The following is a 144,179-nucleotide window of genomic DNA, read 5'->3' as shown; positions in this document are numbered from 1 at the left end:
CCCTCGGGTAATTCTCTAGAAAAGTTCAGGGCTGCGGTGCGTGTATGAAAACGGCTTATGAGGTCATGAGGTGATTTACAAGGAAGGGGGGGAAAGGAGGAACTAAAGGAGAGAGGATACATCAACTCTTGTGAGCTCCTAGCTCCCAGGCAGAGATCAAAGACTGAAAGTTAAACCTGCACACTCAGAACTCAGCACTCCTGCTTTCAACATCTGAAAGCTGATGCTTCTGCAAGAACTTTCCTGTCACTGTGTAGACAAACAACTGCATCAGATTTGTGAGCGTGAGATTTCCCACTTTTAAATTTAATAGGGAAAAACATGTTTCCAGTGGATGGAAGTCTTTTTCACTAATCCCTGCTTCTTTACTAGAGAATTACAGGCAGCATTTCACCCATTCAATCCTCTGAAAGTCATTCAAATAAAATGAAGGATCACTTTCTATTGAAACTATTTGGAAACCAACACAAGATGATTGCTGTAATTTTATTTTTTATCAAGTGGCAGTTTGAGGATAAAAAATGAAGCCACCACTGTCAGGGTCCTGGGACTGGGCGACCCAGGATCCCTGAGCAGTCATGTATTATATTATTATTATTATTATTATTATTGCTGTGTATTTTGGTGTTGCTCCCCCTTCCCTGTGCTTGTGTGTGTGTGTGGGTGGCTGAGCACTTGTTTATAGGCGGCGTCAGGCCTGGAGGGTGTGGCCCTGCAAGGGGACTGGCCACACCCGAAGCCACACACCTGCTGCTGATCAGGCCTCGTCGGGGGAGCTACTTAAGAGAGTCTTGGAGCTCCCACCGAGGCGGGATCATTCCTTGAGACTCCACGTTAGTCGTCCCATTGAATTGAGTTAATGTGTGTAAGTGTATGCCCGCGGTTATTCGTGTCCTGACGGCTGCGTCTATTGTTTCCCGCAGGAGGAGCGTGGAAGGCACGAAGAGCAGCGAGCACCGGGGGGTGCTGACACGGGAGCGGAGAGCACAGAGACACGAACTATTCACGCAGAGACACGACACGGGAGTCTGGGAGAACACGGGGATTTATTGTTGTTTTTGTTCCACTCTGTAAATAAACGCACTGCTTGAACTTTGAGCTCCGCGCCTGGGTCCTCCTTCCCCACATCCCCACGGTCTGCCATGCCGCACCGTGACAACCACAGTAGTACCAAAAATTCTTCTGTCCATTATCTTAAACTTATCCAAACTAAGTAGGATTTTCCAGATGTCCTTCTCCCCGGCTCAATGTGACCTTTCCAAACAGTTGGCATTAATGGAAAACCTCCAAATGGGGGCACCCAGAAAACCAGATGCCTGAACCGTCTCAGCAAACTACTTTTAACACAAGGGAGCAATGGCTCTGCTCTGAGCTCCCTTTGGATGTCTGAGCCCTCGATCCTTTCTCTACCGAAACTGAACTTGGCCGCAACCTTTTTCTGACTCTTTCAATCAGTATCCTGACCCCACGTCCTACGCTGCAACGTAGTCGGACCGTTAAATTAAAAAGTTTGCCTTTTGACTCAGCTCTCTCTTAACCACAGCAGTCCATTATAACACCTGCATTTCTGCTGACGCCACAGCAATAGCCCGGTCCAAACCCAACCCAGAGGGACTCTTAGATCCACCATACTCACCATGGCCTCAGACTTGGAAGCGCTGACTCTTATCCCAGCATTTCACACTCTGCTGCAAGAAACACTCCAATGGGTGCTCAAGGTCATGTTCTGGCACATTCCAGTTCCTTAAATGGCTCCATAAACTCCTTTTATAAAATGGTGAGCTTTTAACATATTGACAGCCTGGTACAGAAACTGATGTGGTTTCTGTAGCTAATTTCCCCTTTTTGAATTGTATTAAAACTTAAAGTTATGCAATATTAGACACTGGACTGCTTTGAGTGACATTTAGGTGCAGACTAGACTTTAGTTACCGCCGCTAATCTGAGTTAGCGACAGTAACGCAAAGACTGTTTGCTGTGTTGGTGCCTGTTTTAATTGATTCATCTACCAAATAAAATGGCTTGCTGTCGTGTTAATTGTGCTAACAACTTATCCAAGCAGTCATTTCAGGTAATTATCAGGTATCTGCTAATGCTATGTATACATCTTGCTAGCTAATGTTAGCTAAAAGCTGAGCACTGTGATCTGTTCAATATAGTCCTTTCCCACCAACACCAAACATCCAAAAATGCCTTCAAAACATTAGGTGTTGTCACAGTAACGATATTTGTCTCACATATTTCTAACATATCGTCATGTACACATTGAGGTTTTGGTTGCTAGGGAAACATATGTACTCCCAGACTAGTTGGCAGTGGTTGCTGGAGGTTGCTGCCTCTCACCAGGTGAAAGCAGTTGAAAATAAGCTGCTACACTAAAAACCTCCCAGTGATTGATTTAGTTAGTAGCAGGTTCCCATGGTTGCCTGTAGTTTTTCATGTTTGTTTGCAGATTAGAGCTACAACCATCATGTTTCATAAGGCAAATGGTCGCTGTTTCTGGTTTATATTTCACTTTTCAGTTTCTCCAGAGCTCAGCGAGTAGCACACAGTGTTTGTGGACAAGTCCATCACATGTAAACTACAGGTGACTGCAGCAACGTGCTAGTGACCAAAGCAATCACAAGGAGGTTTTTTTTGTCAGTCCGTTGGGGAATCCACATTTTAAAATACACAAGGGTCGCTGACCTGTGTAGGCTTGTGTGACTGGGGCTTTCCCATTCGTCTGTCACAGCGAATTTGGCATTATACAGAGAAGCAGTCGTTAAACTGCACGCTGTCCAGCACAACACAGCAATGCATTGCCATCACAGCCTATATGTGCTGAGTGGGTGGTGGTAACCCCTATGTTGCAGAGACCTGTTTGCTCATTGGGAAGTAAACATTAATGTTAAATGTAAATGTCAAGAAGTCAGCACAACCTCAACACAGCCTCTGATCTTTAATGTCTCAACAAACACCAAAAAATGACCAAAATAAGGGATACAGAGTCTGTAGAAACTCTCAAACATAAGCCCCATATAAAGCTGACTGAAGAGGATTTATTTGTAATTTTTCAAGGGTTAATAAAGCAGCAAACTGCCGACTGGAAACAAAGGTTGGCCAAATGGCCTGCAGCTCTCTGCTGCCGTCAGTGTCAAAGACAATGAGGATCTCTGTATTAAGCTGCGCTGGCTCACCTTGGCTTGTAAGCAGTCTCTCATCCAGCTCAGTCCTATAAAGCGCAGATGGCCCTCAAAAATGACATCTGCCAGGTGACTGAGGCCCCATGTTTGCAATCTCAGCATTTTGATTGAGGTTAAGTGAAGGCTGTTCATTGTGCTTTGGGCCCCAGTGTGTGACTCTTACCTGGGATTATATCCCTCCATTAGTTAATCACCCACGCGCTAAACCTCCTAAACCCAGCGCTCGAACAATAGAACACATCTCACACAATCAATCAGCTTTTTACGGCAGCGCTCGGAGAGATTCTTTGCCGGGCCACATATTATTCATATTGGCCATAAATTGGTCGTTTCTGGTGTCACATCTGCTGAGCTTTATCTCTTAAAGGGAAGTCTGGCATCCACGTGTAGGCATTTTAAGTAAATTACTAAACGCATTCCCCCTTTACCGGCATGATCACTTTATTGTCATTAAAGAGGTTTTACTGCTTTGATGTGTGAGGCTGTAACTCTCAGTGGGTGGCAAACGTCCAGACGCGGTGGGAACATGATTGCGTAGTTCTGGATGAAAGTTCTTAGATAACAGCCCTGTTTCATCCATTGCATAATTTACCCAGAACCCAAAGCACCGGGTCACTCTGACCACATCTGGTGGACACCCACATTACAGGAAGGGTAAATGAATTCCTAAAAAAAATGAAAAAGAAAAACACATAAACAGCATGAGCTCATTGATTTGCCAATGATTAAGCAAGGTTCCCCTGATATTATGACATAGTCACCATGCACGTCTCTTTCATCATTTGCTCACTTTTGTCACATTCAGTGCATCTGCAATAAATGGTAAAGATAGTAATTTCAGAAGAATTTAATTTTTTCAGGAGTAAAGAAAAAAACAAAAAACAGAAGCTGACAGTGAGCTGCAAAGTTTAGTAACCTGTGAGCTTTGCTTTACCCTGCTTCCCAAATGAGGCAGTGCATGGGAGAGTGTTAAATGTCTTCAGTAGAGCCATTCATAGTCTCTCTACCGCTGGAAACGCTGGCGAGGAATTCAGGGAATGCAACTTCTCGGCAGAGATCAAAAGGGTTGAACATTAACTGCTCTGAACTCTTCAGCCCTCCAGTGCTGCTCCCAGGGACTGCTCCTCAAGTTCAAGGGTCCCGCAGGAGCCCTGTTGAATGCTCAGTGTCAATAACAAGTACATCACATGGAGCGATTACACGTGAAGCCGCGGGTCATCCCTTTTTTCTGGCCCCAGTGCCCTGCCAAGTGCCTCCAGCATCACACACACACACACACACACACACACACACACACACACACACACACACACACACACACTGGGAAACCTTCTGATGATTAGGTCCACTTACACCTGGAGCAGGAAGGAGGTGATAAACAGATATGGGTCATTCTTACTATTCGGTGCCATTTGAGTCCTAGTGACATAATATGGTATATTTAGTGTAAAACTTGTCTAATGCTTATTTCTAAACCATTTTCTTGTATGTTTAACCCCCCTCTACCATAGAACACATTGATATATACACAGGATAAATACATTAAAAGTAAATTACTTTTATTTTAGCACAAGTCACTAAAGTACTATGTCCCCAGTCATGCTTGCTCGACTTCAGTTACAAATATAACTTAAAAATAAATAAATAAATCTAGATTTTTCATAATTTCTGGATTGGCTTATTTCTAATGTTCCTCATCAAATGTTCTTTTTTATTATTAATGCATGTTTAATACTTAAAATCTTTAAAAAATGTTGTGTCCCTGAATCAACTGTCACCCCTGTTACTCTGATAAGAATTCCATAGAACACATCACCTGATTATTCTTTTAGTCACATGACACTCCCAGATGTAACATATTTTGGAGGGAAAACTTTCAAGAAGAAGACGAGTAAGTACCACTCTTTAATCAACCCTTTTTTCAATGTTTTAGCAAGATTTTGTAATGTGGCAAAGCATAACACGTCCAACCTGTTACGCTTATTAATAGTGGAAACAAATTTTTTTTTGTAATTTTTATAATATGGCTAATAAACATGTTAAAAATGGTTCTTAGTGGTCACCATGTACTAGCTTGTTGTTCATCATACTAGTAGTAATGGCTAAGTTTAGCATAAAATCTCCCCCCTGTTACCGTCACCCCTGTTATTGCTATGCACTGTAACAGGTCTCTTTGGTCTCTTTGGTTATTGGGAGGGAATGAATCAGCAAAATTAAGTTACTTAAAAATGGAGCCAATTTTTTTTATATTCCCTTTGAATCTAAAAACAATCTTTTGAAATTACACTGTGTCTTAAAACTGAACCTGTCTTCTTTCAATATAATGCTTGTTTAAAATACTTCCTTAAAATTTCCTTGCAGATTTTAAAAAGGGACATTGTAGCTTTTAGAAAATGTAAATATTACTATAACTGTGTATTCAAAACAGTTATTAATAGAAAATTGAATGTCCTGTAACAGGGTGGACATTTGGCACGTCATGGGTAAAGACTTTGATTTTAAAAAATATTATAATATAATATCCTTAGCTGGACCAATACATTTTTCTTATAGGTTGAAAATCCCTCTTTTAGATGAAATGTTAAAATAATTCAAAATTTTGTATTTTTTGATGAAGAGTGATCACACTGAAATGGCACCGAATAGTAGGAATGACTCATATATAGAAATATGTTCAAGAATAATCAGCCGCAGATATATTTTGCAAGAGTAGACGGCTACTCTCCAGGTGATATTTCAACACCTGCCTGCAGAGGTTTGTCTTCATCAGTCACGGTAAATAACCCCAAATGGGTGCCTCACATATCTAGGAACTGTGTCAGCAGCCTGCAAATGAGTGTGCCCAAAGATAAATGAACCAGATTAGCGACCATAAATACGTGATCTTTGCACTGAGATGCCTCTGGTCCCTGCAGTGCACCATCTCTGCTGATCTCACTTGGATCCACAACACAAAAGCCCTGAGAAAGAATAACCTGGACCAGAAGCTGCTGCTGGCCTACTGCTCCTCAGTGGAGAGGGTGCTCTCCTACAGCCTGGGTGTTTGCGCAGAGTGTAACTAACACTGTCCAAAAAAACCATTGGCTGCCCTCTGCCACCCCTGGAGGCCATCCCCAGATCCTCCTGTCTCCAAAACACCAGGACCATCACAGATGACCCCTTGCACCCACCCCACCGCCTGTTTGACGCCTCAGGTCAGTTAGGTCCCACAACAGCTTCTTCCCCTGGGTCATTCAGACTGTTAAAAAACACTGCCCACCCCACACCCCACCCCTGCCCACTCACTGCATCAATCTGAGCCATGGTCTGAGTAAACCCTCACCACTCAGGCCACTCACTCCATACTCAAACCAAGTCCTGCACGCTCCTTCCAACCACTTTGTTCTCCATTGTGTGCCTTCCTCTTTCCTAGCAGTCTTTCAGGCCTTTTTACTTTATGAGCCAATTGGAAATCTAATTCAGGCCTGTTAAATTCACGTTTTATTTCAAGCCACATAAGTAGGAAAAGCCACACACACTTACAGTACGCACACACTCATAATACAGCTGAGAAGGGATTAGTGTCATATGCTACAACTGTCATACATAGAGTATCTTTTTGCGGATCCTTGGCAGTCCTCCCGAGTAGTAAGCAGCTACTACTGAACAGGACTTTGGGTGGGTGCCATGTTTTGACAGTGAAGGATTGCAACGTTCGTGCAACAGCTGTGGGTCTCTGTCACAGGGCAGGAATCAGAGGTAACAGAGTTCATTGGGTGATGCTCCGGTGTAGCAGCCTTCTCATGGAAGCAGCTCAACCAGCTCCCCTCTGGGCGCCTGGACAGATTTATGACCCAGCAAATGAACCTTAAAGCAGGATGCTCCGGGGAGCCGGAAGCTTGGGTGTGGACGAATCTCAATGTCAGCTATGGTTGAACTTATTAAAACTGTTGGCCTAAAAATACTCTGCTTTAAAGATCTGCGTACATGTGATTTAAATGTTATAAACTTTATTTTCCAGCATGTTTGCCTTTGGTAGGGCAAAGATGATTGGTGAATATATGCATGCATGTCTAATGAGTTTCTTTACAAGTCTTGTGGTTCTTGGAGTATTTAAAAGTAGAATGGGAGGAAGAGCCTTCAGCTTTCAGGCCCCTCTTCAGTGGAACCAGCTCCCAGTTTGGATTCAGGAGACAGACACCCTCTTTACTTTTAAGATTAGCCTTTAAACTTTCCTCTTTGATAAAGAATATATTTATTTCTGGATCAGGTGACCCAGAATTCTCCCTTTGTTACGCTGCAATAGATCAAGGCTGCTGGGGACTTCCCATGATGCACTGAGTGTTTCTTCTTCACTCATCTTTTTCCCCCCACGCAACATGTATTTATTCACCACTCTGCATTTAATCATTACTTATTATTAATCTCTGACTCTCTTCTGCAGCGTATCTTTTGTCATATTTCCCTCCCCTACCTGAGCCTGGTTCTTCCTGTTAAAAGGGAGTTTTTCTTTCCCACTGTCACCAAGTGCTTGCTCATATGGGCTTGTCTGATTGTTGTGGTTTCTATTATTGTAGGGTTTTTACACTATAAAGCACCTTGAGGTGACTGCTGTTGCAATTTGGTGCTATATAGATAGAACTGAATTAGAATTAGAACTGAAGATTGTGTTTCTATCGTCATTTTCCACAAATGCACTGAAGGCCTTTCTCTTCAAGACATTACCAGAAAAACATCTGATGCAAATGACTAGCTAAGGCAAGATAAATGATCTTTAACCGCTTAGGTCTGTGTGATGCTGAATTCAGCAATGTGTGAAAAGAGCTCACTAATACACCATATTGAGGGGGCGTCCATAGCAGTGCTCCTTCCTGCACGCTCTAAATCACGGGGAGTGTTTCCAGTGGTCTGAACCTCTGTGGACTGCTGTGAGGTACATGTGAGAAAGGATAACTGTAAAAAAAATCGAACATCCGATTTTCCCCCAAATACCATGGGACATCAAAGGCCTGGCAATTTTCTGGACTCATGTTAATTAAGTTTTGATTCCTCTTGATGATACCAGAATTATCATCATCATTATCACGACTGTCTGTCTATGTGCATGTTTTGTTTTTATAGCCATTCCATGTAGTTAATACTTCCTCTAAATTTCAGACACAGCTAACTGGGCACAGCCAACATCTTTTGCCATTTTTTTCCTGAATGAGCTGCATACCCACTTCTGCTGTTATTACAACAAGAGCTGGATTTCCCTTTTTCTCAGTTTTTATTTGTATTTCATTTTGACTTTTTATTTCAGTTTAGTTTCAGTTAATTTCCAGAGCGGTTTTATTGTTTCAGTTTAGTTTTTTTTATTAGTTTCAGTGTCAGTTTTGGTCTTTTTACTTATTATTGAATGGACGGCATGTGCAAGAGGGAGGATTTGGGAAAATCATTTAATGACTACTAAATCACTGTGATTTTTCAGCTTTTCGTGTATTTTGAAACTGGGTTTGTTGGAGATCTGTCTTGAAAGCACTTTGAATCATTTTTTCATTTCTCAAAAAAAAGTTCAGTGGGCTAGATCGTGAGTGGACAGAAACCCTGTGGAGCTAGTATCGATCTGACACCAATATCAGCGTTGGTATCGATACTATCGATATTTGGATCTGCCCACCTCTAAATTTATTTCATTTACCAAGTTCATAAAATTGTTTCATTTAGTTGATATTTTTTCTAAAAGTCTCATTTTTAATTTAGTTAGCTAAAGTGCTTTTAGCTAGTTTTAGTTAACTATAATAACCTTACTTTCAACGGACTCTTGTTGAGGCTTCCTTTCGATCAGCCAGGTACAAGAGTTTGTAAAGGTCTGCAAACACCCGCTTGTAACTGCCGACTGTGTATTTACAACACAGTCATGTGCAACTGCTTTCAGTTCTAAGGATTTATTTATGGGGACATTATAAAATATTATCTTGCCCTTGCATGCTAAAAGTATCCAAACACAACCGCAGAAGAACAACAAAACGTAACATATGTGTTGTTTATTTATTAAGAAAAAAAGCAAAAGCCAAAATGCAGAAGTAGGGTGAGAAAAAAAAGATTTCATATCTTGAAGAACTACATTTAGCAGTAATAACTTGAAGCGATTGTTTTTTGTGAGACTTTTATCTACATTTGTTTAATGATGCACGATTCTGCCACAGCATTTCAGTGGGGTTGAGGTCTGGACCTTGACAGCACCATTGCAGCACCTTGAGACGTTTCTTATTCAGCTGTTCTGTTGTAGCTTTGCTGTTGTGCTTCAGATAATTGTCCGATTGCATGACCCAGTTTCAGCCAAGCTTCAGCTATCAGATAGGTGCCTCACATTTGACTCTCGAGTACTTTTATATACAGAGGAGCTCGTGGTCGGCTCTCCGACTGCAAGGTGGCCAGGTCCTGTGGCTGCAAAACAAGATCATATCATCGCCCCTCCACCACTGTGCTTAACATTTGGTATGAGTGTTTTGTGCTGATATGCTGTTTTCTCCAAAGGTGCTGCAGTGCATTATGGCAAAACATTTCCACTTTGGTTTCGTTTATTATCAGTGTTCCAGAAGTCCTGTAGTTTGTTCAGATGCAAACATAAGCGATGCTGCCAGATTCTTCTGCAAACCCTTCCACGCAAACCATACTTGTTCAGTCGTTTTCTAGTTGTACTGTCATGAACTTTAACATGCTGAGACCTGTAGAGTCTGAGATGTGGCTTGTGGGGTTTCTTTTTCAGTTTCTCTGAGCATCTTTCTTTCAGCATTTGCGCTTGGGACGAATTTGAAGTCCGCACATGGGAAGATCATGTTAACACTCTCCTGAACCTTCCAGACCAGCAAACTCCCAAAAACGTCTGCTTTTATAGAGGTGCTCATGCTTGCTGACGATCAGTTAATCAGGTGCATTTGATTAGAAGCACCTGGCTGCTACTTACCCTCTTAACTCATATAGAAGTAGTAAGTTTTTCACAAGACTGAGGCTACGTCCACACGTACCCGGGTATTTTTGAAAACGCAGATTTTTCTATGCGTTTGCACCTTTCGTCAACACGTAAACGGCGTTTTCGGTCACTGAAAACAGAGATTTTTAAAAACTCCGGCCAGGGTGGATATTTTTGAAAACTCAGTTTTTGCATTTACGTGTGGACGAGAAAAACGCAGCGTCAAAGGTGTGCGCCTTTTTTGACGTCACACTGTGCGCCACGTTATTGTTTCGGTGAAATGAATTTCTACAATACTGTTACTGTTAATTGTACTCTGTGCAGTGTTTAAATGCTTACATATACACACAGTTACTGTCCGTCCACACATACGACTCGGTTCTGCTTCTATGCCCCATCCTTGTTTACTATTTCCCACCGAGGCTTCTAGACTTCTGATTGGCCAACATTTCTACACGGTTAGGAATATATCGCCACCTGTTGCTTTGGCATGTTCATAGCAGCGTTTTCCTTCATTTTTGCGTTTACGTGTGGACGGGATTATTTTTTAAAACGAAAACGGAAAATCTCCATTTTCAAAAATACCCGTGTACGTGTGGACATACCCTGATTCTGCATTTTGTCTTAATTGTTGTTAAATAAATAAAGACACAGTGTAAAAAAGTGTAAAAAATCACATTGTGCTGTTTACCTGAGGTTGTATTTCACTACAGTTTTTTATGTCCTCATATGTAAAACCTTAGAAGTCAGGGTGACTCTGTGATCTATGGTTTATTTGCTACAAAGTGAATAAAAGAAAAAAACTGAATGAACAAACTCAAAGTGTGGTGATCCACTTTTTTTTAATCAATGAATATATTTTTTGTCAGGTGTTGTTGCAGCTTTCGGAGTATCCAGAAATTTAGAGCTTATACTTGTTGACTTTACACACACAGACACAATATTAACAATCTATTGTTACATAATCTAGCTTTATTGGTAAAATTGCTATTTTCTTTAGAATTTTGTGTGAATGTTGTGCAATATGTAAGCATATGTCGCCACACGTGGCGGTTTGATGTCTCTGTCGTAGTTTTGCAACTTATTGCACTTGTTTTCTTTATGTCTGTGTACTTATTTCTCTTTATTTTGTATATTTCTTTAATAGCTGTGCATCTTTTGGTAGATATTTGTGAAGTTCTTTTCTCTCTTTTGTTTGTCCATCTCATACTGCAGATCATTTTGGGTCTCCAGTCACTTAACAAATATTTACGGTCACTTCATAAAAGGCTCTAGAGGAGAGGCTTGTACTCACTGGAAAAGCTCCACGAATGACGTGGTGGGTCACGTTTGTTGCGAGCACGGGTCAGGGCTCAGCTGAGGTGGCCTTAAGCCCAAAACCCTGCACGATGGAGCTATTTCGGTCGAAAGTTAGTAATGACATGCATACTTGTGTGCACGGCAGAGATACAGAGGGCCCTTCATGTACACACCATCCACGAGTCTCCTCCTCCGTGAGCTAACACAGCAACCCATTCACTGTCCGTCACACTGCAGCACATGATCCTCACGCCCATGGCCGTCCTAATCAGACCATTTATGAACGTGGTGGCGTATAAAAGGGACATTTCGTCTTGCGGCCGTGACTGCGCACAAAGACGATAATTGATTTATTCAGTTTCAATAATAAAAGCTTCTTCATGAGGTCAATGGCGTTATTCCCCCAGAGTCATCACTGTCTGTTGAATCATCAAATGTTCTCCCTCGGTGACCTTTTCTTTTTCCCTTTGCGTCTGATCACTTGATAGTAAACAGAGAAACGGTGGATTAATTTCAGCCGCCGTGGAGATGCACTCAGTGATCTCAGCTTTTTCTGGAGCTGGACTGTCATTTGTGGACACACATGATTCTATGCTGCCTCTCCAGAGCTATACTCACGCACAAAAACAGCAGGCGCTATATTAGAAGGGAGATGTCGAAAATTACAAGCTTTGATCCACTTGTGGTTTCTGCATGTGTCAGAGAGAGCAGGAACTGTTTTCTCGCTCTAACATCACAAGGTCTCAAAGGCTCTTCAGATCTCTGTGCGGAGATATCTGCTGCTATCTCTTTGTCTCCATGAGTCAAGTGAACGTGCCCAATTTAATGAAAGTGCACGGGTTGGTGTGGGTGCGCATGTTATTGAATCAGGAAGCCCTGTGATGTCATTGTCGAATATGCTAAAATCGGCGAATCTCTCGTTTCTTATCAGCGGCATCTGTCAATACAACTTCCTGTCTGATTTAAAGCACTCTGCTCTGACAAGAAGCGAACTGCAGACAATTTGCATGCGTGACCTGAAGTACTCACATGATCTCATGCCCCTGACATTTCTTTTCCACTCTAGGTCTCTCTAATGCAACTTTCAAATTGTGACACCAAGATGTCACTTTAAGAACTTTAAAATAGAGGTTTGAAAAAATAAAAAGCTGTTAAAGTGAAATAAACCTTTAATTAGATTTAATGTGCTGCTGATAAACGCTCCATAGGGCATTGGTGACACAAATAAAAAGCCCATTAGAGTAGTAACTCTAGCACGTGCTGTTTATAGTACTACACTGACTCACCTGTCCAGTAGCTGTTTGCACTTATACCTTGTTCATACTTCCCATGGTTGCCCTCACAAAAAGAGGGGAGTACAAAAAGTGCAAACATGCACCACGCTTTGCTGCTTCTCGACCTCCCAATTTTTGTAACTCTGCACAAGAGGTGTAGCAAGGCTGAAGCAAAAAGTGTACAATCGATGCCAGGTAAGCGTAGGAGCTCAGATATCCCCAGGTCATACAGACAGGAAGACGCTGTCACGGCCTGAAAAGTTACACTTTGGAAGGAATTTGGAAAAATCTGCTACGCTGCTTCTTGTCTCGACAGTAATGAGGCTGTGGTTATGTCACAACTGATGCGTGCAACATCCAATGAGATGGATCCATCAGCGGGTACATTCAAAGAGAAGAAAGAGGCAACAATATATTGTTGTATGTGTCATTAATAGCAGTATACTGGGGTTTAAAGTGGGCCGGAATAATCTGGAACAGTGTTTTTGGTGCAGATGTTCCGGTCACGGTACTTCAGTATCTAGCTAGCGCTACAGAAGAGGAGTGAGTGGAAAAAGAGTAACAATTTTGAGTGTCAGGTAATTTCAAGTGCAATGTTTCTATCAGCTCAACAACTATCAGCAAACATGTAAACCTTTCGGTTGCAGTTTGCTGCACAGTGTGTTGCTAGCTAAAGGTACAGCTCCTGGATTTCCCAGGAAGAGAAAAGATGTAAGAAAGACAGGACAGGAGATGATGAAGAAGAGAGGTTATATTTAAAGGTAAGGACTGCTGATGGGCATTTAATGAACTAGAAAATTAAAGCTCACATCTTATATTTGGACAAGATATCGAATATGTAATATATAGTATGATATTAAGTTTTATGTTTTTTTCATATTCTGAAACATCCTGCAAGACAAACTGAGATTTACTAAGTTTGTCTTATTAAAAGGTTCTATGAAAGTACTTAAGGGTTTAGTGCGACACAAAGCTGATCACACTGTAGTGAATTTACAGTCAATAACTGTGTTACACTGGTGCAGAGCAGCACGGTCAGAGTTTGGTTATATCAACTGTAGCAGAGATCAGTTTGAACAAAGTTAATGATAAATTTATTCATTGAATTCCACATTTATACTAACTTTATACTGACTGGTAGAAAGACGGTAAAAGAAAAAAGTATACTGTCAGTTTAGGGTGATGGAAATCAGCCAGTATAACTCATGAAATGTTGCGTAACATCTTGTTGAATTTTGTTGCGTAACTCCGCAAAGAGCAGTAAACCTCAGAGCAGCAGCAGCAGTCTCACAGGTCAGCTGATTACAGATGATTCTTTTCCCCCTGCTGGGCGACTAAAACCGATCTTAGGGTTCCTCCTCCTGCCAATTCCACTTTAATGCCTGAGATTTCATTTTTCTGTTTAGGTGTGGAGGCAGTGTTTAAAAGAAAAAAATTGTATTCTCATGTTATACTAACATAGCACAAAAATTGCTGGTACAAATATCCTCCAAAGACCAAGTATGTGTACTTTAAACACATCTGGCTATTTCATTAGCATGATGAGAAATACTGCTAACAGCTGCTATGTTGCTGCGGAGCCTGACTCCATCTGTTCCACAGAGATCAAACACAGAGCCATGCTAGCCAGAACCAGCCCGCTGGAGGATCTAATCCATTCGAAATCAATAGTTTTGCAAAGAAGTCAAAATTGCAGTGAACGTGGGTGTCGTTTTTCTTCCCACTGTATTTTGCACCAATAGATCACATCATGAGAGCAATTTGAGCCAGACATCTGAATCGCTGTCACTTTTACAGCCTTGTTACTGACTAAGGTTATAACTGTAACACTGAACTGTGACAGTGAAACCTGCCTACACATTTCTTTAATTTACGATGGTAGAGTTTCTTTTTAATGAGAAAGACTGAATCTGGAAAAACTGAGACATATTGTTTAAATGGCACTTAGCTTTTTTAAGACACGTCAAGTTGATCAGCAACTGTTTTTCTTTCAAGATTTCAGCACCAACTCTATGCTAAAAGGATGAGAAACCTCTGAATCATGCTTTGGTTTAGCTGGAGAGACTGAAATCCATGTGACAGATCCCTAAACATATATTTACCAACGGAAACAAGAAGGGATTTCTGAAAATACTACCTAGAATAAATTGCATAGGCAAAAGTAAGACGTATAAAGTCATAGTCATGTTTTACTGAAAGTCACACATAAGTATAGGGAGGCCATACTTATGGGGAATGCTGTTTGTGAGTCACTGCTTATTAGAGCAATATCATCAGCGAACGGAAGTAATTGCAGTCGGCAAGCAGTGACATAATGGATGGAATCGCAACAGGTATGATGATTTATGCTTTTCTATTTTTTAATTTTATGCATTTATTTATTAGATTAAAAAGATTGAGGTAGGCAGAATATTTGGGTGTCAGCATCACTTCCAAAAGTAACTGTATTTTAGGGCCTTAAAGTGGACGTCAGATGAAAGCGAGGTTAGAAAAACTACATCTGAGAGCTTTCATCGGCAGACTGACTACAAGGTATATGAATATAAAACTTATATATATATACATATTTATATAATGAATTATGAACAAAACAACATAAGCAAACACTTGTGAAGCAACTTAAAAATGTTGCTTGGTTTGTGCATGCGTGCAGACACAAACGCACTCAAGGTATATTACTAATAAAGACTGAGCCAATAACAGCAACAAAGAAGAAGTTTCAGCACTTAACCATATTTAATCTGACTCGCAAATGGGAAATGTTCATCTTAGATTATCAGTAACTTTAGGGCGCAGTCACTGCCCCCCTTATCGGTGACATAAAACGCAAAAGATTAAATCTGCTATAAAGAAAGGTAGTGAATGAATGAATGACTCTAGTTATCACACTGAATACACATACATTACTCATGTATTTACACTCTCGATGTTCATGCAATTACAGATGTGGATGGCGCATAACTGGCTGCGACTCCTCAGTGTTTTATTGGTGCATAATTTGCTTTTAAATTACAGTTGTACCAAGTCAGAAACATGCGGCCTTAACCTGCCCACAGAGCTAAATACTGTGGTGCTCGTCTGTGAAGTGAAGCCTCCCTGGGTAAACTTCAAACAGCTTGGTCATTAATAATTCTGATTAAGGATGTAGTCTGCCCAATATTTGCAATTCTGATAACTGATACTTGGCGAAGACGGGAGATGGGCGCATTAAGGCGGCCTGGGGGAATTTAACTTGGAAAGGTGAGTGGTGTCTAGTACTGCAAGCTTTCCTCAATTATACCTCAGAAAAAGCTGACAATACCCACAGAGCGCTTTGGTCTTGAGGGAGCTTAAAAAAATATCTCCACAACTGCCTCTTAAATTATTCTTGTCCAAATTAGTCTGTGTGTTTTGCTGATGAATATTTCATGCACCTTTTTTCCATTTATTACGGTTAATACTGTATGTTAACTTCTTACCCCGTCATATCAAGGCTGGACCAAAGTATGCTGATTTAAATGCACAAAGGGGAAACTGCAGTTTTATTTTAGGTCCGCGCTACGAAGAATATGGTCTGCATTCTGTGAACGCGCGACACCATCATTCCTAGAAGTGTCAGAGCTGATGAATGTGCGAGGGCTTCATTCAAGTTGTGATATTTAAAGCGACAAGTTTTTTTTTTTTTTTTAAAAAGACACGCTGACTTCCGTCTGAAAATGCAGTGATGCAATTTCCTTGTAGTCTTGTGCAATTTAAATGTTAAACCTCAAGCCTTTAAGATTAACAGCAGTTTGTCTGCTAAATGCGTCCCCCTCCCGAAACAAGGCTTAAAGTGAAAGGGGGGTGTTTGTTTTTATTCTGCTTTCACATTCTGTCAGCTGTAAAGCAGTTCTGAGAAAGCAGCTCTGGCTTATGTTAGTTTGCCTAACCAGTGTTCACACACCCGTGCCAACTGACCCTTTCTCAGGAGGGTGGGCGAAGAGCGGCAGGGAAACCCACTAACGTAAACCCAGCAGGTAAACACACGCGTGAGAAGTCCCGTCCTCACCTGAGCCGACAAACCAGCCCTCAACAACACGCTCGGCTCCCTTGGATTTCACAGTGATTGCTCGCTGCCTGCAACCTGATCGCCGCTTTTCTCCTTTCTCGTGCCCTGTCTAAATGTCAGCATCTGTGTAAACGCTAAGGTAATTCGCATGTGGCCTCCCTGCTGCGAGCGTGGAAAGAGCAGAGGATGATTTAAAGAGGATGAGTCAGTGCGCACATCCTCTTAAAGATCAGCTGCCTCTGTGTTAATTATTATTACCAGATAATAGGGCTTCTCATAGTTGTCGTTTTTAAGGAGAGACCAGGTGATATATGAATGTACATTACTGGTATGCGTAATTCAAAAGAAGAGTCTTGAGTCAGGTGTGATTGGGTGGAACACATAATGTGTTTCAGGTTAGGGGTACAAAATATTCAGTGGATGCTTGAAAAATTGAAAGCTTACCAGGGGAAGCCCCAGGCAAACACCAATGTAATTTACAAATCATTTAGAGTGAGAGCAGCACTAGTTTTCATAGCCGGTACATATGCATAAAGAGAGCAGCAACTTCCCCTAACCATGACTCAGAGTGAAGATGCTGAACAAAACAGATTAAGCTAAGTTGAATTTTCAATACCTATATGGCTGTGCACTTTCCACAGCCATCAACGGCATCTTTCTGAGGAATAAAAAAAAAAACCTTGTCGTGTTTTATTGTGTGACAATGTTTGAGGTTTTTTTCTTTTAAGCTGAGGTGTGAGATGAGTGTAATGCAGACAGTTGTAGACTTGTCAAAAGTCTGCGTGACAGTTTCATTAGCCCGTTCGAGACAGAAAAAAAAAAAAGCACAAATGCAAATGTGTGTCAAGAGTCACTGCAAGTGTTTGTCATCATAAACTGTTTTCGCGCATGAACTCCAGACGATGTCGAATCAGGTCAGGGCATCATCTGAAGCTGTCGTGTCGTGCACAGATTCTCCTGAGCAGGAGGCAGGTTCACTGCGAGAAACACTGATTGGTTCGGGCGAGGGCGCTTCCTGGATTGAGAGACATGTGACGTCCACTCGTTCCGCCGGGAGTTCTGTTACTTGTGCTTTTCTCATACGGATGCAATCAGACCGCACACAGACTGTTTAATTTTTGTGATCCCAAATGCACCGCCGTCAGGTCATCTCTAAAATATTTTAAATTAAAACAGAACTCAGGGCAGAAGAAAGGTGCCTTTGAATGCCTGTTTGTTGGTACCAGATAAGCCGGTCTGAGCATTTCAGAAATTGCTGAAATACTTGGATGATCAGAAAAAGAGAAAATATCCAGTGAGCAATGTCTAGTTGATGTCAGAGGATAATGGTTAGACTGCTTTGAGCAGATGGGAAGTCAACAGTTACTCAAATAACCACTCATTACCACTAAAGTATGCAGAAGAGCATCTCTGAATGCACAATGCTTCACACCCAAAAGCAGATAGTCTACAACTACAGAAAACCACACTGGATGTCATAACTGTCAGTGAAAAACAGGAAATTGAGGCTGCAGTTCACAAGGGGTCACCAAAATTGGGTGATTGGAACTTTTCCTGGTCTGATGACTCTCAGTTTTTGTTCTGACATTCAGATGCTAGGGTCAGAATTTAGCGCAAAAAACATGAACAAGGTGTAACGGTGTGGGGGATATTTTGTGGACAAACTTTGGGCACCTCAGTACAAACTGAGCATCATTTAAACGCCACAGCCTACCTGAGTGTTGTTGCTGACCATGTCCATCCCTTTACGACCACAGTGTACTGCTTTCAACTGTTAGACAAATCAGACTGTTCACTGTAGTCAAATGGCCTTCAGAGTCTCAGGATCTCAGTCCAATAGAGCTTCTTTGAGTTGTGGTTGAATAGTAGATGTGCAGCCGACAAATCTGCAGCAAATGTGTGATGCTGTCATGTCAACATGGACCAAAATCTCAGAGGAATGTTTCCAGCACCTTTTTGAATCTGAACCACAAAGAATTAAAGGAGCTCTGCAGGAAAAAACAGATCCCAAGGTTTACCTAATGATGCCAAAAAACGTAATTAGTAACATATCTAACGTATTGCTTCCCGTACGCTGTGTCTGCTCTGAGCTTTACATACACTGGTACATCTTTGTAGTCGGGGTAGAGTCGCTCTGACTGTTTCCTTCTGTTTTCAGTGTTTATGCTAGCTAAGCGAATTACTTCTTGGATCCAACTCCATACTTTGCATACACAGTACACACTAAGTCAGACTGATCTTATCACCTTACTCTGGCAAGAAATCAAACTGTGTTTCCCAAAGTCAGCTGTTTACCTTTAACCCACTTACAGTGTTATGTGAAGCTAGCAATAAGGCTACCTATCAGTGTTTACATATATGATTGCTCCCAATGCTTTCCACCCTGGAAGAAGTAAATCAGAAGAAAAGATAAAAACGACTGAAAAAGCACTAACCTTAACTTTCATAAACATTATTACACTCTTTATTTGAACTCTTTTTGAGTGTACTTTTTTAACTTAAAGGTCAGGAAATTCCTGATGGAGTACAATGTTTTTCATAAAAGCTAGACAGTATGACTTTCAGCTTGGTTCCATTGTTACCAAGCTGCTAGATCCCACAAAATGGACAGAAAAGTCCAGGCGACCTGTCCGGGGTGTGCCCCACTTCACCCCTAATGACAGCTCAGATAATCCCCAACCCTGCTGTGACCCAGACTTTAATAAGTTGTTGAGAAAATAAATTCAATCACACAGGCCTAGATCTGATCTGTGACCTCCTCTGGTTGTTTGTGAATATGTGTATTTTTCTACACAACGTTGCTGGCTCTTGCTGGGTGAAATCAAGCACAAAGATGGTACTTGAAATCAGAATTACTGATTAACCCTATCCAAGTGCAAGTGATCGGACCGTGGGAGGAAGCTGGAGTACCTGGAGAGAACCCACGCAGAGAACATGCAAACTCCACACATACAGGCCCCGAGCTGGATTCTGTTACTCTCTTCATATCTGGTGACTTCTTCAATGAGCATGACGCAAGCTTAAGATTGGATTTTCAAGTAACCCCAGAGCTCATAAAGCACATCAATCGCATAATTTCATTCTCTAGAGAACCTTGGTCTGTTTCTCTGCTGCTTAAATGATGAAAGAACACAGAGGCCTGCATTACCTATGATGTATCGCTTTTGGGGATAAATTTCCATCACTACTCTAAACTTCCACATTGGAATACAAACCTAAGTGAAAGGCCCGGCAGTCATGGCAGTGACAGAATCTATATTTCAATTCGCAGGACTGAGCGGTGCTCACTAACTGGGTCGTTTGATATCTCATTCTTTAAGTCTATACAAAAAGACAGCTCTGTATACTGTGACTTGTTCAGCAGTGTAAGTATGCGCTCCCAGCATTACAACCACTTTCAGTTGTATCATCATTATTTGTGACTCTGAGCCAGACCTTTGATTAAAGGCCGCTGTTTAAATTGAAGTTGGAATTTTTTAGCCTTTTACTGCGCCTTACGGGGCGCAGTGTTATTTTAAGAAATCTTTTTAACCCAAACAAAGTGATGGCTTTAAATGAAATAAAAGTGCCTGACTGGGCATGGAGACCGATGGAGCGTGATTCCTGGATAGTGCTTTCCCATGTGTGGGCGGGCAGATCAGTTGGACAGGAGCAAGTATCAGCCTGTGCTGGTGTTTGACTCTTGAGTGGGCAGACTTTTTTTAAACACTCCTGCCAAGTTGCAGACCTCCCACAGCTGCCTTACTATATTTTATTTACACCCAGCCTGGGAACGCAGGGTTAACCACTCACCTGCAGAAAGTCTGGACACTTCTTAATCTACAGATTCGCAACTTTGGGGCTTTGCAGGAAGTATCGCACCTCTATGACCTGTGCAAACCGAGGGGGGAAAAATAGACGATATAATCTGTACTGTAGTGGCTGTATAATATTACTTGATGATGGGGAGATACCCGATGCAGTCACATACAAACGTAAAGGCTCACATGGACATGTGCACACACACACACACACATGCACAGGTGTAGAGGACCAGATCCTATAGATAAAGGGATTAAATGACTGCCAGTCTGCGCAGTTACTTTAATTGAAGATTTGCTGATGAGGGCATACTAATGCTTAAATGGCCTCTCTATTTTTATCTTTCCACACCCTGGCTGACCTTTAGTAGTAAAAATACAGAGCAGTAAAGTCACAGTATGCTATGTTACTGATATTAAAACCATTAAGTAAGTCTTTCTATCCTCTGAAATCTGATCCACAGAACAAGATGAAACAGAACATAGTGGTGCATGCTGGTTTATTACACTATATGCAACTAACAGACTGCACTGGAGCAGCTTTTTATGCATGAAACTTGTTTAAAAAAATGTTTTAAGTCTAAAAAAAAAAAAATTTGTTAATGCAATAGCCATATTTGCACTTTTTGCAACAATTCTGCAAAGAGAAGGGTATATTGCATGTAGCCTTTTTTGTTTTTTTGCTGTCTCGGTGTCACAAATGCCACTGGGTGCTGCCTCGGGTTCATTGACTGCAAATCTGTGAATGAAACTCCTTCCATTTTTAATGGTGGTGGAGCTGTTGGTGCTAGATAGTTTCCGCTTTAGTTTCAGCCACTGTTTTCTTGTCAATGAACTGTAAAGCTGCTGAGTTCCCTAAAGCCTGCTGCTGTTGCTCATATTCAGTAAATACTGAACTGTAATAAGCAGTGCACTGTAGGCCCTTCCGTTAAGTTGCTGCCCTGCAGTCTGAAAGGCATATTGATGAGTAACCAAACTGTTACATGTAAGCTGGCCATATCATTTCTGTCTCTGATGAGTCAAAAGATTTTAAAAGCACCTCTGGAAAGTTACTGTTAACAACAACATACTTTTACTTTTAGTTCAACAAATACTGGGAAGATGGTGGTAAAAATAAGCCACCATCAGAACTGTGGTCACGACCGTTTGTCAGCCATTTCCTGAGCAATTTGAAAACTGGTAGGATGTGAGTGAATCATGGTTTCTGTTAGTTACTGCTTCCCTTACAGTTGCAGTTTCACAAAGTACCGGTCCTCCTTACTTCTAACCAAACTTATTTGATTTGATCTTTGGAGAAATTTCCAGATCTTCCAAAACGTGTCGGTTAAAAAGTGCCTGCTCACTGCAGCAAAATAGATTTTCACCCACTTCTCCAGCTCATTTAACCGTACCATACAAAAACTGGCAGGGATGCAGCTGTCTTATCTTGTCTTTTATTACTTGGAGTTAAATGTACTGCAAGTGTAATGCACTGCTCAGCAGCTTTTGACAAATTGTGCAGTCATATGCAGGAAAACTCTGCAGTCCCGTGAAAAAATAAGTATCCCGTGATTTTATCGTTATAGAATCACATTTAACAGTAATAACATGAAGCAATCATTTTCTATATACACTGTGGAGAACTTTTGCCCACTCCTTTGTGCAGCGTTGCCTCAGTTCATTGAATTTGCAGGCATTTGTTCATGCACAGCTCTCTTAAGGCCCCACCATAGCATTTCAGTTGAGTTGAGGTTTGCAACACCTTGATTCAAATTCAAATTTCAAATTCAAATTTCAAATTTCCATCCATCCATCCATCTTCATCCGCTTTATCCGGGGCCGGGTCGCGGGGACAGCAGCCTAAGCAAAGAGGCCCAGACCTCCCTCTCCCCAGCCACCTCCTCCAGCTTGTCCGGGGGAATACCAAGGCGTTCCCAGGCCAGCCGAGAGATATAATCTCTCCAGCGTGTCCTGGGTCTGCCCCAGGGCCTCCTCCCGGTGGGACATGCCTGGAACACCTCACCCAGGAGGCGCCCAGGGGGCATCCTTGTCAGATGCCCGAACCACCTCAGCTGGCTCCTTTCGATGTGGAGCAGCAGCTGCTCTACTCTGAGCCCCTCCCGGATGGCCGAACTTCTCACCCTATCTCTAAGGGAGAGGCCAGCCACCCTTCGGAGGAAGCTCATTTCTGCCGCTTGTATCCGCGATCTCGTTCTTTCGGTCACTACCCACAGCTCGTGGCCATAGGTGAGGGTAGGGACGTAGATCGACCGGTAAATTGAGAGCTTCGCTTTTGCACTCAGCTCCCTCTTCACCACGACGGACCGGTGCAGCGTCCGCATTACTGCAGCTGCAGCCCCAATCCGTCTGTCGATCTCCGGCTCCCTTCTCCCATCACTCGCGAACAAGACCCCGAGATACTTGAACTCCTCCACTTGGGGCAGGAACTCATCCCCGACCCGGAGTGGGCACTCCACCCTTTTCCGGCTGAGAACCATGGCCTCAGATTTGGAGGTGCTGATCCTCATTCCCGCTGCTTCACACTCGGCTGCGAACCGTTCCAGTGCGAGCTGGAGGCCCTCACCCGTGAAATTTCAAATTTCAATTTCAAATTTTATTTGTCACGTACACAGTCATACACAGTACGATATGCAGTGAAATGCTTAGACAACTGCTCGTGACCTAAAGAAAAAAAGAAAAGGCTATGAATAAGATAGGAAATAAATATGAAAATTAAAAAGGGTAAATTTAACTAGGAAGGAATAAAATAAAATATAAAAATTAAAGTTAAAAATGAAATAACTGTACAACACAAATTAGACTGAAGGGTACATTTAACTGGGAAAGAATAAGATAAAATATATAAATTAAAGTTGAAAATAAAATAACTGTACAACAAAATACACAATACACAGTATAGAAATATATAAGAATGTATGAAGAAATATAAATATTATATACACAATAACAGCAGCTGTACAAGTATTAACTGGAAATGAAGAATATAATGACCAGTGTTGTGCAATCCACATTATTTAGTGTCTTGTGCAGTGCAAATATGCTTAAAGTGATTCTTTTCTTTTTGAGCCATTCTGTTGTAGATTTGCTGCTGTGCTCATGATCAGTCAGACAGATTGCTTTAAATTTGATTCTAGAATACTCCGGTATGCATACAAGTCCACCACCGTGCTTGAAAGCTGGACGAAAAAATTTGTGCTGATATGCTGTGGTTAGTTTTCTCCAAACATGGCACTGTGGATCGTGGCGAAACATCTCCACTTGGATTTTTTTGCAGTTTGTCTGCACGCTCTAACCTCAGGTGAGGGTGAATACTGAATACTCCAGACCAGCAAACTGCCATGTCTACAGAGATGCTCACACTTTCTGATAACCAGTAAGTCATTATCAGCACCTGGCAGCTACTTATCCTGTTAATTCCAATGGAAGCAGTAAAAGTGCACTTAGTTTTACACATGGATGGATGAACTCCTCTTTTTCACATGACTGTGTATAGTTTGAATGTTTAAATCCACGAGGTTCAAATGTTATAAACCATTAAATTATTTTTTTGGTCACAGTGCTCGTTTCTTAACTTTTATGATGTCAAGTGGACTGACTTTATGGCAGCTTAGCTTCGCATGGTTATGATGACCTTTTGGGGAAAACCCTATTATAATGACATTACTATTACCAGAATGGGCAAGCTGGTCATCACATCAACTAAAGGTCAAAGTAAAACTTGCAAGTGCAACTTTTCTTTTTTTTTTTGACATGCTGTATACGTGTATAGCGGTCACACACTTAGCATCGTTTTAATAGTTTGACTAAATATAGTTTCAAACTAAACATTTGATGAGTATTAAAATATGACAACATGCCACAGAGGGACTCCTGGCAAGAAGATGAGCCTGGCAGATGACCCAGTCGATCATGACAATGAATGGATTTCCTTCAGGATTAATAGAGTTTTATTAAATGAAAATGAAATCAAAATATAAACAGGAGACCTTTCTTTTGCTGTAACTTGTTCTGATCAGACACTTTAACCGTTACTTAAAATGTACTTGTGAAATCAGATAAAACACCCAGGGCACCAGTGCTTTTTTCTGTTAAATACATCGCAGACATTGAAATCACGGAGATATGCCATGGTACTGGTGGTCAGGTACGCACTAACCTCATCCGGCTCACAATCTGTCACACCTCACAGGTTAGTGCACATGAAAAACCGCACACTTTGGCTGTAGACCAACTTGGTGATCAGTGTGTTTAAGTTTGATTAAAGTCTGACCGACGCTTCAGGAGGAGGAGTGATTCTCACCGTGGCATAACCTTGTCGGTCCTTCAGGTGGATGAGCTAAAAATCGTGCTGCACAAAAGATTTCGTCTTTCAGAGGTGACACTTGAAAAAGGTCTAAAACTGATTTGTTTGTAGTTTTAAACTGAGCTTTAATGTGTTTTTCAGCCTTAAATTTCTAATGTACATATCAGTATTTATGAACTTATGATGGCTTAAAAATGCAAATTCACCCCACCCCTGTGGACTTCCCTGTAAGTCAAACAATTTTCATATGAAGGTAAATAAAGTATCAGCTGATTGTCAGAGGATCAAGTTGGAGCACCTCGTTGTTTGGATAAAATTTAGAAGAATAGATGAAAAAATGCCATAATCGCTCTCGCTGTTTATTAATGCTGGCCAGATTTTCTCAACACACTTGAATAAAAAGCTCAAGCTTTCAGGTTTTAGCTCCCAGTAGCATTAATGACAAACCTGCCACTTTCTTCAAAGTATGTGTTGAACTTGTGAGAAGTCACACAGCGGTGCTGCTGATCGCGCTGCAGCTGGTGACTGCAGCTCACGAGGTGTGAATGAGACGCAGCTCCTGGTGTGGAACTGAAACAATGGCCACTGCCCGGTCAGAGTGAGGGAATTAGCAGGAGGCAGTTTGCTGAATGGGAGAGAGCAGACTGCTGGCGCTGGTGAACAAACAGAGCAGCCACATCAAAAGACGCAGGGCGTGAACATACAGATAAGGTCAGACTGCCAGATATTTCCTGACCTGAAACACTCTGGATGTGGAGAATAAGGAAACTTGTTATCATGTAGGATAACATTTGTGCAGATTTAAACAAAAATATCTCTGAGAAGATAAGAAGGTCCTGATAAAGACAAAGGTGATTCTGTGTCTTTCATTCATTCACTGGTTTGCTTGTTCTAGATCTAAAGCAGTGGTTAATGTGTGGTTCCTGATGGGTTACAGCAGGGCTGCCCAATCCCGGTCCTCGAGAGCTACTATCCTGCAGCTTTTAGATGCATCCCTACTCCAACACAGCTGAATCAAATGGTTTGATTACCTCTTCAGCATGCCATCATGTTTGGCAAAGGCCTGATAACAAGCCATTCATTTGATTCGGGTGTGTGGGAACAAGGATGCATCTAAAAGCTGCAGGATGGTAGCTCTCGAGGACCGGGATTGGGCACCCCTGGGTTACAGCATGAAAGTGAGTGGCTGCAAGATGTTAACTGGGAATACTTGGGAATTCACTCTATTTTATAATCAATTTTAAATAAATGTAATTTCCTCAAGACTCTCAAAAATGTTCAGTTCAAAGAAGGAAAACGTTTTTGTAGACATATTCGTCCTTTAGCCAAGAGCCACAAGCACTATCTTTAGAGCCCTTGAAAAATGGAAAGAATGCATGCTTTTGTTGAAGGTATAGAAAGCAAGAAGTCATTGATTTAACTATGTACGTCTCTTTTCTGTATGATTTAAGTCATGCCTTGGGAAGGTTTTAGGGAAGAAAAATCATGGATTTACAAAGATTTTGTGTTGTATGAAGTAGAGATGGCACGATACCACTTTTTTTTATGTCCGATACCGATATGAATCCGATATAGTGTGTTTTTTAATCAATAAAAATCTTTTTTTACATATCTTGCTGCTTTTTGTATAAGTTCATGCTCAAGTTACAAAAAAAACCCCAAACACTAAAGCTATTCTGTTATACCTGTATGCAAAAAATATACTACACCCAAAATATTTCATAGTTCAGCAACACTGATCAATCTAATGAACTTAAACCTACTCCATCCTCCCTATTCTGGTATTTTAAAGGGTAAGCAACCTAACTAATAGGGCTCTAAAACTCCCAGCAAAAATAATAATAATAATAGGGAACCACCCCCCACCTCATGATGCTTAATCGACATAATCAACTTTAATTTGATGCAGTGTGGGGAAAAATGCACAGAACTCATTTATTTTTCAAGAATAATTAAATAGATTCAGCATCTTTCTTCAAAAGTAGTATAGCTTACTAGGGTATATATTAGACTTAATAGTTACTATATACAGTAATTGACTTCTATTCATTTTACATCAGATTAAAACTTTGGGTGTAAGATTCAGATAATTATTTACTAAAAGCTAGACATTTTAAATGAGAATAAGAAAGAAAAGTATGTCTTTGTGCCCCCTTTTCCCTGTTCATGCCCTATCGGCCCCCCTGGCTAAACTTTGCTAGATCCGCCCCTGCACAGTTACCAGCCGTCAGCTAGTAGAAAAAGATCCTCAGTAGAAAGTAATATTAAATAAATTCTAACAACAGATTTTCAAGCTTAAACGTGCTGCTGTTATTCAGCCGCTGTTTTCCTCTTTCTGGTGCAAAGTGGGAGATAAACAAACAAGAGAGACGGACTCGCGACAGAAAAGCCGATCAGCTGATCATTGATCAGTTTCATGATTGAAGTAGCAGCAGGAGAGGGAGGGGGAGAGAAGAGGCAGTCGCTCCATATATTGGTTGTTAAGCTTAACGCGGGAATGCTTTACAAACATTCAGAGATGGACTTACACACGTGCTTTACTTCTCTCGGGATAACTTTGTCGGAGATGAAATGCGGGGTTGGTAGCGAGGCTACAAATGCTCAACCAGACCACTGACAGGTCTCTCACGCCACAGCCGCTCTATCGCGTGACACATACTGCTCCGACGTGCTACGGTTATGAGGCGAGTTACGGCGTGTCGCAAGTTTTGTGAGGTGCTTTTTTGATATTTAACGGATCGATTACATTTTTTATTTCTCTCCGATATCTGATCCAGTAATTTAGGTCAGTATCGGACCAATACCGATACGTAATATCGGATCGGTCCATCTCTAGTATGAAGGTATCGTCTTGTCTGTTCGGTGATAAAATGGACAAATTCCTGAAAGCTTAATTGTGGTTGAATGAACTGCCAACAGGCTAAAGAACAAGGACTGGGGTTTTTATAAGGTTTTAAAAAAGAGGAAACTTGCAGTGTATTGTCAGAGAGCAGAAAAGCTGCGAGGTCCAGATACTCAGAATGAAAAATACTTACCGTAATTGTCGGGCTATAAGCCGCTACTTTTTGCACAAGCTTTGAACCCTGCGGCTTTTAGTCAGGTGCGGCTTTTCTATGGATTTTCCATGATTTTTGTCATATCGTAAGACGATTTGTTTTGTGTGTTCCGCTGTTGTACGGCACTACGTTGCCTGGCGGAAGGATCGGGGTTCAAGAGTGGTATGTTAGTCACATGTCCGTCCGCCAGGCAACGTAGTGCCGTACGAAGTAGCGCGAAAAACAAACTTCAAAGTAGCGCTACCGTTCAGCGGGAGGCGTGGATGATGAGCGGTGATAAACTTGCGAAAAGCAAGTTATGCTCAACTCCACCGGTGGATTCTGACAGCGTGGAAAAGTGTGAAAGCATCCACGATCACCAACGGATTTTGAAGGGCTGGACTGCTGCATGATGGAGAGGAGGACACCGCCACGGCCCTTCTGAGGGTGTTCGACTCTGACACTGACAACGAGGATTTGTTTGGTTTTGAAAGTGACAACGAAGGAGAGAAGCGGAGAGTGGATGACGAAGCCATCCTGAGCCTGTTTGTATCCGACACTGGAGGAGAGGACTTTGGTGGTTTTAGTGCGCAGGAAGAAGAGAAAGATGGTGAATGACTGACTTTTCTTCTTGTTAAAGCCGTGTCACTGCACCTGAGCCTAAAAGGTAGGCCGAATCTATTTTTCTGGTGTGCTGTAGGCTACTGTTATGTACTACATGTGCAAATATGTACCCATAACTTGTTTTTCAAAATATTAATAAAAGTGATGTCTCCAAACAGCCATCTCTTTCCTGACAATTCCCTTTGTGCATATTCTCTTACATATGATAAGTCAACATTGAAACACCTGTGGCTTTTAGTCAGGTGCGGCTAATGTATGTACAAAACAGGATTTTCCCCTGATTTTAGCTTGTGCGGCTAATATTCAGGTGCGCTTTGTAGTCCGGGAAATACGGTAAATAGCAAAGATCAAAGATAATGGTGCACACCAGCTGATTTCTTAGGCAAACCTGTTCAACCGCTTGTTAAGACGAATATATAATCAACCAATCACACTGCACCAACTCAGTGCATTTAGGCGTGTGGACATGTTCAAGACAGCCTGCTGAAGTTCAAACTGAGCATCAGAGTGGAGAAGAGAATTGATTTTACCAACTTTGATCGCAACATGGTTGTTCGTGACAGACGTGCTGGTCTGAGTATTTCAGAAACTGCTGATCTGCTGGGATTTTCCCATACAACCATCTCTAGATTAATTCAAAAAACCACATGCAGACGAGCTACAACAGTAGGAGACAACACCTCCTGTCAGCTATGAACAAGATACTGAGGCAACACTTAAAACAAGCTCACCGAAACTGGACAACAGAAGACTGATAAACGTTGTCTGGTTTGATGACTCTTGATTTCTGTCTGGCTGCTGGTTTAATGCTGTAGGGGATATTAGTGTGCATCACTCTATCACAAAAGGAGGATAACGCACTATGTGACAAAACTCAAATAATCTAAAAATGGATGCCTGAGCATGACAGTGAGGTTTGCTTTACTCAAATGACCTCCACAGTCACCAGATCTCAGTCCAATAGAGCACCGTTGAGATGTGGTGGAACAGGAGAGAGTTCATCCCAAATAAAGTGTCCAGCAAGTGTACAAAGGAGTTTTTACACAGGATGCTGGGATCGCTGTGGGAGTTGAGAAAAGTGGGCACACAGGATTTGTTTTCTGTACCTTCATCATTACCTCAAGAACTGTAATAAGTCTGATGAGCTACTCGTAGGTTACTTATAACAAATCTGAGATGATTACACATGTTGCTGACCTTTAGTGTTCAAACACACGCCTTACATATATACTTACACAGAAACGTGTTTCCAAGAAACAGCTTTGCTCCACCCGTCTCAATATATACTCATGTTGAATAAATCATTCAGTTCAGGCGTGTGATGTTGACTTTTCTCTCATTTTGCCACCCGTCTCTACAGGGTGTCTGTTCCTACTGGCTGCCGGGTGGCAAGACTTTCTCCAAGAAGGACTTTTGGTTTTAAAGAGACACGTTAAAACATGTAGATGAGCTTTTAGAGGGAACGGTAGGGCTGTCGCATTATGTCCAACTATTCACATTTCTATGAGACCGTCGTTCTGTCCTTTACTTCACCTTGCTCCCTTATTGCGACCTAGTTAAAAAATAATAATCACATGTTAAGCAGGTTTCCATTAAAGTTTAGTGGACTGTAAAACAAGTGCATAAAATGCCACTGCAGCTACTACCCATCATTTAGATTTCATATTAAATGATCCCGAATACTTCACATCACACCATAACCATTTTTAAGCAATCATTATTAGACAACCTGTACTCACAAATTTATTTTAGATACTTTTTCAGTTAGAAAAAATGTTTATTTTAAAATTTAAGGGATAAATTTCACTATTTAATGATTAAATCAATCAGTATAGATCTCCACACTGAAGATGAATAACGGGCAGTAAACATGCTGACAAATGACACGGTGAGGTTACACGGTGATGGGAAACTCAGTCATCCTTTACCAGTCTGGGAGTGAGTGTGCCCACTTTTCTTTGTTTGGTGGTTGCTGGGTGGGCATCCCCTGTTCATTCATTACCTGAAGGCCTGCAGCAATTCTGCGTGGGATGTGAAGCGCAACAACAGCGCATTCCTATACTCAGAAACAGGGAGTGGGAGTTGACAGAGGTTTATTTCAATGAACTTTGAGTTTGTTTAACCTCCTCGCTTTTCTTCTAGATCCAACACCTTGACAAGAAGAAAAAGAAAAATCAGACAACTTGACCCAGCACAGTTTATGGCGGCAATCGCGCATAACAGTCGACTTAGAACGACCAAAGCTGCTTCGGAGCGGTTCAAGTGAAAGCTGAAGTAGGGAGGTCTTCATGCAAAACAGGGGTTCGGTTACAAGATAAAAGTAAAAAGTGATGGTGACAGAAGGATATACAGTCTACTGAGCATGACTCATTACTCATTACTTAGCTGACCACATCCAAAGATTTCTGAAGGGCAGAGAGAAGAGAAAAGGATGTTTTGCTAAGATGATCTGAGCCTGACGTACCTGCTCTCCAGTCAAACCTGGAGAAGGAACTGGAAGTGCTGGCCATTCAAACGAACGTGGCACTTCACCTCCAGCTGTGCGGTTTAAAGGAATAGCTCAACACATACCGGAAATAAAAGCCAGTGTGTGCTTTGATTCTGACGGTAAAATGAGGAGATCAAAGCCAGCGCTCAAGTCTGTACAGTAATTGTGACGCGACAGCCATTAAACTGTTAGCTTAGCTTAGCTTAGCGTTAAGAACAAAAGCAAAAGGAAAGTAGTGGTAATCATTTCCTTTTCAAAATGAAAGGTTTAAATAAACATAACACATGGTGATTCATTTTATGTTAAGCTTCAGTTGTTCAGTTTGTTATGAACTACTAAAAGGGGAATTCCCCCTCGGTTTTTCCCATTTTAATCCTACTAAAAGATTTCTTTTTGTTTTTTGGGGAGGAAGTTCCTTTATTCAAGTGAGTTAATATACTACAGACATTGTAATGTGCTAATTTTGGGCAATAAATATAAAACTGTGCAACAGTCTGAATCCTTTATTTTGTAAAATATTTTTACTCCAAGGATTTAAATTACAAAAAAGTACTCTTTCTTAAGGTCTTTTAAAGGTTTTTGTTTTTTGTTTTTTTTTTAACATTTGCTGCCTTTTCACCCATTTTCAGTCCAGTCCTTGTACCTGACCATTTTCAGAGGAATGCTTTTTTTGTTGTTGTGAAGCCACTTATATCTGACCTATGACTAGGGTTGCCAACCGTCCCTTAAAAAACGGAATCGTCCCGTATTTAGAAACAAAAGTACACGTCCCGTATTAAGCTAATAAGGGACGCACTTTGTCCCGTAATACAGTGAGAATCAAAAGTAGTCTATAACTTTTAATGGAATTAACACTTTGTTTGAAAACATAATTCCCAGTCCCTCTCCTGCTTTGTGACCAATGAGCTGACAGCACACTTATGACAATTCGAGTATGACAAGTCAGATTACCACTCATCTCATTGGTTGAGGAAAGGTCGCTTACGGAGAAAATACCGGAAGACAACCGATGACCACAACAACAAGCATGGCCAACAGGGGAACAAACGCCGACACTGCGGTGCAAGTCTCGGACGGCACACTGTGCGTCCATAAAATGAAGGTTATAACAGAAAATCTGTCGCTCGCTCTCTCTGTCTTTCACTCACACAGACACACCACCACATCAACTTTGCTAAATTGCTAATGAAAAACACTGATCAGGCAGCTGTGATTGAGCAGCGATGTAGATCCAACTATTTTCACGGTTGTTGTGGTCGTGATAATTTTGTGATGCCACATGGAAAAGGCTCGGATGAGCTTTCCAAAGTTCTACAAGTTGTGCCTCCATCGCTTGTGTCCAGATCACACGCTGCACAGCTGTGCTGCAACGTCTTTTTCACTGACGTTTACGTGTTTGCGCGTGAGCAGCTGCGGTGACACCCTCACGAGCGATTGATGATCGGGAGCTGGTCGTGAGGTGTTAATCGCTTCTCGTTACCCCACGTATACTACACGACGCACGATGAAGGCCAAAATCGGGCTGATCACCAAGTCGGTCGCACGACTCAAAAATCGTCTCAAAATGGGCCAAAAAATCGCACAGTGTGAGCCCAGCATTAGAGCAGCAATGTTTGTTCGCTCAGAGAAAGAAAAAAAAAAGGCTGCAAAAGTACAGGGAGGAATGGGAAAAGGAAAACACCTGGCTGGAAAAGTGCACTATAAAGCGCACTGCACTGTGTGCTGGCGCACCTTTTCCATAGGCATGCTTCTATTGGTGGGCACATGAAGAACATGAGGGGCGTGAAAGCTCGGGGAACCCTTTACCAATTTTTTGTCCGCCAGGCCATGGCAGAAGCAGATATGGTATGTAAACACTGGTTTGTTTTTTTTAAACCCTCTGGTTAAGGTTAATATGGGCATGTGCAGTGAATATCAGGGCTATGTGGCCAGAAGTGTGATAATATAATTTATTTTGTGTAATAAACAACTGCAAGGATAGATGATTACAACAAATAGATCACTAATACATAAAAGTAATACATAGATGAATAATGATGATGAGTTAAGATGCGTAATCATGGGAACAAGCGGGTTTACAAACAGGAGCAGCTGATTAGCTTTAGAAAAGCTGAAATAATACCTCAACTGAAGCCAACTGTACTAAATGCACTAAATGTGCACTGTTACAAGAATATTTTTCGTTCTATTGCTTTCTATTAATTTATATAATTTTAAGTTAAGTAGGACAGAGTTCTTTTAAAGAAAGATTTACTTATATTCTCAAAAGTTAAGCATGACAGGCTTCTGTTTAAGAAGGAGACCTGTTTTACTGTGTTAATGTTGTCATTGTGAGCTAAAAATAAATGGCTAAATGATCATTTGTTTCCCATATGGTCATATCACAAAGAATATGCATCTGCTTAAATCAAGTTCAAGTCAAATGGTTAAAAAATAATTTCACACACAAAAAAAGAGCTACCACACTGGGAAGGGTGAAGACAACTGGGTTGCCCGGCCCTGGCCACGAGGTGTCCCTTATTTATTTTTCAGGGAGTTGGCAACCCTACCTATGACTCATTGAAGCATTAAAAAGCCATAAAACTCAAGTAATGAATCATTGTTCTTTCTGTGCATAACTTAGCAAAGAGACAGTTTTTTTCCCCTATCTTTAGGAACTTTGTTACTAGCCGCCTGTCAGAAAACACACTGCTTCTTTACTTGAATCTAATACCAAACAAATAGCAGTTTGACAAACATAAAATAGTATTTTTGACAAACACGGTAATTCCTAAAGAGATAGCAGAAAATGGGCCATGTTGCTTAGTCTGTCCTTAAAGTTGAGGAAACTAGACAAGTGGAGAACAAAGGAATAGGTAGCACAACTAAAAAACATATCTACAGCAGATTAACAGCATGTGAAAGTCTTATCCTTAAGAAACAGAAAAAAATCCAGCAAAAACCTGAGAGATGCATCTGGCCCTTCATTTGATCCATCACGGGGAGAACATGCAAACTCTGCACAGAAAGATCCCCACCTGATGGTGGGATTGAACTCAGGACCTTCTTGCTGTGAGGCTAACCACCATGCCACTGTACTGATCCATCTACTGTTTGCTAAAAACTCATCATAAATGGTCTCAGTGGTAGGGTGGCTGTCAGGATGCCATTCCTAAGGGTAAGAAATGTGGGAGAAGACTGAGGTATGCCAAATTCTAACAGGTCTTACTGAGTAACTAACTCCAATCTGAAAATGTATCTATCTGTAAAGCATGGTGGAGGGGAAGTCATGGTTTGGGGCTGTGGTGTTGGAGATCTCGTAATCGATTGGCTTATGAACACAGAAGCATATCATCAGATTTTGATCCACCATTTCACCATCCACCACCAGTTGGCAGTGGTTTCACTGTTCAGCATGACAGTGATCCCAAACACACTGGCAGTTACAAGCATAAAACACACACAGGAGCTCTATCAATCATCTGGGCCTCCCCAGATCCCAGACCTCAACATTACTGAAGCAATGTGGGATCGACTTGAGAACAAAAGGCAGAAAAATCCAAAGAAGAGCTTTGAATGTCCTTCAAGAATGAGAACAGGCTGTGCTGAAGAATAAAGGTGAAAAAACAATGTGCATGTTTGCACGTTTCAATAAGCTGCTGTACCAATTTGTCATTTTCCTAGTAGCATATTTTAAAGATTGAGGTATCTCGAGACTTTTGCACAGTACAGGACTCTTTTCTTACCAACGTCTAGGTGCTTCCCATTCAGATGTTTAAAGTCTGTCCTACTTCTCTTAAGCATGTTATTGATGACAGTAATTTTCTCTTGTTTTTTTTTTTGTAGCGTTCAAAATGATTGTCTTGTAGCGTAAGACAATCACACAGACTGAAAACACATTTAGCCAGATAATTATCGCTCCACTTAAGAGGCTGAAACTGAAAGTGAGAGTGGTTGTAATGTTTAATAATCACTTGCAGCATGAAATCTAAACATGGCTTCGACAATTGGTGCTCGGTAAACTCTATGTTCTTTAAACTGGAAAAAAATGTTCAAATAGACTTTGAGTCACAGTTTTACCATCGCTATCAAACTGGTTTAAAAGAAACCTTCAGAATTTCATAAATGTGGTGTCGTGTGGATTCAAGAGGCAAAGCTATCATGGATCATCTGTGGTGTACTGAGTCAGACACATTCTTTGCTGCTACTCTGTAAGCACAGACCAAGCATGTAGCTTGCAAAATATTTTTTTAAAAAGGAAAAGAAATAGGCATTTGTATGGTACAGTGGCAACAATCTGCAACATTTATCGCGTTTTCCTGAAGCACTGTTCATGCTTCGTACTTTTAATAGGAATGACCACCCCTGACTTAAAAGCAGCCATAGAGGAGAAGCAGCACCATTTGGTGTCATTTTTGGGGTTTACTCCATCAGAGATGATGAGCATTTGCTCTTTTTATACTATACTACTATCAGGAGATGTGTTATCTATTAGGTGCCAAGTCTTTAACACAGGAACTGTTTCTGGCCAGGTCCGTGTGTATCGTTTAGGATTTTGTAGTAAGTGCTGTCACAGTGCCCGGTGTCCATTGTGTGTAAATGACCCTCATGGTGAAGTTCAGAGAGTTCATGTACAGATTAAGTACTTTCACTCTCTGCAGCTGTAAACAGAGGGCAGTGATGCAGAACACCCAGGACGGGCATCAATGTAATGAGCGCACTCAACTCGCTTTTATGGACTCTGCCTTCATAAACGCTGAGAAATGTATTCAGACAAAGTGTGCAGCTTTTTCCTACCATTCAACAGTGTGAAGTGCCAGAAAACACTTGGAAAACACACATTTGTGATTTTAGAAATGATTGCATGGTAGATTCCTTTTCACCTCAGAATGGTTGGATTTCATTAAGAGTTCAAAACAAATCCACTATGCATTAAGACTAAAAAGAACCTGTAGAGCTGTGAGTCTTCTCTCTTTCGTTTTTCAAAAGCAGGAAACTCTCACACCCCATTCAATTCAACTTTTTATTAAAGACATTCTTTTAACAAATATCAATCAGTATTTTTATGCAGTGCTTGATGCAGAAAACGGCTCTTCTGACTGCACATTCCTCACACATCAGGTGACGACTCAAACATCCATGTGACCCCCTTGTTAGGGTGACTAAAAGACCCCTCAATATGTGCTTCGAATTGATCAGCACTGTCCCTTTAAGCAGGCCAGCATGACAGTTGTAAAACTAGGTACTTCCCAGCCACAATGTAGAGCACTACAGGGGCCCAGTCAGGGTGTATCCGTGTCCTCTCAAACAAAAAAAAAGAAAAAAAAAGGGGGAAGTAGATACTACTGAAAACCTTGCAGTATGTTGTGTGTGTTTGCTCCAGTAAGATGCTGTGAAACTGAATCCAGCACGGTCTGCTTCCACCTTTGCATCCTTCCTAGTCAGATCATGTGTCGGTGCAGAAGCTGCAGAAAGATCTGGCCGGCATGGGGGGTCTGCAACACCACCATCACAGCAGCAGCAGAAGCCTGCAAAACACAGGGCAGACAGGAGCGAGTCAGAGTCCCGATGTGACTGTTTGTGGACAAACCTTAGTTTCATAATGCAAGTTATCAAAAAAAAACTTTCAACTCTGTAAATGAGCTGTCCTTTCATTATGACTCGGGAGTCAGTGCTAAATTTGCTGTGAAATTCAGATGAGAGCGGGGAAAGTTTAACACTCACACATTTACCCAAAGCTCAGTTTATCTATCAAACAGTACACAAGATTAAGATCGAAGCTTTAAGGTTTCCAGTTAGCACAAGTAAATGATCTAAATAAAGTTAAGCTCTACTCTTCTTTTTGGGAACTATTAAAGCTGCATTGAGCTCAAAGGTGGAGTCACAAAACTGCCAGAATTTGAAAATAAATAGCCTCCTTTTGCAGGTGTCACCTCTTTGTTTTGAGCGGGTTCTTCACACAGGTTAAAAATACATCAGTTCTGACTTCTGGTGAACCCAAATCACCCTGATATGCTTCCTGCAATTAACCTGTCGCACCGCCACATCTTACATTTTATGTCCACAGTGCCCCCTCATGAGTTTGACCCTCCAAAGCCTGGATCTAGCTCATTACACTGTAATGCATTACATACAGGATTGCAGTGTGCTGACAGATTGCTGATGTTTCTGTCCAGACGAGCCAAAACCCACATTAATCAAATCGTACCTGCAATAAAAATGCATAGAAGCAAGTAAGCAGAGATAATCGGCCAATCAAATGACTCAATTATGTCAGCTGACATCAATTAAACAGCGCCAAACTTGAGTTTAGCTTCAATCCCAGACATAAGGAAGTTTCAGTGGCTGAATGTAATCAGTTGTTGTTAAATCTAGGCCCTTTAAAATTAAAAACAAGTTAAAAGTAATATAGATCTATGACATGCAGGACTTGGGTCTCTAGCGTGACCTGCTACACCACCGTGGATATGAATCAGTACAGACGAGAGATAAAAACTAATTTGTGTTCAAGGACATGCAAATAGGGTGGGAAATTCACGTCTTGACACTCAAATCAGTAGATCAGAGGCTGTGACTACTTCACAAACTACCTTGAGACTGTGTTGAAATGATTGTATAATGCTCTTGAATCATAATTTAACCAATACACTGAGATCTGCTTTTTATTGGCCGGTTATTATGAACATCAAGCTCAAACTAATCCAGTCTAAACAATTTCAAGCCCCTAAACACAGCATTTTCTATACGTTTTGGCCTTTACTTCACATGTAAGGGCATGGAAAATGGAGCTTTTTAAAAAATTCCTGCATTCACAGTGGGTCTTGCAATGTCAACGGTACACTACTTTATCGCCTTTTTGACGTCAGACTGTCCTCTGTGTTATTGTTTGATTTCTTCTGATTGGCCAGCGTCTTAAAATGGTTAAGGTTGCTTTGGCATCAGATACATTAGTACAGTACAGTCAACGGCGGTTATGGACCACAACCACTCGTGAATACTTGACATCCTCTCTAAAAACGCGTAGAACCCAGTGGCGCCAGTGTCCAGCAGCCTCGCCTCTGTCAGTGCGCCCCAGGGCGGCTGTGGCTACAATGTACCTTGCCATCACCAGTGTGTGAATGTGTGTGTGAATGGGTGGATGATTGTGTATAGTGTAAAGCGCTTTGGGGTCCTTAGGACCAAGTAAAATGCTATACAAATACAGACCATTTACCATAGAACTAATTAAATTTTCCTGGGAGCTCTGTGTTTGGAATTTGCAAATTGGCGAAGGTTTTAAAGAAAAATAAAATACATTTTATTTCTATTTTGCTGTGTTTACATTAATATTAATATTTGATCATCAGTAAATACATCAGTGCATGTTTGAGGTATAGTTTTAATTCCTCCCCCAAATTATTAATTTATTACAGTTCATCTGGCTACCTACAGAACTTAAGCCCCTTTTCTATTAGTACCTACTCGGATCGACTCTGCACGGTTCACCACGGTTTTAAGGATTTTCCGTTAGGTCACAGTACCTGGTATCAGGTACTTTTTAGTACCTTCACAATCTGGGGTTCCAAGCGATTCAAGCAGGTACTAAAATGTGAGATTCGGTCAATGACGTCACTTGATGAGTCATGAGAGCGTCTCGTTCATGAAAATAAAAACTGTGGTCCTCCGAGTCTGACGAAAAGCCACAGACCGAGCAGCAGGTATATCTCTACGTCCAACTTTGTTGTAGCGTTTGTGTTGCATACATCACGGGACGCTCAGCAGGATTGCCATGATGACATCCACGCACATGAGGTAGTACTAGATTATAACGGAAAACCAGCCGTGGCGAGTCGATCCAAGTAGGAGTAGATGCTAATGGAAATCGTCTCTAGAGGATAGAAACAAAGTATTGTGATAGTATTGATCCAGTACCTTTACCAGCGCTGGTATCGATCTTATAAATATTTGGATCAATCCGCCCATTTTTTTTTCTTATCATGAAAGTGTAAAATCCCTGCTTAAAAAAAAACACCTGTAGACAAAGGTTTATTGATTAGACTGTGCACTCCTTTGGAGGCTTTCATCTTTGGTATTACTAGACAAAATTACATTAGGTCCCTAAAAAAAACATCTGCTTTCAAGATTTTGTCATTATAAGATCATTTAATGCACGATTTAATCAAATGTGATAGTTTAAATGGCATTTGCATCATTTTAAATGCATTTCTTTAAAGTTCAAAACACGTTTGCGACTTTTACGAGTTCAAGGATCAAGTGAAACCGAAGCTCTTTGTGTTTGGACAAAGCTTCTAATAAAGTTTCTCCAGCTGTAACTAAATAAACTAATGAATTTGGCGAACAAGCACTCAGGCAGGCAGTTTAGTGTAGCTTCTAGGTATAAAGCTGAAGGCAACATTATAAAAGAAGCAGCACAGTGTTGCTGGGACTGCCACAGTCTTCCTCCACTTCCTGTCACTGCCCCTGATGGGGCATTTACTCAGGAATCTAAATCTGCCAATCACATGATGAAGGCGTTGAGTCACCTTAAGCTTGAGTAGGTTGCTTAAAAGAAAAACAAACCTCCAACAACAACAGTCTGGGACATCACCTTTTTTCTTTCGAATGGAAAAACTAACAATAAACGGTTTTGCTTGTCCATAGAGGGTGTTTCACGAAAACAACTGGTGTAAATATGTCTCACACATCAGAAAACCTTAAAATAATAAAACCGACACCACCACATGATTGGTTGGTGTTAGACGTCAACGCGGCACAACACTGGTGTAATCATCAAAGGTCTGGCTCTAACCTGCCTAACCACTTTCATCACTACAGCCCACAGACACCTGCCAAATTAGTTTTTTTTAATAAGCAGAAAGGAAATCAAAAAAGATGCAACCAAACTCTAGGTTGCATTTTCCCCTTATCTTTTTAGTTTTATCTGAAATGATAAGCGAGTGAATGTGTGGTGACATCAGATTAAACTTATAGCTATGCCTTAAAAGCACTTAAATAACAGAGGATCTTGTCACTCTGACATATTTGGTGCTTCCATCATTGCCCTGTTATAGAAGCGTTACACGGTTCACACAGTGGTTGGCTCCCCAGGCAGCTGAGCGGTTGCTAAAGCAGGAAAGCCACGTGTCTGTGAAAATGTATTTCCAGCGGGTGACTGAGTGTTAAAAGGAATGTGGGCGAGGTTGTAACCAACACGACCCGGCTGGCACCGTGCCCCACTGCCTATTCACGTGATCTCACCCCTATTTGCAGTTTGGTATCTGAGTGCAGCTGAGTGATCCCACCAGCAGAGTGTCATATGTACCTTTATAGTAAGCGTTATGGAGAGGCTGGCGCTGCGTGCTCATATCTGGCTCTGATGGTGTACGGCACTTTCATTTATGCTCTGACGCTATTTATACTTTATAAGCAGCGAACTAACCGCAGGTATAACACTGAGGCATGCAGCCCGAATGACATTTCCCACAGTGACTTTGTTGCACTGCGGGAAATCCCATTCATCTGATGTTGAATAAACCAGGTCAGTCATTTGATAACAGTGGCGCTGGAAGGGAGTCACGTCTACAATAGGTCACAGAGAGAACTAATTGGCTGAGGTCCACCAAAAGTCAAATTCTGCGCTATGAATTCTCAGCAGGGGCAGCACGGTGGCGCAGTGGTTATCACTGCTGCCTCACAGCAACAAGGTCCTGAGTTTGACTCCACCATATGTGTGGAGTTTGCATGTTCTCCCTGTGTTTATGTGGGTTCCCTCCGGGAACTCCAGCTTCCTCCTACAGTACAAAGACATTTACCTCAGTCTTATACGTGGGGTTAGTTTGCTGCTTATAAAGTATAAATTGTCTAAGAGCATAAATGAAAGTGCCGTACAATTTGCAATTCTAAATTGTGTTGTCTGTCTCTCTGTGTTAGCCCGATGGATGGATGGACTAGTCAGCGCTACAAGCTGCATATTAGCTGTCAAATCTAACCGATCTTTTAAAAACATTCATTCATTCACAAGCTTCCAGCCTCACCGTGCAATGGAATTCCAATATGTTCTTCCAATATGCGCACTGCTTCTCTACCTTAAATAAATAAACTAATTAGCAGAAAGTTATTAGAAGGTTTTACTTGTATGTGTTATTTTCATCTTTCATGTATAAATGAAGGTCGTTTAGAAGACAGATTAATTCTCTATAATCAAATTTTAAGCCATTAAGGAGGCTTACGTTTGGTTGCGTGATGCCATAAGCTAGATAACTTACTCTTCAGACCCTCGCATTTTCAAAAATGTGAGATTAGGACTCGCTACAATTGATTTCTTTGTCGCCATGTCAGAGATAATTTCTTTACCTTGTGACTCTGCTTTTAAAGGATTTACAAAAGCTAGAATAGATCTCAGTCTAATAATTAAGAATCATTGCGTGCAGAGTCTTGTCACTCAGCAGACATCTGTCAGCGCAGCAACATTATATGTTCCTCTGCTGATTGTCTCTTTTGGGCGAGGACACCTCAAAGAGACATTATGCAACTCTCCCATAGTTTTCTGTTAAGGACTGTTTTAATAATGGTTTGGATTTATATAGCACTTTTCAAGGCACCTTACAATGCCACTATTCGTTCACTCTCGCATTCACACACTAGTGGAGGCAGCTACGGTTGTAGCCACAGCTGCCCTGGGGCAGACTGACAGAAGCGAGGCTGCCATATCGCGCCATCGGCCCCTCTGGCCAACACCAGTAGGCGGTAGGGTAAAGTGTCTTGCCCAAGGACACAACGACCAGGACAGAGAGCCCGGGGATCAAACCGGCGACCTTCCGGTTACAGATACGCTTCCCAACCCCCTGAGCCACGGTTTCATCCACCCTAACCATCAAAACATTATCAGAAACGGTCTTAGTGGAAGGGTGGCTGTCAAGAACCTATTCTTAAGAACAGGGAGCTCAAAATCAGTGGCAACAGGTCTTATGGACTGATGAATCCAACTTTGAAAAATTGAAATTGTCGCCAGTATGGTTGGAGGTCATGAGAGGTACGACAGTGAGTGTCTACAGCTATCTGTATGCATGGTTTGGAGCTGCATTTAAGGCAGTGGTGTCGGAGAACTTGTCAGAATTAGTGGAATTAGAGAAAACTACCATCACATTTTGAGATCCCATGCAACAACACTGATCACAAACACAGTGCCAATTCGGTAAAAGCATACATGGGTAGAAGAAGTGTGTTGGAGCACTGTGGGATCACCGTGACAGAGAACAGAGCAAAAAGAGCTTTGAATGTCCTTCAAGAAGCCGGGAGAAATATTTCTAAACACTATTTAAAGAAGTTACAAGAAAGTTCTCCTAAGAGAACAAAGGTGGTCTTACAAAATATCGACTTTTGAGTTCATCAGAACTGTACAAACTCTGCCTGATATCCTGTATTTGCAGATGCTTCAATAAATTGCGGCTCCAATTTCCCATTTTCCAAACAACATATCAAGAAATAAGAGGTGTCTCAAAACATTTGCACAGTACTGCATACCTACATAAAACAAAATACATAAAAAAAATCATGTAAATAGCTTCTTCTTTGCTACCTTTAAAGATAGTAAACAACAAAACTGTATCACAGCCAACATCTGGTGACAAACAGCTTTAATTCTGAGGTGATTCTGGTCCAGTCAGAGTCTGAAGTTGTGTTTTAATCCCTAATCTTTCCATAATTACGGATTATGAATTTGCCTCTGTTTTGACTCATGTCTTCAGTTGTCTCAATAGGAACAGCTACTCATGTTTATCCACCTACACAGCTGCTTGGATCTCGCCCATCTCACTGGAGGATATTCAGATTCTAACACACTTCACAAATTGGTTGTCAGTAATTTGGATTTATGTTGATTTATGTTGATTTTCTTATGTTGCGTACATACTTGGCTACACAGATAATTAAAACGAAAAATCACAGACAAATCGAAGGCAACTGAATTTTCTTCCCTCGCATTCACCTAAGTTCATCTGCTTCACACTACCCGAACGAAACGTCTGCCCCTTAAAACTCATCCCACTCCAGCTGCTTAATGTCTCTGTTGTAACTTGAACCGACAGGAATGTAAAAGAGTGCCGATGCCAGCGCGATCTGCGACCTATCCATCACCGACAACAAGCTCATTACCCAAAAACCTCTTGAGCGGAGCTGCGAAACAGGAGGGCACCGGGGGAGGTGAAAGGTCTGACCTGGACTTTCCTGGGTTTGCAGGACCACCCCGAGCACAGCGAGATCTCAAAGCCAGACGAGAGCACCCGTCTCCTGATTCGACGTGACGTATATAATATTTACGTTTCAGATGCATAAGCCTCCCCGGGTGCAGCAGGGGATCCTCGTCACTTAGCACCGTGTGATGCTGAGTTCAGGGCCAGGCAGTCCTCGAGAGCTCCAGCCTCATTAGCGATCTGTGTTTCCGAGATTCACCAACTGACGCTGACCGACAGCTGCTCCAGAGGAAAGCCAGCGGGCTGAGAGAGCGCTTCCTAAAAAGAAAAAAGAAAAAAAAAAATCACCCTTTCACAAAGCAGAGGCTTCATCTCACACTGTGACGCTCTAATTTCAGTGGAAGTGTGCTACACTATCCTTTCTCTGCCAAACCAGAAATAAATTGGCTCAGACTTTTCAGCTGCTCTTTGTAATGAGTCAGCGTTGCTAATGTTTCCCTTCTCACAGAAAAAAAGAAAAGAAAAGGGGGACCACACATATGAAAAACTGTGGGCATTTCACTTAGCTCTTCCTGCCTCTCTTTGACTCTTATGAATGGGTACAAATGAGACCACAGGGAGGAATGAATGCGCCTTTTTCATATCTTTGAAATCAGCTCAATCAGATAGATACTAACAGCTGATGGAGGCAGTGTGTGTCATATCGAGCTGCTATGAAGTTCAAGGTGTAAGAAGAGAACCCCCAACACCCGCCTTCAGCATCTTTTTTTCTTTACACGAGGAGCCAGTGAAGTCACCACAGCTGCTGCCTCTCTGCCACAGAGGCCGAGTGAAAGGTCGTCCCTCCAGCTGAAGGTTGTAAATTCAAGACGTAAAACGGGAAAGACGCGCCACTAAACAGGTGCAGGAGCAGAATGAATGGTCACCCGGGTTTTCCCCCCCCCCCCCAATCTCAGAACGAGCAAGGACAAAGAGGGGGTGAAGCGGGCGTGTTCAGACTCAAGCAGCGATAGTCCTTCATGAAACCTTGGATTGTCTCATTTTGGAGCAGTACTTTAAAAAAGAAAAAAAAAATCATCATAATAAAACAAAACCAAACATCCCTATCTGGCACATACAGGAAACATGAGGTGTTCGGTGAAACCTTAGCTGAGTGATTTAAACCAAAAGGAAAAACCGTGGTGAGATATGACACCAGAGCTACAGTGGGGCAAAAAAGTATTTAGTCAGCCACTGATTGTGCAAGTTCCCCCACTTAAAATGATGACAGAGGTCAGTAATTTGCACCAGAGGTACACTTCAACTGTGAGAGACAGAATGTGAAAAAAAAATCCATGAATTCACATGGTAGGATTTGTAAAGAATTTATTCGTAAATTAGGGTGGAAAATAAGTATTTGGTCACCTCAAACAAGGAAAATCTCTGGCTCTCACAGACCTGTAACGTCTTCTGTAAGAAGCTTTTCTGTCCCCCACTCGTTACCTGTATGAATGGCACCTGTTTGAACTCATCATCTGTATAAAAGACACCTGTCCACAGCCTCAAATAGTCAGACTCCAAACTCCGCCATGGCCAAGACCAAAGAGCTTTCGAAGGACACCAGGAAAAGTATTGTAGACCTGCACCAGACTGGGAAGAGTGAATCTACAATAGGCAAGCAGCTTGGTGTGAAAAAATCAACTGTGGGAGCAATCATCAGAAAATGGAAGACGTACAAGACCACTGATAATCTGCCTCGATCTGGGGCTGCACGCAAGATCTCATCCCGAACCACACGGGGGGACCTGGTGAATGACCTGCAGAGAGCTGGGACCAAAGTAACAAAGGTCACCATCAGTAACACACTACAACGGCAGGGAATCAAATCCCGCAGTGCCAGACGTGTTCCGCTGCTGAAGCCAGTGCATGTCCAGGCCCGTCTGAAGTTTGCCAGAGAGCACATGGATGATACAGCAGAGGACTGGGAGAATGTCATGTGGTCAGATGAAACCAAAGTAGAACTTTTTGGTATAAACTCAACTCGTCGTGTTTGGAGGACGAAGAATACTGAGTTGCATCCCAAGAACACCATACCTACTGTGAAGCATGGGGGTGGAAACATCATGCTATGGGGCTGTTTTTCTGCCAAGGGGACAGGACGACTGATCCGTGTTAAGGACAGAATGAATGGGGCCATGTATCGTGAGATTTTGAGCCAAAACCTCCTTCCATCAGTGAGAACTTTGAAGATGAAACGAGGCTGGGTATTCCAACATGACAATGATCCAAAACACACCGCCCGGGCAACAAAGGAGTGGCTCCGTAAGAAGCATTTGAAAGTCCTGGAGTGGCCTAGCCAGTCTCCAGACCTCAACCCCATAGAAAATCTGTGGCGGGAGTTGAAAGTCCGTGTTGCTTGGCGACAGCCCCAAAACATCACTGCTCTCGAGAAGATCTGCATGGAGGAATGGGCCAAAATACCAGCTACTGTGTGTGCAAACCTGGTAAAGACCTATAGTAAACGTTTGACCTCTGTTATTGCCAACAAAGGTTATGTTACAAAGTATTGAGTTGTATTTTTGTTATTGACCAAATACTTATTTTCCACCCTAATTTACGAATAAATTCTTTACAAATCCTACCATGTGGATTCATGGATTTTTTTTTCACATTCTGTCTCTCACAGTTGAAGTGTACCTCTGGTGCAAATTACTGACCTCTGTCATCATTTTAAGTGGGCGAACTTGCACAATCGGTGGCTGACTAAATACTTTTTTGCCCCACTGTACATCTAATGAAAGTGATCACTAGTGTATATGGTAGTGATCGCGGTTGTATATTCCAGTGTGGACTGGAGCACATGAATAATGCATGAATGCGTATTTTGTTGTCGGGTGGGATTTTCTATCATTAATCTGCCTGCTGATCCACATTTATTTCCACGTTACTCGACAGCTCAGCGTCGTTGCTCAAAGTCGGCCGGCGCAGTCTGAGATATTAGTTTGAGCTGTCCTTTGAAAATAACTTTGCACTGATAGAGATTTGTGTGGATAAACTGTAGCGTCTCTCCTTAAGGTGACATCTCAAACCACATCTATCTTGTGTGAATATTAAGCACAAGGGTCTGCTGCGATCAGCCTGGATTCACTTTGATTAAAGTTTATTTTTTCTTCTTTTGCAGTTCATACGTTATTCAAAAGCCCCCAATTAGACGTTTGTGTCTCATGTACGATCACAAGTTTACAGCGTGTGTTTACTGCGATGCCCACCAACAGATCTGTCGTAACACCTCTACCTTAACTGCCTTCCATCTCCTCCCTTGACTGATTACCAGGTTGCGTTCAGGTGGAGTATTAGCTGAAGCAACACTAAAACATGGCGTGCAACTGCGGTTGTGACGTCACCGTTGGCGCGAAAACTAGCTGCTGCCCAGCTTCTCCCCACAGATGACACAGTCCGGTTGAGGTTGCTTGCACAATAATCTCTACTCACTATTTTCCGCTTTTCTTTAGGTGATGGGCCATCATTCGTGTGCCAAGCTGCAACTGCGAATACAGAAAAAAAAATGCATTCTCATCCAGGAGTGTCACACAGTGCCGATGTGACGTGTCTCATCGTTACGAAAAAGCCGTCTAATGGCAGTGTTGACAGCTGAGACAGAACTACTGTTTTTTAGAGAATGGCAAAGTTTGTGAGGTGGGTGGAGAAGCCAGGAGACGTTTCACTTCTCCTTTTATCCACATGCCCATCTGTTCCTTCATGTGACTATTTTCTAAAACTCTTGCCATCTTTCAGTAATAATGTATGTTGTCACAAAGCCCACAACACACTGGCGTAGGGGTTAATAAGCCGTGCGCACTCCATACAAATTCAGGCGTCTGAATTTTCCTTTAAAAGTTCAGGACTAGAAATCATAAACAGAAGGTTTATTCTTTATCACCTGATTCGGGTCTCCATCTCTTCTCTAATTGCCAAAATTACTTTAAGTCTGCATTTCTTTTGAAAGGATTAATGCTCGAGTCAAGGTGCCCCTTCTCCAGACCAGCAGAATACCTGCAAAAGCTGCTTTAACATGCATAAACTGAGATAGCAGCAAACTAAAAATCAAATCTATTACTTCCGGTGAGTGCTTCACATGATGCTGGGATCAAATGAGGACCCTTTTATGCTTCAGGAAATGTTTTATTAACCTATTTTTATTGTGAAGGTTAACTGAACATACGCGGATAATGCAGCAAACATCCGAGAATCTTTAAAGCCAAACTACCAATTTGGGGTCACCTAGAGGACGCCAGGTCATAATCTAACTTGACAAACCACTGGCTTTGTCCACATTGTGCTTTGTTTTACTGACTTCCTCTGCTAATGAGTACATCTGCGTGAAATTGTTCTATGACACAGTAGAAATAGTTGTAAGAGGGATATAATTCATATGGTCACGCTGATACTGTTCCCGGTGACATTCGTGGAATTTCTTCCTGTTTATTCTCCTTTCATCTCCACATCCAGTCATTAAGAAACATCCTACACAAATCCAATAAAGGAACAACCAGCCCTCACATTAGCATGCTGATGCAACAGTGCTTATTTCCTGCCTTAAGAATGACACCATTATCATCCTCAGATAACCAGCAATAAAATTAAGTTTGGGTCTTTCCACTGCTTTTAGGCCCCTAATTTCCCCTAATGTCCTAACGTAAGAGAAACATGCTTAAAGAGTTCAAACTTTAGAAAACGTTTTCATGAAAACTCTCCTTCTCACCGTCAGCTCTGACATTTTCCATGATGTCAGTTCTTCTGATTGACCCAACCGTGAACCATGTGATGCTGTAGATAATGAAGCTGCACCGTGTCTGATTTTTCCCAACGTCACGAGGAATTTCATGTATTTTTGTGCCCAGAGGGCAAAAGCAGCAGCAGCAGCTTCAGGAAGACACGGGAATAAAGCGGAAGCAGTCAAGGCATGAATTTCATACCAATGTGACACATGACAAATGAACTTCACAAGAGATGAAAGATCTGATTACTCAGATTTTAATAACGAAGGATCGCTGCGGTAGCCAAAGGGGAGAAAAAAAAGCATCTAAAGAAGCCACATGTGTCCTGATGTGAAATTTATGAATTGATAAAGCAGTAAAAATGTTAAGTTTAGCTGCACAACTTCCTCTAATGTAGTTCCAGTGTTTTTTAAGGGTCATGACCTTCTGACCGCACCGTCCGATAAGTCAATCAGTGGACTGCGTGACAGACTTTAGATAAAATGTGGAACATGCAAACCAAAAGCACACAAGCAAACAAATGATTATTCATTCATTGATTTTATCGGCCACACATATGTGCAACGTATGTCTGCATACAGATTTACAATTAAAAATTTCCCGATGGCAACGGTATCAAACCACCCATCTTCTAATGAAATGAATGAAAAAGCGTTTTTTAAAAGAAGACAGTTTCGTTTTTTCTCTAAGTGTGTAAACAATCGAATAATTTTCAAAACATTTGTACATGTGAATTTCCCCAGAGTGCGAATAATAGAGTTTGCATCTATTGGGAGAAATTCACCTTTTCTTGGTTTCATTGTGTTAACCAGTAGGTTCAAACCTCCACCCAGGATTGGAGCCTCTGTTTGCCCCTCCTGACGTCTCCTCCTCACTGCCGTTTCTGCCAAATGAAAAGAAGCAGCTCGGCAGTCAGAGTGAATCTGATTCAGTGTGAGCAGCCTGCTGCCATCACTTTTGGTGCTGTGCGTTCACTAGTTTCACTGTACCTTGTGTGTCTTGTGATGCTACTTTGACTGTGTGCAGTTAACCGTGCACACATCTAATTGGTCTTGAGGCAATCGATTTACTAATTTGTCTACTAGTTTCAGGAGACTGGGGCCAGGGATATATTTTCCCACCGTTTGTGTTACCACCTGGCTCAAAAGACCCAACATAATGTGGATAGCTCAAATAAAACATGGGTTTTATTTGAAATGACTTCATAATCTCCACTCACAAATGTTTTTGGTTAGGTAAGGCAGGTGAGTTGAAGACCGTTACAGCAGTTAAAGAAAATGGCTGAGATTATAGCTATTTCTGGTTTATTCCTGTTTCGAGCATCATTTATTGGCCTTTAGTTCTCCTGTTTGCTGTAGGATGTAACAGTGGTGGTGTTGGAGAGAAATCTACTCAAACCATGCTTCTGCTTTTTTAAATTCTTGTTCATTTTAAGATGCTGCTTGACGTGCTCTGAAAATAATGTGAAATTTCAGGCATGATTTTTTCTTTCGGGTTCATTGGAGGCGTGACCACATGCAGATTACTTTTCTCATTAATATACGAATGCATGTTTGTCTTACGTTTGCAGTGATGCGTCACAAATGCATAGATAACTACCCCAGCTGTCTTTTATCTTTCAGTTACGTCACACCCTCTATACTTGAAAGGTGTGGTCATGTTATCTCCACCTAAAAATGCTTCTACGTCACTTTTGAAATGCCGACCTTTGGTTGATTGTGAAAAACAGAAAATGTATTCAGGTTCACCTCATAAACTCAGAAATCTATGTCGAACTTTCACTAAAACATTTTTTTAATGATCACACTGCAAAACGTCCAGTCTTCAAAACTCCTTAAGAGTCAAAAACAACAGATGAGGCGGATTGATGCTAAATGTATCCCATTTGATACTTCTACATCATTAATTTTTCCTATTTTGTCACCTGAAAAATCGCAAATAACCTAAAAAATTATATAGATTTTAAGCAATGAATAACAAAAACAACAGCTGGATGAAGAAAATATCCCAAATTAAAACTCAGGCAAATTAATATTTTATTTCTTTTTTTAAATTTGTTAGGTTCAATAGACACAAAAGAATTCATGACTCGGTCTTTAAACTGTTAAATTGGTGACATTTTGCTATTAAAACCATGATTTATTACGATATTAATGCTCAAAGTTGGTCAAAAAAATTTGTTAGATTGTGGAAAATTGTGGCAAATGCACACTTTGATGCAACTGGAAAAATGTTCACGATATGGAGATAAAATGTTAACTTTTAACTGAAATTTGCTCAATTTTATATAGATTTTTTTTTTAAATTTAGATGGGTTTTGTCTTTGTTGACAGATTTGAAGTAAAAACAAGACAGGAAACGAGGGGAGGATACGCAGCAAAGGGCCACAGGTTGGACTCGAACTCGGGCCTCTGCATTTAAGCCATGGGGCGAATGTCACCCTGCTCGACCACTTAGCTAAACTGGCACCAAAAAAAAAAAAAAAAATCATAATTTATTCAAATCATCTCACTGTCACCAACAAACTGATCCAAACATTAAAGCAGTTATAGCAAGCATCCGCTGGCGGTCACTCAAAGACCCTCATTCTGCTGCAAGCCTGCTGCTTTAAGCAACAACCAATAACTAACCTGGCTTCACATGATGCTGGAGGCACTGCATTAATCAACAACTCAAGAGACATGTGAAACAGGAAGCTCTGTGTCCTCTGTTCAACAATAAGGACACAGAGCTGTGATTAATTGCTGCCTCTTGACCACCGCGCTGCAGGTTTAACGGACACGTTACTTCAGCTTCTTTTATCCGACTTGCAGAAGTAGGAGCGTGTCCTCTCATTCACTTCTTCGGCCTCTTTTGAACTCTCTCGAACATGCAAGGCTAAATATTTACAAGTCGGCCTTTGCTTGTTTAATGTTAAAGGCACACTCACACTGCAGAGTAAATGAATGAAAAAGCTGTAGACAAAACACCTCCAGCAGCTGATGAGTACCAGGCCACTTTACAGTTACCCACAGGCTCCCCACAGGTTCAACCTCCTTTTCAGGACATGAGAGACGGCGACCCCCGGGGAGGGGGAGTTTGCTCGGTTGGGGGGGCTCAGCGGAGAGGCGGGGCCCTGCTGACGCTGCTGTCTCTGTGAAAGGAGGCAATCTGTGCATTTAGAGTTGGGTCAGGGCCAAAGGGATTAAACCGAGGTGGGCTAGACTGCCATCCGAGGGCATTACACACGAAGACGACGAGCTATATGATGGGCTGCGAGCATGGCGTTCGTCAGGACGCAAGAATGAAGGCACGCAGCATTGAGGTTTCTGGATTTTCTTTCTTAATTGGCTCTTTCCTAAACCCCTCCCCCAAACTATCCAATCATAGATTTTCGCAATATATACAGTAAGTGGACACAGCAACTCTGCCAAGCATTTTATTAGCAGACTCACACTCAACATTTAGAGGTTCAAGGACGTCGTCTATTTCTACATTTTTGAAAACTCAAAAGAAAAAGTGTAAGAAAGTGATTAAAACTTTTTTTCTCTGCTCTGTTACCATAATCTGCTCAGCTAAGTAGCTTACTGTCCACAAAGCACACACTTTTAAGTCCTCAGGAACAGAGCTGGTATACGCTGAGTTTGAAAAAGTGGCTAAAAAAGTGGCGATGCAAACTGAACCCCCTCATTTAAAAAAGGCTGAAAAACTGTGAAATCTTTTTGAGGGTTGCTAACTCCATCCAGTGAGTCCTTTGCTGATCAGAAGTTGCTCCATTTGGTTCTAAAATTTGGAAAGTCTAGATGATTCATATTATTTGTCCTTATTTGAGTTTGTGGCAGTAGCAGCACAGCAATAAACTAAAAAAGCTATTTCCCCTGAACTCCACTGAGCTGAACAGCAGGAAATGACAGCAGTCCTTGTTCTGCTATGCAGCCTCAGAGAGCTCGGCACAGCAGCAAGTGAACCACTTCTCACCTCCTGCAGGTTCTGGTTAGAGATTTCCAAAGCAGAACAAGGACTTCTGTAGATAAGAGGGGAGAGACTCTCTGCAGTGACATGCAGGACAACCGTAACAGTCACCAGGTCAGGTGAATAGTAGTGAAACATGATGCAAGAATATACCTGGGAAGCCCATCCAGGTAAAGTGAGAAGCACCACAATCATGTTGGTCAGAACCCAACAGAAACGATACTGAACGTGCTCTACGTAACCAAAGTGCAGAGAAACGTGAAGCATGCGGGTACTCCAGGGTGGGTTTTGTTTCCTGGCCATCATAAAATTGTATTCAAATGAATCAGGAAGGAAGTATAAACCAGCTTTAAGTCAGTAAATCCAGCTTTCGTTCAATGTTGTTCACATTTCATTCTGCAACAGCAAGAGAGTAAAAGATGGTCCTGGAGTTTAAGCAAGTGCCTTGAATTTTGGTTAATTGTATTCAACTTTAAGTTCCTTTAACACCAAATAATTAAAGTTTTTATAACCACAGGTGTAGTTTACAGCAGGCATATGTCTCTACCACTAATCTGATACCTGTGCATGCATTTATGTATGTAATACAAGTTCCACCTCTTAAAAAACAAAAGAATGGTGAATATGTTAAGCTGCAGGAGATCAGGCGCCCTCTCTACTCTTAGGATCCTTTTAGATATCCTCCTGAGACCCGAGCTCTTGTTTGGGTTTTTGATTAGTTGGACTTGATAAGTTTAAAAAATAAACATCATGTTTGAATAAAAAGTTGTTGTTGTTGTTTGTTGAGCTAGTTAATAGGTATGCCCTCGTTGTCATCTGTTGTGATTTTATTTTGAAAGGATGCTTCCTGTTATGCTGCAGAGTGCACGCGAGAGTTCAATAATAAAAACAAAGTGTTGTTCCGGTGAAAAGCCGATGCCCCACATGTGATTATTCCTCCGTCTAGACAATATAAGTATCTTCAATATTCATGCAGATTCCGCTGGAAGACCCGTCTCTGCTAACAGGTTATGGGCCCAGGAAAACATTGAAGCTACGCCAGGGGAAAGTTTACCACCAGAAAAGTCGCAAAGTACAGCGTGTTCGGTGAGGGCTAGCGTGCTAAGTTAGCACCATGAATAAGCGTGCTGGTGAACCCAGTGGCCGATGGGCAAGGTTGGTTTTTGACGGAGATGAGAAGAATTATGAACTGTGGGAGACAAAATTTTTGGGACATCTTAGATTACAAGGTCTAAAAGACACAATATTGAAAAGTGATGACGACGATGAGGACGACGAAGATAAGAATGCCCAGGCCTATGCAGAGTTAATACAGTTCCTGGATGATAAGAGTTTATCGCTCGTGATGAGAGAAGCTGCCGATGATGGACGCGAGGCACTGAAAATTTTAAGAGACTATTATGCAGGAAAAGGTAAACCAAGAATTATCAGCCTTTATACCGAACTGACTTCTCTGAAGAAAGCAAGCAGTGAGAGCGTCACGGAGTACATCATACGCGCAGAGACATTTATTACAGCCCTGAGAAATGCTGGAGAGACACTTAGTGATGGTCTGCTTGTAGCGATGGTGTTAAAAGGTTTACCAGAAACATTTAAACCTTTTTCCGTTCACATTACGCAAAGTGAATCAGAAATCAAGTTTGCGGAATTTAAAACGAAACTCCGCAGCTATGAGGACACTGAGAAAATGCGCTTAATGGAACAAGAGGATAACATCATGAAGGTGAGAGTGCAACCCAGCGTGAGACCCGCAGCAGCTGCTAATGACCACAGGAGAGACATGTCAGACATAGTCTGTTTTAAGTGTGGCCAACGGGGACACAAGGCCAGAGCATGCCGCTACAGACAGTGGTGCGGTCACTGTAGGAGCAACACCCATCGAGAGTCGACTTGCAGGAGACGACAACGGAATGATGAAGCACGCATAGCCTCGGAGGAGGGCGACAACGCAGAGAGCGACGACACTTATGTCTTCCGGATGAGCGATGACTACGCGGCACCTCAACAGCCACAAGACATCAGGACCAAAGGCCTAATGGTGGATACTGGCGCAACATCACACATCCTGAATGATAAAACAGCGTTCAAGAAATTTAATGACGACTTCCAGCCGGGAACGCACTGTGTGGAATTAGCTGATGGCACCAGGTGTAAAGGAGTGGCTGAAGGCAGAGGAGATGCAGAGGTGTGCTTGATTGACAGCAGAGGGAGACAGTGTAAAACAACACTGAAAGACGCCCTATGCATTCCCTCATTTCCACAGAATATCTTCTCTGTGAGAGCGGCCACCACGAACGGAGCCACTATCATCTTTAAGAAAGGAAGGAACGTCCTTCAACACAGAGACGGTACAAAGTTTCACATCCATGAGCACAACAGACTTTATTACCTTGAGACTGTAAGTGAGTACGATGATAAGTGTAATAATTGTTTTGATGTGCAGACATGGCATGAAATTTTGGGACATTGCAATCATAGTGACATTCTGAAGCTACAAAATGTGGTTGAAGGTATGAAAATCAAAGGGAAAACTGACAAAGAAAGTTTGAACTGTGAGGTGTGTATTCAGGGAAAATTTGTCCAGACTAGGAATAGAAACCCTGACAGGAGAGCTGAGAAACCTCTCGAGCTGGTACATACGGATCTAGCAGGGCCGATAGATCCAGAATCACGAGATGGACACAGATATGCATTATTGTTTACCGATGACTTTTCCGGTGCAGTATTTGTATATTTTCTCAAAAACAAAAGTGAAACAATGCAAGCAACTGAAATCTTTTTGGCCGATACAGCCCCACTCGGGAAGGTAAAGTGTATCAGGTCAGACAACGGCACAGAGTTCATGGCAAAGAGTTACCAGGTATTGTTAAACAAACATGGAATAAGACATGAAACTTCAGCCCCATATTCCCCTCACCAGAATGGTACAGCGGAACGTGGCTGGAGAACACTTTTTGATATGGGGAGGTGCATGCTTATTGAGAGTGCCATACCAAAGGAATTATGGACGTATGCAGTTCAAACAGCGGCTATCGTGAGAAACAGATGCTTTAACAACCGGACAGGGCAGACACCTTACTTTTTGCTGACTGGGCGGAAGCCCAATCTATCCAGAATGCGAAAGTTTGGGTGTGAGTGTTATGCTTACAAGCAAAACAAGGGTAAGCTGGATTCTAAGTGTACAAAAGGGATTTTTGTAGGCTACGACAAAAACAGTCCAGCATACAAGGTTTATTTCCCAGACAGCGCCAAAGTGCAAAAGTTTAGGCTGGTTAAGTTTGTAACCAAACACAATGAGGAAAAGCAAACACAAACTGATACGACATCTGAGGATGAAGACATACAGGTGAGGGAGAGACCAAACGTGAACAGGGAAAGCCCCAGTACCAGTTCACAGGAACCAGATACTGACAACCAACCAGAAGTGAACAGTCAGATGCCACTTAGTGATGAGACTGAAAACTCCAGAAGGTATCCTTCTAGAACAAGAAAGAAACCAGATTATCTAAATGAATATGAGTCAGGAGAAGACATTGATGATCAAGTGCTGACTAACATAGACTACTGTTACAGACTGATAAGTAACTCACCCGTGACATTCAGTGAAGCTGCAAGGTCACCCAACTCTAGAGAGTGGAAAGCAGCTATGGATGAAGAAATGCAATCCTTAAAAGAGAACAACACCTTTACCCTAACAATCTTACCTGAGGGAAAGAAAGCAGTGGGGGGTAGATGGGTATATGTGAAGAAAAACAGTGGTGATGGATCAGAAAAATATAAAGCACGGTACGTAGCTAAAGGTTACAACCAGTGTTTTGGGATAGACTATGATGAAACTTTTTCTCCGACTGCTAACCTGACAAGCATAAGAGTATTGATGCAGTGTGCAATACAAGAAAACCTGATTTTGCATCAGATGGATGTAAAAACCGCATACTTGCATGCACCAATAGATTTTGAAGTGTATGTTGAGCAGCCAGAAGGCTATGAAGTAAAAGGAAAAACAGATGAGAAACTGGTCTACAAGCTGGAAAAGTCACTTTATGGGCTTAAACAGTCAGGCCGAAACTGGAACAGGACATTACATGACTATTTGATAGAGAACGGTTTCATGCAGAGTCCTGTAGATCATTGTGTTTACACAAGGAAAACAGGAAAAGAAAAAGTGATCATGATCATATGGGTTGATGATATTATTATTGCAGCCAGTGATGAAAGGGTTTTGAAAACTGTGAAGGAAATGCTAACTGCAAGATTCAAAATGAAAGATATGGGGAAACTCAAACATTTTCTTGGTATTGATTTTGAGCAAACCCAAGATTGTGTAAAAATGTTACAAGAGAGATATGTAGAAAACATACTGGAAAGATTTCAAATGCAAGACTGTAAACCAAGATCAACTCCTTGTGAACAAAGGTTGAACTACAATGATGATGCTGAGAAAATGAACAATGTCAGAATGTACAGAGAGGCAGTAGGTAGCCTTATTTACTTGACCTCTTGCACACGACCAGATTTGAGTTTTGTTGTAAGTAAGCTGTCACAGCACTTCAAAGAACCAGCTGTGGAACATTGGACTACTGTGAAACATGTTCTAAGGTACCTGAAACAATCAAAAGACAAGACATTGTGCTACAGGAAAAGTGACAAAGATTTGAGAGTACAAGGTCACAGTGACTCAGACTGGGCTGCGGATGTGACTGACAGGAGGAGTACTACAGGTTACTGCGTAAGCCTGAATGAAGGAGGTACTTTGGTGTCATGGCGAACAAAGAAGCAGCCAACTGTTGCCTTGTCAACTTGTGAAGCAGAGTACATAGCTTTGGCAGCAACAACACAAGAATGTTTGTACTTGACACAACTGTTGCAAAGCATGTATGAGCATCAAAAGAGACCGCCAAAGATTTTTGAGGACAATCAAGGGACTATTGCATTGGCAAAGAATCCTGTTAACAGACAGAGGTGTAAGCATATCGATATCAAATATCATTTTGTGAGATCAACAGTTAATGCTGGAAATTTGATATTGGAGTATTGTCCGACAGGTCTGATGGTGGCCGATGTTATGACAAAGCCAGCAACAAAGGGGAAGTTATTGAAGTTTGAGAAATATATGTTTGGAGTGTAAACAAATAGTAAAGAAAAACTGTTTCTTTTGGAATGCATGTAAAGCTGACAACGTGAGTGCAAGTGGGGGTGTTGAGCTAGTTAATAGGTATGCCCTCGTTGTCATCTGTTGTGATTTTATTTTGAAAGGATGCTTCCTGTTATGCTGCAGAGTGCACGCGAGAGTTCAATAATAAAAACAAAGTGTTGTTCCGGTGAAAAGCCGATGCCCCACATGTGATTATTCCTCCGTCTAGACAATATAAGTATCTTCAATATTCATGCAGATTCCGCTGGAAGACCCGTCTCTGCTAACATTGTTTTTAATATTATGCCCTAATATGGGCACAAAGGCTAAAAGAACACAATGAAGTTTGAGGTACGGAAAAGCCCAAATATAATGTCCCCAAATGAGAATGCAGGCTCTATAAAACTCATAGCTAGGGCTGGATCAGGTGACCCTGAACAATCCCTCAGTTATGCTGCGTCTCAGGTTCCTGGGGGGACTTCCCATGATGCACTGAGCACTTCATTTCCATGCATCTCTTCTCACCCTGTACTGCTCGTCGTTAACTTTTTTTTATACTCATTCCTGTAGCGTGTATGTCTTGCTGTCCTTTTTTCCCCTCATCTCTAGAGCCTGGTAAAGTTTCTTCCTGTTAAAAGGGAATTCTTCCTTCCCACCTTCACTAAATTCCTGATCAGTGGATTGTATATTGCTACAGAGTCTTTATCTTCTAATATAAAGTGCCCTGAGGCTGCTGTGGTTTGGCAATAAACAAATAAAACTGAATCAAGCTGAATATGACAAGCTTGGACATTGTTTTGTTTTGTTTTTTGGCTAATGTGTGAAACTTTAATGTTACAAAATTGACTGATACCAACATCTGAGGACAAGATGAAGAAATTATTAGCAAAAGGTCTTTTTAAAGAGAATTTTTAAACAAAAAGGTATTTTTGTTAAAATATGTTTAAAAACATAAAAATTCCACATTTCATGAGTGTGGAAGAAGAAAAGTAGTGTTTGTTTTCAACATAATATAAGAAATAAAAGCAGGGAGAGGGATTTCCCTGGATGTTTTTTGTCTATCTTTGACTCACAGTTTTTTTTTATATAAATATGAAGACTTTGGTGTTCTTGCAACTGAAATAACAACTGAAAAGCAACACAGCTAAATAGCACTTCTGTGAAAATCTGACTGCATTTGAAGCGTTTAAGCTGCTTCCTTCTGCAATAAAGCAACAAAACTGCCTCCGTGACAGTTTTTTTTATCTCAATCATTTGGCAGCTTAAATAGTTGCTAAAATGGGTGAGAATTTGAGAATTTTGGTGATATTTAGAATGCATGCTGCAGGAAAGAAAAACGGGGGAGGGAGGTAAGACTGAGAGGACAAAAGCATCTGAGCAGTGAAGGGACTCTACTCGCTTGTTTTTTAATCCTTTATCAGTTAACATTTGGAGATGCTGCTAATTCTCCATAAATGAAGCATCTGTTTCTCTTGCCAGTAAGTCGAAAAAGTGCCAAGATCAGTCAGAGAGTAGCAAGAGTTTAACCTCGGGGGTAAATGATCGATGGAAGTAAGCTACTAAACATCAGCTGTTGGGGTTTCACCAAATCTGTCACGAATGCTTTGGACACGGCTTATCAAAGTAAACCAACACATCAAAGAGTCTTTTTCTTTATGTGCTGCTGTTAAAACAGCTATAAAAAAAGAGAACTTCCTTTACACCTCGGGGCTTCGTGTAATGTTACAGTGCAACTGAGCAATCTCACACATAAGAACAGCAATCTAATCTGTGGTGAATCAGCAGCAACTGAAAAAAGTCCCAGCCTGCTTCTCTACGATAGTGAAAAGAACAACAGCCATCAGCAGGAAGAGGAAACAATGTCCAATGTCACCACGGGAGGATGAGGCCCGCTCAATTCTCCAAATCCGAGTGTGAAACAAAAGATTCCATTTGTGCGTTTACAACAATTAATGGGGAGTTTTAAACCATCGCCTTGATCCGAGATGTGCACAATTTCTCGTGAATCTTAGACAAGCGCGGACAATCTGCTGTGTGAATGAAAGGCTCACGAGACGTGGCAGAGCACAGACGAGGCATTTTTCCAGCCTGGTGCTGAATTTGTCTCATTTGGCAGAACCTGATGATTAGATTCACAAGTCCATAAATGTAATCAGACAAAAAAAAAATCTGGCACACATTAAAAATACTAAATGCATTGAAAACTGTGAGAGTTGGATGGCTGATGGCGCAACTTACTACTTTCAGTGCACCTGCAACACAGCCAAATTCTATTCATTAATTAATCCTCGGGGACAGAAAGTGTCAGTCTTTACAAAGAAAACTGCAAGCATGTTTGGATTACATACATTAAAAGCTGTTTACTTGTCACCATGTAGGAAATAAATGTATGTCTTTATATGGTGTCTGTAAACACACAGTTGTGAGTTTAGTACACTCCATCATGGTCATGAATGTGATTGTTTGAATTTATTTTGTGTTTTCTGTTATCCACACATGGACAAAAGTATGCATGCAGGCTCCAATACATAAAAACACCCTGACTAATACTGTCCCTTAGCAAGTTGATCCTCAACCAGACGCTTTGACAGTCTACTATAATGCTGGCTGGATATTTGACCACTCTTCTTGGCAGAATTGGAAAAGTTCCTTTTAACTGGTTTAGTTTCCTGGCACAGACTCGGCATTTAAGAGTAGTCTTAGCTTGCTTTATTCATTCCTAAACCTGTTCTGATATATGTTTGGGAACATCCAGCTGTGTCCAAGTGTTAACGATCTAGCTGTTGATTTGAGGTGATGAAGAATTTGGAGGTGGTTTCACCAAATTTGCCCTTCGTTATTCCATCCACTTTGTGAAATTTATCAGTACCACTGGCAGCAAAGCAGCCCAAGAGCATCATGCTACCACCACCATGCCTGAAGCTGGTACAGTGCTCTACGGTTTGAAAGCTTCAACATTATTTCTCCACATATGCCTCATTGTGGCCAATTACCTCCATTTTCATCTTGTGCTATAAAACACTTCTCCAGAAAGCATTTGGCTTGTCGGTGTGAGCAGTTTCAGTCAACCACGAGGGTGTCGACTTTGGAGCAGGGGCGTCTTTCTTGGTTCTTGGTCGGCTCCTGGCTTCACTGTGTGGACAGTGATGCTGGTGTGGACTGTGTTTCAAAGCTGTGTCGGTCCCAGGAAATCAACACATCTAAATGAACTCTACCAATTCTGTCATGAAGAGTGGTCAAAAATCCAGCCAGAATTAGGCTGGAAGCTTGTTGGTGGCTACCAAAAGGGTCTGGCTGAGGTGTAACTTGCTAAGGGACGTTGAATGAAACATTTATGGGAATGCTTGTATACATCTATACTTTTGACACTGTGTGGATTAGAGAAAATATTTAATAAATTAATAAATTCAAACATGCACCCTGTTGTTTTTTAAACAATGACTCTACCCTGGAAAAGCAGTTCAAAGAAATCACAAAAAGCCCCAGTTTACCACACGATGAGTGTATAAACGTCTAAACAGCTGCATTTGCATATGACTATGTAGAAACTGCACCAGAAAAAAAATTTGGTAACAGAAATTTTCTGGTTTCTGTTTGAAGTCTCAGTTCATTTTGCGAATGGTGCTAATCAGGGCTTGGTTGAATGCAGCAAAATGGTAACTATGGAGTGTGGCAGGCTACGGTGCCATCGTAATTTAATTTTCAAATCAGGACTTTTCTTCTTGCTGAATTTACAAGTGATGATCAAAGAAAACACACAGAAATCGTGGATATTTGATGCTTGCATGAGAAAATCCTCAAAGTCCATGAGCAGACGAGGGGACGGCTTCCCTGAATTAAACGAACCCCTTCTAAGTTTCAATCAGTAATTTGAGAACAAACAAAAACTGTTTGTTTCAGATTCCCACATGTGAATATTTGCTCTTCCTTTGAGCTTTGAGTCTCATTTTAAATATTTTATTTATTACCTGAAAGCAAATATTAAAAAATGTGTCATTTGTGGCCTTCATTTTCATAACCCATTATTAACCCCACTCAGGCTATGTGATATCATTAGATAGCTTATTGTGATCCAAACATAATCAGTTTACCAGCATATGTGATGGAAGCGGCAGTAAATCCTTCTTTTTAATGAGCAGGAGTCAATGATTTTTATATTCATATTCAGGGTGAGCGCTTGACTATTCTGTGCCCAAGGCACAACTAGGATTTATCCATTTTTTTTCCCCCACTTACCCAATTCAGGGTCGCAGGGGGGTTGAAGCCTGTCTCAGCTGTCATAGGGTGAGAGCAGAGTACACACTGGACATGCTGCCAGCCAATCGCAGCACTACACTAGGATTTAATATGTCTTAATTAATGTGTTAAAGTGTTCCCCATTATGAGGGATTTTATTGTTTGTCTATTTTGTGCTCTACAAGTGTAAGATATGCAGTGCCTGCTATTTCAGTGTTAACTGATACTTTAAATAAGATAAATACTTTACTGATACTTTAAATATCTTATTGTTTATCATTTCATGTAGAACATGATAAGGCAGTCATGATGATGGTGGTTATAAGCAGAGCTGGCAGATCATCACTGAACCTCTGAATGTTAATATGACATTCATCGATCACTTCCAGTAACTAAAAGGCATCAGTGGTAACTGAATGGCATTTCAGATCAGTGCACCCCGACAATCAGTCAAGCCAGTATTAGCAGCTGGCAGTTCAATTCATTTTTATTTACGTAGCGCCAAATCACAACCGAAGGTGCTTTATATTGTAAGGTAAAGAAACCCAGACAATCAGACAACCACATTTAACCACATTTAACCTCCTAAGACCCAAACTCTTCCACGGCATTTTAATTTCTCTTTGATATTTGGCCATATTGGGGCCCGATGAATGTAAAAACAAAGAATTACAAGATTTATTTTTTTTTACCTTATTTTTGTTTTTAAGAAAAATGAGAGCCACATATGAGGATATTCGTTTAAAATTTTGATAGAACAGTAGCAGTATAATGTCCTCGTAAGTGAATATCAGGCCGTTGTAGAGCAACATTGAGTATTTTGGTCTAAATAACCCAAAATGTGATGTCCACATATGTGGACGGCAGGTCCCATTCATTCAGACAGGCAGCTGTACATAACACTGTATTATAAGAACTAAAAGCATATGGACTTATATATTCCCTCTATGTTACTCATTATAAATGAGTGCTGCACCCGAAGTCTAACCTTGGCATAAAAAAACCCTGCATTCGAGGGTCTGTTTAACAACAACACACCAGCAGATATGTCATTCTGTCTGTGCGTCATGCTCCAGCAGAGTGAAGGCTGAAAAGGGAAAGAGGAAAACCTGCTGCAGTCAGACCCGAGGATATCGGACTAATGAGCCGTTGTTTTTAAGAGTATCTAGTATCTTCGTGAAGGTGGACAGGTTACAGAGGTCACCTGTAGGTTAGGTGGCTCTGCGCAGGAACCTGTTCACTGATTAAGATGAAGGATGCTGAGGACATAATACAGGAGAGGTGTAAACGAGCCAGGGGCCCTGGGGGGCCCATCTGTTGTGGGCAAATAAACAGGGAATGGGAAAACAGCGCTGTTCTTCCCCCCTTCGAGGCTCAGCAGACAGCTCCATTAATCAGGAGCAGGATGAGCCTGCTGTGAGCTCCAGTGACAAGTCAGCAGCAGCACAAAATCCCCTCCTGCTCCTCTCGCTGTATCTCCATTAGAGACGGGAGGTGTCAGCTGGCTGCCACTCCTGTTCCTCTGTAGTCACTATCAGTGTTTTCACAACTGTCCTCCAAGAATAACAGAAAAAAAAGCTAACCATGAGGAGCGTAACAATTTACAGGCTGTCATTAATCCCAACTAAAAATAAACATTTGTTTAAGGAGCTTCTTCCAATCCAGCCAAACAAATGACTGCAAACCCCACATTTATATAAGGTTTGACAGTGCTACAGTAACAAGTATGCATACACAAGAAATCAATTGACTGTAGTGTGATGTCCAGAAATTTTTCTATTAGTTTTTCTATTAATTACTGGAGCAAGAGGAGTGTTGGTTCAGCTAGTTTCTACGAGTCATGCAGATGCACTTTAGGCCTGCTAGTAACAATTACTCATTTTTCCTATGAGATTTCATATTATTGTGAGAAATGTCAAACTATTGTTTCTCAGATACTTACAGCCTCGATTTAAATGGAGAACCAATGGTCAACAGTCCAAACCCCAACTATAATAAACATGTGACTAGAAACAGAAGCAAATGATACTGAGATGTGGCAGAATTTGGCATTTTTAGTTCACCGTAATAACATGAAAACATTGCAACAAGCTAGTTTGTGGAATATCTACAAGGAAAGAAATTTCACAATCAACTTTGTGGGGATAGGTTAATTGGTTAATCTAAATTGCCCATAGGTGTGAATGCGGGAGTGAGTGTGAATGGTTGTGTGTCTGTGGCTACGTCCACACTAATGCGCATCGTTTTCTCTTCGTTTTGGCCTCCCGTCTACACTGAGACGGCGTTTTCCTCAAGGAAAAAAGCTGCGTTTTGGAAACACTCTTGAAAACGAATACATTTCTGTCCCGTCGCAGTGTGGGTGCTCAAAATGCAGACTTTCTAAAACGATGACGCATTTGATGCAGTCATGTGACCAATTAAACAAAGATAGCGGAGGGCATTATACAGCAGTTGTTTGTTTGCTCTCAATTTTGACAGCCCTAAAAATGATTAATATCAGTTTGTACATGCTCCAGATAGCTTTTCTTCAAATTCTTTAATTCTCACTCGCTTTTGCGCATGCACAGGACTGGAACGTAAGCGTTTTGGGCCGTTTCAATGTGGACGCACAACTCTGTGAAAACGACTGAAAACGCTAGTGTGGATGCGGAGCGTTTTCAGACGAAAACACCGTTTTCAAATCTATCCAGGCACCATGTCAGGTTATTTTCAGTGAGACCACTAAAAGGTAGTTTGGAAATACACCAATCAAATTCATAAGAATGTGTTACAAGCATTTCTTTTTTTTCCTGGCTTTGCAGTCATTAAAGCCGAGACAGCAAGGATTTCCCCGTCTCCGCTTCAATCCTGTCACATTAGGGAATGCTGTGCAGCATTCTGGCATCCGAGAGGCCTTTAAATGATTATTCAAATCTGACTCGTTAGTATTTCATCTTCTCACCGCCACCACTAACGCTCAGACTTCTGTAACGCTGTGCTATTTCCAGCTTGAACACGGCCTTGGCCCCAGTTGGCAAACACGTCTCCTGCATCTCTAGAAGTAAGATAAGACGTGTCCCCTCAACACAGCTTCAGTAGGGAGAGGGGGAGGGGAAGAGAGGGGTGAGAGGGTGCAGGCGGAGATAGTGGAAAGATGGAGGTGCACTTTAATAGTATGATTCAGCAGAGGTATCAATTCCCACAGATGGCAGGCTGGCTCCTATTGACTTACATAGGAGGGGAGTAAAGAGGCAATCAAAACCACCCCAGGGACGGACAGTCAGCACATCAAAAGGGAGCCGGATCACAGTGCCTGAGGCTCCCCATCAGACCTGAGTGGGAAATAAGGTGAATGTGCTTGAAAATACCACAAAATTCAGTCTACAGGTTTCATTTAAAGGCCATGCTTATTGATAAAACCTTTAAATGTCACGGAAAACACTAACTTCGACGGAAGTTAGCTACTACCTTGCCTCAAGCCTTCACCAACTCCGAGTGATCGTCCAGACCGACAGCTGGAGATCCTGAGCGACAACCTGTCTCGAAAGGTAGTGAAGACGAGGTGTCAGAGTCCTGTCACACCTAAGTGCAGTGTGCGAGCCCCAGACGTGCTCGTGCTTGTTACTGGAGACTGGCAGCTTTCACCCTGGCTTTAAAAAAACACCAGCGTGTGAGAAAGGTGTTTCCACGTAAAGCTAAAAAGCCTGCCGCTCCTCTCACCTCTTTACTAAAACAACTTTTCATTTGGCGAAGCACACGTTGACAGTACGCAGGCTAGCGACACTGCGGGAGTGAAACTACATTAACCTTCTGCGAGGACTTTTAATCAGTATAATGAGTGTTGCCAGGCAGACAGCAGCTGACCTCCAACCCCTGATGAGCAAGTGATGGAGAGAGTTGGCACTGGCAAGACACCATAAATATTTCATTAGCAGTGCTTTAATGATCATTAAACTGCACCGTGAACTCAACACGTGTTACACCGCCCGCTCCTCTGTGTCATAAATGGATGTCAAAGCTGGATGCTGTAATCTGATTGGCTTTTCATTGCTGTGGGAAATAAAACATCTGTACAGCATGAGGATGTTTAAGTTGCAAAGGGCATGGATCAGCATATAAAACTGCATTTTGGTATTTTTTCGCCTTTCAGTAAGACAACAGAGAGAAATAGAGCACAGTGATGTTTTACACCAACTGCTTACCACATGATTATCCAGAAAATACTTCATATAGAATAAATAAGCTGAAACCACAACGAGCGTAGCTATTACGTTCTTTTATGTTAATTTGCAGGAAAAAAACTCTACAGTCATTCATCTGGTCTGAGTTCTTTCCACATGCAAATGTATATTGACCGCAATCATTACCCAGCCTAGGTGCATTTAATGTTTTTCCGTGTGCCAGACGGCATAAGCTGCTGTTCCTCTAAGGCTTATAACACCTGCAAAGCAAAGCCATGCATTCTGGCCATCTCATGGAAATGTCTCAGGAAGATCTGCTCTGACAGTGAGCACCAAAGCCACCTACTTTAATATCAAAGATGAAAGAAAGAAAATTGAATGTGCGGGCTGCTATTAACAAGTTTACAATAATGTGAGTAAATGATAATGCTGTTGAGATGTACAGTGCAACCATCAGTGAGCTTTATGATGGTCAATAATGAGGCTACAGGCAGTCATTTTACTGAAAAATAAGGTTATAAGTCCCTGACTATTCCAACCTGAGAGACAACACACCATTGTTCAGCTGCAATGCTGTCATATTATGTGATAATATGCAACTGCACATTTGTGGCTTTCTATATTGTGGTATTTTTGCACTTGTTACCTTTTAACACCATCTGCTTCTGCTTGTGATCCCTTGAAGTGTATTATTTTAAGCTCATTTCAGACACTGGGCACATACCATTCCTGTCTCCATAAGTGTGTTTAAATTTCTGTCATAAATTTACATTTACTTTAATGTTCTTCATGTCTTCAATTGCAAACCCACTAAAGTAATTGAGAAAGCCAATTCATCTGCAGGTATTTGCCAAAAATAAAAAGACTGTTAACAATGGCTCAAGCGGTGCTTGATGTTTAGTTCTCTTTGGCACTTTCACTATGAGCACGCAGTTAAAGACAGTGTTTGGAAATAAAGGCTTGCACCACAATATTGGCACAAACACCTCAAACCAACTGTCAGGTGGAGGGGTGATAATTTTGGCTTGTTTTATAGCCACAGGACACCTTGCAGTCATTGAGTTGAACATGAACTCCTCTGTATCCCAAAGTATTTTAGAGTCATATCTGAAGCCACCCGTCTGACAGCTGAAGCTTAGCAGTAACAGATCCAAAGCACAGTGAAAAATCTCCAACATAATTGCTGAAAAAGAAACGACTCAAGGCACTGCAATGGGCAGACCGCAACCTGACGGACGTCCATGTTAAAAGAGCTGTCCATAAATGAATGCCTGCAAACCTCAATGAACTGAAGCAACGCTGTGAAGAAGTGGGCCAAAATTCCCCCAAAGTGATGTGAGAAAGTCATGAAGTCATATAGAAAGCCATTACTTCAACTCACTGCTGCTAAATGTGCTCCTAACAAGTTACTGAAAACGGAGGTGTACTTAGTTTTTCACAGGGAGTCCTGTGAAAGGCTTCTTTATCACAGGTCTCTGTGTGGGCTGGAGTCAGTGATAACTACCCCCTCTCCTTCCACACAGACTCAAAGAAAGACCTATCTTCTGCACTGTAAAAAAAAGTGAATATGATTTTAAACAAATGTGTTAGTCTTACTACACAATAGCAGCAAAATTGTTAAAGTAAAATGGTTTTGTGCCTTTTATTGTTGTTTAGGGCACTCTTACAAACCTTCAAGGTGAACCAAGGAATTTGCATGAGAAACATGCGACATGGTAATTTTGTCTTTGCCTACATGTTAATGGAACCATTTGATATGTAAATATTACTGGATCCCCCAGAAACTACAGCTGGATTCATGAGGTGGCGTGTTCGCTGTCCGCTCCAATCTGGGGATGGCCCGTTTGCCTGATGGAGGGGGTCTACAAAGTATGTAGTACGGTGGGTCTGTGGGCCACTCTTTGGGTCTCAGTGCTTTTGTTGGCCTGAATGCAAAGTTACACCATACAAAGAGCTGAGGTGAAACCAAATGCTAAAAACAATGAAAAGTGAGCACTGGAGTCCCCGAGTGCTTTTCATGCTTTATTTTTGATCTGTTCCGGCCCACTTGCCAACCACCCTCCAAACCCTCCAAACGCTCACGTAATCTGCTTCTAGCAAAACACAGTCAGGATTTTGTACGACTGCACTGGAGCGTTTCTGTCCAACCATAATTGTGTATGTGAACAGACACATTTGAGAGACAATAAAACCGTTTTACTTAAAAGCAACCCGGAAGCCGAGGTGTTCAGGTACTGTGCTGAGTGGCTCAGCTTGTTTCTTTTCTGAAGTGATAAAATACTTTACAACAAAATAAATAAGCTTTAAATAATCTGGGACTGAAGCTTTTAAGAACTTGGGTTAAGGCCACCAACAGCGGCTCCTTGTGCTTATGACAATACTGCTAAGACATGCCCGATTACTCATTTTATTTGACACGAGCGTCACCAGAACGCATGTGGACTTCAGCTTTAAATACTACAAGCAAACAAAAGGTGTCTATTCGTCTCCCGCTCCACCTCGCCTCTGTCAGCTCAACAAAGGAATTCTGAAAGCGGCTCATTAAATGTGTAGGCATGTTTCCTTTCAAACGCAAGACCTTCCACAGCACAGTGGCAGGACACATAAACACAGAATGTAGGTCAGTCAAACAGTTTGCGTCTGTTCTCTCCCTCCACGCCTGAGGTAAGCTGACAGCAAAACCAAACACATTGTTTGCCGAGTGTGACTCATCTCTCCAGGAGAACCTGGGAAAGTGGAACAAGGTTCACCTCCTGCTCCCTGAAGTTGCTCCCCGCACTACAGTTGCTGAACGTCTACCTGTCGATGTGACTGACAGCAGCCAAGGTTCCCAGGACCTCCTGGGTGTGTTTACATCCGTGTATCATTTAGGGGCATAAACGATGTCGGGTGCTAGCGTTGAGAGGAGAAATCAGAAAGAGAGGTGTGTCATGGGGGGAAAAAAACATTCAGTGACTCACACACATTAAAAAAAAGCAGTAAGTTGAGTTTTCTGTTTGATATAAAAGCTGCAGCTGCAAGAGTCTGGCGTCTGTGCCAAAGCTTCAATGAAACTCTGAAATGTGTAGAAAACAAAAAAACTTTTCAGTCTTTTAAGGGACTTTTTAAATAAACTCCTGGAATTCATGGTGGAGTTCAAGAGTTGAAAGATGAAGCAGGTCCTAACTGGATATGCTGCTTTAATACTAGAAAGTATTTAAAAAATTTGAAGCCTTTTATTTAAACATTTAAATATGAGTGGGCAGAAGCTGAAAGCAATTGCTTTAAAGTAAGAAGTGTTTCCGGAGGCAAGAGCGTTAAGCAGTTTTCTCAAATATTTTCACATGACATGGACTAATTATGCTGAGGAATAAGTATTGTTCTGGTGGGAAGAAATGTTGATAATAAAAGATACATATGTGTACATAAGTGAATACTGTAAACAGAGTTGACACAAAGAATAAAGCCTAGATTAAAGTATAAAAAAACAGGCGTAGCCACTAGTGTGAGAACTTAGTTAACAAGCTACGTGCATAGACTTTATGAGGGCATGCACAGACACACATATAAATAAAAGAAATACACAAATAAATGTAAAAAACAAACAAACAAACACTTTCACTCACCGAAACTGGACCACACACTATATGAATAAACATTTAGCATAACTAACTGTTAGCAGTCAAAAAAGGCAGAAGGCACCAAAAGCTGTATTAGTTCAGGAGCAGAGCAGGAAGGTAGGTGGTTCCATCCGCACCTCACTCAATCTGCACATCAGAGTGCTTTTGGAAGCATCTGAACCTCGTGCAATCCATCAGAGTTTAACAGTGTGTGTGCTATCATTAGAAAGCATGTATTTATGTGTATGGATAATGAGGCGTGTAGTAAAAACAATGCTTTGACTGTTTAGTTGGAGTAGAAAAGCTCCATATAAGTACCAGTGGCTCAGTGCTGCAGAAAACAGACGTTCTGATGGTGGAGATCTTAATAATTAATAATAATTCAGTGTCCAGACTAAAACTCCCATATTTTTTTTAAATATTACTACAATTTAAATAATGTATTTATATTTATATTAATCTAAATAAGACTACTAAAGCCTTTAAATAAATATGGTGTGGTGCACCCCATGCCCCCCCTTTAGACTCGGCCCTGCTTTTTGCAGGTATCACTGCAGTAGAAAAAGTGGGACGGCTTTCAGAAAACTGCCAAACTACATTGACAGTTCTGCATATATACATCTTTATTTTAACTTCTATAGCTTTACTGAAAGTGTAAAACAAACGGTGGTGGATGGGAGCACGTGAAAAGTAATTTTTCCTTCACGTTGGAGCTCGTTGTACAGGTGGTGGATTGTTGAAGGCCTGCTGTCAGCCTTTTTCCAATGCAAGTTTTGATGGCAATTACAGTAACGAACGCATCCCTGGATGCTAGAAAAAACATTTTCTTTTACTCCACCTGAGCTCACCTTCCCAGTAACAGCTCCACCTTTTAGCTCTTTACTACATATGTGCAGACGCCACTGTTGCTCTTCTGTTATCAGTCTTTTTGTGGAGACATGTGGTGGCTCCTAAATACGCTTATTGCAGGTCTGTTTTTTAGTCAAAAAATTTGGGTGAAGCGGTCATGTTTACATGGTGACAACTGAATGCTACAGAGTCGTGGATTAAACGCAGCGTCAGAGCAAAGAATTTGCATCGAGGATTTTGTGTAATTGAGTTATTCGGTGAATCGTTGCAACCGTAGAGGACTGACTCAGTTTTAGAACCAGCCTTAAACCTTTTTCTTGCCCAAAATGGAATAAATTTCTACTTTTGCAGCCAATTATTTAAAAAGTAAAAAAGTGTATGGGACAGTTTTAAAACCAGAGGTCAGATGTGAGTTTCTTTAACTGTGGATGAAACGGCTCATCAGTGTGACTGATTGCAACACAGGGTCTGAATGCAGGGAGATTTTAACGCATCTGAACACTGATTGGTGAGTCCTTGGACTTTCCATTGAGGATAATTCCTCTTAAACATAAGAAACACAGATACAACTTTAAATCAGTCCTACATAAGTAAGCGTCTCCTCTGTCATGTCACTGGTATTTTTGGTATCTAGGTTACAACTCTGCAGCCAGGGTCATTAATCAAAACTCCGGTACCAAGAAATCCAGGTTGATGCCCCCGTTAACAAAAGATTATCAACACCAGTATTCAGGAGCACAAGATGGCATCTTCAAATTGCTTATTTTGGTATTCCAAAAGCCAAACCCCCCACAGATTTAACGTTAAAGACAAAATAAAACAGCACATATGCAACATTTTTAAATCAGACTAGCTGAAATCACTGAATATTTGCTTGGTTTATTAAAATATCCTCATAAGGAACATCCATAAGCTTCCATGCTTAATATTATATTCAGATCTCATGTAATCATCCATCCAGGTCACAGGAGGGCTGCAGTCCATCCCAACTACCTACTAGTCCACACAGAGCTATCAGATCTATGGTGTGACATGTTAGAAATGGGAGCACAGCTAACAACCAGAGATAATAAGATCAGCAAGTAAAGTATATAGTTGTATGTTCTGTGTCTATAAAGCCAGTAGACTTAACTTTAAATCCTGCCCTCTTCTTGGCCCCCTGTGTGGAACATCGAACTCTTGTGGGAGAACGAGCTCTAATCCAGCCGGTCCGTCCTGCTTTGATGAGGACTGCTGTAAACAAAGCAGCGCATGACAATACTCGCCGCACTCTGCTACAGCATGCATTCATGTCCTCTGCATGTAGAAATACAAAGGCTGACCGGCTACGGTATTCAGCAGCTTGTTTTCCATCTGAATGTGGGTTGAAGAGCAGCTCGAAAAGCTACACTGTGACAAAGGAAGACACGTTTGGTGAACTGAGAGGAGGCTGGAATCTGTTTGACTTGGATCATGTTGCGTTCTAAAACTTTTCATTTTAGAAATGTATATTTTACAAGCATAGTCGATGACATCACTTCCTAGAGTGACCAATACTGTTACATAACAGCCAGACACAGCAGAAAGCACCCCACAACACTCCTTTCTAAGGACACTGACCTCAAATCTGCCAGCAACAGTAAAATTATTAAGAAGATGACCAATAAACTACTATCGATGTGGTAAAACTTTGTACTTATCTGGATAAAACTGTAGTGACCCTGGTGGATCTATGTTTTGTATATATTATGTTGTGTCATGGCTCAAATCACAGAAGAATGTGCAGAGCACGGACGTAAGAGTACGTTTTCTGTATGTTTGCTATAAGTTTTCAGTCTGGTCAGTTCAGCATGACTAAAACCGGACCTCCTTTTTACTATAACGTCTCAGTCACAGAGTATGTGTCAGCGTAAAGACAGGAAAGCTGTGTCCTTGTCATTTGCAAGAATTAACGGTGTAATTGTTGAAACCAGCTCCCGGTTTGGATTTCAGACACAGACACTCTCTGCTTTTAAAATTAGGCTTAAAACTTTCCTTTTTGAGAAGGCTTATAGTTAGGGCTGGATCAGGTGACCCTCAATCCTTCCGGAGTTATGCTGCAATAGATTTAGGCTCCTGAGGGACTTCCCATGAACCTTTATATCTTTAAGACATTTCTGCAGCTTAACTAATTGGTGTGTGTTATCTGACTTCATGGACAGATAACTGGGTATAATCTGCATAGTAATGAAAATGTATGCTATAACTTCGAATGATTACTGCCTAAGGGAAACATCTATAATATAAACAGAAAAGGTCCTAGCATGGAACCCTGTGGAACTCCATAATTAACCTTAGTGTGTGAAGAAGACTCCATTTACCACTGCAACACTGTACTTTTAATTCAGTGAGCTAATGACCATACTCTGAAGAATCCAGCTGTCTTTAATTTGATAATTTACAAAATGGACTTTATGTTTATTTAGAAAGACCTAAAACTAGTAACTGAATCCATAAAGTAATCATGAAAGTATTCACTGAGGTCACAGAGAAAGGGAGCCACAATGGCCATTTCCCATAAACGTCTATACAAGAGCAACTCTCCTTCTTGCAATCTGAGGAGTGGCCCTTCTGTTTGACATTAAAATAACTCGGTTTAAAGAACTTCTATGTTGGCTTCATTTTCCCCGGATGCCACTTCCATCTTTTATATACAGAGAAGGATAGTGTGTCAATGTGTCAGTGCGCCCCAGGGCAGCTGTGGCTACAATGTAGCTTGCTATTGCCAGTGTGTGAATGGGTGGATGACTGAATGTAGTGTAAAGCGCTTTGGGGTCCTATGGACTAGAAAAGCGCTATACAAATGCAGGCCATTTGCCATTTAAGGATAAGCTGCAACGCAGTAAAAAACACAGAAATGAAATGATATTATAATGATAGCTTAGCCACCTCAACTATGCTGACAAATATTAAAAATAGGTGCAACAAATACCAATGAGGCATCATTGTTCATTGAGAAGTCCATGTGAACACACAATTAATATCACCAAGCAATAACTAACAACTAATGGAAGGAAACTCATGCTATCTCATTACATTTGGATGAGTAATGGCTCCACATTACTGAAAAAATGTGGTCTGAAAACACTGTTCTTGGCACCACTGATAACGTCAGTAAGATGGCTAAATTGCTTACTATTTTACAGTTAGATGGATGCTGCATCTAGTGCCTGACTCATATTTCTCATCAACATATTTCTAAACAGTCTCGGTGCCTATCAAAACACACTGACAACACAGAAAGAGAAAATGCAAACAGGGCTGCACACTCCCAAAGAGGAAGGTGATGTCATCTGATAATAACCATGCCGTTAAGTGAGAGAAAAGCCGAATCTGGCAGCAAAGTAAAGTTTTCAGGAGAATCAGCTGCTTTACTTTAATCTGTTCCAGTTTCCAAGACTGAAAAACACAGATTACATAACAGCAGACCTCTGTGCATCCCTGGGCCTCTAAGTATGTGTGCAGTTGCTGCAGTGGAGTTTGGCTCACTTTGAATTTGGCTGGAAATCACACAGGTCTCCAAGTTACAGTCCAACACACACACCGTTTACTGCAAAACAGCTCCAGTGAGAGGTACAAGGTCTCAGTGTGTCAGACAAGCCAAGAGCTGATGTAATTATAGCAATGCAAATGAAATTCCATTCCTTACTCGAGGAATAGGAAATATTTTTGAATCTGACTTCCTCAGGGTGATACTCATATTCGACAGAAATCACATCTTTTAAAACAAATGTCAGCAGCTACGTTTCATGTTTCTGAGGCTGGATCTTTATATATATATATTACAGCAGATACATTTCCTAGACAGTTCATTAGGTACGACTTGCTAGTAGCAGGTTGGACCCACTTTTGCTGTCAGAACTGCCTTCTTCATCCAAAAAGCTTCGTCAGATTCTGGTCCATGTTGATATGATGGCATCACAAAGTTGCAACAGATTTGTCGGCTGCACATTCATGATGCAAATCTCCTGCTGCACCACATACCAAAGGTGGTGTAATGGATTGAGATCTGGTGACTATGGAGGTTATTTGAGGACAGTGAACTCACTGTAATGTTCAAGAAAGCAACTTTACTCAGTGTGTCAAGAAAATATCTCCCACACCATTACACCAGCAGCAGCAACGTGAACTGTTGATACAAGTCAGGGTAGATCCATGATTTTATGTGATTTACATTAAATTCTGACCCTCCCATCCTAACACTGCAGCATCATTTTTCCAGTCTTTTATTGTCCCATTTTGAGCCCTTGTTAAATCTAAACTCTTAGCTGACAGTGGCATCTATTGTGGTCTTCTGCTGCTGTAGCCCATCTGCTTCAATGATCGACATTTTCTGCATTCAGAGATGCTCTTCTGCAGCTCCAATCAGTCTGCCCATTCTCCTCATGGAGATTGTCTCTTTAGATGTTTGTCTTAACAAGGAGCTTGGAAAGAAAAGCGGCTGGACTTTTTTAAGTTTCCTGAAGATGTTTCACCGCTCATCTGAGAAGCTTCTTCAGTTCTAAGATCAAATGGTGGAGAGTTCCAGATATTTGAGCAATAGTGGGAGTTGCCCCTTAAGAGGGTCTTTGGCTCATTATTAATCATGTGCCTCATCGCATGAGTTTTGGGTGAAACCAGTGTGAGACCTTGCCTCACCCCATCATATGACTGATCATGCTGATGCAAGATGTGAGTGGATCTAAAAACTGGGCTGTAGATGGCAGACAGCTGGTGTCATAAGCAACCTGTTCAAGGCTGATTGTTCACAGTGGACATAGATGACTTCTTTCAACCTTCTTTTAGGCCATCTTACTTCTCTTGGTCTTATAACTAAAGAGGTTTCTCAGATGAGAGGTCAAACTTCTTCAGGAAACTTAAGCCCCTTTTCCATTAGTACCTACTCAGATCGACTCGTTTTCCATTACAATCTAGTACCACCTAATGTGCGTGGTCGGCAACGCGGCCGAGCGTCCCGTGACTTAATTAGTATGCAACATGAATGCTAGAACAAAGGTGGACATCGAGGGGACGATATACCTGCTGTTCAGTCTGCGGCATTTCGTCAAACCTCGCTGCTGTTTTTTGTAGACATTTCCTCGCTTCCCGGTTTAAAAAATGGCAGTTTTTATTTTTGTGAACTCATTGAGGGCTGCTACTGACCAGCCAATCTGTGGCTTGCAATTGGCATTGGTGGTAGTCTGATGACGTCATATTTTAGTACCTGCTCACAACGCTTTGGAACCCGGCTGTGCAGGTATTAATTTAGTACCTGGTACCCAGTAATATGACCTAATGGAAAAACCCTAAAAACTGTGTGTTAAGAGATATATTCTAAAACACTTCTTCAGCAGAGAATCAGAGAGGAGAAACACACAGATTTTCTTGCTAGCAAGGGCAGTCACCAGGACTCACACACCAAAAGTGAGGTTCAGAGACTAACCAAATGAGAGACTGCCCCGGTCTTTATTTATACCTCAGTGGGTGCTTGTTCCTTACATTGGAATGTGTGTGTGTGTGTGTGTGTGTGTGTGTGTGTGTGTGTGTGTGTGTGTGTGTGTGTCAGAGTGTGTCAGAGTGTGACCCCATAAACGACTTCCCTTAACCTGCTGGTCTGGAAAATCCAACAGTTCATCTATATGTAAAAAAGCACTTAGACTAAAACTGACATAGCTACGTTAATCCTACCGTAAAACAATAAGACAAGGTACGACCTTTTCCATGCTCCTAGGATGTGGGGGTGAACGCCAGAACACCCTGGAATGTTACAGACCTCCTAGGATGAGACATTCTTTCAATATGCCACCAACTATATACTTCTAAACACAAGTGATTACATGCAGTATTCTACCATATGCAAACTTATATCATTAAAAGATTATACTGACTACTAAGTACAATTTTCCATTGACACTGTAGCAAGTCAATCTGAGTAGGTTCTAATAGAAAAGGGGCTTTAAACAAGTCCCACCACTTTTCTTTCCATGTTGCTTGGATTACCATGACTTGGATGGCTGAGAACCCAGACAGACACAAGCAGCTGAACCGGTGTGGCTTATTATATACAGCCCACTCCCACCCAGGTATGAATGATTGGTTGACTATTCGAAACATAAATGCTAATGTTTGGTTTTTTTTACTCCCACTACTTTATTACTATCTATTCTTAAACATTAGTACTCTCTGAGCTTTATTACACTATAACTTCACAATCTTTATCATTATTAGGCAGGTTAGAGAATACAAGACTTTGTGATGAAACTGAGTTAAGGAAGGCCTTTTTTTCCTGTTAAACCTACTGTGTTGTATTTTAAAGGAAAATAAAATCTCAGTAGTGCTTTAAATAATGGATTTCTACAGATAGAGGACAGTCAGAAAGTTCAGGCAGCAGCCCCTCGGTAGGCAGCCCCTAAGTTGGCCAATCAGAAAACTGTTGGATTTTAAGGAGTTTGTTTCAGATGGAGCGTTCAGTGATGAGCTTGTAAAGGGCTAATAGGAGATAGACAAGGGTTTTTCTGAACTGAAAATAAAAAGTGACTCTTTGTGACTCCAAAGAATGAAAATGAGTGCAACAGGTGTCCTTTAAGACAAGTGTAGCCTTATTACAAACGTTTAAGAGTCATATTCTTTAACTCAAGGATAGACTGTTGCAGAGTTAAGCCAGCAGTGTTGTGAAATTTCTGAAACACCACATCTGTGTGATCCAGTTTAAACACTGTGAGCCATTTGAATCCTCACACACCCACTAGGCATCATTTTTGTGATACGCAGGTGAAAAGGCATCAGGGTTTTAATAAAACTGGGCTAAACCTCAACGTCTGTGCGTGTGGCAGATTCGAACTGCACGCTGAAATACAGCCACAGGAACGTGGCTTAAAATGGCCGTTATTTTTAACCAAGGCAGGACAAATACTCATGAAATCTAGCCTACTTTTACCCCGTTTCACACCAAAACCACGCCATGGGCGCCGATTCCCAAAGCATAACACACAGAAATTATACGAGGACCTTTATTCTAACAGGGATGTGGTGTTTTTCTGGACAGCAGCAGGGTGAGTGCATGAGATCTTCAACACCCCAACACACAGCCCTGCCCACTCAGGAAAGCCCACACAATGAATCCACACTAATCCCATCTTTTGTGGTCCTCCCTATGTCTCAGCGTGGCTGCACCTCATGCCTCAGACATGCTGCTCCACCATCACAGCCTAAAACTGCCTTTATGTGCAGTCACAAACAGGAACATAAACAATACGGCTCAGAAACTTCTCCACTTGATGCACAAAACAGCCCCTAAATCCAGGACCCCCCACGCCTATATACATGAAGCAATCACAGACGCCTTTTGTTGTCCTTCATAACAACTGTACCATCAAACTGACAGCAAACATAAAGCCACGCAGGAAGCAAGCACTCCATGGAGAATAAAGGCTCACAAGTACAAAACCTGAGCTGAAGCAAACAAGGTAAACAAAGCATGTGATCAGTGTGGTCACCTGAAACAACAATAGACTCACAGAACACGTGCTTCAAACATCCCACAGCCCCAAAACTGCAGGAGTTGGACAGATAATAGAAAAACCAGACGAAAATAACACTTGTGCAGAGAACAATAGTTTTTGTTTTTGTCCCATTAATAGCAAATTAAAACCTCCAGAAATCCCGTTCGCCTTTAAATTAAGTTTTCACAAGACAGGCTGAACCATGAATGACATTTACTTTCTTCTATTATCACACCTAAATTCAAAAAATAACAATAAGCATTTAATATATAAAAGCAGAGATGGACGCAGGGCGCGGGGAGCTCTTACCGGGCTGCTCGGGCTGCTTCTTTAATTCACTTTATATTCCGTTTTCCCGACAGTCGCTCGCGCGTCTCTCAGATACAAATCTCAAACCTCACTTCCATGTGCTCGCGACCAGGACCACGCGCTCAGAGGTGGAGGGGGGGGGGGGGAGCGCTCGGGATACGGCGTGTGTGACGTCACGTCGAGTCTGGAAAGCCGCTCGAGACAACAGTGGAACAGGTGGGGTTTTACCACGGTCTAACTAGATAAATTTCACCTCGTTATTCATTTATTCCAACGTAGACAGTTCATATTACATTTAAATACAAAGATATAACGTATATTTATATCTATATATTAATTATCTGTGGTTTTAGATTATAAACGAGCTTTCGAGTTCCCGTGCTACACTTTTATTAGTGTGCTACTTTAAGAAATGTGATCGCAGATGCGCTGTTTAATGCACCAGCCCTCATCTAAAAGACAGCTTCACTATACCTGCGTTTAAACATGACATGCAGCTTCCCACCTTTCTGTGCACTTCCACAAGCATCCAGGACTCGTATTAAGGAGCTGAGGTGGCTTCTTCTAAGTATGAAGAGGAATTCCCTCTTTTCTGCACAAAACACGTGATCAACGTTTTTTTTTTTTTTTTTTTAAACCATTTATGCAGATTTCACTTAAAATTCACTGCAGCAGGACTTTTACACAGCGTGTACTCTTATTTAGGTTTTGACCCTTACCTTCCATCAGTCAGAGGAAGAGGAGTGACTCAAAGTTTTATAACGCTCAGATAAGTTTTCTACCCAACCACTCACTTTCTAATGTATTCATGTGGACGCCCCCTACTCAGGTGTGACTGAGTGGCTAGTCATGGTGGTGAAGAATGAGAGACAAGCTCAAGAAACAGGTTTTTGTTTTATATTTGAAAAAGAATCTATGAACATAATGAAAAAAACAAAAACAGTGGGTCTGAACATCCAGACAATCGCAATCCAAAAATACATTTTCTTAGGAAATATTAATTATGTACAAAAAAAAACAAAAAAAAAAAACAAGAAAAAAACAACAACATAAAAATCCATATTTTAAGTTCAGGCTTTCAACAGTGTGAGCCACATTTTTAAACATTTTATTAATAAAATAAAACTTTTAAATATCTTCATCAGATGAGGCAGTTTTTTTCTTCTTACATTGTAATCAAACCAGATTCCAAAACAACTTAATCCATTTTGCATCTGCATGCAGCAACAACTGTACACACCCAACCCCCCCCAACCCCCAAGTAATGAACTTTTATTTTGAGAAAAAAATTAAAAAAAAGTTTATGATTCAAAGTTTAAGCACGGCAACCCTGCAGGTGTGCGAGTCTCTGCTTTAACTGTTCGCTTCTCCTCCTCAGCTGCTCTTTCAGAGAGAGGAGTCTCTGTTCGTCTGACTGCATGCTGTAGATGCACTCCGTGGCCTTCTTCAGGATGACCACCTTGGCCGCCTTCTCGTTGTTGGCCACCTCGGGGATCTCGTCCCGCAGAGCGAAGAAGCTCAGCTTCAGCTCGTTCCTCCTTTGGCGCTCCAGCACGTTATGAGTCCTTCTCTTGTCGTAGTCCTCCGTGTCCGACGTTCGCGGGCTGGAACACTTGCGGTTGCTGCTGATCTGTTTGAGGACCCTGCTGTGGCTGCTGGCACCTCCACCGCTGCTCTCCAGCTTCAGCCTCTTGACAGCCGGCTGCTCGTGCCTCATGGATGGATGGGCGGCGTAATTATGCTGGTGGGTGGAGACGTGGCACCTCTTCAGCACGAGTGGGCTGGGGTGCCTGGTCTCCAGCGGGCTGGAGTCGCACCGTTTCACCACCTGCCTCTTTTCCACAGTGACCACGTCGATTTCCTCCTCTTCCTCCTGTTCGTCCTCTTCTTCTTCTTCCTCCTCCTCCTCCTCCTCATCATCACCTTCATCCTCTTCCTCTGCAAAAGAGCAAAAACAACATAGTCACACACTCTGCTGCCACATCCTCCTCTAAAAGCATCTCTGCAGTCCGTTCAGGCTTTCCCTCTCTGCCACATCAGTTGATTGCTTAACATGCAGCCATTCCCTCCAGCTAATCTCACAGCAGTCTACTGCATGACATGGGGTGGAAGTGGCAGCAGGATCCACCTTCCTGCCTGCAATTCGTGTGAATGAAAAGCAAGAATGTGCCTCATTTCAGTCATGTCATGCATGTCCCCGCCAACAGAAAGAAAATCCCTAATTGCACTGAGGGGTGTGCCTCCCCAGGCATATATATATATATAAGAGCTCACCTGAATCGCTACAACTGCTGCTGCTCCCGCTGCTGTTAGGCGGCGTGTCTAGTCCCAAATCCTTGCTAGGCGGGGTCCCTGCGCTCTGCTTGGGCGTCTCGGCTACGGGATACGGGAAAACCACCGAGGGGTCGATGCACTCCGACGCAGACGTGTTCAGGTCTTGCAGGTAGCTGCTGTTCAGCTTCCACGCAGGAAGAGCCGCAGTAGCGGCGGCGGCAGCCGCGGCGGCAGCAGCCGCGGGGCCGGCGAGCTCTGCGCCGTCACCGGCCGCAGACTCCTTCCGGGCGGCGTGCAGGGAGGCGAGCCGCTCGGACACCACCTTCTTCAGCTTGGCGGCGGCGGAAAAGCCGCTCCACATGCAGTCCTGGATGATGATGGACTTGAGGAAGGTCTGGGAGTAGTCGGAGTCGCAGATGATGCTCTGGTTGACCACGTCATCCCCGAGGAACTCTGTCACCATCTCCAGCTGATCCGCGATGGAAAGGTCGAGGCTGGACAGGGACGGCCGGCGGCTCGGGGAGAGGGGAGGGGTCGGCAGCAGTTCAAATTTCTTCCAGATGTCTTCGCTGGGTGCCGGAGGCTGAAACTGCTGAGGGTAGAAATCCTCCTCCTCGTCGTCGTAGTAGAAATAGGGCTGCAGGTAGTCGTAGTCGTAGTTCCTACTCGCCAAACTTGGATTCCGCGGCATGGTGCGTTTGGTTTCGTCTCTCCTCACGGCGAGGCTGGCGAAAACAGAACGGAGCGATTAGTCGATTCACAGCAGAGAGCAGACAGCGTGACCCTGCCCGCAACACCGAGTGTAAGCAACCGCTTCATGGTCAACTCCCTCCAAAAAAAAAACAAAAAAAAAAAAACGACAACATCGACACCTCCCCCCCCCCTCTCTCTCTCTCTCTCTCTGTGTGCACGCCTTGCATGCATGCATGCACCACTGCTGCAGGTGCTTAACCGGGATTGTAATTTAAATAATGCAAGAGACGGAGTGAGGAAAAAAATTAATAAATCACACTTTCACTGAACTGTTCCAGTCATCATACTCATACCGAAGCTCCACAAACCCACTCCCCACCCTTACCTTTCAGATTTTCAACTGTAGGCGAAAGACGGGAGCAAAAAAAAGCGAGCCGAGTGGCGCAAAAAGAGGAGGAAAATGTAAAAAAACGAGGGAGCAGCAAAGTTATTCCAGTGCGGCAGTGACAGTAAATCCTTCCACAGAGGCGGTACGGCGGCTGTCTGTCAGCCTGCGGGTGAAGCATGCATGTGAAGTTAAAAGGCTGCAGAGGCGAGCCGGCAAGAGCGACGCGCACTCTGTCATCAGCACAGTCAGAATCGCAGCTGAGAGTTGAGCACCGCGCGATAAAGTAAACCGCATCTCGCACTCTCTCTGTCTGTATCCATCCGCGAGAGCGTTCCTACTACAACACAACACACAGCACCCCCGATATCAGCCTCTGCCCATCAGCGCAATTATTCAGCCGTTTGCGTCAAGTAAAAATCGCGTGCGTCCAAAGTACGCCGTGGATGCATCTTTGCATATTTTCTGCCCTCTTTCTCTGAGATGGGTCTATTTTTTTTTTGCAAGTGGGAGGGGTCAGAGTGGAGTAGAGTAGTGCTTTCATTGACTGCATAGAGAAAATACTAATGCATGTAGTAGTGGCAGATAATTGGGCTGAGTTATTTTACTACTACTGCGCCAGAAATATACGCAAACACTGAGCGTCATAGCGCACACACGGCAATCCCTAAATAATCACTCCACAGATCCGGATTACGGCCTTACACTATATTATATTGTTTAAAAAACAAAACAATACATAACAGCAGGAATCCTTTTTTAAACTGTAAATGTGCAATAATGTGTAAAAATGAGGCAAGTGCCGCGTACTTTTGCGCAGTTTGTGCCTTTTGATTTCGCAATAAAAGCTCACAGGTGCAGCAGGAGCTGCAGACACTGACAGCTCTGAACCGGTTCAAACAGCTGATTACAACATGGACTCGGTGAAGAATTAAAATCTTGGAGTTCGAGTTAATACACACAGACTCACAGAGAAAATGTCCAATACAAATCCTGCAGACTGCGTAATGCAGCGCTGAGTTTGGACAGATTGGCACCAATTAACAACAGGAAGGAAGCAATTAAAGGAATCAGATGGATGGATCTATCCCGTTGTAACAGGAGCTGTCGATGGAGATTAACGGGCTTAGAGCGCCCTCTGCTGTTTGAAGCGTTGCAGGAGCAGACAGCAGCTAGGTGGGTGGAAGGTTACAGATTGAGACAGGTGACCACAAACCTCACAAATCCTGCAATCATGCGTGAACAAAGATTATTTTTTTTATGAATTGAAAGGGAAAAAAACAGGGTCGAGTGAGTTAAACTATAAAAGGGTCAGGGACAAAATAGCCCAATTCAGTGGGTTGGTGCAGATCTTTATTGGGGTTAGTGGGTCACTTCATTAAAAAATAGAGTCGTGGAGAAGCAGTAAATGGCACATTTAATTAGCAATGCACTGTGTTTGACGAAGTCGGTTGCAATTTGATATTTAATTTAACCAGCTCCTGCCATTCTGACAAAGTTAATTGGTTAAAAATGCTCAGTAGGCTTTTCCACCCTCTTTCTCTCTTACTGTTGTCAGACATCCTGCTAAACAAATTGCTAAAGCAATGAGTTGGACTCAAGCAGAGTGTGTATTTCATTACGCATGACAGACATTAAGAAGCATTTTAAAACACGAGGCTGTGGACACAAGCAGCAATTATAGGAAACGACAAAAGCATAAACGGTGAAGGAGTTTTGTGCTTGAAAATACAATCATTTAAATTGAATTACATGGTGCAATTTGCACTTTTTAAAAACACACTTTTATCAATCCAGGACAGCAGCTCTGAGTGTGTTACTGCTGCAAACGGCCCTTTTACTCTTTTTTAAACACTTCTTATATAACAGAGTCCTGTTGGTTATAACATAAAAGACCTCTTTAATGAAAACGATCTGTGATTATGTGTTTAGTGACATCATCACTGCAGCTTTTTCCCCTTCATAACAAATTATTTTCAGTTTGTTTGAAATCAGTCGGGGCCGTGGAGCTGAAACGTCTGGACTGAATTCTGAGCGTTTCGTTTTGATCTAAGTTACACTTAACTAATTAAACACTTCGCCATGGACGCTGTGTCACTGTGAGGCCTTACATTTAAATGAATAGATAACCCCGCAGCATCACTTACACGAGTATACTTTTTCCTTTTTCATTAAATAATGTATAAGAAACCACATAAGCAAAGACAAAGGAGACAAGAGGAGGGGGAAAGCAAAGAAAATCCCCAAGTTGAAACTACACCCTCCGTCCTTCCCTTCATACTCATTCCTTCATCCGTTCTCTCACGCCTCTCCTTTCCCCGCTGTGGGATGCTTGTGGAGGATAGCGATCATAACCACCAGGTTCAGGCGTTATGGTCGTGGCGTTTATCGGCTCCGGATGTTTCTTGTGTTACCGTGTTTGAGAGCGCCTGCATGGAGACACAGAGGGAAGCTTTGAGAGCGGCTGGAATGGTTTCCTGTGATAAGTGAAAGCTCAGGAGAGGTTTTGATTGTGTGTGTGTGCGTGTGTGTGTTTTCTTTCTGGTTAAACTTCCTCCATGGACTCTGACTGACATGGAATAACCTGCAGAGGATCGAGGGCAGAGAATCCAATCTAGTTTGGCTTTGGTAAACTGATAAACAGACTCAAACATCTGACATGAGTTTTTAGAGATATGCACAATTTTTCATTGTCTACTCTAAAAAATGAAATGGCAACTCACAAACTCAGCTGTTTAAATCTTAAAAGTAAAATACAATTAATTATAATTATATGTTTAAAAAAAAAAAGCCAACGCAGGTAGTCCCATTGCTTTAAGAGGACATGATTAAGTTCAGCTTAAACACAAACGAAGATTATGCAGAAGGTCATGTTCAATTGAAAATGTTTAAATTCACCTTATGTCATTCTTTTTTAAATATCCTTTTCTAAACCTGAATATCAGGTTTAAATATTAAACGCTTAAATCAGACACATAACTAAAATGGTAAATAGACCGATTCTTAAATAGCGTTTTTCTGCTCTACCTTAATTCCATCTATGCAACTTTTTTCTATGCCTAACTACTGCATCTCTAACATTCACACAAAACCACCAACCACTATCCTTCCCATTAGTAGATGACCTGCTCTACCTTCTGAGCTACACCTGAATCCCTTCAAACTAGCACAACTGGCAAGAACCTGCAACACAAGCGTTACGTGTTTCAAATAACCGAAAAGGTTGTCTGCCTAGGGGAAATTACAGTGAGGCTCTTAGCTATAGCTTACTCCAACACTTCAAGTCATTTACGGTCGTACTACCACTCTGCTACCTTAAATACAAAAACAATGCCTGACGGTTCTTGTTTATTATACCAATAAATACTACGCTTACAGCAATGCCGCTTAATGCTTTCTCATTGATATCGCATCAAAATCCTACCAACAGTAACATGACCAGGGGCTTTTATTGACACCATGTGAATTAAGCTAGCAGTAACTCATTTTTAAACTCAATCAAAGTATACAAAGAAACACATAAAAACTAATAAACTACTTCTTCATCATCTCCAGCTGCAAAAGGTTGATATAAAAAAATCGCTTTTCCCCAAAAAGAGTCTGAATTTGAGGATGGCAGGTCTGCCAGGTCCAGGCCTAGTTTTCTGAAAGTGAGGTGGTTATGTTAATCTGAATCTGGAGTATTTTTTAGCCTTAACATCTCATACTATTACTTTAATACTAAGAAATCTGCCTATTTTTAGTATAAAAAACTAATAAGTTATTGTAATGTCACCATAAAACAAAATAGATGTAATGTAAACAACATCCGCCCATTTTGAGCTTAAGTGGACTAAACTGGTCAAACTGGTGACTATAACCTTAAGTGGCTTAAGGACAATAATGCATCTCAGTTTTTCTACGTTACAAAGAAACTAAACTTAAGGAAATGGAGCCATAACACTGCAGATGAAGTGCTAACAGCTCATCATCATCCCTGTGCCTGCACCGTTTGTCTCCAGCTTGCTCACACAGACCAAACACATGCACATTATGGTGACTGGCCATAGGTGTGGATGTGGGCCTGAATGCTTGCATGATTTATGCTGTAATAGTTTGTCACCTCACTTCACAGATGTTACATAAATCCAAACCTAAATTCTCAGGTAAGCACTTTAGATGTGGTATAAATATGGGTTCTTTTGTGCATCTGTCTTTGTATAAATGTTGGTTTCTTGGGGTATCATCTCTGCAATATAATGGCTAATATCTGGGGAATCACTGCCTTTAGATCCTGAATTGTGTTTACTAGTATCTATTATCTGTGAGCAAACATCAAGCAGAATTTATAGAGGTCACCTTAAGCCAGGAAATACACTGCAACAGCACAGAAGTTGTACTCCTTTAGAAAAAAATCACAAAGTTCTCCCCAATAAAACAACAAATAAAAGATATCACAACAGTGTAAAGCAAAATGCTACTTAAACAACAATTTAATTAAACGCTTGTCTATAAAAAATGTCTTCAGCTGCTTTTTACAAGAGTCACTGGTGTCTTTACAGTGTGGAGACCGTGGAAGAGATGTCCACAAGCCCAATCCCCACGCGTTTTAAAGGTACGACCTTAGACGGTGTTACCTGATCTTAATAGCTTAATAAATATAGCAACAAAAAAAAAAAATAGAATAGCAAACATTAGATGGCATTAAGTGGCTCTCTATAAAACAGTGTGAAGCGTAGTGGACAGTGCAGTAAGGAATCATAATGTGTGTTCACATGTTGTGAGAGTGCAGGGCTGACATACAAGATGACTCTGTGTCGCATTATAGAGTTACTGCATGAGGTATGAAAGCTTTCCTCTATCTGTCCTCGTATCTGTTAGCCAAGGTGCTTTCTGGTGACCTGTCCAGTAAGTGGGACAGTGGGTGGTCAGGATTATCCATGATGGATGACAGTTTGTTCAGTAACCTCATCTCCAAAAGTGCCCGTTGTGCAGCCAGTCACAGAGCCAGCCTCCCTGATGAATTTATTCAGTCCAATGCTGCCCTCCCAGAAATTTCTCATATTTTCATATGATTTCTCTTTTATGTACTCAGAGTGAAAAAAAATATGCTTCTTCAATTCTTCCAGTGGCCAGGTTATTTATTTATTCATCTATCTGGTTATATTTGATCTATTGTATCAGAGTTAGCATAAAGCTAATTTGCACCTACAGTCCCTTGGGAGGTTACATGCAAAAGATCACAAAAATAACGCACGGAAAGTCAATGATAGAACAACCGCACGGCCATAAGCCTCGAACAACAAAAAACAGCCATCGATGTTTACGAGTCTGTGAGTCTTTGAGCAAATATTTCAGTCTGTTTTTAAAGCTGGGGAGCCCTGGGTCTATTAGATATACAGTCTAGTATAAGTGGAGGTGTCTGCGGCTCAGGTGCTAGCCACAGACGCCTCATTTACTCTAACTGTTGAATTAATCGTGAGAACTGGTCTCCTTCTTGTGACCCACATCCTGCTCTTCTGGGCTTACCTCATTTCTGATCTGCTCACTCTCACGTGCAGCGCGTTCAGCAGAGGCGGGGATGTTGACATCTGTGTGGAGTTTAAGCTTTGATGGAAACTTGGAGCATTTCCTTTAGTATAAACCTTTACCTGGACTTCACTTCACTTACCTACATTTTACAGTTTTGGTTACATGATTCATGCTGAAAATCAATAAAAAAATTTAATACAGCTAGCTCAGTTCAAAACGCTGGCACAGTAAATGGTTGTAAAGTTAATGAATGCAATTTGTTCATTATCCATCCATCCATCTTCTTCCATTTATCCAGTTTGGGATCACACAGACCGGAGCCTATTCCGGGCAGGTCATCAGTCTACTGCAGAGCTAACACAGAAAGCTACTCACACCATCGTACAATTTAAGGTCACTTGGTGTGTTTAACATTGGCTGTGAAGACATAGTCTAAAATGTCCACAATGTGGATCTAACAGCAGTTCTGTTCTCTCTTTTATATCGGATCTTGGGGTTGTGTGACGTAGTATAATACAGAAAAGTCATCGTCACTTTGCAGGAAACCAAAAATCCTGTATTCTACACTAAGGAAAATCCACAGATGTGAAACACCGATGGAGTCTGATCGGCGCGACGCATAAAACTGCACTAAGAGATTTAAAAAGAGACGGGCTGACACAAATAACTGGAGAAACCCAACAGCAGACGCGCTGATAAATCCAGCATGTGTTTCTCTTCTCGTGCAGCCGGGATGCCATTCAGCAGGATGATTCGGAACGAGGCGGGAAATCGATATCCGTGCAGCTTAGCTGGCGAGAGCAGGTTGCCAGCCAAGCAGTCAACAATGAGTTGACAGCAGATGTGTCAGACAGCTAGAGAGCTAATTGTGTCATCAATTATTAACAGTGACAGCGGATGGTTATTGACGTAGCTTGCGAGAGCTAAACCACAGTGTTTTTGTGGCTTAGTCGTTGTTTCTTTCTTTTGCACTGGAAAAAATGACGACCCAAACTCCTGTGCAGGTTCAGGTTACTTTATTTGTAACCTGAAGGTGGATTTGCTGTGCAGGTAGGTGAGCCATCCTTCCTCACATGGACATTTTCAAACAAACCCAGACAACAGATGAATACAAAGTAATCGAGAAGCAAATAAATAATAGATAAATCATACCACCATGTAGGATGGCAGTGTGTTTATCTGAGGGATTTTTATACATCCTGGTTCTGCTGAAGGTTTCTTCCTGTTAAAAGGGAGTTTTTCCTTCCCACTGTCGCCAAAGTGCTTGTTCGTAGGGGGACATGTGAATGCTGGGGTTTTCTCTGTGTTATTGTACAGCCTTTACCTTACAATAAAGCACCTTGAGGTGACTGTTGTTGGGATTTGGTGTTATCTAATTAAAATAGTGCTGTCAGCATTAATCTCGATTAAAATGACGTTAACGCCATAACCGCATTAACGCGGCAAATCTCCATTAGCGTTGATGCTAATGGAGGCATCGCAGTGGTTTCACTAGAAACTTATTGGCTCCCACCAGAGTTTAAATATCTGCGACTCTCAACCTTTTGGTTTTAGAACTGAGGAAGCCTCTTGGGGTGAGGCAACTTCACGAAACTTAAAGAAGTCCAGTTGCTTTCTTTCCAAGCTCCTTAGACTCCTGCTAAATGATCTAAAATCAAAACTGATGCCAGCGTTCTTTAATTATAGTGAGTGAAACACTAGTGAGCATTCATGACCGCTCACTCTCTTGTCTGACGAACAAGACTGGCGCAATCAGATGGCGCCCGAAACCGGATTGTGCAAGTTGCACCTCAGTAACATTCTTGCAAATCATTGCAGCAGCTTTAGCTTTCTTGTGTGATAGGTTTTATAAAAGCATGACATTTTCTACAGCTATAAAGGTCTGAATAATGCAAGCTTCCCTGCTCTTTGCACTTTATGGCTTTTTTTTTTTACCTCTAGGCAAGGTGGATGCAGCATACATGACAATGGGTCATTTCTGCATTTCAGTGAGTGCGCAACCTTTAGTGACAACTGGGTCTGCTAGCTTGACAAAATTCCTCATATGGAGCTTTAAATTCTTCTCTGGAAGGAGGTGAAGTTGTTGTTCATGTGGCTGGTGAATAAAGGTGTGATAAAGATCCCAGCTATCACATTTTGCTTGTTCGGTTTAGTTTTCACACACACACAAAAGTCAGAATGTGATGAATTGCAAGAAAGATTAAAGGCATGTAAACACAGGGGAGGAGGAAGAGAGAGGTGAGTGATGAACCTTTATTTGACACTGTTTAGCCATTTCTCAGTTATCTTTGTCAAACATGTAGTTCCCCTCTGTGTATTTCAGTACATGACTAACATGCAGTGACGTTAATGACCGCTGTACATTCAACAGCAGCTGATTTTTTTCCATACTAAATTTAGATATTTTGGTGAAGTTGGATGAAGCTCAGGTTTCCATTGCCTCGCTTAGACTTTATCGTAGATTTGAAGCTACATTTTTCATGCTGTATACAGTACTGTGTAAAAGTCTTGAGCCACCCCTCTAAACCTCATTTATATTTTGCTGCTGTGAAGCTGGACTTTCTTGTTTGTTTTTTAAAGGTTGTTGTGAGAAATAGTTCTCTGGGCCTTCTTTTTCTTTGGACATTGGCTTCTTTTTCACTCATTTTCAGTCCAGTCCTTGTACCGGACATTTTCTGAGGAATGTTTTTCTTGTTTCAAAGTTTCAAACTGAATCTTTAGGCACTAAAAGAATTTCCTCACCAGCAAGGTGGTTCCCAAAAAGCTATTAGCTGAAAAACTATTTAAAAAAAAACAACAACAACAGCTTGTGCTCATGTGTCTTTAAGTTTTAACAAAAGAGAGCAACACCAGTCTGTGTAACTTTTAATAAAGAGTAACAAGCACAGAGTCATTTACAGAGACCTGCCACAGTTACAGAATCACAATCAGAACATCACATGCACAAGATAGCTCATGTAGTTAAGGATATCTTGTATTAAAAGATTATATGGAGACAAAATACGATACTATGGATCTTTCCATTCAGCCAGGTCAGCATTAACACAGACAAAGGGACAATTTTACATGAAAAATTTGTCAAAATTGATGGAAATATGAAAGCAGAAAAGTATAATCAAGACAAGAAAGCTTATCTAACTGAGTTCAAGCTGTGTTGAATAATATAGGTGGCCATAGCGAATTGCTGCACCCATTTCATATTTTCCTAGCAAATACCAAGGTACAGTAAGGTAGTTTAAACCCAATTACAGAGAGTTTAGCGAATTCAAAATAAGTTATAAAGACTAAAATAAAAGATAATAATAATAAATAATAAAAGTTATTAAACTAATATATGCAAAACAATAAAATAAGTTGAGTTTGGGACCAAGACTTAAACTATTTCAGTCAGGTCAGTGTTCAGAACTGTTCGTCTGCTCCAAATGTGGCCACTAGAGGGCGAACTTTAACTTTACCATCCATCCGTCCATTCATTTACTCCTCTTCCTAACTGATCTAAGCTCATTGGGAGGTTAAAACCCAGACACATCGATTCAATGCACCACAACTAAATTCGTTCCTGTAAATATACATTAAAATTCATCTTAGGTGACTTTGATTTGGTTTGATAGCAAAGAAATATAAGGTTTATGTGTGAAAAGAGCCCATAAAAGTGTATTAGTCACTTGTGCTTTGAGCGTCTCTAAACTGCAGCATCGTACTGCACAAAATCTCAAAAACCAATGAGTGTTAAGTATGGAAAATGCATTTCTTTTAATTCTTGCATAGTTCTATTATGTTTACAGTGCACCCATAATTTTACATTTATTTATTTTCCTTTGCACTTCCCATGCCTGCCTTTTTTAAACATGACTATGTACTTTGTTGCACTGTGTGTGGGTGTAAAGCTTTTTTATAATGTTTGTTTTGAAAAGTGCTATATAAATACATTTTATCACCCTTATATGTACCCAGGAGCTACCAAGTAACAGAATTAATGTCGCAGGAGGTACATAAATGTCAAAGGACTGTCTTCATGTCTATATCAGAGATCACATCAAAAGTCACCAAATTGTTCAGCAACAAACCACAGCCTGAACTAAATGAAACCAGGTCCAGTATTTTCATACACAGTAATGTGCAAAAGTCTCGAGTCACCCATTATTTATTTATAGTTCATTTTTCAGTGAGCCAGACTTTTAGTTCTCCAGCTTTCTGAAGATCCTTCAAAGGTTTTCTTTGGACAATGGTTGCTTTTTCACTCATTTTCAGCCCTTGTACTCGGCCAGTTTCACAGGAGTGTTTTTCTTGTTTGTAAAACCACTGCACACAGACCTCTGAATCATTCAAGCATAAAAAGAACCACCTAACTCAAGAGATGAACCAGTATTGTGTCAACACATAACAGGCAACTTAGGAAAGAACCTATTTATTGTGTATGTATGCATTGTCTCTTTAGGCACTTTGTTACTAACAGCCTGTCACGAAACACACAGTTTCTTCCATTTTCTTTAGTTGAATATATGGAAAAATGAAAAAGAAAACACAGTTTGACATGTTCTGCACCAACATGGTGATTCCCAAAAAGATACAGTATAAGTAAAAACTTAGCATATATCAGCATGTAGTGCAGTAAGTCCTTAAAAGGTTTGAGGAAACTAAACAAATGGAGGACAAGTGAAAAGGTGGCAGGCCTAATGAAAGTCAGTATATGAAAGGTATGTCTTTTAGAAATTGTTATCTGGCCCTTTATTTGATTATTCTACTGTTCAACAAAGCCTCATCACAAATGATCTCAATGGAAGAGCAATGACTCAGATAAAGTAAAAGAGGTCAAATGGTGAGTGTCTACGGCCATCTGTAAAACACAGTGGAGGCTCTGTCATGGTTTGGAGATCTGATCCAACACCAAGAATTATGAAAGCAAGAAAGTACCATCAGATTTTGAGCCACCATGCAAAACCATCTGGCAAACAGCTGGTTGACAACAGCTGATAATCCCAAATACACTGCCAATACAGTGAACGCATAGAAAAACATACAATGAGACACTATCAGTCACTGATTGACCTCCCTAGAGCCCGGACCTCAACATTATTGAAGCAGTGTGGGATCATGTTGACAGAGAACAGAATAAAAGGCAACAAACATCCAAAAATAAGAGCCTTGTATGCCCTTCAAGAAGCCTGGAGAACTATTCCTGAAGCCTACTTAAAGAAATGACAAGAAAGTTTGACCTAGAGAGTTCAGGCTGTGTTGAAGAATAAAGGTGGACAAACAAAATATTGACTTTCACACACCTTAAAATGGTAAAAACGCTGTTTTTCTTACCTTACATACTGTATTTCCATGTGTGTTTGCACAGTTCAATAAATCGGTGCACCTAGAGTTTACCACAGTACTATAGAGTTACTAATCAGAGTATGGTTGCCCAGTCAAATCTCTTAACTTGTCCAGCCCCTCCCCCACTATCCCTGTGCGGTCATGCACCTTGTTGAACAGAGTTTAGTGTGGGAGAAGTGGCTGATAAAGATGGACAAACAAAAGTGAAAATGTGGAGCTGACAGAGAAATAGAAGAAGAAACTAGAAATAGATTGAGCAAAATGTGTCAAATGAATCATCATCTTAGCTGCTGCACTGTTAATAGTAGTACCAGGAACAGCTCATATAAAGCCCTGGCAGTCACAAAAAGGTGTTGTTGCTAGGTAGTAAATTTTTTTTCTTTTTGACTGATCATGGTGGGCCACCTGGACCAGAAATGCCAGGGCCGATTTTTTTGTCTCAGTCCAGGCCTGGTTGCAGCATTCACAAAGTAACACTCAAACACATTCTCAGACTTACCTGGTGACCACTCTGTCCTTTGTTACCCCACCCACTTAATGAGTCAGAGTACAAAGTTGGGAATACATTTCTTTACTGTTTTATCAAATAAAAACCCACAGAGTTGTTTTATCATCATGAAGAATCACGTGGACACAACTGGACGTAATGACAATCCAAATACAAAGTGCACTTGCAGATATGAGCAAACATCTGACTCTAGTTACAGCTGCATGGGAATGGCATGTCTGCTTGTAAATGGCTGTGTCAACTCTTAGAACCACCGCAGAGCCTCCCTCAGGCACCAATCAAAGGCACAAACAACTTTTGTGTTCTTTGACTGAGGATTACTCAGGCAGGGCTGCAGTCACGAGTCTTGACATTACAGGTTAAACAAAGTAAGCAAGAAAACTGAGGAATTTAAAAAGACAATGAGAGCAAGTCTAATTAACTATGATTGAAAACCTTAAACCAAAGCCAGTAAAGTGACCTCAAGGTTTGGTTCTGTTTCCATGCGGAAAAAAAAGCATCACATCGCACAGCCCTGTTCCTTTTAACTGCATATGTCCTGGACTAAAGTGGCAAAAATAGATTTTTTTTTTCTTTGTGTTACAGGTTTTCACAGTTAATTAAAGGACTGATTATAGTGAAGCTGAGTCTGTTAATATAAATACTAAGACACTGTGTTTAAATAAAAAGTAACCAAATTTGACAGCTTAATATGGAGTAATATATTAATATGATAAAATGAAATGTTTCCCCCTTATCAGGAGCCTTTAGTTTTAAAGGGATTGCAGAGACTGTCTGCCCTGTGTTTTTGTCACTGTCATCAATCCGTACATCATAGCACCTCTCACTATTGGATTAGGTTTAAAAAGAAAGATCACATGTGTGTGAACCACCAAAGCCTCCTGAAGAGTCAGCTGAATGGGAAGACCAAGCCCTGTCGGTGATTAGATGCCCTGCTGGGATAATAACCTGACCAAACGAGGAGATAGAAGCCGCTGACATCAAGACAAGGAAGCTCCTGACCATGCATGGAGGGTTTCAGCCCAAGTCCACCTCCCTGAGACTGTAAACTTAGCGGAAGTAAGGTGGCCAAGGATTAGTCAGTGTCAAAACGACCGTCCAGGATGAGACGAACACCCGAACATACTTGAGTACATCACGAAGATGGCCACAACAGACCGCCTGCTTAGAGAATACTTCAGGGAGCAGAAACCTGAGGAAGAAGAGGAACAATGAGAAGAACCATGATGGAAGGACAGGCCCCTGCACGGTATGTACCACTGGTAGATAGAGTAAGTGGCTGGCATCCAGAAATCCAACCAGTGGCTGGACAAAGCTGGACTGAAAAAAGACAGCTCAGAGGTACTAATCATGGCAGCACAGGAACATGCCCCGAGCACAAGATCAATAGAGGCTGAGGCCTATCACACAATTCAATTCAATTTTATTTATATGGCGCCAAATCACAACAACAGTCGCCTCAAGGCGCTTTATATTGTAAGGTGCACCCTACAATAATACACACAGAGAAAAACCCAACAATCATGTGACACCCCATGAGCAAGTACTTTGGCGACAGTGGGAAGGAAAAACTCCCTTTTAACAGGAAGAAACCTCCGGCAGAACCAGGCTCAGGGAGGGGCGGGGCCATCTGCTGCGACCGGTTGGGGCGACAGAAGGAAGACAGGATAAAGACATGCTGTGGAAGAGAGACAGAGGTTAATAACAGATATGATTCAATGCAGAGAGGTCTATTAACACATAGTGAGTGAGAAAGGTGACTGGAAAGGAAAAACTCAATGCATCATGGGAATCCCCGGCAGCCTACGTCTATTGCAGCATAACTAAGGGAGGATTCAGGGTCACCTGATCCAGCCCTAACTATATGCTTTAGCAAAAAGGAATTTTTTAAGCCTAATCTTAAAAGTACAGATAGTGTCTGTCTCCTAAATCCAAACTGGAAGATGGTTCCACTGAAAACTGAAGGCTCTCCCTCCCATTCTACTTTTAAATACTCTAGGAACAACAAGTAGGCTTGCAGTGTGAGAGCAAGGTGCTCTAATAGGGTGATATGGTACTACAAGGTCATTATGATAAGATGGGGCCTGATTATTTAAGACCTTGTATGTGAGGAGCAGGATTTTGAATTCAATTCTGGATTTAACAGGAAGCCAATGAAGGGAAGCCAAAACAGGAGAAATCTGCTCTCTCTTTCTAGTCCTTGTCAGCACTCTTGCTGCAGCATTTTGGATTAACTGAAGACTTTTCAGGGAGTTTTTAGGACATCCTGATAATAATGAATTGCAATAATCCAGCCTTGAAGTAATAAATGCATGAACTAGTTTTTCAGCATCACTCTGAGACAGGATTTTTCTAATTTTAGAGATGTTGCGCAAATGGAAGAAAGCAGTCCTACACATTTCTTTAATAGCTGCATTGAAGGACATATGCTGGTCAAAAATGACTCCAAGGTTCCTCACAGTGTTACTGGAGGCCAAGGTAATGCCATCCAGAGTAAGAATCTGGTTAGATACCATATTTCTAAGATTTTCAGGGCCGAATACAATAACCTCAGTTTTATCTGAGAGAGAGAGAGAGAGAGAGAGAGAGAGAGTGTGTGTAAAGGTATTCCTTACACAGAACCATATGCAGTATTTTACTGGATAACAAATATTGATTCATTCATATTTTTATTGCTTTAATCCTGCAGTGAGAGATTATTTTTTATTTAAAACTACAGATAAAATTCATGAAAGTTCATTGTTCAGACTGAGCAGAGAATATATATAGTTTTTGTTGTTATAAAGAAATAATCAGTTAATGACTTTGGTATAGTACGACTGGCATTCGAGACGGGTTCTTCTTCACATTTTCCAGAGCGATCCAGTGGGCTGGATTGGACCATTAGCTGAGTCTATTCTGGTCCCTGAGCCTTAAGTTTCACACCCCTGGTTTAGAGGAATGTTTCCCCTCTTATCAGTTTTGTCACAAATTGCTCATTAACTTGTCTGTAAAATTCTGCTGAACATGATCAAGCTTGGACTCACGTTTGGTAACTAAAGGGTCCACTCTGAAAGTGAGTGTATTATATTGAATTTATATGTGATTATTTGTTTTGAATCATATTTAGACACTACAACAGATCATACAACTAACAAATTGCTAATTAGCTACTGGATAGTGCATTAAATAGAATCAAATGTTGACTACGTTTGCAAACACCATATTCGATTAATATTATCATCCCATATATTACACAGTGAGCCAGTGGCACCCCATGAGAATGCTGTTGGTACACCCCTGTTCATCCAGTTGCACATTAAAATGTCTTTGTCCAGCAGGTGGCAGTGTATGTCTTTGTACGTTTACCCGTTTATGCTGCGTAAACCTAAGTGTCTTCAAAGCAGGTTTAATGTGCAACATAGAAGGATTTATGAGACCAAACTCTCCTCGTGGAGATACGAGTTAGATACCAGTTAGATTTACTTTCTTTTACGGTTGTGAACTGATTATTCATCTCTACCGAACCACCCCCTGCTGCTAGCTCTCCTGTGTGTCGCGTGCTCCGCTGTCATAAAAAGCCAGATTTATACTTGGCGGTGACGTCACGGCCGGGATGCCAGGCCCACGTGCGGGCAGCAGTGGGTTCCAGCCTCTGGGAGGGTCGAAAAGCAGCCGGACTGCCCCAGCACAGGCGCAGTGAAATCAAACACGACGCTGTCGGAAACTGATAATCCAGCCGAGCTGCTCCGGATTATCGCGTGTCCTTCTTTTTAAAAAAAAAATAAAAAAATCCGAATCTCCACCTCGGTTCGTCCCAGTCCCCTCCTTTTTTTGTTTGATGTCACCTCGCGTCTCCCCTCTCCTCTCCACCCCCTTGATGATGACGATTTGCAAGGAAGATGCGCCGGTGTGAGATTTCCATTGACCTTCGGATCCTCTTAGCAGCACCACAACCTCGTGAAGCGCAGCCGCTACCGGAGCGCCCCGGCTCCTCCCGCCGCCGCTGCCCCACTTAACCCCCCCTCCGACGGCAGAAACACAGGTGCTCCGACTGCCTCTCCTCGCCGCTAATCTTCTGCTTTTTCCTCCTCATCAATCAAGACCGAGGCAGATGCCCCTCGCTCTGTCATCCCGGCTTGTACTATGGTGGAGTTTCCATCTCTCAGCCCTTACTGGCCTCTCATCCGCTTTTTGGTGCCTTTGGCTATCACCAATGTTGCCATCGACCTCGGAGAACAGGTAACGGCTCCGGCTGGCTTGTTTTCAGGTTACGGGAGGGGAGGGGAGGGGGGTAGGAAGACTCACGGCACCGCAGCTTTGGCTTAGCTAGCGGCGGCTAACGGCCGTTTTATTACTCCGCCGCTGTGACGGGGAGAGTGCTTCGGTGTGTCAACTAGCATCTTTTATTTATTTAGCGTTTTTTTTAAATGGCCCCAGAAAACACCGACCGCTTCCCCGAGCTGACACCAGTCATTTCGAGTCTCGTTTAGTCCCCCTGGTTTGGGGCTTCAACTGCGGCTAGCTTAGCCGTGAGGGGTGTCGTGTATGTGACTGTCGAGACATCCATTAGGTTTATGTACATTATTTAGCAAAAGAGGCGGATCTCTCACCCACACGAAGGGCCTGATGTTTTTTTTCTTCTTCCTTTTTTTTATTCTGGAAAAAAACAAACAATGTCGCCATTGCTGCCGTGAAACGCACTGAGCTGTCAGTGTTATTAACAGCACGCCTCTTTCCTGTCATTTATCAGTCAATCTGATCCACTTGCAGATGATAGAGAACGGATTAAAACGCACCCAACATTTTCCTTTAATTGTCATATTTCCTGTCTGGACATTTCCTGTCCTTTCTTAGCCAAATGAGTGATCTCATGGCTGCTTTTTACCCCAGAGAGCCTGTGCAGATAGTGTGAGAATTAAAAACACACACACACGCACATAGAGGCTTGGAGATGTCAGGATTAAGCTTATGTAATGGCTCTGTAAATAGCACAGAGTCCTGCAAAAAGAGAAAGCAGCTGTAGTTGTGTTTTCTCAGGGTGACTGTGTGTGATCGCTTGTAAAGGACAGGCACATATTCCTCTGTGTGTTTTACTTTTTAAAACAATTTTTTTTTTTTATTGAAGGACTGTTAAGGGCTGTGGTGCTGTCTGGCTAGAGATAAAGTTAGACCAAGTCACGCTCATGCGGGCTGGTCATGCCTCACGTGCTGTCTCACCTCTTCCTCTCCTCTCCCCTCCCTCCCTCCATGCCATATCTTTTCCAGGCCCTCAACAGGGGCATAGCCACAGTCAAAGAGGATGCAGTGGAAATGCTGGCCAGCTACGGTCTGGCCTACTCCCTGATGAAGTTCTTCACCGGCCCAATGAGCGACTTTAAGAATGTGGGCTTGGTGTTTGTCAACAGCAAGCGGGACCGGAGGAAGGCTGTGTTCTGCATGGTGGCGGCCGGGGCCATCGCATTCATCCTGCATATCTTGATAGGTGTGTTTAAGGGTTGTTTGTGAACGCCTGATGACAGTGTTTAAACCGCATCCTAAAAATGCAACGTTTTGGTGTTTGTGTGTCTGTACGCGCCAGACCTAAAGAGTTCATTACTGCAGCTTTCACAAAACAATCGAGCGTGGGAAGAAATCTTCTCATTAACCTCTTCTCACCCACCTGTGGCCCCCTTCCCCTTTTCTCCTGCAGCATACACAGATTTAGGATACTACATTATTAATAAGCTCCACCATGTGGATGAATCTGTGGGGCACAAGACAAGGAAGGCCTTCTTGTACCTGGCTGCGTTCCCTTTGTTGGATGCAATGGTAAGCATTGGTTTAAACGTACCAGGCGGGTTTTAATCAACTCTGTTTTGTTTTCTACAACACACCAATATACGGCCCGGCTGCGATCAGAAAAATGGGCAAAATGCCGCTTTGCGTCTCGAGCTGACCTCTCTTTATTGTTTGAAGGCATGGATTCATGCAGGGATCCTTCTGAAGCACAAGTACAGCGTTATCGTCGGCTCTGCATCCATCTCTGACGTGGTGGCTCAGGTGACGAGACACACCCGCGTTCGCTTTCAATCAAACTTTAATTCACCCGTGAGCGTGTTACGTGATCGCTCTCCTCTCCCGCAGATCGTCTTCGTGGCCATTCTCCTGCACAGTAACCTGGAATGTGTGGAGCCCTTACTCATCCCGATACTTTCGCTGTATATGGGTGCTTTGGTTCGTTTCAGCATCGTCGGGCTGGGTTACTACTGCAACATCCACGACAACATCCCGGACTCCAGCGGGCTTGACGTGGGGGTATGTGCTGACTTTTTTTTTTTTTTTTTTTGCATGTTTCGTAATAATAAAACTAGTCTCAAGCACGTCTCCTCTCTCTGTCCCTGCAGGGCGACGCCACCATCAAAAAGATGCTGAGTTTCTGGTGGCCTCTCGCCCTCATCCTGGCCACTCAGCGCATCAGTCGACCCATCGTCAACCTCTTTGTGTCTCGTGACCTCAAGGGCACCAGTGATGCCACAGAGGTGAGCGTATCACTCGTGTTTATTGTATTCCTTTTAATTACGAACTTGCTGCAAACTGCTTCATATGCTATTCTATGCTAATTGTTGCGATGCTTTCACAGGATCGTAAAGAGAGACTTTCGCAGTCTAATCCCCCCCCCCCCCCCCCCCCCCCCCTCAAGTTACTGCAGATGTAAAGCTAACAAACTCCCTCTGGAGCTTTCTGGCTTACAGAGATCCCCAACTACTAGAGACAATACAAAGCTGTTTACCAGAATGAACTGGAAATCATTGACAACACTGGCTGCCAGTGGTTTGGGTGATTCACCATGTACATGTGAAACTGAGGGCTTCATAACACTGAGTGAAAACATTCCTCCATGGCTGTACTGTTCGCTGCCCATTGTTGTTCGGGACACAATAACAAGCTCAAGGCCGGTCGCAAACTTTTTCAAAACCCGAACGCTGCTGGGAAAGTGAGAGACGCATGTGCTCCTCTCGCGTCGGCTATTGTTAGGCCTCTATCATTAATTTAGCCGCTTGTGTGGCGCGGGTGGTATTTTCAGCACTAGCGCCGATGTGCTGATGACTTCTAGCTGTCGTGTCTTTGTCATTCCAGGCCGTTGCTGTGCTCACAGCCACATACCCGGTAGGCCACATGCCCTACGGTTGGCTGACTGAACTGAGAGCAGTATACCCAGCCTTTGACAAGGTATTCTCAGACTGTCCCTGCTAGTGTTTACAGTAGAAATAAGTCTGCTTTTTGTCTAGAACACTAATGAGCTTCTCTCACTTGTAGAATAATCCCAGCAACAAGCTGAACGCTGGCAGCCTTGTCACCAAGTCGCATATTAAGAAGTTTACATTCTGCTGTCTGGCGCTGTCACTCACGGTAAGATCTTTCTTTCTTTTTTTATGCGGGGGGCACAGTGCAGAGTCTTGAGCCACCCCTCACTTCATCGTAATTTGCTTCCAAGGAGCCAGACTTGTAATTTTGCCAGAAAGTTTTTTGTTTGTTTTTTTTTGGACATTGGCTGCAATTTTTTTATTTTTTTAAAAAAATCATTTTCAGTCCAGTCCTTGTACCTGACCATTTTCACAGGAATGTTAAGCCACTTGACACTTAGCTATAAATCAGTCAAGCAGGAAAAGGCACCAAACTCCACAAACTTGTTGTGTCTAGACATAACAGACCGCTTGGCAAACAACCAATGCTAGATTTTGTTACTAGCAGCTTTTCACGAAACATCATTTATTCCGGTGCTTTAACTTAAATATATGAAAAATGGCAAAGATGACACAGTAAGACAGAATTTTTTTTTTTCCACCAACAGGAAGGTTTACAAAGAGCTATAAGCTGAAAGCTCTGCATGTGTTGGTGTGTTGTGACAAAATTTGAGAAAATTGGACACATGAAGGACAAAGGAAGTGTCGTCTAATGTGGGGAAAAAAGTCTAGTAAAGACCTGACACAAGATCTACATCTGACCCTCCGGTCGATCTATCTATGGTTACTAAAGCCTCGTCAGAAATGGTCTCAGAAAAGACCAAGGTATGCTAAAGAGAGTTCATTAGAATCTTATATACTGTATTTCCACGTGTGTTTGCACATGTTTCAATTAATGGCTGCAGCTATTTCTCATTTTCCTCTCAAAATATAAAGAAAAGAAAGGTGACTTTTGATTTTTGCACACCATACCGGATTATGTTGAAGCAATTTAACACATCCTTTTTTGTTGTTTTTAGCTCAGAAACGAAAAAAAGCACCTAGTTGCTCTGCAGGCGTTGCTGTAATTTAGCCCCACTATTACTTAAACGTGTTGCCTCACATTTCTAACTGATAGCTTGTATTGAGTTCCAGTGTGTGAGGTGCTGTTTGCTGATCTGACATCTGACAAAAAAAGCTCCTAGCCCAAGCCAGGTATTCCTGTTTCACACATGGAAAACATGCAAATCTGTTTGGCAGCATTTCCTGATGTTTGTCTTTCAAAGACTAATCTTGAATGTGAGAGTGCAAACATCACTAACCTTTGCGTTTTTGTTTTTTTGGCAGCCGCCTGCCTTGTTTGCCTACTTTTAATCTTGCCTCATCACAGGTTAAAGATGCTGTCAGTCAGACCAACATGACCAACAAAACTGGTTCAGTGTTCTGCACAAACATGTTCAACATGGCTTTTGCATGTCTCTAACCCTGTTTGCTCTGTACTAAGGTTCTAAGTGATCGACTTTTTAATGACTCATATGTACTCTTCCTTCGCTGTGCCGTCTTGGTTTCAGGTTGCAGGGAGACACATTAGGGTGGAATTTGTGAGCAGGCTAAGGGCCTATATTTATTTATTTTTTTGTCCCAGTCCCACCCAAGTTTTAAGAGCATCACAAAATGGGCATTCACATAAAACATGTCATTTAACACATTTCAAAAGCCCCTTGCAGGTATGCTTTTCTGCTAAATAATGAGTGCTCCTGCGTCATTATGCACGCTGCTGCGCACTGTTTTTGTTTCTCTGCTAAATGTTTGGACAGTTATGCCTTTAAATCGGCAAAAACGCTCTTCCTGATCATATTCGCCTTCTGTTTGGTATTAATGCGACGAGTGAGAATGAGCTTTTTCTTCAGTTAGCTGTCCTAACAGCTTGAATAAGAAAAACAGGAAGTTTGTGGCAAAGGTTGGGTCTTTTTTAAGGAGGAGAAAGAGGAGGAGAAGAATGCCACACCAGATGTGGAATCCCAGAGCTGTAAACCTCTATGTGAGGGTGTGTGTTCGGCAAAGCACCACAGGCAGATAGGTGCTGTGTCGAAAACAAGCCCTCATGCTCTGACTTGTATTAATTACGCATGCAGGAAATGCAGCAGAGTGAAAACAACTGGAGGAGGTAGACGAGGCGTATCTGAGGAGGGGAGTGACTAACCTTACGTAACGGATAATTAAATCTTATGCAAACAGACCTTGCTGGGGTGTCTCACCTTGTTTAGAGTAACCACGGTTGAGTCAGGGGAGATTGGCGGCTTCGCTCGGGCCAGATAAATTGCTCGCCTCAAAATTTTTTAGCTAAAGTAATGATAACTGGTGAGGCGACGCCAGGTGAAATCATCAAAAGAAGTAATCCTCACCCAAACTTTGGTTCAGAGGATCAGAAATCTGAAACTTCCTGCGATGTTGAAAATACTGCAGAGTAGGGCTGCCACAAACGATTATTTTGATAGTCGACTAGTCACCGATTATTTTTGCGATTAGTCGACTAATCAGATCATCATCCATTGGACGTACAGCTTATTGCACCAGCATCATCTGGTCTTGTATAACTATCATTAGCTTACAGCTTGAAGTGTTTGTGCTAACTAAAAATAAAGACAAGATGGTAGTTTATTAATTTTTAATGAAATTTGCAGATTGTTTCGGTGAAGTTTAATAAACTCCTTGCTTTCTAAAATATAACAGGACACCGGAGTATATTCTCCAGCGTCTCACACTTCTGATAATCAGCTGTCTGCTTGACAGTTTTAGCTGTGCAAAAACTATACCTTTAATCTCAGCCAAACCGATTTACTCAGGAACAAATAAAATACTGAAAAAAGCCAAACAATAACATTTAAGTTATCTAAGTGACTTATATATATGTTTAACCTGACTAGCGAAAGACGGCGGTGGGTTTGAAAACGATTTGCCGGGAGTCCGGTGTTCTCACGGCGCTAGTTAGCCTTGCCCCCGCCTAGCTAACGAGCTAGTGGGTAACAGACGTCTCCGAAAACGTCGGAGCGCTTTTGAAAATATGTGGTGTCTTGATAAACTGAGCAGATATTTGAGGTTTACACAGTTACATTCTCGCCTGAAAATATGTTAAACGTTTATTTTGTGACCCAGAAAGAATAATAAGAGTAAAGTTAAAACTAACTAGCTGCCGCCATTGTTGACAGCTGCGCTATGAATTCTGGGACACAGCTTCTTCTTCTTCGGGGTTTAACGGCAGCTGGCATCCTTGGACATGCAGTGCTGCCATCTTCTGTTTCAGTCCGTTATTACACTCTTAAATCCTGCTATTATTCCTGCGTCCTTTGTGATCTTACAAAGCTTCAAACGATGCGTCGACTGTTAAATTAGTCGTCGACGATTTTAATAGTCGACATAATCGTGACTAGTCGACTAATCGTGGCAGCCCTACTGCAGAGCATTGTGTCTTACTATGTCTCCAACCCAAACGACCATTAATCAAAGAAAAGCACCATGATGGTGAGCCACAGGCTTAAAGTGATGCATAGATAAACAGTGATTTAAATAAAGTGGTCTGGTTGCAGTGATGGTGGGATTAGTCGTCATTCATTTTCAGATTAGCCTGCATGAGAAAGACCTGAGTGGGAGAATCTGGGTAGGTGGGTGCTGAGCTAGTGGCAGGTTTGAGCGATCACAACTGCTGGAACATCAGGTGTTGTTGTTGTTTTTACTATTTGAAGTGTTTTTACTGGGCAAGAAAATCAATTCAATCTTGCACTTTTGACAGTTTTTAATTTTTGTGAAGGTGTGTAGGGACAAATATCATGACTGACTCTGAAAGGCTCCATTCAACATGCCAGTGAACAGAAAAGTGACTTTTTACTCGTTCCTTGCCATAAATGAGCTGAGTCAAATGCTGCCGATTGAGAGCAATTATCATCGACCACAGAACCGAACTAAATTATAAAATTGTTGCCTTATAACTTTAATTTAAAAGCCTCCAGACTGAGCGCCTTTCGCGTGTAAAAAGTTAGGACTTTATAATCCAGTCGGCAACTTGGGGTATAATTTCACAACATTTACTGTGTAATTCTTCTGAATCTGGAGGTGTAATTTTCAGTGCCTAAAAAGAGTAAACACTAGTTTTGGTAAGAAGAAGTAACAATGAGTACCTTTTTTTATTCACTAAGTTAGAAGGGGAAAAAAAAGAGTCATCCTCCCTCCTTCTTCAGTTTTCACAGCCATCCGCTGCACTGCATGTTTAACATCCTGGCTATGTAGTATTAATAATGTAATATGTAAACTTCTGGTTCCACCACAGAGTGCACCACACAGGACTGGAGTTTAAACCCAGAGTTCGCTGCATCTCTGTGACGGTGGGATTAGTCATCATTCATTTTCAGATTAGATGGCATAAGAGAGACCTGAACGAGAGAATCTGGGTCGATGGGTGCTGAGCTAGAGGCAGGTTTACAGTGCGATGAAAACTAGAGCAGTAACAGGTGGGGGGGTTTTTTCAGCTGGTGTTGCATTTTACATTTATCTGTTGAGACTAGTTTAGAGTGATAAGATGGTGTGTTAGGTCTGTGACAATCTGGCAGCCTGTTCAGAGGGCACCTCATATCAGGACTTCTCATGACCCTGAATTAGATTACAGTTTTCACCTGTTGGTGAACTCTGTGGGGATTGAGCCCTACTGGAGATATTTATTGTGTGTGATTATATCATTCTGCTTTCCATTTGTCAACTGTTTCAAAGTGTGGATCACCGCCTCACCCAGCAAGGCCAAATTTGTGTACGAGGAAGCTGGAATGCCCAGCAGAATTAATAGTCTGTTCTCTACTTATTCAGGTTTCAGAGAGGGCTAGGGTGACAGCATGTGACAGGAAGTAGTTACACAAAGCAGCAGGAAAGCAAGTAGAGGTGAGCGAGGACTCCTGGAAGGTCTGGGTGCTTTACATAAGGCTGAGAGTAGACTCAGCAAGTGAGGATGATTAAATATGACACCAGGTGATCGAGTGCATTTTATTTACATGCTGGTTGTCAGATGATCAGATCATCAGTGTTTTGTTCCAAGTTGAGACATTTCAGGAATCCTGAAAAACAGCTGGAGGACGGCAAGTACTTGTAGTTGGTAACAAATGGAGAGTGGCTGTTGGTTAGTCAAAACATGAGTGCATCTCCGGGAACTCCAGAGGGATGAGCTATGAAGCAAATTTGACAAGGTCAGACTTTTTAGACAAAACATAAAAAAACCCAGTCAGCGATAACTACGGGCGTGATAACCTGTTATCAGCTTTCTCTGTTAACCCAGTCTTCCTGTTTCGGGCTCTGAGCACGCTCACATAAAAGGGGAGGAACTGAGCATAAAAAATCTTTTTCTGCATGTGAATTCATTTGACTGTGCAGTGCATTTTTCTGCACTGTGCAGCATCCTTCTGGCGTGACTTGGATTCAGCTCAACCGGTTGCACGTTGCAATCTGCATGACCTTTAAGGCATGCTTTAAGCTGAAAGAATCACTGAACGCACACGACCTGTTCCCAGACCACGGTATGTGTTCAGCATTAGCTGTGATGACCTGCCACATTAAAGAGGGCGCTTGTGTTGTGACACTGAATACTCTAGCTTTAGGCTCAACATACCTCCCTCACTCATTAATCTCTCTTTATAGAAGAGCCCCTCTGATCTAAGTCCAAGTGCGGCGTGCAGAGAAACTGTTTTTACAATTCGAAACAAAGCGATGTATTATTCATGTTCAGATCAGCTTGCTGTCCTGTTTAACACTATTAATGCTCCGCTCGCAGGGTAATTGCTTTGAGATGGCTACAGTAATGTTGCACGTGCTTTGGAAACGCCTTCTAGGAACAATAACGCCGTCCATCATGCGTTCGCTCGCTCGCTTGTTTTGTAGGAGCTTCAAAGGGGCCCGCGTCCGGTCCGAAGCCCCTCGAGATAATGAACTAATGAAATCTAATGAGGCATAGCGGGGGATAAATTAATTTAGTCTTTGTTCGTTTCCTGCACAGCTTTGCTTTGTGGTGTTTTGGAGTCCTCATGTGTCAGAGAAGATCCTGGTTGATGTAATTGGAGTGGAGGATAGTTTCGCTAAGCTGTGCGTGGTCCCACTCAGGATTTTCTCCTTTTTTCCCCTGCCAGGTAAGACGTACCTTTTTTTTCTCTTTCAGCTTCACTTTTGCTTCCAGCTGTGGTTTGTACTGGTGTTTCGTTCGGACAAGTGAGGCAGTGTTTCTGTTTTCTGTGTGTTTGCAGTGACTGTTCGGGCTCATTTGACTGGATGGCTCATGACCCTGAAAAAGACCTTTGTGCTGGCCCCCAGCTCGGTTCTGCGCATCATTGTCCTCATCACCAGTCTAGTTGTGCTGCCTTATATGGGGTAAGCTGCCACTTCAGAGAGCACTGAGAGGTTCACAGAGGTCAGCGCTGTGAGTCAGGATTACAGTTATGCAATACGTAGCTGCGGTTTCTCACTTTTTACTCCTGACGGGCAAATTCACGTCCGCACCGGTCCATGTTTAGTTCACGGTGTTCAAAACTTGATCTGCTCCTTTTTTGTGTGTGTTTCAGGGTTCACGGGGCCACACTCGGGGTCGGATCCCTCCTCGCTGGTTTCATAGGGGAGTCCACAATGGTTGCTATAGCAGCCTGCTATGTTTATCGACAACAGGTGAGAACACCTGGACTGAGGTCATTCTAAACATGAGTACACACCTCTTTTTGCGTTTTCTTTTTTTTTTTTTTTTTCTTTTCGCTCTTTATGGGTCTGTGAACAGACGGCGTGTGCCTCACTAATTATAATTTTCCTGTTTAGTCATTATCCTTCCATCAAAGCACACATGCGAGGAGAAGGCTTGGGCATTTTTATTTATCCCTGTGCATGGGCATAAAGTGGACCTGCTATGCTTCTCCTAGCTTTCTCTCATTACTGTTGGATTACTGGTGGATGCTCACGTGAAACTTGGCCAAAGTTTGAAATAACATGTTGGTGAACCACAAGCTCAGGCTTCAGACTGATCTCTGTGAGGTCAGTGACAGTGGCCATCCCTCAGGCTTCAGTCTTGCACTCCTAGAGATTAGTTAGCAACCACAGGTTGAATTCCCAGACCAGTTGGCAAGTGGCTTCTGGCAAAGACGGCGCTACACAAAAAAATATATATCCTCCTTGTCATTGCTTTGGTCACTAAAACACCAGAGTGGCCCGTGGTTTGTTGGGAAGATAGCAACACGTCTGCAAACGCACTGCCCTCCTGTTAAACCGGAGTATTAACAGGATGATGAGTGATTGGTCATAAGAGATCATCGGATTGTTTGGATTTTATCTCTAATTTTGAAAATTGCATTTCCTCAAAATATAAATTTTTTTTTTTTTTACTTTAAAGCAACAAATTAAATTGAAACTGTGAAGTCCAATACAAATTGGAAACAAAGTTTGCTTTCAAAATAAAAGTTTACTGGTTGCAGGTCAAGCTCAGCTTTTAATTTGAAGGTGAATGGTTTCACTACCAAAGCAGTCCAAGGAGGTTTTTAGTGCAGAAGCACTCTTTGTGATTTGTGACCTGTCAGGGAATTTTTCCATAGCAACGAAGGTCACCGAGGGTCACGGTTTGTAGGCCTTTGTGACCGAGTCTAATACAGTCACCTCAGGTACAGAACTCCCGGCCACTGTTTAATGTTTCTGTTTACAAGGAGCAGCCAACCAGTAGAAAGCTTGCACAAAGGAGGAGGAGCTAAAACGACAGACAAGTCGAACTAACAGCATGATTATTATGAAGGATTATTTTGAGCTGTAAGTTATGCAAAGCTCCTCTAGCAGAATTCTAGAATTAAAAAAAAAATATATCAAGTTGACATCATCATAAAGTGTCACCTTTAATGTTCTGTTTGTCTTAAAAAAAAAAAGAAAGTAAAATTGAAAACGGTACAGCTTTAATAAACTTGTACTTGCTATTCTGTGACCACACCTCTCTGATTGTCAGAAATATAACATTCTCTTTGTTTATTTTAGGAAAATGTTAATTTGTAAGGACAGCCGGTTTCAGATGAACAACCTTGTTACTCCCGGCATCCTGTTGAAGCAGCAAGCTGCACAGTGTTCATGTTGCATTAAAAAAAAAAAAAAAAAAAGTATCTGAAAACATGGCGTTTCTTCCATTTTAGGCAAATAAACAATCTCCAGCTTTGCTTTTTATTTTAAAGGAATATTTATGTTTGTGTTTCATGAATGGTGCATCGTATTTTTCTACTCAATATGAATCAGTAGTCAGCCTGGCTTTGCATGAAGACATAAAGGAAAGTTGGTCTTTCCCTGTTTAAAGGAAACTAAATCTGCCTACAAGTAAGGCTAAAGCTCTCTGATTAACACCTTACAGCTCATTAATCCGCACAAAAACACCTAATTGGATAACATAACAGGCTGAGATCATAGCCAGAAGGCCGTGGTGTTTCTTGGCTAAAACGCTGTGCCCTCCTGGTGTTTGAGCCAGGCAGCTTCATGGTGAAATCATTGTGCTCAGCCAAGAAATAATCAGGCACAAACCTGCAAACTGCTTTTTTACACGGTTTTTATCCAGATTAAACAGAGATGTAAGGTGTTAATTAGTGACTTTAGAGGTGCTGCTGGATGGATTTTGTAACCTCTGGACTCACAGTGGCTTCATTTTTACTCATTTGATTCAGCACAGCAACGATTTTGTTTCCATTTCCCCCGTCTGCTTTGTCCACAGAAAAACGAGATGTCCAACGAGCTGGTGGTGGAGGGCGAGAACTCGGCCCCCATGAGCGAGGTGTGCTCCAGGAATCAGATGGATGCCATCGAGGAGCTCCAGGAGGAGGACGAGGAGGAACAGGAGTGAGATCCGAGGGAGCGGAGGAGGAAGGTAAAGCCGAGCTCAATGTGGGACATACGGTGCTGGAGGAGAGAGGGGACCTCCCGAGTATGGTTTTGGTTTCAGAGGTCCCCTCGACAGAACTGAGGTCTTCTTCTTCACCTCGACCACCTCACCATTAATGCGCACACTGTAAAGAAAGCCATGCACCTCCACGTGTTCATCCATCAATGTAAATACCGTTAGCGTCTTCCGATCTTCAGTGCTCATAATCTGCGGGGCGTAATAATCATTTTCATGTGTTGGCAAACAAGGGAAATCGACACGGGAGAGCTCTTCCTCCTCAGCGGCGAGAATGGAAGCGTCTGTCGAGTGGTGGTGGAGTTGCCAAAAGAGTTCTTTATGTTCTTTAATTGACGATTAAGCAGCAAGGCCTTGCTTGGATTCAGATATAGACATACTGTGGGACTTGTTGGGTTGTGCAATCGTATTTTCCATACAACGGTGTACAGATTATTGTTGTTTTATATAGGTAATGCATCGTGTATATTTAATTGCCCAGGGGGGTCAGGAATCCCTCGTTATATATCACTGCGTGTTTCAAAACGAACCAAAATGCCAAAAAAATAGTCATGATTGTTCTCTTTCCATGCAGTCTGGGAGTCAACTTTTGTTTTGCCCAGCATTTTCCTGGTGGTATTCAGGCTGTCATATGTACTGTATATACTGTAAAGGCATTCTTATTTGGCAAATAAATTGCTTTATTAATAATCTTCATGCTTACCTGGAACTGGCTTTACCTTCTTGTTTCTTTGAGTCTAACAGATACCACTGCAAAATCATGTTTATTTTTCTCCCCCTGAAGTGGATCTGTTATACATTTCTGTCATGTACAGTGGTGGGTGCTCACAGTATCGATACACTGTACTTATTTGAAGCTTGGGCTATGTACAAGTAATCAATGAAGGTTTAATAACTTCAAAAATTATTTTTTCCTTCTCTTGTGTGTTGCTAAAGTTTAATAAAGGGGGTTTTCATATAAAAGCAACCTTTTTGCTGCTTCCTCGGGAGCAGGGTCGCTCCGCAAGTTTAAATTGACGGTTTTGCACCAGATGCCCCTCCTGATACAAATCCCCTTGGGGTTGTCTTCAGCTGGAATCAAACCAGCAGCCTTTCACTTGTTAAATGTGTAAACAAGTCCATGTTATGTGGTCAGAAAATTTGGTTTTGTAAAATATTCCCACTACTCTGCAAGTTTGGAGGGTTTTAATTAAAAATGCCATTTTGGTTGTGAAATAAATTTTAATCTTGTGTTTATTCCTTCAGGAAAGCCAAACAGACTGTTTTGTATGGAAGCTCATTTCTGCCACAGAAACACATTTGAACAATAATTCCCAGGAAAGATTTTGATTCAAATATCTATATTTTGAGATAATTGACCTGAAATTTTAACTTGTCGATGGAAAATGTTTTTATTCAGTAGCAGAATAAAACTTCAGAGCTCTGTTTTCATTGACCAGAGTCCAGACGGTGACAGAGTAAAGTTTCACTAGATTGCCGTCGGTATTTTCAGAGAACGAAATTTTTCAAACTAAGCTGACGTTTCAGCCTTTTTCCCCCCACATGAATGCCTGCTAACAGAAATATGAAAGCAGTTTCACACAACCAGTGAGTGAAAGTTAAACCTACTGTTCTCTCCAATAAGCAGGTAACCATTGTTAAATCTGCATTATACTCAGTCAGAGAGCGTGCATGAATGGATCTGAGATAATGTAATTTACTGGTTACAAGTTTGGTTACGGCAGAATTTTTTTAGGCCTGTATTGTTTTATTTTTGGCTTTGAAAGCTAAAGGGAACTGAATTTATAGTGGATTTTGGACTCTTTCAGCTTAGTTTTTTTTTTTTTATTCATTATATGACATTTGTGTCAGGGGTGAGATTTAATAAGTTTAAAACATCTATTAAAATACAAACACTGTTTTCATAAATCTGGGGGGGCTCTGTTGACAAATTTGAATCTTGCAAAACTTTTGTGATTACAAACTAATGTTTTTGTTCTTTTCAACATCTGAATTTGGTATTAACAAAATAAAAACGCTGGCAAGCGAAGGAAGCGGTGCTCACAAGCACCAGGTTCAGATGTCAGGCGAGGGGCAACCAATCAGAAGAAAGTGGGCTTTTACTCTTTTCTGCCATAAAGACATCTGACAACCTCCCCTAGTACCCTAGATCGTCAGGGTTGACAATTCAGTATATAGATGTGGCTATCTACACATCTATCTGGAGTAATTTCCAGGTTTTTCCAAGGGTATACCTAGACCTGATGCGTAGCCAGTCATTTTGTTCTGGAAGCAGGTCAGACACCAGTTCGGGAAAGAGAAACAAGGGTGACCAGAAGAAGGTATCAGAGGGTGAAGAATTAAAATATGCAAGTCTTAAAGAGATGGCTTGTTTCGCACAGAGGATGAGCTGCATAAAGACCCCGTTTAAGATGCTTTTAAACTCATCCTCATCCTGTTTAACACAACTTTATTCTAATTGGCTGCCCCTTGCAAACTTGTGGGTGGAGCTTGTGAGATGACCATATTAGAGATATCCTCTCCCTCACTGACCTCATGCAGAGCCAAGATTAGAAAAAAGAAAACTCTTAAATGGGATGAAAACGATTACTTGTGCATATGCCGAGCACACTGGCCCTATTTTAAATGAGCATCCACTATTGTAATAGTATACATAAGACAAAGAGGAAAGATCCACTTTAAGAACGTTTTTACACTGTTTTATTTTGTCTACAGACCTCAATCCAGAACTTTACCCCCACCACCCCAAAAAAATCATTTTATTTAAATGCTGTCCAAAACTTTTGACAGTGCAAGAACATTCCTGCAAATGGCATAACATTTTCTTTAATCACCTTTACCTGCTCTGGAATTAAGACATAAATGGCCTCTTATCACCAATATCCAACATTCATTCTTACTGTGCATTATTTCTAAGGCAACACGGAGGACCAAGCGAGCCTTTTCTGAGTCCAGCGGCTGGTGGTTGGGTCTGTTGCCAGTGTTAGCAGCAACATTGGCACATTTCTTCCCTTCAGAACAGCTTGGTTAAAAGGCAGCATGTTACACATTGAGTTTAACACACACATACACACAAAGTCAAACACACATGCACACACAGACTGCCACAAATCACACCTCTGACACAGAGGATGCGAGTAATCTTCTGATCGTCATCTGGTGTTGAACCTGATAAATCGTCCAACCCTTCATTGACTAATTCAGTTGCTTCACTTAATGAATTTAGACGGTCACACTTGTTTTAAAAAACAAAACAATAAATTAACACTCAAAGTGCCCAACATCCAGTGTAAATACCATCACCTAAAGTTTTTGGCGCCGTTGGCAGCTTCACTCAAAATTTTACATTTAAAAAAAAAAAAAAAAAGACTTCTGAGAAAATTTGGGCTTTTTTTCCTTCCAAAATGACACCCTGCAAGGGAATCTGCGTCTATCTGAGAAAATCACAGGATATCGGATATGTACACATATCCAAATAGAAAACTGTGTATACAGTACAGTGTGTACAAGAACATGTAAACCAAACCTTGTACGTGGTCTTGAATCAGCATTTTGTTGTGTGTTGGTTTTTTTTGTTGTTGTTTTTTTTTAAAGGAATAGGTCAAGATTTTTGGGACGTGTGCTTATTTGCTGAGTTAGACATGTGAAGCAGGAGGCAGTCAGCTTAGCTTAGCATAAGGACTGTAAGCGGGGGGAGACAGCTAGCTGTTCTCTGCCAAAAACAAACTGTATACCGAAGATGGACACAGTCACTGTGACGTTATGTTTGCTTAATGGCCTTAAGCACTTTGGTTTTTGGGGCCAGATGTGTCAACGTGTCAGCTAATGCTCGCAAGGTTATCCAGAAAGCTCCACATACAGACTGTATGGGTGCAGTGCATAGACGGATACGCTCCGTAATCAGTGCAACATTCAGGCAGTAACTCACTACAACTGAAGCAAAAACTTATAGAATGGGCCCTACTACACAGCAGACCATAATATTTGTCAAACAGTACCAGTTGACTAGTTATTTAAATGTTGCCTCCCTGCTAGTCAGCTGCTGAAATAGCTGGTTAAACAAGCAGCTAAAGCCAGGGTTAACCACATTCTGCACCGGGGTGTGCTTGCATGAATGAAAAAAGGACCTTTTCATTAACATGGAATGTGTTTGCAGAATGTCAAATTTTTAACTTGACAAATTTAAAACGTAAGTCCCGGGGGCTGGAATCGGCCTGGCAAAGACTCCAATCTGGCCGACTGGATATCTTTAGACAATGTAAGAAATCGTGGACTTATATTGGACTGTTTTCTGTGTGTTTTACTGTTTTTCCTACTAATTAAGATCGCCTCCACAGCCACACATACTGCACCATAGTAATTGTGTACTGGATAACCAATTAAATGACAGAAAAGCTGCACCATCTACTAGAGAAGTTTCTCCTTTTTTACAGTGTGTCCACAGCAAAATTGATAAATAACAGAGCATTTTATATGAATTAAAAAAAAAAAAAAGTATGCTTCATAATTGCAGGACAGTCTGGGCAATGAGCTACCAGAACTTTTCTGTAATTTGTAACATTTATTTCTTGTAATGAAATCCCAGAATTCTTTTGTCTGCTGCAGCAGCATTTCTTTTGAGACGTAGTGTTGAAATCGCACTTCTTCTTATATTGAGATTAAATGTGTAGTTAAACTTCTTCACGCTGACACAAAGGAGATTTTCATCTGTCCGGCCCACTTAAAATGAGTTTGACATCCCTGATTTAAGGTCTGCTCAATTCTAAAGGTTTTCTGAGTTATTATTTTGCCTTTTAGAAATGATGACTAGCCAGGAACATCTCTAATAAAAGGCCCAAAACAAAAATCATCAGTCTCTTGTGGAGGTCTGCAGGTTTCAGGTTACCACTCATTCCAAAGGTAAGAACATCCTCCCACCAGCACCTTTCCTTCAGAAGTATCTTAATTTAAGCCAACTAGCGATCACAACAGAAGAGTTTGTCTTGTTTCGCTTTCCTGCTGATATTTAAACAGCTTTTTTATGATGGAGATTAAAACTGAGACCAGGCTCTTAACGTGCATTCACCTCTACTTCTGGTGGAGTGTGTGCACAGTGATAAAGATCGCTCATAATTTAAAGCAACAGATCTGTGATCCCTTTTTCATCTAACAGTCCAGACAGATGTGACCCATGCTCGGCACAGGTTAATAGATAATAAAGGAAATAGAGAAAGGTTAGCGAGGCACCTCTGTCCAGGGAAGAAGAAAATCATGTGTCATTGATTTCTGTGTGGATTAAAGTAAAAGCAAACAAACAAAAACAAACAATCAAAAGTGCTGGTGGTTGTATGTTTGTACCCTTTACTTCCATTCTTTGTACTAAGCTAAGCAAACTTACTGCTGGCTGTCAATTAATAAGCACACTTCCCAAAACTATACCTTTAATTGATAAATCTTGATCAACCTGAGGGGTGTTTGTATGGCAGGAGGTTTTTCTGCAGTGGCAATCAGCTGGAGGGGAGCTCCTTTTGTGTTTCTGCAGCTTCTACAACGGGCACATTGTAGTGGCGATCATCCTCTGTGACGAGGCACACAGATTCCCAGTCGTCCCTATGGTCGTCCGGGTAGTAGGTGACAAACTCCTCTGTGTCTGCCTTGTACAGTCTGTAAACTTGAATGGTACACTGCAGGGCGTAGCCCAGCAGAAACATCTCCACCTGCCCAAGAGAGAAAATGCAAAGGGAGGGGGGAGGGGATAATTGCACAGTTACAGAGGAACTCCAGCAGACTTCTCAAACAGCTCCATGTTTGATCAGCTGCTTCAGCACAAAACATTTACGGGTGGAGTCTCTCTTTAGAAGCAGAGCTTGTAAAATCTGTTATTCAAAAAATGAAAATAACAATTAAAACGCTCAGCAGTTGAGAACTACCTCTGCCCCCGGGGTCAATGGTGGATCACTCAAAACAAGCGGAAAACAAAAAACAGAGCAAGCGCCGGCATGTTTTACTATTCGGCTCTCACATGACAAAAATGTTAACACACCCACCTCGTGATGTTCAGCCCGAATTGTTGTTTTTGTTACTGAGTGCGACAGATGTTTACTCAGTGGGAAAGAAAATTCCCAGCAACCTTTTACCATAAAGTTGTCAAAAACAACAGAGACGCTTCCCACCTGCTCCAGACCTGCGGTCAGGCCCACGTGGCTGAGGTGGTTGGAGAGGAAAGAGCGTGGACAGTCGGAGGAGTCCCGCGCGAACAGCAGCCAGCAGAAGAGGGGGACGTCTTCACCGCCCTGCATGCAGCTGTGCAGCTCTGCCGCTCTGCTCAGCATCAGCAGCTTGAGAGCCTCCAGCAGACCGAGCTCCTCTTCTCCACCCTGAAACACTCGCTCACAGAGCTGCTGACGCTCAGCGTCGGTGGCACAGTCCACCGCTGCCTGCCACTGGAGACAAACAAAGTGTATCAGTCACTGAAGAGGTCTAAAACAGCTGGCTATACATGAGAATTTACTGCTTTTTTCAGACATAATTTCAGGTTATGGAACTTAAAGCTCAGATAATGAGGGCAGGTTGTTGGTAGAGATGGCACGATACCACTTTTTTATGTCCGATACAGATATCATAAATTTGTATATCTGCCGATACCGATATGAATCCGATATAGTGTATTTTTTTTAATCAATAAAACTGTTTTTTTAATATCTTGCTGCATTTTGTATAGGTTCATACATTTAAAAAACAAACAAACAAAAAAAAAAAACACTAAAGCTATTCTGATAAACCTGTATGCAAAAAATACACTGCACCCAAAATATTTCATAGTTCAGCAACACTGAGCTAATAAAGTTAAACCCACACCATCCTCCCTATTCTGGTATTTTAAAGAGTACTTAGCAGAAATATTAAACAACCTAACTAATAGGGTTGCCAACAAAAAAAAATAGGGAACCACCCTCCACCTCGTGATGCTTAATCGATGTAATCAACTTTAATTTAATGCACGTGTAAAAATAAATAAATAAATGCACAGAAATAAATTATTTTTCTACAATAATTAAATAGATTCAACATCTTTCTTCAACAGAATTGCAGACCGCACAGATGGTTCCCAAAGGAAAAAGTAGTATAGCTTACCAGGGTATATATTAGACTTAATAGTTACTATATACAGTAATGGACTTCTATTCATTTTACGTCAGATTAAAACTTTGGGTGTAAGATTCAGATAATTATTTAATTAAAGCTAGACATTTTAAATGAGAATAAGAAAGAAAAGTATGTCTTTGTGCCCCCTTTTCCCTGTTAATGCCCTATCGGCCCCCCTGGCTAAACTTTGCTAGATCCGCCCCTGCACAGTTACCAGCCGTCAGCTGCGTAGAAAAAGATCCTGGAGTAGAAAGTAATATTAAATAAATTCTAACAACAGCTTATCAAGCTTAAACGTGCTGCTGTTCTTTAGCTGCTGGTTTCCTCTTTCTGGCGCAAAGTGGGCCAAAAACAAACAAGAGACAGGAGTGGCAACAGAAAAGCCGATCAGCTGATCATTGATCAGTTTCATGATTGAAGTAGCAACAGGAGAGGGAGGGGGAGAGAAGGCTAAAATGCTTTACAAACATTCAAAGATGAACTTACACACTTGCTTTACTTCTCTCTGGGTTAACTTTCTCGGAGATGAAATGCCGGTTTGGTAGCGACTGCCGAGAGGTCTCGCACGCCACAGCTGCTCTATCACGTGACACATACTGCCCCAACATGCTAGGGTCATGAGCTGAGTTACGCCGTGTCGCAAGCAATGACCTTTTCTACAGTCATTGGTTGCAAGTTTTGTGAGGTGCTTTTGAGATATTTAATGAATCTGATTACATTTTTTATCTCTCTCCGATATCCAATCCAGTAATTTAGGTCAGTATCGGACCGATACGTAATATCGGATCGGTCCATCCCTAGTTGTTGGGATGGGGCAGCTGTGGTTAAGGAGGTACAGGGATGTGTTTGCTAATTGGAAGGTTGGGGGTAACTAGATCCTCCAGTCAGTCGAAGTGCTGCTGGTCAGGATGCTGAACCTCAAAACTGCCAATCAGAGAGTGTGTGTAAGATGAAAATGCACTGCTCAAAAATGTTAAAGGAATACTTTGAAAACACATCAAACGTCCATGGGGAAAATCTACACTTGTACAGACTGGATAATGTGTTAGGAAGAAAAAGATGCCATGTTGTTTGATAGAAATAAGAAGTATCAAGCTACAGAGCGCTAAGTTCAAAGAGTCCCCGAAAACTGAAGTGAAAAAATGATGTGTCAAGCTAGTCGGTTTTGCCAAAATTTCATTGCTGTAGCTTAAAATGGTACTGAGTAATTTGTGTGGCCCCCATGGGTTTGCATGCATGCCTGGGATTCTCCAAACTCTTTCACGTCTGTCACATGTGCTCAGGGTGAACCAGCACTCATCTGTGAAAAGCACAGCAGGCCAGTGTGCCAATTTTGGTATTCTATGGCCAATGCCAATCGTGCTTTACGGTGCTAGGCAGTAAGCTCAGGGCCCACTAGATGATGTTGGGCCCTCATGAAGTCTGTTTCAGCCACATGGTCAGAAACCCACATGGGTGGCCTGCTGGAGGTCATTGCTCTGGCAAGGCTAATTCTACTTGTCCTTGCATAAACAAGAAGAAACAGATCCTGCTGATGGGTTAAGGGCCTTCTACAGCCCGGTCCACCTCTCCTAGAGTAACTGTCTGTCTCATAGAATCTCTTTCATGCTCTTGACACTGTGCTGGGAGACAAAAAAAACATCTGGCAATGGCACGTATTGATGTGCCATCCTGCAAGAGTTAGAACTGCAGTGCAACCACTGTAGGGTCCAGGTATCACATAGTACCAGTAGTGACACCTTGAAAAATGCAAAACAAATGGAAAAAAACTAAGAGAAGATGAGGAGGGGAAAAATTGTTTTGGGGGTTGTCTAATTGTTGCCCCACTGGTAATGCCTCTTGGTAATTTCACGAACTCTAAAGCAGCTGAAACTAATTAACAACCCCCTCTGCCACTTCACTGACCAGATCAATAACACATAATTTAATTGACTTCAAGTGCTAGAGCAGAAAAGTACTGTAAGTCTTATTTGTTTATTTTAATCGAATTTTCTTTAAGGCAAAAATTCCTCTTTCTCTTATCACTTCCCATAATAGTATGTAATCCTTTTTGTTCAGACAGAACCTAATATCAATGCGATTATGACTCAAGAACAAACACAGATGTCATGCATGATGGCTGATCAATAGAACACTAAATCTAGGACCAGTCATGATTTCCTGACAGGAATATTGGGACATTTTCTTTCTTTTGAGGTTTCTACAATGGTTCTGTTTTGAGTGGGGGTTTTTTGTTTGCTTCTTCTTCTTCTTTTTTTTTCTTCTTTTCTTTCTTTCTCTTTTTTTTAATAAAACCAGTCAGCAGTGTACAGCTGTAAACAAAGCAAACGAGAATCATGGTGCCAGTATAGTTGGGTGAAACTGTGGAATGAAGGAACAACAGTCAGACAGTATCATACAAATACTTCAGTTGGACTTGCTTGTTGACGTTTTACTGTCCCTTTTTCCCCACTGGAAATCGCCAAGAAATATGACGTACATCTTTGGTCGGATTGTGTGATTGTGTTTCCAAACCCAACACAACAATAGAGGGTTTATTGCACAAGAATAGTGGGAACGTGTCTAGTGCCCTGAAGCCATCAGGAGACAGCTGTTTGAATGCTTTGTTACAAAGGAGATTACATCACCTGTCAGTAGGCAACAGGTCAAATATCAACAGTCAATCTGACAACCAGCAAGAAGAAAGCATTGACAGTCAGTGGAACAAAGGCACACTTAGTCACCAAAGTGTAAGCTGACGACAGTCCGGGACCTGGATGTTAAGTGTTAAGGATAAAAAAGCTTGATGCCCTTTATGACAATGCATTACTTTACACTCAACATTTTTCCACTTCATATAATTACTGTTACTATTTAACACTTGCTGTCTGCACCTGCCAAGGAGAACGGTTCTTAATGCAAATGTTCAGCATGTTAGTAATGATCTCTGGGTAACACAGACACACCCGATGAGCCTGTCACTTGTAGTTGGACTTCAAACAATCTGATCTTTGATTTTTCTCCAAATTGCACTAGGAATCCCTTTTCCCCTGCAGTTTCACATTTATTAAAATGTGTGTATGTCCTTCAGGTTTCTGTATCAGGGTGGCTGTGGCTCAGAAGGTTGAGTAAGTCACGTACAGACCTGAAAAATTTGGGGCATTTTCACCTTTATTGGATAGTGGAGCAGCGAACACACTGCTGCACTCTGGTCATGTGGCAGATGATCACTTGCTCATCCATTAAGCTAAACTGGCACCACAATGTCAATATTTTATAAAAAATAAAATAAAATAAAAATAATGATAATAAAAAAACTCTGGGGAAACAATGAAGAAGAGGACTCATCTCGAGCAGAAAACATTAGCTAAGCAAACTTCAACTCAACCAAAAAGCAATCCAACACTGGATAGCTAAAGTTTAATTAAGTTAAACTCAAATACTACATATTAATTCAGAGCACGCCAACAGCTCAGTAACATGGGTAAAAAGCATCCTCCTTGCCTCTGATTGGTGAGTGTGTTGAATTTTTTTCACATTCTGTAGCTGACTGCAACTTGTGGTGACTAAATGGTTGCTCAGAGCTTGAGGGTGTTGCACACTCACGAGCATCTTTGATCACAAGCTGATTGCACCTAAAGGGAATGCAACCTTTGTGCAAACAGTCACAGTCTGACTTGGACTGACTGCAGTCGCTCTCAGAGAGATTTTTGCAGGTTTGCAAATAACTGCTTTCTAATTCATAAATGCAGGCAGATTGCCAGCATGTAGCCACCATCAGTCTGAATGAGTCTTTGTCAATGAGCAAATTGACTACTGTGTTGCACGCACTCGGTCACTTGACATATCTTGGCTGAAAACATTTATTTGTTTGCATAATGACACATTCACTTGTTTACGACGGGCCGCTGAAGGTAGAAAAAAAAATACAGGGCAGGTGTATTTAAATACAGCCCGTCTCTTTGTGCAAAGAGGCGGGTTCAAGCAAACCCGTCTCCTTGCACAACAGGTTTGCTTTGCCAACATTAGATGACCCAAGTAAATTTTACTTTTATAGTGGCACCAAATAACTACTCATGATTTTACCTCAGAATCAGCACATTATCATAAGCATCCAGACTTTGAAGAAACGATGTTAGGAAATGGGTCTATCCAGAAGACAACACACCGATTTAGATGAGGTGATGTCATTTGTGCATAAAGAACTACAGCACAATGGACAGAGTCAAGGATAACGCTGGACACCTTTGAGCTATTCAAATGGGATATGTGGTGCAGCGGGTCAATCCAACAGATTATTAAGCAATAAAGGGCCAAATGCTATTTGGCACATGGATTCTTGCGCTAAATTGAAACCTTATGGTATAGAGATTAATGGAAGCACTGATGGTTTCAATAATTTTTGGTATGGATGGAAGCATCAGCAACAAATTACGACCCCAAGGTTGTTGTTGCGGGGAGATTTTTTTTTTTGTTGTAAATACACCACTTTATAGTTTTCAAAGGTGTGAAAATGACGCTTGTAGTTACTGATCTGTTCTTGACGTTGGTCCCCAGGCTGATCTGGTCAAAAAGGATCTTTTGTTGGTTATTTCCTTTATGATGATACACACTACAGAATCAGATATCACCATTTTTATCTATTGCAAAGCTGCTGTATTGAGTGTCTTTCCCCTATACACTTAAATGTACATGACACAAACTGCGCAGACTACGAGACAGACCACAGATTATACTGTCAGATACACAGCTACATCTCGTAACACAACAGAGGTATGTAAACACCAGAATTCCTCATCCTACCAGGCAGCGACTGAATATAAATTCAACACCAAGCCTCAGACTGGTAAAGTGCTTTTATCAGTTCAGTTCCTGCTATTCCTCTAAATCCCCTCAGAGCATTACCAGGCTGCTTTAATGACACACAGGAAAAAAGAAGCCACACATCCTTTAGAAAACTACCTCCCTTTAACATATGGTAGCAATCAGCCAACCCTTCATGGGTGAATATCAATACCCTCGAGTGTCCACAAATGGCATAAAAATAGCGCTGTGGTTTACGCTTGTTGTGTTTTTGAAATACTTTCTTGCTGTGTGAGAGTTTCTGTGAAGGTCTGCAGCCAGTACCGTGTTACGGAGAAGCTCCATGTAGCCTTTAAGCTGCTGGACGGCATCTCCTGTCCCATCTCTCTGCAGGCACTCTCCAGGAAATGTCCACTGACTTATCAGCCCATCCTGAGCCTCCAGTTGTTTTGGCAGCTGTAAACACAAAGAATTACGTTATGTAACATTAACAGTGTTTACAAGACGGGGCAATGATCACTTCTGCAGTAAATTTTTGGTTCTTTTCTACCAACAGCTGTATATAATTAACCATTCGATATTAGCAACGTGACTTCTCAGACCAAGGAGTTAGTGACTATGTTGTCAGCATAAAACACATTTTTTGTTTATAAAATGGACACAAGTCGCAGGAAAATTGAAAACTGTTAACTAAGATAATACATTCTTAAAGTTACGCTGTGTAAAATTTTCACTGTTGGATTAGGTATATTGCAGATTGCAGTCAACCGAGGTTTGTTTTCTTATTCCTCCCAATTCAAATTAATTCAATTTTATTTATATAGCGCCAAATTACATCAACAGTGGCCTCAAGGTGCATTATTACTGTATATTACTGCTCTTATTGTATATCTTATTCATCTGTTCCTCTGTCTCTCCTGCTGCTTTGAGCATGTACATGACAAAAGAATTTCCCTCGGGATAAATAAAGTTATTCTTATTCTTATTAATCTTATTCTTATATTGTAAGGTGCACCCTACAATAATACATACAGACAAAAACCCAACAATCATATAACGCCCTATGAGCAAGCACTTTGGCGACAGTGGGAAGGAAAAACTCCCTTTTAACAGGAAGAAACCTCCGGCAGAACCAGGCTCAGGGTGGGGCGGCCATTTGCCGTGACCGCTTGGGGAGAGAGAAGGCACACAGAATAACTACAGTGCATACTCCTAGCTACGGTGGCTGCTGTAGGACAAATAAGTTTTAGTTAGCAAGACAGGTTAAAAAAAATAAAATTACATAGACTGTACCCGGTAACGGGCACGGCCAGCCAGCCTGTTTCTACTAGTAAGTAAGTAAACTTTATTTATACGGCACCTTTCACAGGTCAAAAACCACAAAGTCCTTTGTAATAAAAACAGGCAAAAACAACAACAAAACAAAACACTGGATGCAGAGCCACCTTGGAGGTTTTCCCCATCTGTAGAAGGCCCTTCTCTGAAAATAAAACAGGTATGATGCTTCATGTCTTGAGTCTGAAGATCCAGGAACAAATATTAATGTCCTTTCAGGGCACACTAAGGCCTGAGACGTCTCTACTTCTCTGCTTTTGACACAATACTTATGTGGCCGGTCTCTAGCCCCAAATGTAAAACACCGTGGGTAAGAAGGAAAATGTCATATGGGAAATGCCCACTTTTATGTATTTTTTATTGATTAATTATATGTTTATGAGAACGCATCAAGTTGTTGGAAGGTGTATTTACACACAGTTCTAGTACAGTACAGTATCCTTTTTTTCTTTTAAATAACATACCTTTAACTATATGTGTGCCAGTCAAGCTTGCAGGAGTAGTCACACCCCAAAAACCCATTCTGCTGCTGCATTTTACATAATCACAATCTCAGTATTGCGCATAAGGAAACCTAGTTTTGGTCTATAGCCAATTTCCCCTTTACTTTTATGAGGGGCAAATTTGATAAGTAATTAATCTAAACTTCATCAGCAGTTAAAGTTATGTATTATTAGGACTGGCTGCTTTGAGGTACAGTCTGGAGGACTTAAGATATTTATCTAGCAAATACCATGCCATGACTAAGAACTCTGTTGCTATTCTTTGTGAGTGAAATTGTGCGGTTTATTACAAGTTTTTAGCACTAATTAGCAGGTAAGTGACATGGCAGGCAAACTACATACGCTTACCTGCCATTTCATGAGGTACAGCTGCTTGTTTAGAAAAATATCTCATCAGCCAATCACATGAAAGCAACTCAATGCACTTAGACATGATCAAGACGACCTGCTGAAGTCCAAAATAGGCATCAGAATGGGGAAGATTTAACAAACTTTGAAGGTGGCATAGTTTCTGGTAAAATGGTAAATGGCCTGTATTTATATAGCGCTTTACTAGTCCCTAAGGACCCCAAAGCACTTTACACATCCAGTCATCCACCCATTCACACACACATTCACACACTGGCGATGATGAACTCCCAACTCTTGAGCCACGATCGCCCACAGGCTGGTGTAAGTATTTCAGAAACTGATGATCTGTTGGGATTTTCTCACAGAACCATCTCTTGGATTAACAGACACTGATCGCTGGGTGAAAAATGCTTTGTTGATGTCAGAGGAAAATGGCCAGACTCCTTCGAACAGTAACTTTAATAACCACTCGTTACAAGCATGAGATGTGAAAGTGTATCTCTGAACGCACAACATGTTGAATCTCAAAGCAGCCAATTATCACCGTAATCAGCACTAACATAGTACCCCAGTCACATGGGATCCCCTGGTAAATCCTTGTGACTTCCAGGAACTGCTAAATGACTGAAATTCAGATTGTCATTTGGTTTTTATTGGGGAATAGCAATTTTTCCTTAGCAACCAATAGTTGTCATGGAGTCGCCAACCTGCGCCTGTGTGACTGAGGTTTACGGTACATGGTACTTTTCTAGTTCCTCTTTTCCACTGCTGCTGTGCCCAGTGTAAAGTCAGTTCTGTTTTGTTGCCTTTGGAGAACGGCCTCTCACACAAACAGGTCTGAACAGTTGCACAGAGCATGGCGGGTGGACAAAATGTGGAAGCTGCAATTTCTTACAGCAATTGCTGACAGCAGTGGTTTCAACTCTTGGCAATGCTGGGGCTGGTTTCAGCATGAGCTCTGAACGATAAGATGCAGAAGTGAAAATTTACCATGATGACGTCCTCATTCTGCAGCCACGCAGGCAACTGGGTGCTGTGGGACAACACTTGGAACAGCGTGGCTCTGAGGGCACAGTAGTTGTCCCCCCTGACTCTTCGTACGCTGGCAAAGCTCTGGGACATCTCCTTATAACCCTGCACCAACACACGGGGACATTAGAGGAAACATCCTAGCCATTAATGTAAAAATAAATAAATAAGAACTGGCTTTAACCTGAAATGATTCTTCTGAGAAACTTCAGGCACCAACCTTTTTAATGAGAGCGCTTTTAAGAGTATTTCCCTTCCACTCCCTCTCACTGTACAACAGAATATTCACCACCGGTGACAAACTGCATCTGTCCTCCACCTTTAAAACTGAGCGAGGGATAGCAGAGAAAGGTGAGACGATGGGCAGAACAAAAAGACTATTGTCCAGATTTCAAATGACAGACAAAAGCTGCACTTGTTGAAAATCACTGATGCAATAGAAGCGGAGGATGTACTGACGTTTTGTCTCCAGCTCGGGCTGTGACGCAGACAGCTCCTCTTCGCCTCTGTACAAATCTTCTTCACTATGATAAAACAGAAACACTTATTTTTAATCAAACAACAAGTTATTTTTGTGTATCCAAAGCCTGGTCCTGGATCTCCATATCGAGCAATTTTAAGTCAATGCCAACTGGGACAGGGACAACTTAATCTCACTAAAAATACTCACACTTCAAATGTGTAAGTCCAGATTTCATTTTTCTGTGACATTTGCAAAAAAATAAAAAATAAATAAACATAAACTTGACTATAAATAATAAACACATAATTTGTGTGTATTTTGCTACATTTTTGTCTCATAATCCCATCTGTTTCTTGGGTAAAAGTGGTTTTACCTCCTTTATTCTTTCAACAGATGCTGTGATTCAATTCAGGACTATAAAGTGAACAGAGGGGATCTTTACAGACCTGTCTTCCTTCTCTGTGGTGTCAGCCATAACATTCTTGGTTGCGCTCTCTGCCAGCTGCTCCTTTTTTCCTGTAACCTCCTCGCTTTCAGCATCTTTCACAGGTTCAGTCTCGGCCTCAGTTGGCCTCTCCTCTTTTATCTCTTCATCGTTCCGCTTGACCTTGGGGAGATCTTCATCGTTATCCTGCACTAACATTGGTTCCTGCTTGGTTTTCTCCACAGACACGACCTCCTCTGACATTGTAGGTGTATGCTCCGCATCTGACCTTTTATCTTCATCTAACGGCAAGCTGAAAAGAAAATGCATGTTTTGTGTATAAAGCCAAGTTTACCATTCATGTCTTAAACTCAAACTTGCAAATGTGCAACTTAAGTTGTATTTAGAAATGTAAAGCACACATTTAGCTGTAGGAAAACTGCAGGTATGAGGAGGGCTGACTGTCATAGAAGATGCAATGGTAAGAGTTCGCCCCCTAGTGGCCACAGTGCCACTCTGCCGCCACAAGTCCAGAGTTCACGTAAACAAATACCTTGTTTGTTTTGTTATTGCAAACTCTGAACCCACTGGCCTCTCTCTGGCGTCCGCTGGAGCTGTGGTTTCTGGCTCCTTCACTGAGCTGGCAGAGTCCTGTCCCTCACCGCTGTGGTCGAGTTCCGTGGGCTCCAATCCAGAAGACAACTGGGAGACATCATGGCTTTTTGGGTCTTCAAGACTGGGCTCCCTGCTATTTGAATCATCTGTCCCGGCACTGAGCAGATAGCAATAAGAAAGGTAAAAAAAATAAATAGACTATTGCTTGCACAAATGTAAAAGCAAGTGATTACACAACAGTCGTACATGTGTAATAATGTTCAGTAATAAAGCTATCCATAGAAGCCCTTATCACCTCATGTCATACTTGAAAAACCAAAAGTAGTAAGTCAAGGCCTATAGAGCGTTAACAGCATGGTCATAAAACGGCCCTGATCAGTGATTCTGCAACAGTTTGATGGTCTAATGCAACCACAGATCTAAAAAGAAAAAACGGAGGTTAATGATTTAAAGGGATGGTGAACTTGGGACAAGAAGCAAACAAAGAAAGAAAAGAGACACGGGATGCATGCCATGTCACATTTTAAACAGCTGTACTCCTCATTATGGTTCAACCTTTTTATCTGTGTTGGGAATAAATTGCATACTGGAAAGTGACTTATGGAGGGGACACACAATATAGGTGATGTATATACACAGGCGGGGTGTTTTTTTTGGGTTTTCATGCTTAGATATAATGTTAAAAAACAAAAAGATAACTTTTGGAAATACTTATAGATTAGATTCTGCATTGTTAAAGATAATTTCATACATACAAAAATGTATGGATCTACTCAGTATCAAACACAAGGCATCCGCATTTCACAAATTATTTAATAGCATACAAACAGATGGCAGAGGGACCTTGGCTGTCCAAATAATGATGATGGATGGTTAAAGATACTGTCACATAATAGGAAACATTAAAGAGTCATTATAAGATAGTACTAGGGCTGGGCCATATTATACCGTTCACGGTAATACCGGTATAATGTTAGGCAACGATAGGAAAATGAAATATCGCGATAGAATGGGAGTAAAACGCGCATGCGCAGTGCCTTTGTTTTCATACGCACATGGCCGATTGTTGAGTGAAACAGATGAACCAGAATTGGTTTGTAAAAATGGTGCAACTTCCGTGATGTGGAACTGGTTTGGTGTTTGTCCGTCAGATACACAACAAAGCACATTTTTTGCAGAACATGCAAGCGGCCGTTGTTATTGTCGTATTTGTCGGACTAAGATGCTCTTAAATCTGGGAGTAATCTGGGTCCTAAACTCCGTATACTTCAGGTCAAACAACACTGCAGCATCACTTAGAGTTAAAAACTGTCTAAATTCTTTCATCTTTAATAAAACGATCAGCATTGCTGCTTTACCAGGTGTAACTATAAAGTTTAACTTCCAGGCATCCATGAAAACAAAAGTTATTATATTTAACGGAGTTAGAAGTTAGCAGGAAGCTAGCGGAAGTTAGCTCGCTAGTTTCGCTAGTTACCTAAGCATGATATTGCATGTTCTGACTGAGAGATTTCTGAAAAAAATCAAACGTACAGCTCTGCTATCACTTCCAACATAAATGAAGACAGGAAAGTAAACAGCAGTGACGTTTGTAGGGTTACTGAAGTTGGGCTAGCTGGTATATAATGATGTGCTACGTGATTGCTAGCGACACAGCTATGTTAGCATAACATAAACAGTGAAGCTGGAGGACGAACACTAACACTTTTCCACTTATAAAAGTTAACGTGAAGGTTCTTCATGGTTAGAGACAAATGCAATCGCATGGCAGGATGCTGTAAACGGACCAAACTTCAGTCAGGAGAACAACTGAGATAATCCATCCACAATACGAGGTTAGTCATTAATATACTGCAACAACATGGGAATAGAGCAGCTGCCAGAGAATTCAACATTAATGAATCAATGGTACAGAAGTGGAGGAAGCAAGAAGAATGAGTTTAATAAAGTTTGATTTATCTGACTGCTTTGTTTCGCTTAATGTGCCTTATAATCCTGTGCACCTTATGGTCCGAAAAATACGTAATGCACACTGCAGTTTAATGTTGCAAAGCACCTCTTTTTAACTTCAGTGGATATTATACATGGTTATGCTCAGGATATGTCAGCCCATTTCTACTGGAAATGCCTTTTGGTTAAACTTTCAGCAAGGAATTTGCATTTGCACTGTTACATTTTTATAAAGCTTTAATGTACATAAAAACCAGCTTCTTAAGTGAAAATAAATGGAAGGTTGTCTTTTTGCGCTAGTAATGTTGTGAAGTTGTATTTTGTCTCGCATCAATTATATCGTCGGTTATATCGTTATCGCAAATTTTCAAATATATATCGTGATAAATATTTTTGGCCATATCGCCCTGCTCTAGATAGTACAGTTTTTTTACTCCATCTAGCCTTTGTAGAACGGGTCTACTTACCAATTATTTATGTTGGAAATGTCAAGCAGAACCAGGAACCTTTATACATGCGATCTGGGACTGTAAATACGTTTCCCCATTTTGGAAAATAGAATTATAACACATAAGAATGTGCATGGTGATACCCATGTCACCAAGACTATGCCTATTGGGGGAATCGGACAATAATACCTAATATTAAAACACCAAAATACAGTGATACAGTTGGGAGTGGTCACAGATTATACAGATTATGTAATACAACTTCTGCTCCGGACATTAAAAACTGGTTGGAATTCATGCTGGAGAAAGTGTCATATGAACACCTGCTGGCCAAGCTAAATAACAATACAGAGAACTTCAAGAAATCCTGGGACTGCTCTTGTACCACCGGGACGATCAGATTCATGAATGGTATGGTAAGCGCCGACTTGGCTGCTTTACGTTTAAGATTTGTTATTCCTTTGGTTGTTATAAAACAAATAAAAACTTGAACGACAAAAAAGAAAGAAAAGAATTTAGCAGCTGTCCAAACCAGACACAGATGTGATTAGAAAATGTTACAATCCTCTAGAAACAATAAGACAGTCTTCTGTCTTTAAACCATTTTTAAGGAGGCCAAGCTGTTTCATCTGGATTATTATAATTGAGTAAACCACCAAAGTAAGACTGCAGCAAGCAGCATTGGGAGTCACAGAGTAACTCACAATACTATCACAGTACTTTGATCCCCAGTGATTCTACAATACTTTATATATTGCAAGACATATGTGTAACAATACATCAGAAGAAAAAAATACCAGCGGTTGTCTGTGCTACCCTCAGCCTCCTAGTAAATGCACCTATGGTATAAATTTGAAAAATCTGAAAAGTTGATCTCTGACTCCGATGTCCGGGATTCACACTCGTCTGAGATTTAAGTAGCATCTGTGGTATCAGTTTTGAAATACTATGTTGCCTCGTTCTCCAGTTATTGCATTCATAAACTTTCGTGTCCACACTTCACAGCTACCTGCCTGCCTGGCAGGGTGATCTCAATACCCCATCAGCTTTTCAGAGCTGAGAGGAGTAACCATCTGTTTATTCACTGTAATATATATAATGATAATATTCACTCTAAACAGTGTGTTAATTCAAGTAAAGAGCTTTGTACTTTGTCTGCCTTCTTCTTCACTACAACTCCTAATCACTTGGAGGCTGTGTTCAGGTGGTAGTACAGTACTACTAATTGGGAGGTTTGTGGACTGCATGCTAAAGTATCCTTGGGCAAAACACTCAACCACACGTTGATCCTGATACATCTTCTGGAGTGTGAATGTGCATGAATGGGTTATGAGACATGTTGTATAAACTGCTTTCTTAGTGCTCAAGTAGAAAAGGGCTATATAAAAACCAGTCACTTAGTTTACCCTCAATCGTTACCTCCAAAGGAGCAGTTCAGTTTGTCTTTCTGTTGCAGGATTACTCAAAAAGACTTTGGCGTATTTGAAAGAAAATATAAACAGAGGTGTTTTTTTGCCCCCCAACTTGGAAGCGATTAACTTTTGGAACTGATCCCAATCTCGATCCAGGGATTTCACCACTGCTAGGTGGGACAAAATTGGACACTTGACATCACAATTCATATCAAACTAAAAATTTAAAAAAGAATAAACAAACTAATCTGCTTGGTATGAGAGGAATTTACAGCATTGGCAGAGCTATATCATCTTGAACCCAGAGTCATAAAGCAGATCCTCCGGTAAGTCAAGTTGTTGACAGACGTTTAGAGCAGCTTCCTGTTTTAGCAAAACGAACTACATTTGGCAGCAATGTATCAACACCTGTATGGCAAAGGGAAGTGATACAATACACATATCAATGTGTCCAACCACTAAAAGCAAAATAAATGTTTGGTGTTGCCGAAACTTGATTAAACAACCACCACGTGTAGAAGAACGTGTCGCATTTGTGTCACAATATTTTAATTTTAGACACTGGAGCTGTTAGAAGGAGTCTTACAGTATTTGACATTATACAGGTGCTAAGATATTGTGGTACTTTTAAGTAAGGCGTTATATTTTTAATGCAGGAAATGTCATGGTAAAACGAGCACACAACAAAGAAAGAAGCGCTTTAAGAAGTTCATATTTTCTTCTAAAAGAAATACAGACAACATATGACATTGAACTGCACTGGAACTTTCTATCCAGCTCTTCAGAATAAATATTAAAATCATTATAAAAGGGAAGCTAAATTCTAAGCTTACAGGTTCATTTCATGTAACTCACCATGTCAGAGGCTCAGGTTCAGGTTCCTGCTTTCCCACAGACACAGACGACAGCTGGGCTGCCGGGGCAGCTGCAGCCAACAGCATGTTTGACACTGATGACACTTGGTGATTTTCAGAAAACTCCCCTGATGGTTTAGCTGCAGCTTCAACAGTCACTTTTTCTTCTTTGTCATGATGAGTTGTGCTCGCTGCAGTTTGCTCTACTGTTGTGTTTGTCTCAGTATGCGGAGTTTTTTCAAAGCAGACCACCTCAGGTGTCAGAGAGGTGCCATCTGGGATTTTGTATTGCGTGGGGGGGTTTTCTTCTATCTCTGGTGCTTTTAAAACCTCAGAATCCGCCTTGGCGTGCTCATCCTGGACAGACCCCAAAGCGCACTGCATTGGAAGTTGACGACTGTGAGCAGGAGATTCCTCTGTATCTTGTACTCCGGTGGCGTTTTCTTCAGACATGTTGCAGGGCGGAGGCATCTCTATTTGAATGACTTCCTGCTTCAAGGGTCCATTTTCCTGAGTGTTATTAGGCTCCTGCTCTCCGGTCTCAGGACTCATCTTCCGCTCCTCAACCCTAAGTGACAACACAGTATTCATTAGCAATGCAACAGAGCCTCGGCTACACCCTTTTCATGCCCAGAAAAACAATGTTTTGTGACCAAAGATAAGACACTGTTGAAATGTTTCAGGATTCCTTCAACCCTGTAGGTGGAGAGGAAGCAGATAACCTTTGTTCAAAACATTATCTCTTTGATTACCAGTTAGTTCATGAAATGACAAATGTTTTGACTTCCACAAACACTTTAAGACCTTTGGAAGTCCCCCTCACCCTGTTTCTGATCTCAGTACTCTGTTTTGTGCTGTCATTGGGTCACATGGTGCATCCTACACAACCCACAGGGGAAAATCTAATCATCATTTTGTTTTCACCCATTTTCCAGCATTTAATGCTGCTTTTGTGACCACAGATGCAGGTACTGTCTGCGTGTTTTAGATGCTTAAATCCAATATTACCGCAAACTCCAAAGCTTTCTTCAAGCGTTTAAAAGTCTCAGCTGAAAGTGTTCTGAGTCAGCTCTAAAATTGTTTGTGGTCTGCTGCTTATGGAGGAACCTGAGAAACGAAACACTGCTGGGAAATCCTGTGAAAGTGTGTCTGTTGTACCAGATTAGGTCACCAAGTCTTATTAGCACCCAGCACCCTTCACACACTCACTTTGAGTTTCCTTGTCTGTGTTTTCCCAGTCATCTCACCTCATGCAATCATCTCCTTCAGGACCGCAATTGCCAGCCACAGCTTTACAGCCTGTGAACTGGGTGGCCTTCGAGTCACTGGTCAGCAAACCGCTTCTTTCCTCCAAACTGCCGCAGGGACTTTCATGGCGACAACAGCACCAGTTCCCCATCTGCTCGCTCCCTCAGCCTGGGAGGTCGGACAGGCTGTAGGCTGAAGAGGCCTCTGGTCCAAAGCAACCACAAGCGACCTGGCGAGTCGCCGAAGCCTGAAGATTTCAGGACTCCATGATGACGACGGAGGGATAAGCTGCTGCTAACGCAAGGGAGAAACCATGTTTATGTCCTATAAAAAGTGTGTTGACAGCTAAAAGCACAGAATGAGTGATCAACACACTGACTGTGATCTAACACGTTACAGTTTGTTATGTAACAAGTTCCTGCTACTGTAATTACACAATGTGTTGTATTTAATAAAATACAATATTTTGGTACATGCAGATTTTGTCCATTATGAAGGATAAAGCTTTTATGTTCAACGGGGATTCATTTTCTCAAACACGATAAATATTTTGTTTTTCAAACATCCAGGAAACACAACAACACACAGATTTCTGTTGAATAAGGCAACAAAGACTTATTGTATTTACTGTAGGTGGACCTGAAAGGTCACATCCAACATGGAAAAACCCTGAGATATAACCAAACATGATTACCCACAGTATTCATGTTTACATGCATAAACTATATGGAAAAGCTCAAGACTCCTTAAATGTTGCCCAATGAGGCAAAAAAGACAGCACCCAGCCAGACTGTGATAAAAATAAATAAATGAACAACAACTCTTATTTTTTTAAGTGAGGTTTAATTTACTGTTGTTTATAAAATCACCAAAGATATTAGGAAAATGAATAAGCCAGTCTTTCCTAAGGTAACAGACTATTTGCTAATTATATCTGAACCAATGAGTGTGCTCCTAAAGGCCCCCACTGAGCCAAGAAAAAGACCCAGAATTATCCCCTGACTGATGAATTTGTTGACAGATATTATTAGGTCAATTGCAGCTATATTGTTACGTCGCATAAAGAAGTTAAAATAAATTCATCATGAGCACAAATGTCATGATGATTTTTGGCTTTTAATGATCTTTATGACTTAAAAAAATACAAACAAGAATTGGATGTACAAGTTTGAATTTATTTGGGATTTTCTTTCTTTTTTTTTCTTTTAAATTGGCAAGGCCAAAGCCCATTAACTTCTGGTTAATGATCATGACTGACTACAATCAGTAGTTTCTCTTTGTCATCATAAAGAGGATTTGTTTGACAGCACTCATTGAGCTGACCTATACGCTGAACAACAGGAAAGTCCAAGGAACTGAAGGTCTCTTGAAGCCATTTCTAAACAACCGCAGATTCCAAGATCATCACTTCAACCAGTTGTACATAAGTACCAGTTATTCAGATATGTCACCATTTTGCCAAGATCTGGAAGACGACCCAAACAGACTCCCTCGGATGAGGGGGAATTGATTTGGATGTTCAGGAACCACGAAGGCTCAAGCCTGTCATGAACTGGAAATTGCTGAAATACCAGCATCATTCTCCACCGTGAAGAGTTTTAAATCGCCATGGACTAAGATGTTGCCGTCCAAGAAAGAAGCTCCTGCTCCAAAATTGACACTTTCAAGCTTGAATGAAATTTGCAACTGCCACGTAGACAAGCCAAAAGCCTTCTGGATACATGTTTGATGGCCAGGCGAGCTAGGGATTGAGTATTTCTCCACAATGACAAGAGGTATGTGTGGAGGAGTAAAAGCGAAGCTTCCAGCTGTCAAGCATGGCAGTGATAGTATCACGCTCTGGGCTGTTTTCGTGTCAGTGGTAAATTGCACAAACTGAATGGAATTATGAAGTAGGATGACTACCTCCAAATTCTTCAACTCTACCTCAGATCAAAAACTAGACGGTTGAAACTTGGACACAAGTCGGATGCTCCAGCAGGACAATGATCCCAAACATACATTTAGATAGGAAAAAGCAGGCTAACATTAAACTTCCTGAACGGGCTTCCCAAATCCCTCATCTCCATCCTATTTGTGGACTACAACAGGTCTATGCCAGGAAACCAACAAATTTAAAAGAACTCTACAAATTCTGGCAAGAGCAGAGTTCACAAATCAAGCCAGAATTAAGTCAAACGATTGTTCGTGGCCACCAAAAAGATCTGCTTAAGGTGCCACTTGTTAAGGGACAGTTTACCAAATATCAATGCATATATTTGAGGCTGAATGTATACTTTTGAGCACCCGATTCTTGGGTTGTTGTTTTTTTTTTTTGCACAATCATTCCACCTTGGAAAAAGAAATCATTAAAAGCTCAGATTTAACGTGACATTTATGCACATGATGAGGGCATGCAAACCTCTGACCATAACTCCGTGTTGTCCAGTATGTGTAAACACTTTCTTTTCTTGCAGAAATAGATGTTTGTTATCATTTAGAAGTGATGTGATCCAACAGTGTGCCCCTAAGACCAATGTCCACAGCTGGGGTGCACAGTCATGGCATGTCTTCAAGCTAATCAATAACATATAACATAAAAGAATAACACACATATTGATGTGGGATTCTCTATACTCACTAGAGATTGAATATCATTCAGTATATAATTCAGTCCGACTGAAAATCATTCGGACTACAGACTGAATACATTACAGTATGGAAACGTGTGATCCTCATACAAAAACACCTTTTGGCAGCCTGTGATGAAGCACAGTAAAACAATGCAGTGGCAGTATGGCTAAAAACTCCTGTCGCGAGGGCATTTCCCTCTTCTTCTTTTTTTTTTTAAACCACACGACTTTATTAAATGAACACAGCTACACCTGTCAAACACGGCAAAGTAACATTAATAATAACGGCTGCACACTTCTTAGCTGGTACAAATAAAAGACAAGGTCAGGTCGTGAAAACACACCTTGTTTTGGCTGTGCTGAAGTCAAACTCCTGGAGCTTTCAGTCTCGTTCCTGTTTCACTTTTGGTGAGCTGACGAGCTAGCCAGCTAGCTGCGGTAAACTTAAAATACAAGCATGCGTTCCCGGAGAGTAACTGGCGCTCACTGAAAACGCTGCTGCCGCGGTGGGTAGCTCTTCCTACGACTGCGCCGTTATCGCTTAATGCGGCACATTTCATAGGAAAGCGGGTTTTCGGAGCGTTTGACGCGGACCATCTGTTGGTACGAACCACCTTAGCTTAGCAGGAGCAGCGGGTCACGGCTTGGTCCGAGCGCATGACGTCATGCTCGTGTGCGCCGAGAGTTCTTTTTTGATGCATTCAGGTGAAAGTAGCAATTTCGGAACACTTGTGCAAATCGGTTTTTTAGTCTTCACTCATCAAAACGTTTGACAGAAAATTAACGTTTTAAGTCTTTCAAGCAGAAAGGCCAAACATTTACCGTTCATCGTGTTTAAATGGGAGTACGTGCTGCTTTTATTTTTTCATATCAAAGTCGATTTGATAAGGTTATGCTTTCGAACTACAGAGGCAGATGCAATTAAAGGCATCGCCGACAGCTCTCAGGACCAGAGTTGCTATGGTTTATATCTTATTAGTTTTTATGTTTATTTCCTTTTGGCTTTTTGTTTTTAATTGATTTAAATTTCACTTCAGTCTTTAATTGTTTGAAAACGTTTTATAAGACAAAAACCTTTTTTTTAACTCATACATACAGACACACACACACACACATATATATATATATATATATATATATATATATATATATATATATATATATACACACACACACATATACACATATACATATATATATATATGTAGACCTCCAACAAAAATGGAAGTCAATACTGATGGCTCTATCGCTGTCATTTCATTTGCTAAGACATTTTAGGATACTGAAAGTTAACTGAATTATTTCCTAAAAACTGAGTTCTATAGACCAGCGGTCCCCAACCCCCGGGCCTCGGACCGGTACCGGGCCACGAGAGTTAAGGCTCAGGTGTGAAATGCATGGTTTTTATCGGTTTTCAGCATTATTTTGTCATCGTTTTTATCGTTAACTCGGTTTTCCTGGGTCTTTTCACGTGTGTTATGAATAAATCTTCATTTTTTCGGTACCGGTACTAGTTTTATTTTGTTGTATTTATCCGCAACACCTTAAAGGCCGGTCCATGAAAATATTGTCGGGCATAAACCGGTCCGTGGTGCAAAAAAGGTTGGGGACTACTGCTATAGACTATTCTCATTTTAGAGGCAACGATCCAAACATGCAGCAGGAAATTTCAGTTTATTTCCAAACACTTTAAAATACAAAAATCCATAAGTATATAAAACATTATATACATCTTCATGGTTTTTTTGTGAGAAAGATCTTCACACCAAGCCTATTTAGCGTCACAGTTTCAGTCATCACTCGAACCCTTTCAGTCACTACAGCTTCCTCACTTCCTCTATGTGGCCGATGAGCTCCTGTGGCATTCCCAGTTCTGACACCACGTCAACGCAGCACTGCAGGAGGAGGTGCAGCTCCTCAGTGGACCCCGAGCAGATCCTTTGTGGCCTGTGAGGAAAGTCCGAGTCCATTGTCTCTCCCTTCCTACAGCAGTCCGACTCTTCACAGTGCTGCTCGCAGCAGCCCCGGTCTGCCCGTTCCACCTCCAGGTCCTCCATGCTCTCGGAGACGTCGCTCACACTGGGCGGAGGATTCTCCAGAGCGTTCTTGATACCGTTCGCTATTCTGTCTTCATGCTGCGTGACCCTGTGCAGAAGGTCAGTCACAGAAGATGGGACGGGCTTTTCCGGATGCTGGATCTGGCACCAGCACCATATAGCGCTGCGAGACACAAAGAAACAACAGAGTCACATTCAATGGCACACAAAGGACACTTCAATGACAGTTGGTACAAAAGAGACTCGGGATGTTTCTGTGCAAGAATGAGGCTGAAACCTCTGAGAGGATTTCCATGTGGCATGAACGAGGACTTCTCAATTACAGAGATTTCAATGTGGATGCTGTCTGTTATATTTGATTGTTTATCCTTAATATATCCTTCATTGAGCAATTATTACAATCTCGTGATTTTTTAGAAACTGAGGGGGAAAAACATAAATAACACTTTGTAAAAATTTCTCATTGGACAGTTTCTATTGACAGGGACAATGACTGACTCTAAACTACATGATTATAGGCAGAGTCCATTCCTGTTGGTGCCTTATTGGCTACTTTATACACATCCTATTTGAGTCAAGCCCACCTTTTATCAAGTGTTCAGGCTGCTGCTGGTGTAACAGCGTGGGTCAGTTTCTTGGCACACTTTGGGCCTCTTAATACCAGCAACATTTAAATTGTTGTGTTTACCCAGCAGCATAACACACCATGCCACAAAGCTCAAATCACCTCAACTCTTTTTTTTTCTTGAATGTAACAGTGAGTTTAGGGTGAAAATTCCCTCCACAGAATTCATGAATTGAGTCCCTGTTCTTTTGATATTTTCGTGAGATCGTCAAGCCAGTCTCTGCCAATTTTTGTCATTTTAATTTAATGTTTATTTGTGCAATACTGGTGGATGGACTGATAGATGAGGTCAGGCAGGAGTCTCTGTAATGAGAGGAGGGAGATGGTGGAAGAGAACCTGGAGGTATGGTCTCTATCGTTTGATCAGGTGTGTAAACCACCCAATTATTAAAAAAAAGAAAAAAAAGAAATCCTTTTTAATTGTGTGTGGACAGCTACTGATACCGATACTTGACTTCAGGAGGTCACCAGTAAGTGGTGTGACAGTGACATATGATCACAACTTCAAGCCACTGTGTATGGGACAATACAGTTAATCAAACTTTTAACCAAAGTATAATTCGTTTCCACGAATTATAAAATAAGGCAACAAATTTAAAAAAAAATAAAAAATTTAAAGTCTGCAGACTCCAGGGTAGACCCAGAATACATTGGGCTGGACAGATTACATATCTGTCTGACCTAGGAATGCCTTAGATTCCCCCAGGAGGATCTGTGAATTGTGGCTGGGGACTAGGAGCTCTGGGATACCCTGCTTAGCCTACCTATCTACTCTCATTGCAACTCAACTTCGGATAAGAAGAAGACAATGGCTGGATGAGATACATGTGCAATCAAGGAGCCCAAACCATGTATATCATGAAGTTTTAAATAGACATGTGTATAACCCCTTTAAAATGATGTCACTTTAATATGTGACATCTTATTAGATGTTATCATGTTATTGTAAGGGTGACAAGTCACGTGCGGGGCAGATGTATGACGTTATTGATGGTTTACCTGACGATTCCTCTGAGTCGTCCCACAGCCACAGTCTGAGCTGCTCCCTCCTTGAAGCCCAGGCTGAATCCCACCGAAAGCGAGGCATCCTCAGCGGTATCAACTCCGTCCACATACCCGTCCTGAGAGAAAACATGAGCGAGTTAAACACAGGACAGCACACCACATCACAAAAACAAACACACAGGACGTTTAGCACGCAGAGCCGGTGTGAGTTAACATTTCAGGATCCGTTTTTGATGTGAGCTAACTTTACCCTCAGTCGCCTTTTCATGTTGGAGGTCCACTCCTTACTCTGTAAGCTAAGCTCGTCCGCACTCTCGTCGAAGACATCGTCTCCGCTCACAGGCAGAGCTTTAACCCAGGACATGACGATTTAAAAGCAAAAACACCGTTTTAAACGCACTAGCATGGAAGCTATCTCCTGCTTCTTCTTCTACGGCAAGCGCGCTTTATCCTCGATGGAAAACTGTATGTGCGTGCGCGCCACCCTCTGGCCTGGAGTACAAAAAGCCGTTAGTCAACGGCAGTGCTACCGATACCAATGCCGATACTTTTAATCTATAAAAGCGGCTTATGGGAGAGCAGTGTGTCATGATTTATGATGAGATAATCATCATCATTTTAATGACTGCTAAATCATTGTGATTTTTACTTTCTACAGTACTTACTTAACATAGTAAAACACACTTGTCAGATTTTCGTGTATCTTGAAGCTGGGTTATTTGGAGACCTAGAATGTAAATGTACCCATCCCTGAAGCACCTTGGTTCAGCTTGTATAGATTATCTACTATAGGCTATAAACAAAATACACATGAAAATCAACATAGAAAGGTTCAGACAACTTTCATAGTTTGTCTTTGCGGTATATGTATATTTTTCCAAAAGAAATAATTTAACATAATTCAATGAGCTAAATAGTAAGCTTACAGGATAGAAACAAAATATCAATCCTTTCACACTAATCTAATACCAATACCAGTGTTGGTATCAATGCTATCAATATCTGGATTAATCCGCCCGCCTCTTCTGGGAGTGCCAAACTAATTTTAGTTCATGGGCCAATGTGTGTCCAAATTCAGGAGCTGCGGGAGGAAATTAAAAAAAAAACAAAAACAAAAAACAGCACAATAACCTGTAAGAAAACAATAAAAAAAAGAAGTCTTTGTATATGTATTAATAGGAAAAAGTTTATTTGTCCATCTTGCAATAAAATGTCATGTCAGAAAGTGACACAGGTGATTGTGACATAAAGTAAAAAGTTAAAGTATATTGATCAAACTGGGCGTGATCTTAAAATTAAGAACTAAAAGTTAAAAAAACAAAAACAACAAAACACACAAAATTCCAAGATAATGAAAACTAATAATTAATAAATGTAAACAAAAAACAAAGAAAGGAAAAGTACAGCTTCCACACCTTGGATAGGTCACCAGTCTATCCCGAGCCAAATTACAGATAAGATGAATTATTCTGATCTCACATTCACGCTCTGCATAGTTACATCTTTGCTTTACTTGAAGTAAACAATTTGTGCAAAGGAACATTCTGAGCTTCTGCTTCACTGACAGCCTGTCTGTGATGGTTTGTATGCATACACCTGAACCAAAAGTCAATTCAGGAAGGTCTTATTTTAAGGGAGGAATTTCCCTTTAAAGAACACTCTTCTTCGGTGGTATTGATGTGTAAAATGACATCCTAGGCTGCGCACTGCCACCTAGTTATTTTACCCAGCAGGCACTGACAGTTTGAGCCTGCAGAGGGCGCTGAAGACCTACTTTAAAACTGAGTGTGGTCCACACGCTACATCAACACCATCATCATCACCATCATCACTGTGGTTCAGCTCAGAAGGTTTCCTGCAGTCTGTTTGCTTTATTCTCGTCTTCTAATTCTTTTTATATTTTATCTGTGTGGTTTTTTTAAATCATCATAATTACACAGAGGATGCTTCATCTGTCAGTACTGCTTATTTTGTTTTATTACTTAATAACTGCAACATACTTATACATACTTGAGTATGTAAACCATCATCACGTTTGATTGCAAGGTTTTTAAGATAAAATGGAAGGATTAAAAATATGGGTTTGGGCGTTTCTTTAGTGTTTGTAATTATGCACTGTCGAGAGGATTATTTGGAGAGGCAGTGATTAGCGAAAATTCTTACAGCATCCCAATTAAATCAAATAATAAGTCAAAACATGGCTTGGGTGTGGCATATGCTTATATGTGGCATATAGCAAGATCATATAAAAACCAGAACAACACAAAGAAGGAAAAATAAACAATAATGTAATTTTCCATGTAGCTCTTTAGGACATGTTGTAAAGGACTTTTTATTAGTGCTGTGCATTACTGCAAATTTTGGTATCGATCTGATACCGAGCACTATTGCCAATACCAGTACCAATATTGACACTTTTGACTTAGGAAACCAGCTTATGTAGGTGAGAGCAGTGTGTTATGATTTATCAGATGAATCATCATTCATTTGCAAATTGTGAACACATTTGATTGACCACTAATTCCCTGTGATTTAAAATTTTCACAATAATTATTTAACACAAACACACCTTTCAGCCGTCCATGCTTTTTAAAACTGTGAATGTAAATGTGCTACATACTATAAATAAAGTAGACCTGACATTCAACACAAAACGGTTCAGACATTTTTCATAGTGTCTGTTTAAGGTTTATTTTTATTAAAAAAGATCTTCAAGGATAGAAACAAAGTATCGATCTTATCATGTTAGTATCGAACTAATACCAATATCAGCACTGGTATCGATACTATCATTATTTGTATTGATCTGCCCACCTCTTATTCTTTTTTTTCATTTAAAAAACAGCTGATTAGCAAAATGTGGAACAATATAAATGCAAAATAAATGAATCTTGTGTATTTCACAATAAAACATAATTTCAGTGCGAGAAACTGCTCAGACGCTGCTGCTTGAATCACAGTCTGGTGCATCTTTACAGCTTCCTGTTTAAGTTTTCAAAGAAAGAAATGTCATCCGTCATGACAAACACATTATTCACTCATCCATAATGCATCTCACCTCCCTTTTTCCCACTGTTGAGAAGAGAGAGTGGGAGAAATGGGGAAAAAATAAAACAAGCCCCTTGTTTTATTTTCAGATTTTCTCATTCTTCATGCCACGCTTTATGGAAAACACAGGAGAGAGTGGACAGCGGGTAAATGCATTTCACCTTGGTGGAGTGCATTTGCAGCCGTGGACAACAATGGCCTTGAGAATACTCTGAGGCCACGGTGGAGTTGTCTCTGTTCTGGAAATGGAGTCGGCCCGGAGGCCTCATTCGCGGCAGCCACACCTTCAGTCCCCCTCGCTCAAAGAGTCAAAACAACCAGCCGGGGCAATCACCTGACACATTTCCATCCAATTTCCACTGCAGAATGTGTTCATTTTCAGGCTAATGGCATGTCATTTTGCAGGAGCCTTTGGTCAAGAATTAATCCTGGAATCAAAACAGATTTTCCGGGGAGCAATCTTCCATCAAGTATTGATTTTTTTACACTCACAGAGCCTGTACTCCCTAATTTAACCTGACAGCCAGCAGCACAATGGACTGGGAGCACCTTGGCGTCTCACAGAGGGAGCTCTCCTCCTCCTCCTCCTCCTCCTCCTTTTCTCCACGAAGTGAAAGAGAGATTGGGAATGGGGGAGAAAAAAAAGGACTCCCTGATGTATAAAACAAAGAGCACTGGTTACAGAAAACAGAGAGCTAAAGCTTCCGTCTCTCTGTTTTACCTCTAATTATGTTTTCTAGGATAGTGCAACTTGGGCAGGTGAGGCTGAGAGGGGAAGAAGGGAAAGTGTTCTGGGGCCATCAGCTATCATTATGGGCCTGTTGACATCTGCCTGTCTTTGAGTGATTCTCATCTGTGATTTCCCCTGGTCATTTTCTGCAGATGCACGAAGAGGGGTTTCATCATGGCCCCATAAAAAAGGCCCAAAGTGTCCGCGCAGGCCTTCACTAATAAGAAAGCAAAGACGTGTCCGACCATGTCACACTCCTCTCCCATCCATATCTGCTCTCTTGATGCCTTTAGATATGCAATCATTCTCTTTTCTCTCCCTCTCCCCCTCTGTGTGTGCTGTAAGTATACTATACCCTACGTAGAGGTCAGTGGGATGAGAGGATGATGGAGGGCAGGGCCAGTCATTTTCCTCTAGCTCTTAAAGCTGCGATGACCCATGCGCAGAAGAGTTGCACTTTGCCAGAGGGCCTTTTCACGTGCTGCGTATAAACTACCTGACAGAAGGGAAACTGTTTCACTTTTTAATCTGCCGCGTGTAGCTCATGGTCGTCCATTTCAAGCAACATATGGAGCGGCGTTTCTGTTTGGTCATGAGATTAGGTCACAAGTTTGCAGCACATTTCCTAGTGCTAAATGGATACGATGAGTCCCCAAACTCTTTATGCATAAATATGGTATACGTGTTATCCAAATCACCAGTGTTTCCTCAGCGTTGCTATGGCTTCTGCTCTAAGAGATTGTACAGACATAATTAAGGTGCAAAGTTCTTAAGTGTTTTATTTACATACAGTATATATATAAATAATCCTAACCCATTGAGATAAGAGATATACTGATACAGCAATTTAAATTTGTGACAAAATGTTTTATTTCATTTGATTTTGACTTATTACACAATTAAACCTGCTCAGAAAAAGTGTTACTTGTCCACTTTAATATCGGTCTTACTACTTATGCCAGCAACTTCTAAATGAATGCCACCGGATTCAGAGTAACAGCATTTTCAAAGACATCACCTGTGTCATTAAAACTGTAAAATTATGAGTGAATTTTTTGAAGCAAAGCATATGAGCTACAGTCTGTATACGAGAGATGGACATGGCCACTGTGACATCATCCGCCAGTTAGTGAAGTCATGTCATGAAGCCTTAGACTCACCTTTTGTTTTGTAGTCTCATCTTAAAGCATAGCCAACTTTATTGTTTTTATTGTTTTTTTAGACTCTGGTGGGGTCCATATTTAAAAAAAAATAGATAACATGTTATGTTCTGAAAGACGTGAAACTAGTATTTACTAAAGTCATAAGCCGAGTGTGTCTTCTCATCAATCAAACTTCTTTTTGCACCTACAGAAGTCGTCCCCTGCTGGCACATTAACTTCACTTTTCAAACAAAGAAAATTGGATATATTTGTTTGAAGTTTGGAGGATTTAATCAATCAGGCACAACATTTTGACCACCTGCCAAATATTGTGTTGTGTATTGTATTGTGTTGGTGCCCCTTTTGCTGCCAGAACAGCACTGACCTGCTGAACAACCGTGTCATCCGGTTGTTCAGGGATGACACGACGAATCCTACTTCCGGGCCTAAAGTAGTCTGCGTTTAATATGGCTTTTGTGTTGTTAACATGTTTAATGTTATGTATTTTCTTCTATTTAATCTCAAAAAGCTCCAAAAACAGTCAGTGATCACTGTTGACCTCCCTCGGCTTTTATTACCGCTAATCATTTATTTAAGCTCAGTTTTTAAAACCTTAGGATGTAACTACAGCCCAGCCCATGCAGCAGTATATGAATGACTAACCTCGTATTGTGGATGGATTATCTCAGTTGTTCTCCTGGCTGAAGTTTGGTCCTTTTACAGCATCCTGCCATGCGATTACATTTGTTCCTGACCACCGAGAACACTCACGTTAACTCTTATCGAGTGGAAAAAAAGTTAGCTTGTTTATATTATGCTAACATAGCTGTGTCGCTAGCGGTCACGTAGCACATCATTATATACCAGCTAGCCCAACTTCAGTAACCCTACAAACGTCACTGCTGTTTAGTTTTCTGTCTTCATTTATGCTGGAAGTGATAACAGAGCTGTACGTTTTAATTTGTTTCCAAAACCCCGCAGTCAGGACATGCTATATTGTATTTAGATAGAAGCTAGCGAGCTAACTTCCTGCTAACTTCTAACTCCGTTAAATGTCATAAATTCCGTTTTCATGGATGCCTGGATGTTAAACTCAATTGTTACACCTGGTAGAGCAGAACGCTGATCATTTTATTAAAGATGAAAGACTTTAGACAGTTTTTCAACACGCAGTAATACCATAGTGATCGTTTGATATATGGACCTGCAGCGGAGTTTAGGTCCAGACATGGCTAGTGACGTCAGACTTAACGACCGGATTACTCCCTGTTCCAATTCTAATGCTCACATGACCATTGTTGGTATTTTTGGCGCTGCCCAGCGGTCAGCATGGGCGCTCTGACTGGTCTCCAGCTGTGCATCCTCATACACAAAAAACTTTGATGCACTGTCTATTCTGACACCTTTCTATTGTTTCTATCAGAACAATTTGTTGGATCGGACCGGACGGGCCATCCTTCGCTCACCACTTGCACCACTAAGCTTCGACTGCCCATGACCTTTGTCTCTGGTTAATCACTTTTCCTTCTTGGACCACTTTTCATCGATCACTTGCTCCCTAATATATCCTACTCGCTTCATAGTCTTATGCCTGATTGGTGTAAGTCCACTTTCTTTTTGTTGCACACTGTTAAATGTATTACTCTGTTTTCAAAAGTACTGCATCACCTACTTGTTACACCTACAGGAGCTGCCTGACCACGCCATGAAGCTCGCTGCACACAGTTTTTGTGCTGATGTTAATGCACAAAAACTTATGCACTATGCACCTCAGCACTCTCATATCCCGCTGTGTAACTTTATGTGATCTGCAGTTTCGTGTCCATTTGCTGTGGTTCCTAAACACTTCCACTTTGCAATAACACCACTTACAGCTGAAGGGAAGAAATTTCACAAACTGACTTGTTCCAAGAGCAGCATCCTGTTACAGCTCCACACTTGAATTGTGAGCTCTTTACACTAACCTATTCTTTCACAAATGTTTGTAAAGGTATAATAAAAT

General features: G+C 41.5%; 4 protein-coding genes and 1 long non-coding RNA gene across 7 annotated transcripts; 1 reads left to right on the top strand and 4 right to left on the bottom strand.

Moving 5' to 3' along the window:
• Positions 1-34,886: 34,886 nt before the first annotated feature.
• Positions 34,887-77,724, bottom strand: LOC105940918 (uncharacterized). 2 transcript variants are annotated; one of them, XR_001167578.3, is made up of 3 exons: positions 77,613-77,724; positions 43,143-43,436; positions 34,887-36,476 (listed from the first exon to the last, which is right to left on the bottom strand). It is a non-coding gene; the product is annotated as an uncharacterized LOC105940918 (long non-coding RNA). The 2 variants fall into 2 exon arrangements; XR_013100350.1 differs by having other exon boundaries at positions 43,246-43,436.
• Positions 77,725-78,487: 763 nt separating this feature from the next.
• Positions 78,488-81,355, bottom strand: myca (MYC proto-oncogene, bHLH transcription factor a). Its single transcript, XM_004551988.6, has 3 exons — positions 80,965-81,355; positions 79,887-80,611; positions 78,488-79,550 (listed from the first exon to the last, which is right to left on the bottom strand). Exons 2-3 carry the CDS (start codon positions 80,575-80,577, stop codon positions 78,928-78,930), a joined length of 1,314 nt encoding a protein of 437 aa, XP_004552045.1. The 5' UTR covers positions 80,578-80,611; positions 80,965-81,355; the 3' UTR covers positions 78,488-78,927.
• A 14,492-nt stretch (positions 81,356-95,847) lies between these two features.
• Positions 95,848-109,110, top strand: ankha (ANKH inorganic pyrophosphate transport regulator a). The gene is made up of 12 exons (XM_004551989.5): positions 95,848-96,526; positions 97,553-97,769; positions 97,977-98,095; positions 98,243-98,326; positions 98,411-98,581; positions 98,671-98,805; positions 99,404-99,496; positions 99,584-99,676; positions 105,521-105,650; positions 105,765-105,888; positions 106,080-106,179; positions 108,236-109,110. The coding sequence occupies exons 1-12, from the start codon at positions 96,431-96,433 to the stop codon at positions 108,362-108,364; spliced, it is 1,491 nt and encodes a 496-aa protein (XP_004552046.1). The 5' UTR covers positions 95,848-96,430; the 3' UTR covers positions 108,365-109,110.
• Positions 109,111-111,101: 1,991 nt separating this feature from the next.
• Positions 111,102-134,243, bottom strand: LOC101474680 (uncharacterized). Of its 2 annotated transcripts, none has more exons than XM_076888214.1 (10): positions 133,915-134,243; positions 129,712-130,278; positions 124,984-125,202; positions 124,453-124,743; positions 124,003-124,067; positions 123,764-123,870; positions 123,505-123,648; positions 120,650-120,781; positions 114,571-114,840; positions 111,102-114,114 (listed from the first exon to the last, which is right to left on the bottom strand). In XM_076888214.1, the coding sequence occupies exons 2-10, from the start codon at positions 130,260-130,262 to the stop codon at positions 113,905-113,907; spliced, it is 1,989 nt and encodes a 662-aa protein (XP_076744329.1). In that variant the 5' UTR covers positions 130,263-130,278; positions 133,915-134,243; the 3' UTR covers positions 111,102-113,904. The 2 variants fall into 2 exon arrangements, with proteins under 2 accessions (XP_076744329.1, XP_012774779.1); XM_012919325.4 differs by lacking the exon at positions 133,915-134,243 and adding an exon at positions 130,958-131,109.
• Positions 134,244-135,225: 982 nt separating this feature from the next.
• otulina (OTU deubiquitinase with linear linkage specificity a) lies at positions 135,226-137,735 on the bottom strand. The gene is made up of 3 exons (XM_004551993.2): positions 137,508-137,735; positions 137,252-137,373; positions 135,226-135,790 (listed from the first exon to the last, which is right to left on the bottom strand). The coding sequence occupies exons 1-3, from the start codon at positions 137,619-137,621 to the stop codon at positions 135,388-135,390; spliced, it is 639 nt and encodes a 212-aa protein (XP_004552050.1). The 5' UTR covers positions 137,622-137,735; the 3' UTR covers positions 135,226-135,387.
• Between the last annotated feature and the right edge of the window lie 6,444 nt (positions 137,736-144,179).

The sequence above is a fragment of the Maylandia zebra genome, linkage group LG9 (genome assembly GCF_041146795.1).
Source record: "Maylandia zebra isolate NMK-2024a linkage group LG9, Mzebra_GT3a, whole genome shotgun sequence".
Lineage (NCBI taxonomy): Eukaryota > Metazoa > Chordata > Actinopteri > Cichliformes > Cichlidae > Maylandia > Maylandia zebra.
This window is presented reverse-complemented; position numbering and strand designations above follow the sequence as displayed.

Coding starts and splice junctions, on each gene's coding strand:
- myca (XM_004551988.6), bottom strand. CDS start 80,577: ATGCCGCGGAATCCAAGTTTGGCGAGTAGGAACTACGACTACGACTAC. Junction 79,551..79,886: donor CAGCAGTTGTAGCGATTCAG/GTGAGCTCTTAT, acceptor GCTCTTTTGCAG/AGGAAGAGGATGAAGGTGAT.
- ankha (XM_004551989.5), top strand. CDS start 96,431: ATGGTGGAGTTTCCATCTCTCAGCCCTTACTGGCCTCTCATCCGCTTT. Junction 98,096..98,242: donor TCCCTTTGTTGGATGCAATG/GTAAGCATTGGT, acceptor TATTGTTTGAAG/GCATGGATTCATGCAGGGAT. Junction 99,497..99,583: donor TATACCCAGCCTTTGACAAG/GTATTCTCAGAC, acceptor TCTCACTTGTAG/AATAATCCCAGCAACAAGCT.
- LOC101474680 (XM_012919325.4), bottom strand. CDS start 131,109: ATGGGGAACTGGTGCTGTTGTCGCCATGAAAGTCCCTGCGGCAGTTTG. Junction 123,649..123,763: donor AAAGCGCTCTCATTAAAAAG/GTTGGTGCCTGA, acceptor GTGTTGGTGCAG/GGTTATAAGGAGATGTCCCA. Junction 114,841..120,649: donor TGGAGCTTCTCCGTAACACG/GTACTGGCTGCA, acceptor GTTTGTCTCCAG/TGGCAGGCAGCGGTGGACTG.
- otulina (XM_004551993.2), bottom strand. CDS start 137,621: ATGTCCTGGGTTAAAGCTCTGCCTGTGAGCGGAGACGATGTCTTCGAC. Junction 137,374..137,507: donor ACATGAAAAGGCGACTGAGG/GTAAAGTTAGCT, acceptor GTTTTCTCTCAG/GACGGGTATGTGGACGGAGT. Junction 135,791..137,251: donor CGACTCAGAGGAATCGTCAG/GTAAACCATCAA, acceptor TGTGTCTCGCAG/CGCTATATGGTGCTGGTGCC.